This window comes from Schistocerca piceifrons, chromosome 3 (genome assembly GCF_021461385.2).
Source record: "Schistocerca piceifrons isolate TAMUIC-IGC-003096 chromosome 3, iqSchPice1.1, whole genome shotgun sequence".
NCBI lineage: Eukaryota > Metazoa > Arthropoda > Insecta > Orthoptera > Acrididae > Schistocerca > Schistocerca piceifrons.
In genome coordinates this window covers 457,121,310-457,243,205 of record NC_060140.1, presented here as the reverse complement: position 1 = coordinate 457,243,205, position 121,896 = coordinate 457,121,310, and the positions used below count along the sequence as shown (strand labels likewise).

At 38.5% G+C, this 121,896-nt stretch overlaps 1 protein-coding gene across 2 annotated transcripts; it reads right to left on the bottom strand.

The window, feature by feature from the left end:
* Positions 1 to 7,991: 7,991 nt before the first annotated feature.
* On the bottom strand, positions 7,992 to 98,832 carry LOC124787736 (biorientation of chromosomes in cell division protein 1-like 1). Of its 2 annotated transcripts, XM_047254588.1 has the most exons (7): positions 98,504 to 98,832; positions 96,903 to 97,027; positions 57,492 to 57,640; positions 9,971 to 14,581; positions 9,796 to 9,874; positions 9,563 to 9,687; positions 7,992 to 8,724 (listed from the first exon to the last, which is right to left on the bottom strand). In XM_047254588.1, exons 1-7 carry the CDS (start codon positions 98,630 to 98,632, stop codon positions 8,648 to 8,650), a joined length of 5,295 nt encoding a protein of 1,764 aa, XP_047110544.1. In that variant the 5' UTR covers positions 98,633 to 98,832; the 3' UTR covers positions 7,992 to 8,647. The 2 variants fall into 2 exon arrangements, with proteins under 2 accessions (XP_047110544.1, XP_047110545.1); XM_047254589.1 differs by lacking the exons at positions 57,492 to 57,640; positions 96,903 to 97,027; positions 98,504 to 98,832 and adding an exon at positions 21,620 to 21,638.
* Between the last annotated feature and the right edge of the window lie 23,064 nt (positions 98,833 to 121,896).

Here is a 121,896-nt window from a genome sequence, read left to right as displayed (position 1 = left end):
AGCTGATGTCTGAACTAGTGCTGGAGGGAACTGACAGCATGAATCCTGTGGGGCTGTCCATAAATCCGAAAGACTACGAGGGTGTGGAGATCTCTTCTAAACAGCACGTTACAAGGCATCCAAGATAAGCTCAATAACGTCCATGTCTGTTGAGTTTGGAGGCCAGCGGAAGTGTTTAAACTCAGAAGTGTGTCCCTGGAGCCATTCTGTAGCAATTCTGGACGTGTGGGGTGTCGCATTGTCCTGTTGAAATTGGCCAAGTTTGTTGGAATACGCAAGGACATGAATGGATGCAGATGATCAGACAGAATGCGTGTGTATATGTCACCTGACAGAGTCGTATCTAGACGTATCAGGGGTCCCATATCACTCCAACTGCACATGTCCTACACCCTTACAGAGCCTCCACCAGCTTCAACAGTCTCCTGCTGAAGTGCAGGGTCCACGGATTTATGAGGTTGCCTCCATATCCGTACACATCCATCCACTCGATACAATCTGCACCGAGAGTCGTCCAATCAGGCAAGGTGTTTCCAGTCATCAACAGTCCAATGTCGATGGGGCTAGGCGAGGTGTAAAGCTTTGTTTGGAGCACTCATCAAGGGTACATAAGTGGGCCTTCGGCTCCCAAAGTCCATATCGACGATGTTTCGTTGAATAGTTTGCATGCTGACACTTGTTGATGTCCTAGCACTGAAAGCTGTAGCAGTTTGCAGAAGGGTTGCACTTCCGTCACGTTGTAAGATTCTATTGAGTCGTCCCTTCTTGCAGGATCTTTTTCCAGCCGCAGCGATGTCGCAGATTTGATGTTTTACTGGATTCCTCATATTCACGCTACACTCGCTATCTCAAAGATGCTGTGTTCCGTCGCTCACGCTCTGACTATAGCACCACCTTGTATTTGAATACACATGTCTATACCAGTTTCCTTGGCGCTTCAGTGAATGTGCTTGTGTTTGTGTTAGAGAGAGAGAGAGAGAGAGAGAGAGAGAGAGAGAGAGAGAGATTTTAAAGTAGATAGGAAGTGAAATGTATACTAATAAAAAGGTTAAATGAAGATCTGTGAATTAGATTAAATCTTGAATATATTATGATGTGTTATACTGAGTGAAATTTCTGCTTTGAATTTAAATAAATTTTCTGTACACTTCCTTAATTTCTCTTTATTGCAACGCTGACATCCTCACACCTCAATTGCATACTCTGCTTCACAAGTAAGTCAATAAGAAATCAAGATACTGAAGATAAATTATAATCATAGAGAACAAAAATCAGACACACACACTGTAATTAAAGTATAAACTCATTTGCCTCTTTGGAATTACTTTCAAGTACTTGTCTTCAGCATCTGATTAACAGGCTTCAAATATTAGTACATAAGATGCTATCAAACTTCTTTATATGTATCACTGTCCATTTCCCTTCATGCTATTATGTGGCATATATCTCAGCAGTTAACACTAAAGAGCTAAAACAAGTGTCATGGAGGCAACTGTATTGCAAGTTCAGTGTGTTGGGGAGGTGGGGGGGGGGGGGGAGCAAGAGGAGAGTGAAATATATAACACATATTTTTAATATTTGTGAAACATTAGTCTTTGTGGTACATTTAACCAGCAATCGGAATTTTTTTCAGTTCTGCTTAGTCCGTAATGTAGTGGGAGTATGTAAGTTAAATGCACTAAATAACTATGTCAAAGTGGTGCCAGCAAGCAAAATTGTGCTTTAGCCTGCAGGAAAGACGAAAATAAATATTTCAAAAACTGGAGGAATGAGAACGAAGCAGAAGGTAAAATCGCCAAAATGTGGCAAACTCAGTATTTTTTTGGAGAGTTTCAGAGGCACTGACTTATTGTTAAGCAGTTTTGTAATGCTATCACAGGAAACATTTACCACAACAGACTCGGCAATATGATAAAGTTCCTTATAAAACCCAAAGAAAGTAGTGGCTGCCCCAGATATCGATAAATGAGTGCATCTGGGGTTTGACACTTGTCACAAAGAAGCAAAAATAACTCTTCATTTTTCTTTTCAGCAGTAAAGAGTCTAGTTTATTCCAGGTATCAAATGCAAACTGTAATTATGTTTAAGAAGTGTCTATATCTGATCCATGGCACCAACAAAGAGACTCTGTACTAGTGATGTAATGACATTCTATAAGTACAAGGCGCTTTATGGACAAACCTTCAGTAAGTATCCGAACGCTACAAGAACATCGTAAAGAAACCGTCCTGTAAGCTGGAGCTTCATATCTCCCAGGATCCTGAAGAAACTAAAGGATGGCATATGTAGTATCATTTTTTTTAGTTATTGTCGATTTTTGTGACACTACATACGCTGTCTATTGTAAAAACAATCTTACAAATCAACGTAAATCATAGTATTAGCCCTCATCCGATATCGGACTCAGAAGCGTCACTTGCTGGTCGTTTGGCGCACTGTTACTGCAATTGGTAATAAAAATCAGCCGGAGTGTCGCGACTGTTATGTTAAACTGTGGTGTCGTGAAGTAACGAGATGGCCAGAGTGGATGCCACCATTTGAAGTGCAAGACAGAATGTTTTGATGGGACGAGACGTGACAGCCAGTGTGAATTTCCTTAACATGACGCGACGTTCTCTTTACGACTTGTATGAAAGCTGCCATTGAAATGCATTGCGGAATTTTTTCGTGACTCGACGGTCTTGAGGTGCTAGAAGAAATCTTAAAGACCACATATTTCAGGACCAATGGTGAACACTACTTAACTTTTCGATTTTTAGCCGAATCAATCAAATTTTCATAGTTCGACGGAAGAGCTGTGTGAAACGAGCCAATCGATTTACATCTGTACTCGAAATATCATAGTCTTCGACTGTTATATCTGTGATCTTGGGAAGATTCTAATATGTTTGACCTCTCAGCTATATGGCTTGTAATGTAGGATAATGGAAAGAAAATCGGGATACAACTGTTATGTATACATTATGAAGTGAAATTACCAGCTTCAGGCAACGCATAGCTAGTAAACCTCCTTGCCAAAAGCATTAGCTGTGTAGAGGGTTTCAAGAACGCTTTTGAAAACAGCGAATGCAAAAAAAAGAAACTTATTTGAAAGAGGAGTACTAATGTACCCCAAACTGTAATGCAATCACTTTGTTAACGGGAGGACTTGTTGATGCTTGGTAATTGTAGCTGTTTATCCGCTACAACACAGGGGGATATGTGTGTAGAACAAGGATGCCATTAAGGCCCCGCGGATTATCGGTCCTCCAAATTGACTTAATTATTATCATGCTTCTAATTATGAACCACTTAACGTGTTCAGTTGGGTACAGAGAAAATATATTGTCACTTTACGTTTTGTGCAACATAGGTCGTGGATGCAAAAAAAAAAAAATAATAATAATAATTCCTGACGCACAAATGTGACGGCACTTATCTTAATACAACCGCTCAAAGTTTGATATTAAAAGCCGCTTTGTCTTCTGTGAAAGAACTTTGCGAGCTTAGTGTACACACGTTTATAGTGAAATCAAACAATGGAAACCCCAGGAAGCTTTTGTATACGTACTTCTTGCTATTTAGCCTCTAACGAAAGAAATGCGTTATTTCGTAGGCGTATAGTGATTACGTGTCATAAGTTTTTTGTTCCGCTATGGAAGAAGCTTAGGATTGCATTTGCATCCCCATTTTAAAAAAATTTATTCTGAAATGAGATTCCTCATCACATAAAGGATTTGGCCCTAAACAGGGGATTTTTGCGGCATTTAAATTTCGTAGCTACTTCGTAATATGTTGATGTTGTAGGTCATAAGTATTTTCAAAGATAATAAATATGTATGAATGTAAATGAGGATTGGAATGAACTACCATTAGGGGTTATAGATGGTGATTATTCTGAACAAAAAACAAATTTGTATTGTTATTTATTATTGAAAAATGAACACATTATATTGTGTTTTATAACTGCAGTATTTCCTATTGGCTCATATTTATTTATATTCTCCATGTTACACAACCCTTTTTTTTTTGCCTGGAGGTGTCTGCAAGGAATAACAGATACAGTTAATTTTGTTTCTCCTCGGGTAATTGTGGAGGAGGAAAGCACAAGAAGACTGTAGAAAAGCTTGTCATTCAGAACTCTATACTTTTGTTCAAAATGTAATACAGTGAAACCAATGATGCTGTAGTTACAATGGAAATTACTGTTTTTGCATGAGCAGTTGGTGCCAAATGACAAAAATGTTATCATGAGTGTACAGTGACTGATGTAGCTTACATGTTTTTCTTGAAAATGTTTAAAGCAAGATGCAGATCTCTCTATGCACTTTGCTGTATCTGTTATAGAGTGTGCTCCTACAACAAGCTTCATTTCCTTCGAAATTACCCTTGTGGGCAAAGATCTGCAGTAGTTGGTTGTGTTTGCAGACAAAATTACAAGCTGGAATTTGCATTGGGTTAATGCATGAAAGGAATGTGCACCAACACAGAATGTAAATCAGGAGTCTACCAAATAATTGGTTCTGCAAGAAGACTGATCACCAAAAATATGCATATCAGTATCGTGATTATAAATCTCCAGCAGAAGCACTGGTAAAAAGATGCACAGCACAAATAAATGAAGTTGGTGTTCAAGTTAAAGCAACAAGTAGTCATAGATGCAGAGCTTTGAAGAAAGATCATCAAACAGCTCAGCAATACAATTCAATATAGCATCTTTCTTGTTTCCCCCTTTTCCTTATTTTGTTTAAGGTTAATGTTTCTCATTCACATGTCATACACAGTGAAAATTAATTACCTAGTTTTTTGGGTGAGCTTAAATTAATATAGATGTTACAGAGCAATATCGTACCCTTAACAGATGACTATGAAAACAGTTATGGTACTGGATATGCCTGACACAGAAAGCATGACTAGAAATGCAAAATGTGTCTTTTATAATGAACTGATGGTATGAACTCCTAAATCCATTTGATTATATGTTCCTTAACAGTTGTAATTTATAAATTTTGATTGGCCATCAATGAAATATAATGTAAGCTCATTGTGTAGCTTTAGACGGTTACTGTGCAGCTTCGGATATATAGATATTTACTGAATTCATTTGTTACCACAAAAGCAGTGAAGCTACCAGAAATAAATATCTCTGTTAGAATCAAAATTATCCCTTATAACTTTTTTAAATGTTGTGATTTTTTATCAGTTTACGATGTAAACACACATTTAGTGTTACTAGGAAAGAGAATCACTGTAGCTGAAGCAAGGCTGCAGCGTTTCTATCAACCCAGTGTAAAACATACCATATCATGGAACTGTTGTGTTGGTAAATGGAGCAAGTACACTTAGTTGTTACTGTGTTCCTAATTAAGTGCTTGTACTTCAGTTTTTTATCAGACTACAAGGGTTATAAGTGAACACCTCTAGTCTACTCTGTTCCTATGTATATCTGTTTTTAGAGTAGGAAACAAGGATATCTATGACATGCTCCATTGTACATGTCAGATGCTATGCAGTGCAGTTACCAGTCTTGCACTGACCAGAAATTTTACTATGCCATCTAGAAAACAGGTGAGTACACATCTTAAGTAACCGAGATAACTGAACTATTGCAGAGTGACTCAGAACACAGTGTGAAACAAAACAATCAAATTTGTTTTGAGAAAAATTGCTGAATCTGGAATTTTGAATTTGCAGTCATGATGCTTCCTGACATAATTTTAAAGACCTGCATTAACTGGAAATCTTTGTGGATTGTGCACAGGTCTAATAATGACTGAGGAATGAAAGAAATAGGCTGATAGAAAAGGGACTTCAAGATATAAGTGAATACCTTCAGTCATCTGTGTTCATATTTATTTTTGTTTTTAGAGTAGGTTTGTGCTGAAGAGGGGTAGGATTTCTTTTGTTTTCCACTTTAAATTTTTTTGAATGAGATTCACTATCGCAGCTGAAAGTATGGAAAGGATTTGGCCCTACACAGTGGATTTCTACAACACTGAAATTTCATTACAACTTCATAGCATTATTATGTCGCCATTTAGGTCAAAAGTATTAAAATACACTGTGTGATGTAAGGTCTGTGAAATAAAAGTATAACCATATATAAAATACACAGGAGTATGCAATTATTACTTACTAATCTATACATTTCTTAATGATATTACTGTCAATGGATTCTAATAGAGGCATTCTTCTTGATATGGCAACAGATGTCCTATGGGCAACAAGTGACCACTGTTACTGAAGTCTACGATTACAACAGCAAGAATGACCATTCTATTCCATAGATTGCATCTCACCCTGTCATAGGTGCCTCAACGCTGGGGATTCAATACGAAAACCTGTGATGTATGAAGGACAGCAACAAAATTTCCAGAGTCTGAAAAACCTTACAACATAAAATAATTTGATAATATCTGCCTACTCTTCATTAATCAAACACTACAGAAGTCACATGTTCATTAACCAAGCCGTGCCACAAATATCAGTAATCTCAATATTTTCTTGTCTCACAATGGAAATATCTGTGGGTATTTTTGTGCAACAAGCTTTTCATTATTTCAAATGTGCGTTAAAGCAGCAGTTCTTCCAAACATTGCAGGTGGCTTTTCTAATCTTGTAGTATGTGTGCTATGCATAATTTCATGGAAATAGGACAGCAGTGAAACAAAAATATCAGAAAGGCAATTACAGTTACAGAAAACAGTGAGAAGATACAAGTAAATAACTTGCAGAAAGTAGAAACAGTTTCATTGTTCACTTAGAGTAGAAAATTAAAACAAAAATCCTGCATTAACACCTTCATGCAAAGACAATCTGTTCTCCATTTGTTGGTGCTCCCTCCTCAACTGAAGCACAGGAGCTGACAACGATTAATGGGTGTTGAGAAGTGTTACATAATGTTGATTGTTGTACCTTATTTTACATGCAAGACTTCATCACTGTTAACAAGAGTTATATATCACTATGATCATTTTTTGGGTGACATGCCCTCAAGAAAATAAATGTGAATTGTGCTGAAAGCTTAAAATACTGAAAGAGTGTGAAAAAATTAGTAGTTTCCCCTCATAAGCAAACTATACAACAATAGTTTGTGAAATAACTTTCATGTCTGTAACACTCATGTATTCCTAGACATATATTATACATCCCTCCCATGGCTTCCACAGGTCATAATCTCAGATTGGATGTCAGTGACCACTGCTGTTAATCATGGGTGTTGACAGTGAAGGAGCTATCTACTGCTTTGAATGGTAATGGTGCTTCATTCTAATGAGAACAGTGGCTGGATCTGACTATGCTAGTGACTTCATTTTCCACACTGACTGACTGTGGAAGGCTTAGATTAAAGAAGTAATAGACTGACAGTTGCATTGATAGTTATTGTGTATTTTTCTTGGTAATGCAGTTTTCCCACATGCTGCTCGTTGTTACAAAAAGTTATATAATTTCATGAACAATTTCTATTTATTGTACTTATCTTTTTAGATGAATCTTGTAGGCAAGGGTATCATCTGAAACAATAGTGGTTGCTACTGTTGTGCATACCATTTGTTAATTTCAATTTAACTGATTGACCAACAGTCCTGGCACACACGTAAAGTATTTAGGAAAGCAAGAAAGTCTGTTGTGAGATAATGACTTGGCTGTAAAAATTACTGTGTGTGTATGTCCATTCGATCACCCCCCCCCCCCCCCCCCCCCCCCCACACACACACATACACACCAGCAAGTATCAGACTGAATTGTTTGCTTGTAACACCATAAATGAGATTACTAGCTTAACTTTTGGTTGATGCTAATATTATCTTTGACCAGAATTGTTGATTGGGAACTTCGGAAAATGGTAAATAAAATATCAAACACAAAATATTACTGATATATCTTAAAAAATTACAATTTTATTTTGTTGATTAAGTACATACCAGTTATTATCGTGACAATATATTTTCATCTTTTTATTTTTTGTAAAAAAAAAAAAAGAAAAAAAAAGAATATAATCAAATGTCACTGAACCTGCAGTTGCATAAAAACAGAAACAACATGTTTTTCGGAAATGAAAACACAAGAATTCCATGAACATAAAGTCTGTACTGTAAAATTTAAATTTTACACAGTCATAAATGTAAAAACTGCAAATTTCTTGCTGTACAAATTATCACAGCTAATAAAACAAAAATGGTAACATTGGTGGTATGAAACTATGCTGGTGTGCCAACTTTTGAAATGAATGTAGACACATTGCAAAAGTATATAAATAAGAATTATTTATACAAAGTAAGTAGAATTGCAACTGAAAGATAGAGTTCTGTACATCAGTCAATATTCTTGAATTTCTTAGTGTTCAAATTGCTACTGATTTGAAAGACTAAACATTCAATACACTGAGTTTTTATAACTACTGTAACTGTAATCTCGGTGTTTCTAGGAATTCTTTCCATACATCCAGTCCAATTCTGTTCACCTTGCACTCGAGTCTGCAGAATCTACAGTCTTTTATTACTATATGTATACTATGTACAATACAAACTCCTGCACTGTCTTACTCATAACCTTTTTACATTTGTCATGTCCTCTAATATACAGTTTAAGTACACAATGTGTGAGTTTTCACCCTGGTTTTAATAGGAATCTGAGGGATAAAAACTCATTCAAACCTAGTTGTTAATCATCTGTATGTGCCTTTTTCAGAATGAGAGGATTCACATCCTTCAACAGTTGACCGACGCTTCTTCACTGTCACTTCTGGAAACAAAGGAACAAACTGTAAAGAAGCATATCCAAATGCAAAATATATACTCAGGTATAGTGGAACAAATATTTTCACAAAATATGATTAAAGTTACAAATGAAAAGTAAAATATATAAATAATACTTTTGGTAGATAAAATATACTTACTTAAACCTCGCCATTACTAGAACAGCTGGCATGAAATTTACAGAAAAAAGTAATTAAAGAATATTAATCTTGAGCTCTCACAACTAGGAATTCCTCCACAAGGCAAAGAAGTAGTGCGTTGGGGCACACATATGAAAAGGAAAAAGTTGTGTACATCCGTGGAGAAACACTCAAAGTATCAGGGGGGAAAAATCACTGCTAAATCTCTAAATATTTTTCTTGAGCTTTTCACACAGGAATTTCTAGTTGTGAAAGCTGAAGATTCATTTCTGTTGATCCCTTACTTGCTCATAAAGTTTCCTAAGCGGTAAGTAGGTGCTTTTCATATTTTCTGTATGCATTCTGCAAGTTTTCTCCTCAAATTACTCAATATAGATGCAATTTACTATGTAGCACAGACAGGTGGAGGAATTCAAGAACAAGGTGTATTGTATGTATTAACCTCTGTACAGTAGTATATGTTACTTAAAATTTGACAGCATTTGTGTCAATCCAGGCCAAACAGTCAATTAGCTCACTAAATATACAAAATGACCTTATTTTACAATGAACTTTCATAGGTATATTTTTCAACAGTAAAAATGGAGCAACTCAATAGATTTGTCCAATTATTCAGTTTTGGAAAATCAAAACTATGTAGAACTGGCATACAGGCTAATGAGAATGTTACCATTGTTATCTCACCTTCAGGTAGTGGTGGGGACTGTTGTTTTGATTTGGCACGTCTTGAAGTTACATTGAAAAGTGGCCTTGGTTTATACAATTCATCACTGCTGTACCGTTGGCCACGATAAGCTGTTGTGGCACTCCTAAATAGAAAGCAAGAATGAAAGCTTATAGAAAAATTGTATACATGGTCTCTCTGTACATTTCACAGATATGTAAAGCTTAATGCTGCTAGTCAAACTGAAATCTACCTCAGTGTTCTTTTGCTTTCAGACTCCTCTTGGTTCAAATTCACAGTATCCACATCACCATCTCCTATGTTTCCTGCTTCTGTAATGTCAAAAAACAAACTTTTGTAAAAGAGCAATTATTATAAATGTTTGAAAAATATCAGCTACAGATATGTGATAGGATACTGAAACTAACCTCTGTTGTCCACTATTTTTTTGTTCTGTTCTCCAGATGATGCTGATACATCACTCTCGGGACTCAGTGGCATGACAAAATCAGGTGTAGATGTCCGACTGTTACTGTTGTCCACTACTACACCTTTTCCAGGAGCAGGTCTGCCAAGTCCAGGTCGTCTACTGCGACCTAACAAGTTGCGTCTTGGTTCTGACGCAGGTTTAGGCAGGTTTTCTGTTATGCCAATAACTTTTTCTGGTGAAATCTGTTTCTGCATACCACTCTCTAGCATCAAGTCTCTCAGAGAATGGAAAATTAAATCAGCAGATAGTGGTACTTTCTCATCATCTGAACTGCTTTTGTCAATGTTGTTGTCTACATTAGACTTTTCATCTCCAACATATTCATCCTCATCAGAGTCTGCAATTACATAACGATTATCTGGACCGTTGCTGGGAGTGCAGTTCACAGCATGTGAGTTATCAGGCTCAGAATTGAGATGTGGAGTCTCACGTACTTCAGGTGCTGAAACTCGTTCGAGAGCACTTTCTGATGGTGCAGATGGTATTTTATCAACACATGCTTCTGCCTTTTGTTCCGTATTTATTTGCTTGTATATGTTCCCAGTAGATTTTGTTTTACCACTACCACCACCATTTCTTTTAAAATGCCTTTTGTGAGAATGTACTGCATTATTGTCACTACTATCTATATCTGTGGTAGCCATAGGAACCCACTCCAGAACATAGCCTTTGGGTAGTTTCTTGCTTGTTGCACTAGCATCAAACTTGGCATGATTAAGTTCAGAGGAACTCTGGCTGTTATCTACAATGTTCTTGTTTGTTTCATAATGTGCTGTGCCTGAACTGTCAATTGCTGTTCTTGATTTTTTAGGAATTCCACCTGGTACATCCTTTCCAGTATTTGTTTTAGATTTAGACAATGTAGGAATGTCATTTGTTTCACCAGTGATGTCTTCAGATCTCAATGTTTTAGCAGCACTATTTGCTTCTGTTACAGAAACAGTAAGGTCACTATCAAACCCAAAATGCTGACGCACATATTTGTCAACTATTTCCTTAACAACTTTACACTTCAAATGTGAAAGTGAGTGAGAGGTTGATGTTTCTTCATTATCACTGTCACTACAATCTGTGAAACAAATAGGATTTGAATAAAGGTTTTCTTCATAAGTTCTTATATAAGCTGCAAGATTTTCTGTCTGTTGTGTTGACGCTTGTTCAAAATGTGTGAGATCACCATCTACATCACTGTTATCATGGTCATCACTGTCTTCATTAGGAGAATCTTCTTCTTCAGGCTTGAAAACACTACTTGGAACTGTCTCATTGTCTGTATGCATATGAGTATTTTGCTTCACATTCTGCAGTACGGTTTCTTTTGATGGCAGTGGTATACCTTCCTGAGACACCAATTTATCTTCATCATTTGTCAATGCATCTTCACACTCTGAAACCTGGAAACCCACTGGATCAGAGGACTGCAATTCTCCTTCTTTAACACCAGCTGTGCCTAAGATTTCAGTATCATTCTGCTGTTTCCCCCTCCGATCCTTTATTTCACTGTGCTTACCATTGTGATATCTGTTTCGATTTTCTATCTTGGCCATTGATTTTCGTAGCTGCATTATTTTCTTGATCTCAAAAATGTTTGCAGCAATTTTTGGTTTTTTTAACTTCAGTACCAATTTTCCAGAGTCATTGCTACATGAATACTCATCTAACTCCTCTTCGCTCTCAGAATGCTGATGGAGAGGTCGTTTTTTTAATGGAAGTAAGGAAGATGGAGATGACTCTGGTGATTTTGAAGGGGAGTCATCTTCATTGCACTCTTCAGATCTTGCATTTGTATCTTGTGATTCAGTGACACCACCTTCTGTTTTTCCAGTGCCACTATGCCTACTGCTTTTCTTCTCTTGTTTTTGTGAAGACTGAGATTCTGTACTCTTTCCCTGGGACTTATCACATGAAGTACCATTGCTGTCTCTATCAGTCGACCTACGGTCTTCTGAATTTTTGTCTCTGTGAACAAAATGATCATCCGGTGCACTTTTGCTCTTGTTTTCCTTCTTTTTCTCTTTATCTTTATTTTCATTTTTTTGTGATTTGTTTTCGCTTTTCTTATCAGATTTTCTGCTGCTACTGCTACTACTGCTTTCCCTGCTCTTATCATGACCTTTCCTATCTTTTTCATTCTTTTCATGAATTCTTTGTTTGTCTTTATGTGATTTTTCTGCACTTTCGCCAGACTCAGTTTTAGATTGATCTCTCATCTTTTCTTTTTGGTCTTCTTTGTTAGTTATTTCTTTTTCTGGTTTGTCATCATTAGATTTTCTAGGCTTCCCATCAGAGACATGCTTAGTTTTATCACTTTTATATTTATCTTTACTTCGTTTGCTATCTGATTTATGTTTTTCTTTCTGTTCTGCGTCCTGATGAGTCAGTTTTGAGGATGAGTTTTCATTTCTTGCCTTCTCCTTTTCACTCTTGGATTTTTCATCTATTTTAGTTTTGTATTTGTCGCTTTTTTCTTCCTGCTTCCCTTTATCTTTCTCTGATGTTTTGCTAGACTTATCCTCTCTAGACTTCTCTCTCCTTGAGCTATCTTTACCTGCTTCCTTTCGATCTTTATACGTGTTTCTGTCATTTTTCTCATCATGGCGAGAGTGATCCCTTATCTTTTCTTTCTCTGATTTAGAGTCATGTCTTGAACGTTCTCTGTCACTTCTTTCCTCATGTTTGTGTTTATCTTTACTTTCATCTCTTTTACTCCGTTCTTTTCTCTCATTTTGCTTGTTTCTTTCTCTGCTGTCATCACGCTTGGAGTGATCCTTAGTTCCTTCTTTTGACTTTCTGTCGTCATGTTTCATATGTTCCTTGCTACTATCTTTTTGAAGTTTGTCATGTCGGCTTCGATCTTTGGTAATTTCCTTTTCAGATCTTGAACGTTCTTTGGTCCCATCCTTTGTGTGTCTGTCACTCTGAGAATTATCTTTGCAGTGTTCTTTCTTTCCCTGTTCTCTATGTGGTTCTTTAATATTTTCTTTTCTTGAAGAAACTTCTTCAAGACTGCTACTTCTATCGTGTGACATATCTGTTTCACTTTTAGTCTCAGCTTCACATTTAAGTTGTTTTGTATTGTGTCCTTCTTTAATAAACTGTTTATTATCTTTTGTTTCATCCCCAGGTGGGATACCCATGGAGGTAATACTTTTAGCTTCCCCTTCATGTTCTTTGAATTTTCCAATTAGTAGCTGAGAGTCATTTGTGTTAAATGATTCTTGGATACTATCATAATGATGGATACCTTGAAGGGACTGGCTGTCTTTTGTGTCAGTGTCTGTCTCAAATTGTGTGTCACTTTTGATGTCAATGTGGTCCATTTTACTGTAGCCATCAAGTGAATTATCTTTTAGCAAAAATGTTTCTGTATCTTCATTCTTAAAGTTAACACTTGTACTGTTTGCAGGAACTATGTTTTTTTGTTTGATATCAGATAGTGTTGGAGTGATAGGATTCCCTTCACTACAATATATTTCATTAACATTATCTTCGCCAAAATTATCAGTATGTTTTTCCACCATACTGCTCTGTTCAGAAACCTCAAGAGAGTCATAATTACTATTCAGATTATCATCCCAACTGTAATCATTTCCAGATTTATTTGTAAGATTATCCTGATTTTCAATTTTATTGTCTTTAAAAATAGAAGAAAAAATTGCCATTTTAGATTTAGGTTTTGCAGCTGAGACCTCTGCTTCACTTACATTGCATGATTCCATTCCTGCATAAAGCTGTGATTGGGAGTCATTTTCATCAATACTGTTTTTTGGTGTCTCTTCTGTCTGAATGCTAGCTGAATCAGCAAAATCAAATTCACACTTTTGTAATTTATTAACAATGCTTTCTGTGTTGCTTTGTGAGTGTTTGTTCCTGAGCACTTCTTCATTTATCTGCACATCTTTACTTTTATCCTGATGTTCTTCTGTCACATGAGGTGAATGGCTAAAAACATGTTGTTGTGAAAACGAAGCAATTCCTTCAAATTTTTGTTTCAAAGAATCTTCTGAAATTTGGGAAAAAGCCCCCTCTTTGTTGTCATTAGCAAGTATTTTCGAAGACTCCTTCTGCTCATCTGAAAACTCCATAGATAATCTGCTGTTAGATGATACTTTGGACAGTTGGCTATCCTGGCTTACTACATCTGACACTGGACATTTTGGAACAGACACGTCTTTTTTACTGTCAGAAAATGAAATGTCGGAAATCTGACTGTCTTCGCTACTGAGACCTGATATATCAGACAAATTGCTGTCATTTGAATCATGGTTTGAATGTATTCTTTCTATTGGTTCAAATGGTGGAGATGATTCTTCTTCTTCAGTAACTTTACTCTTATCTAGTCCATCATCATTATTATCCAATTCTTCATCTTCTTCTTCTTCTTCATCATTATCATTATCTTCATTATCAACATCATCGTCATCATCTTTGAAGGTATCACTTTCTGGAGAAATGGGATCCAGATCTTTTGGAAGCATCTCACTAAGAACCTGAAGGGGCTCAGGTTTCTTTTCAGGAGGCTGCTGTATTGGTGGAGGGCACATGGTAACTGCAACAAGAATTTTTAGTAATATATCTCAGGAGCAAAACTGTATTGCATCAAATACAAAATAATATTGTGTGCATTAGTCATTGCGAGAAAATGTTACAAACAGCAGAAAACATTTTCTACAATTACTTTCATGGAACGAATGTTACCTCATATCTACAAGTTGTATTAACATACACTCGTACAACATAGGAAGAAAGCAACATTAGATACTGTTTATTAAACTTTTGCTATTTTTTATTTTCCCCTGCTATTGACTATTTGGTCAAAATTATACTTTCAGGGAAACAATGCTGTTTATGCAATTTGCAGCTTCCAAAAATTTAACTCTATATGAAATAAAATAATTAATCTTGGGTATAGAAGTATAAAACATGTCACAGTGGTATACAAGTACTAACATGTGCAAAAAAGCTAAGTAAATAGCTGATTTTATCTAGAAAAATCACAAATAAACACTGGCAATGATAGACATGACACATGTAATGGATTTTCTGAACTTCCGCCTGCAGCACAAATCTTAAGACCTTTCTTTTTTAGCAGATATATCTGAATAAACTTCAGGCTTATTTTCTCTTAAGCACTGTGCGTTTAGGAATTACTTCCTTTCTGATGTAATAACATATACTTGACTAAATAACCATCTCCATCTTATTTTCTATGCCTGAATTTCACTCAGATTTATTAAGTCTCAGGTATAACTATTAAAAACACTGTGATTGTGTGTCATTCTGACACACTTCCTATTCTATACAAAGCCTCACTACCTATCTTAAAATTTCTTTCTAAACTACTTAATATATCAGATTCAATAATTCGTGTAGTACTCATGTTTCGACAGCTGCATTCACCATCATTGTAACTGCTGATGAAAAAGAAGCACTAAACACTATTTCATTTACTCTACATCTACCTCCTCTCCCTCACGTCTCCGCTCCTTAAATGTTTGTTCACCCGAAACATCTATATTTAAGTCTGTCAGTTCATCATGAGACTTGTTAGAGCAGATGTGCCTGACACTGTACAGAGCAAATGTGCCTGACACTACTCAGTAAAAGCTTCTTTCTGTTCTTGTGTGTGTGTGTGTGTGTGTGTGTGTGTGTGTGTGTGTGTGTGTGTGTGTGTGTGTTTTGTTTAGCATATCAGTTAGTAAATGAAATTGCAACCATGTACTTTATACCACCAATTGTTAAATTCAGTTGTTTTAGTAGCAATATTGAGTTGGAGAGGAATTTAGCAGCCAGTAAAGGCAACAGGTGATTTTTGCCTTATTGTATTATTTTATATTTCAAAACTGTACCCAACAAAGCAGCTACTGCAGTAACCAGTATTGATACAGAACCAGGATCCCATCATATGAAAGATACACTTCGCTGTATCCATGTAGGAGATTTGCTAGTTCCATTTACTGTTTGTCAAGTCTTTCGAAATGTGCTTCTCTTTGTTTCCTTTTTCTTATAAGTGGACAATGAAGAAATGTAATGAGGTTATATAAACTGAAGGGTCTCTGTGTCACAGTATTTCCATTATTACACAACCTCTGTCCAGGAAGTTTGGTGAATGGTGTCATACAGCTCACGTGTGCCACTGCCAAACCCTGTACTGGACAGGTTAAGACATTTCTGAAAATGTTCGCAATGGCACTGTGCATGTGTTTTTGTGTAAGCAGCACAATGTACAGTGAAGGTGAAGTGCAAGCAGTTGAAATGGAAAATGGATTAGCGAACAAATATGCTGTACTGTCTGAAACTTGGAAAATTAGCAAACAAGGAAAATTAGACAACAGTTTACAAAGGACATGCTATCACCTTCAAGTGTGTTTATGAGTGGTTTAAATGCTTCCAAGAAGAGTGAGACACCCTGGAAGGCGCCCCCTGAACTGGCTGGCATGCAACTTCCCACACACTCTGAAAAACATACAGAAAGCGAAAGAACTTTTGTTCCAGGATAGTCATGTGACAGTATGAATGATAGTATGGGAAGTGGGAATCAGTCATGAGACAGCTCACTTCATAGCCACCAGGATTTGGTTAAATGCAAGCTTTTTGTTACCTCATTCCCCACTTTGACACTGGAACAAACACCACTTTGACTTAATGCCTCTGGAGACCTCATCAGCCTGGCAGATTGAGACCCAAACCACCGTCACAAGCAACACCTTGAAGGCAAGTGTCATAGTAAGTACTGACAGGTCATGGGTCACCAAAAAACAAGAAGGAGCAGAGTCATTGAAAAACCAGAAGGTGCATAGTGAGAGGTTCAGCTCAAGGTGTTCTTCGAGTCTGAGGGTCTCACTCATAAAGAATTCCTTTCTGAGGGCACCATGATAAATACCATTTCCTATTTGGAAATACTGAACTGTCTGCTGTAACAGATGAAGTGGGTACACCCCCGTATGCCAAAGAAGGCAACTGGATGGACATTGCTCCACGGAATTGTCTGGCCACACACTGCCTTTCCAGAACAGCAGTTCCTGGGGGAGTTGTGTCACTTAATCAGCCACCCTACTCCACAGACTTGTCTCCCTTGGACTTTTTGGAGATCTGATGTAATGTTACAACTCAAGTGCAACATAATGTTACAACCCAACTGAATGCTATTCCTAAAGATGACTGTGTCAGGAGTTTCCACTATGTGTACAGCTGTTCCCAGAAATCCATTACCATCAACGTGAACTTTGAAGGACCAATGCTGTTTCAGGTAAGCCAAAAATCCATTTGCAATTGAAACACATTCATCAAACTATCCTGGACAGATGTTGAATTTTGCTTTCCTTTACTTGGAGGCTAATATTTACAAAATTCTTGATAATGAACCACAGCATTATACAGTGATGTGTAGTGTAAAAGCCTCCCAGCACGATGTTAACCAAGAAGTGGAATAGTACATGACAGTACACTACATAGGAGCTCTACAGATCCAACTATGATTACATTTTCAGAACTAGCCCATAAAATGGTAACATTCGTACCTATATAAAACAGTAATCCTACAAAGAATAACTAGTTACTTACCTGGAAAACCATTAAGAATATTTACCAGCCTCTTACTAAGACTGGCAGGTTCATATCTACTACACATCTTTTTGAACACACATCACTTTGCAAGTGAGGAGAATGTGCTATCTGGAGGGAATGTTTAAGTGAAGTCCACATTCAGATGTAAACGAAACTTTCTTTGTGAAAGAGCTTTAAGATGAGTTATTCATGCAATGTTGACAAATTTAAGGACAAAATTATGCCAGAAATTATTTAACATTAAATTTGGAAGGTAACCTAATAAGTTTTTTTTCTGGAAATATGTACAGGTGTCCACATTTATTTATCTATTAACTGTGGGATATGACACAAGAATGAGAAATAATATTTAAAGAGTTAAGGATACCAGATACAGAAAATGACAAACAAACCTTTATTATGAGAAAAACAGAACTATGATTGTTAAATATAGGCAGCAAATGGCAACTTCATGACTTCAACTTTTGAAGTTGTATTTTAACTTATCCCGCAGCTAAACGAATATGTCTTGACACTGCTAGGAAGAATTGTACAGTTTCAAACAAACAAAAATTACAATCAAGAAAAAGTACACATATGGTTTCACAGAAACAAGTATTACAATTATGCAGTGACTGATGTGAAAACAGAATAACAACAAAGAAATGTTTACTTATACAAAAATATTGTTCCTTCATGAGTAGAAGACAAAGAACTATCTGATTACTTACATTTTCGATTAAGCAATGGACAAGTTTACAGAATCATCACGTCATGTGTTCACTTACAAATGGGTGCACACATTTAACAGAACAAACAGCTATTCTGCAGTGTTTCATGTGTAGCAAAACATTCATTAATTGTCATATTTAATGGACTTATTAATTTATATTAAAACTATTTATGTAAAGAATTGATACAACTAGAAAGATATGGATAGTAGTTCTAATTTTCTGGTGAGATGTGAATGAACGTAATTTCATATTGCTTAAAATAAGAAAAGAAAAGAAGAGACTTAGATACAGAAGATATAAACAGTATTCATTATTCAGAGTTTCTCACCTTGAACCTAAAAATGATCTCATACTGAAGCTAAACAATATTCTCCTGATGTTAAAAATTCCAGGTACTCTTGCATTTATAGAGCGCATAGAGGGCACCACCATCCATCATGTGATGTTGACGGTATGCCTATCTTTGGAAGGCGTCATCATTCTCGATTAAGAGTAATCGATTGTCATTCTGCTGGGGGAACGTCGAGAACTTTAAAACTTCCTCTTTTCTAATAAAATTATGGTGTTTGTGAATCTCTATTGCTTCTCTATACGTGCGCACATGATAATGGGATGTTCGTGCTAAAACGCTTGTTTCATTAAATTTAATTTCATGGTTCCCATCTCGAAAAACACGCTCAGCTACAGCCGATTTTTCGATGTGTCCTAAGCGACAGTTTCTTTTATGTTCGGCTAAGCTGGTGTTTACACTTCTTTTCGCTGTTCCAATATATACTTGTCCACAACTGCAAAGAATTTTGTGCACCCCAGGTGTTGCTAGGGGGTGTCGGGCATCTTTTGCATTTCTTAAATATTCCTTAATCTTCTTGGTGGGTCTGAAGATGGTTTCAATCCCATACTTGGCCAGAACTTTCCCAATACGGTCTGTGACTTTATTAATGAATGGTAGGAAAACTTTTCCAGTAGGTGACCGCTGTTGCTCTGGATTTCTGGATTCTTTTCTTCTTTGATGGAGGGCTCGATCAATTTCCTTGCTGGTATATACGTTTTTCATTAAGGCTGACCGTAAGTGATTAAGTTCATCTTGCAAGTAAGCTGGCTCTGTCCACCAAGGTTTTCATGACACCTCTTCTTTGCGTAGGATGATGGTTTGATTCCTTGTTGAGGTATCGATCCGTGTTATTGTTCTTTCTATATACGTTGTGGCCCAGCGTATATAGAAACCATCTTCAGACCCACCAAGAAGATTAAGGAATATTTAAGAACTGCAAAAGATGCCTGACACCCCCTAGCAACACCTGGGGTATACAAAATTCCATGCAGTTGTGGACAAGTATATTTTGGAACAACGAAAAGAAGTGTAAACACCCGCTTAGCCGAACATAAAAGAAAATGTCGCTTAGGACACATCGAAAAATCAGCCGTAGCTGAGCATGTTTTTCGAGATGGGAACCACGAAATTAAATTTAATGAGACAAGCATTTTAGCACGAACATCCCATTATCATGCACGCATGTATAGAGAAGCAATAGAGATTCACAAACACCATAGTAATTTTAATAGAAAAGAGGAAGTTTTAAAGCTGGACAAAATATGGATGTCGACGTTGTGCCAGCAGAATGACAATCAATTACTCTTAATCGAGAATGATGACGCCTTCCAAAGATAGACTTACCGTCGACATCACGTGATGGATGGTGGTGCCCTCTATAAATGCGAGAGTACTGGAGCCTCAGTGGCAGTAGCCGGACGACCTGAGAAGATGTCTCCCGCAGATGGAGACAAAATGTTAGGTGGAAATTTTATGCATTGACCACACCTCTCAGCCCGGAATTTTTAACTGAAGACAACACCGGCTGTGAAAGCCTACACTGTATGATTAATATTCTCCGGTATTCATGTGGACTCCAAATTAACACAAAGTGCTGAAGTTTCATTTTAAAGCATCTCAACTGATTGAAGGTCTATTTGTTGAGAAAGCTGTTATGTGTGTGTGTGTGTGTGTGTGTGTGTGTGTGTGTGTGTGTGTGTGACACTCTTAACTCTCAAGACAGATTCACCCAAAAGCTAGCAATATTCTCAGCCTTAATACACTCTTTGTGGGACTTCCACAACTGTTGTTAAAATTTTTCTTAATAAATAAATCTGCTCCAGTTGTACTTGGCTAATACTTTATTTGGATAAAATCGTACACACGATCTGGGTTTCAGTATGTAAATCTCATCTTAAGACACGTGATAGCGCTCGAGAAAGTTGCACCAGTCATGTAAAAACAATCCAGCAAATTTTGTCAAGTAGCATGTGAGATCCTGCACGAGTGACGCATGAAGTTTCTCTGAGTCAACCAATACTGCACAGATTACATGGGGCCATGTAGGTGCCCAGCCTGCCACATATCGTGGGAGCCTAGCAAGATCAGTAAAAAGACTGCTGCACGAATCGAAATGAGACTCTTGTGTACACATATACGCCAGTTTGGTGGTGCCCGCTCTCTGGCAAATATGTGTACACAGGAATCTCATTTCGGTTTGCACAACAGTCTGTTTACCGGTCTTGTTGGGCTTCCACAATACGTGGTAGGCTGGGCACTTATGTGGTCTCCTTCACCCGGTGTGGTACTGGTTGACTCAGAGAACCTTTTCATGCATCACTTGAAAGCTACTTGATAAATTTGCTGGACTTTTTACATGATTGGTACAACTTTCTTTTCATGCATCACTTGAAAGCTACTTGATAAATTTGCTGGACTTTTTACATGATTGGTACGACTTTCTTGTAAGCAATCAAGTGCCTGAAGATGAGATCATATTGAAACCTGGCTCATAAGTACGATTTTATCCAAATAAAGGATTGGTCAAGAAGAACTGGAGTGGATTTATTCATCATGAAAAATTCTCAGTCATATTTATGTGCCTACTGATGATTCAATGCCTCAAATATTCTGCTTATTGTAACCATTACTCCTTTCATTATTTATATTCTGTATTATTGTATTCGTTATTATTTTCCTTTTTGTTGCAAAAAATTGGTATCTGATATTACATGAGTGTCATAAATATTTCAGTATTGGGAATGAGTATGTAAGAAAGTATTTGCGTTCAGATTAACTAATGTTTTAGGAAAAACAGAATATGGCCCAATTACTTTTGTCACAAATTATGCAACATGCACCAAATTTTCTTTCATATGAAAGAATTCCAAGTATCTTCTCACACAGTAATTTACTTGGTAACAACAGAAGACTCAAAGGGTTGCAGTCAATTATTGTAACAGTGGACAGGCAGGCCACAGTGCAGAGAATTACTCACACATTCAATGCAGGATGATAACAGGTGAGCGGTCCTTGCTATGGGGTACAGAAGCTCCCACACCACGAGTATACATCTGATCGCTGCTTGTCAAAGGAGACATACATTATTGTGATCATATTGCTACACTGCTTTGGATGCTTGAAGCACTGGAAGATTTGAAGCACTGGAAGATTTCAGTTGCTCTGTGATATGAGATGAGCATACGTTAAAAAAACACACAAAGCAATACATTCTGTTATCAAAAGAGCACCATTCAGGCAGATGGTAGAGGTATTCAAACTGGGGAAATGTTTACACAGGAGGAAACAGGTTATCTGACTTGTATGACATCATCATTCACTGATGAGTGACACAGGAGCCTACTATGTGATTATGTTCATCCGTTTGTTCACTTTTAGCACACTGCAGGCAACCTGTACATTAGTGCAGGCAACCTGTACATTATCAAGGCAACACTCCAAAATGGTTTAAGGAATGCTCCAAAAACACTAAGAGTGCTTGATGGGCCACTAGATCACATGATCTCAATTTTACTGAGCATACTTTGAATACCATTGAGTGAGATGTGTGAATTTTGGACCCCACTTGAATCCTCCCCTGTTGAGTTGCCAGCAGCAATTGAGTGGTCATGAATTGGGATGGCTCCCCAATACCATGGCACATAAGTGTCTTATTCAGCTGCTCATGAATGTCCAATAAATACAGAAAAAATAGTTACTTGATTAGCAAATGAAGATAATGTGCCTGTTGAGTTAATGTCTCATTTGAGCTCTGCTACACCAACAGAGAACTCTTTTACAACTATACTTTCAAAAAAAGGAGGTCCATTAGAAACGCAATTACACTAAATGAATGTCGTAATTACTTTCGCAGTTATCTACAACCAACCTAATGTTTGTACACATGTAGCAAATGGCAAGGTAGAATTGTTAATTAGTACAACTTGTGAGTGTGCTGCTATAAACATTACTGTTCACTTTTCCAGTCAATGTTATGAACAGTGAATGCATTTTATGATGCCTCATTTGTTATCTATCAACGCCTGATATAAAATAATTGTACACTGTAGTTTATTTTTAAGTGACTTAGTAGATTCTCATTCTCATTGAAATACTTTCGCCTTTCCAATTCTTCTAGTTGGGTATTATTATTTGTCCTTCTCTTATTTTTTCTTTCTTGCACCCTCCCCTTTAAAAAATCCTCACCACACACTATAAATAAATAAAAACAACAAAAAAAGTGTGAAACTTTAATTACTCAATTATCAATTATGACACATTGCACAGCCTTTATTATGATGCATTTCAGAGTCGTCGTTTGAATATCAGGTCACAGATTTCACTTTTAGCTCAGCAAAATCCCAGAAAATCAACTGTGTAAAAATTCCTGTAGTAATTTGGATCTGTGTTTGCATTCCTTGAGAGCTCTGCATTTGAGATTTGTACACTCACACTGTTTACAAACAGTAACAAAGGAATTACACTTTGGGGAAAGGCATCTCTGGTGAACTATCATTACAATGTAACAATAAAAATAATCAATTTTTGACAATATAATGCAACTGGATAGATAAAAAAATCTACACGCCAAGGGGTGGCAGCAGAACATACACATAAAAGAACGCTATACTTATGCAAGCTTTTGGAGTCACTCACTCTTTTTTCTGGCAGAAGGGTTGAGAGGGAAAGAAGAGAAGTGAAGGAAAAGAACTGGAGAGATTTAATAAATGGGGTGGATTTCAGAAAAGCCACCCAGAACCACAGGTCAGGGGAGACTTACCAGATGGAATGAGAAGGAAAGACTGATTGTTGGGGACTGCACGGTGCAAAACTTGAAAACCAGAGAGTGTATTGTATGTAATTGAGGTGGGAGAGGGATGGCAAAAATTAGACAGGTCAGAAAATGAAAGATGTAGGAAACTAAACGGAATGGAAAGGAGTAGTTACTGTGAAGAAATGCTGAGATGGAAGAAATTAGCATAAATTAAGGCGAGGTGGGTGGTGAGACTCAAGGACATGTTGTAGCCCTAGTTCCTACTTGTAAAGTTCTGATAAACTGGTATTTGAGGGAAGAATCCAGATGGTGCGTGTGGTGAAATGGGCACCAAGGTCACGACTGTCATGTTGTAGAGCACACTCTGCAACAGGATATTGTGTGTTGCCAGTGTACATCCCCCTTTGCCTATGCCCATTCATCCTAACTGATAACTTGATGGTAGTCATGCCAATGTAAAAGGCCGAACAGTGTTTACATAACTAACAGCTGGTATATGACGTGCTGTTCCACAGGTGGCTTTCTCTTTTATAGTATATGTTTTGCCAGTTACAGGGCTGGTATAGGTGGTGGTAGGAGGGTGCGTACGGCAAGTCTTGCACAGTGGGGACAGTCACAGGGGTAGGAGCCACAAGGTAGGGAGATGCGTGCAGAAGGAGCATAGGGTCTGACAAGGATATTGTGGAGATTGGGAAGGTGATAAGAAGTGTTTCTAGGTGTGGTGGGTAAAATCTCAGACATGATTTTAGGTCACGGAATTGTCAGAGTAGCTGATTAATTACATTCAAGACCTGGGTAATACTGAGTGACATTGGTGTGTTCCAAAGTTGTTTTCCAGCAGGATCAGCAGTACCAGGACTGGATGTGATGGCCCGGGATCCATAAACCTTCAGCCCCTGCTTTGGTTTAGATACATTGATGACATCGTTGCCATTTGGACTCATGGAGAGACTGACCTTTAAAATTCCTGGAATCTTTAAATACCTTCTCCCAATTAAATTTCACATGGTCCTATTCCAAATACCATGCCACTTTCCTTCATGTTCATCTTGTCCTCACCGAAGGCCAGCTACACACTTTTGTCCACATGAAACCCACTAACAAACAACAGTACTTACACTTTGATGGTTTCCATTCTTTCCATGTCAAACGTTCCCTCCCATACGGCATTGGCATTCAAGGCAACCATATTTATTCAGATGCAGACACTTTACTGTGATACACCACCATCCTTTGCTGGATGTAATTATCCCACCAGCCTAGTTCAGTGGCAGATTTGCCAGGCCATCACATCCAATCCTGCTACTGCTGAGCCCTCTGAAAAACAATTTTGGAGCAGACCACTTTCCACTCAGTATAACTCTGGTCTTGAATGTATTAATCAGCTACTTTGACACAACCATGTCCTCCTAAAATCATGCCCTGAAATGAGATCCGTTCTGTCTAAGATTTTGCCGCCACACCTAGAATAAACATTTATGATGTTGCTGAGCAACAATCATAGATTATTTTTCAAAGGAACACACTGTCACTTGATTGTTTTATTGGTTAAGTACAACCTAGGCTTTGGCCTTTTATGCCATTTTCAAGTATTTGATTTTATGTCTTTAACGTATGTTGCAGGACACGTAACATGTTGTCAGGCTCAAAGTTGGCCATGAATGAAGAAAAATATTGGCTCCCCATGAAATGCTAGATGTAAACCACCATCTTGTAACAGATGAGTAAATAATCATGGAAGCACATAACATTTAGTAAAAACAGGCTTATGTTGGTAAATAAAAGATGAGCATGTATCCTTAAAACATAATAATGGTGAAATCAAAGAGTATGATTAATAGAACAATTAATTATTTGATTGTTCTACTACTCATACTCTTTTAATTTACTAAATATGATATGCTCCCACAATTATTTGCTGATCTGTTGCAAGATAGCGATTTTACATCTGGCATTTCGTGGGGAACCAATGATTTCCTTAATTTATGGCCAACTTTGAACTTGACAACTTGTTTTGTGTCCTGCAATATATGTTAAAGACATAATACTACCAAAGGGAGAGCTGCCTGTGAAACGACACATCATATACCTTCTGTTATGTAAACACTGTTTGGCCTTTTACATTGGCATGACTACCACCAAGTTATCAGTTAGGATGAATGGGCACAGGCAATAGGTGTACATTGGCAACACACAATATCCTGTTGCAGAGCATGCTTTACAACATGCCTGTTTCACCACATGCACCATCTGGGTTCTTCCCAAATATCAGTTTCTCAGAAGTCTGCAGTTGGGAACTAGTGCTGCAACATGTCCTTGATTCTTGCCACCCACCTGGCCTTAATTTACGTTAATTTCTCCAACTCAGCATTTCTCTTTAGTAACTATTCCCTTTTTCACTCCGTTTAAGTTTTCTACATCTTTCACTTTCGGATCTGTCTATGTTTCACCATTCCCCTTCCACCTCTGTTACATACAATGCACTTAGCTTTTCCCTTTAATTAACTCATGCATGATGTTTTTGCAGAATCTCTATGTTGTATACTACCCTGTCTTCCACCTTTAGGCTCTCAGTTTTCAAATCTCATCCAGTGCAGTTTCCAACAATCCATCTTTCCTTCTCATCCCATCTGGTAAGTCTCCCCTGATCTGAAGTTCTGGGTGACTTTTCCAAAATTTACACCTTTTCCTACACATCTTCCATCCTTTTCCTTCACCCCTCTTCCTTCCCCTTCGAACCCTCTGCTGGGAGGAGGAGCCACTGGCTTCAAAAGCTAGCGTAAGTATAACCTTCTTTTATGTGTGTGTTCTCTTGCCTCCAGTTGGTGAGTAGAGTTTTTTATCCATCCAATTACACTATATCATTACAATGGGTTTCATACAATTTGTAACTGTAGAACTGCATACACAAGAAATATTTAAAAAAAGTTCCACTTTGTGTTTTAGTTCCAGGACTTTTTTCACACATGTATAAGACTCGTGTGTACCAGAAGCTCCAAACATATGCAGTAGAAATTTCCTGAATCTCACAAAAACATGTAAGTTATATGACATTCAAAGCAGGATATGGCATTTAATTCATTAGAATTACTGAACAAAGAAAAATGCACTGAGAAGACAGAAAATTATTGGTCAAAATTCGTTATAATTGCTTGCCAATGATACACATTGCATGCGAGATCACTATGCTTCATTTACACCACGGGTGTTACATAACCAAGTTGTGAACATGGCTTCCATGATTGTTGTTTGCCTTATTGTGAAACTGAAGTTCATAGGTGTCAACACTGTACACCAATGATATGTGCCTAACAGACGAAGGCCAAAGAGAGTTGGATGAGCTGCACACCCAACAGTGGACCACAAGATGTGATATTTGACAGAATGCCACCTCATTTGTGTACACAGCAATGAAAGACAAAAATTTTCTGGCACAGTAGTGGAACACTGTTCAGGTGTACTGCTGTCTTCTGCTACAGTTTTCTAGTCCTTTTTATACGAGTTTCACATCAGCTTTGACTGCAATGATGACAAAATATATGTGGAATACTATCAACTCTTTGACAGCATCGCTGAGCACCATAAAGGCTAAACGTGTGATATTGCAGGATATCATGCACAATACTACCTGAAAAAAATTGTACATAAACAATAGTACTCACAAGGGGACCTTACAGAATAATTCTCTTTGATTTTCCTCGAATGTCAGTACCCAGACATCTACGGCAGATGGCTCAATTCTCAAACAAACTTGAAAAAAATCACATCTGAAGATTTTGGAGCACTGTTAAGTACAAAACATCTTGATGAATTTAACAGAGCTGAATGGAGAGCATAGAAGTCTTATAATCATGAGTTGTTGATTTAACTATCAGTAGCAGTAATTTTTTTCTTTACTTTTACTTGAATTCTATATTTATATTCACATGGAAATGTTAATTAATTAATAAATAATTAATTATAATTATTTAATATAAGTAACATCTTTTTACTTTTAGTTCCTAGCTGCATAAAAAGACAAGTATTCACAATAAATTAAAATTTGATAAAAGATGAAAAAAAAACATGACAGTATTCTTGGTATACACAGTTTTTCTGTTTGACAATAAGGCATCTCATGTTTCTGTATCAAATGTTAATTTATTTTCATGCAATGACAAATTGTACAAAATTATTTTTATTAAAAATTATGTATCAGTTTTAATTAACATTTCCTCTTTGACAATTAAAAAATGAACCGTAAACTTCAAAATTATTACTCTGCTATGCTACCGACTGGGCTAATGATGGCTCTTATAAATGCTCAAAATGTTTTGTACGTAACAGTGTTAATTCTTCAAATCTACATTGGTGATTTTTTCAAGTTTGTTTGTGAACTGCATCATACTGCTTTAGAAAATTTGTTTCAGTGCACTGATCTTCGGCTCATGTAAGTATGAACAAAATCAAAGAGGTCTTGTTGTCCGTATATTAACGCAGTTCTACAGTTGTATTTCAGCACAAGATGCAAAGAATGTTTACGATTTATAACTACACAGAAAATAGTCTGGTCTGCCCATTTATGAAACACTGCTCCTACTGGACATGCCCAATTATCATAAGTTATCAACTCTTTTTTGACATTCATCTAGTAGTGTGCAGTTTCTTACTACAGTGTGTTGTGGTGGAGACACTGAATGTATATTGACTGCACTCAAAAGACATTTAAACCTTGGACATTTGCTTATTACTTGTGTCACTACCACTGAAATATTCACTAACACTAGAGTACAACATTAACCGAATTCACTGGTCAGCAGTTAAATAACTTTAGTTTACGTGAAATGTACTTGATTTTCTTTTCGTGTTGGCGTTATTTTAGGTAAATGAGACAGGTAGTCATATACTCTGATACCTATGTCTCTGAGAAAGGTCCAGACAACTTATTTTGTTTACTAGATCACTGGAAAGTTTGTTTCTATTGACAGGTTCAATATTACGTAGCTTTGGTTTTTTTTGTATTACTTTCTGAGAACTAAATGGCAAAAACTGATGGATTGTGTGGCTTGTTTATTTTTCCTAATGTTTCCTTCAATTTCTACTGCCTAGAGGAATGAGTGCTGCTAAGGGAAGCAATCTATTTAATATCTACACTACATTACCGATTATCTTGTCATGCAAATACCTGCTGTTCTTGGAGGATTTCTTACTATATGTAAGGAATGTATTTTCTGTGTCCCAATAGCAAAGATGTGGGGTGTGTAAGATGGAAGCTCTGGTAGGGCTGTAGCAATGAGGAGTAATGCACAGAGAGTAAGCTCCACCACTCCTGCGCATAGTATCCACAAGATAAATTGGACTTGTGCCTTGTGTTTCATACTGAGCACTGATGATGGCATTAGTTGTTCTGAAGGCATTTTCCTGGCCTTAATGAGAATGATAAAAGGAAAATGCAGAAAACCTTAATTATATTGGCTGAATGAGGATTTAATTTCACTCCTCCAACACAAGTCCAGTGTCTTAACCACTGAATGAGCATACAAGGTGCATGTTTTGAGAGAATCCATAGCATGAAATAACGATAAAAATAGAGAGGTAAAGGAATTGCTTTAAAGAGACTGTTTACTACACTCAATAACAGTAGTTTTGTCCCTCAGGTGTACCTGCCACAGAGTAATCCTTGCACCTAGTTGTTGCAACACTGACATACTTAAAATGAGCTAACTTGCCATTCATTAGAAAACAATGTTGGCAGAATGTATGTGTCATTCCAGAAGACAATCACATAATGTGTTTTAAACTACTTAGGTAAAAATCTGTGCTAGTACCTTATTGTGTCTATAGAATGGCACAATATAGGAGTAAGCCTAATAGTGAATATGGTATGTGGCTGAGCTACTGTGTAAAGCTTAGTGGACATAGTACTGTAGCCAAGACAGACACAAAGCCACTTTACACACCAGTACAAGATTATAAGCCTACTAGGTCTTCAGGTGCTGAAGAGACTGAAAGAATGTATGGTGAAATAAAAGACATTATTCAATTTATTGAGACAGAAGACAATTTAAATTGTGATGGGGGATAGGAAATCAACAGAAAATAAAGGAAGAGAAAGGAAAACTACCAGGGGAAAGGGACTGTGAGAAAGATTGAAAGAGGAAGCCACTTGGCAGAATTTTGCTCAGAGCAAAATTCAATCATGGAAAACATTTGGCTTAAGAATCATGAAAGGAGGTTTTATGTGTGGAGCAGACCTGGAGATGACAGAAGATCTCATATAGCTGACGTAATGGTAAGACAAAGATGTCAAACTCACATTTTAAATTGCAAAATATTTTTAGAAGCAGATGCAGACACTGACCATAACTTATTGGTTATCAACTGCAGATTAAAAATGAAGAAATTGCAAAAAGGTATGAAATTAAGGAGCTGGGATCCATAAACTGAAAGAACTAATGATTGTGGAGAGTTTCAAAGGAAGCATTAGGCAATGAAGTGACTCAAACACAGAAAAGAAATACAACAGAAGGTGATAGGTAGCTTTGAGACATGAAATAGTGAGGACTGCGAAGGATCAAATAGGCAAAATGACAAGGCCCAGTAGAAATCCTTGGGTAAAAAATTATTAAATCTAACTTACGAAAAGAGTCAACATAAAAATGTTGCAAATGAAAAAAAGTAAAAGAAAATACAGATGTCTAAAACTGAGAGAGTGTAAAATGGTGAAGCAGGAAAGACTATGGGAAAAATAGATGCTGCCTACAGAAAAATTAGAGAGATCTTTGGTGAAAAGAGAAGCACTTGCATGAATTTCAAAAGTGCAGGTGGCAGTACTAAGAAAAGAAGGGAAGGCTGAAAGGTGGAAGGAATAAACAGAATGGATGTACAAAGGAAATAAACTTGAAAACATTATTATGGAGGGGAAGAGGAAGTAGATGGAGATAAGACGGAGGATGAAACATTGTGAGAAGAATTTGACAGAGCACTGGAGTAGAAAACATTCCCTAAGAATTATGAAGATCTTCAGGTGAACAAATGATTACAAAAGTACTCCACCTTGCAGGCAAGATATATTATACAGGACAAAATACTCTCAAACTTTAAGATGAATGTTATTATCCCTACTCCAGTCAACAGAGAGTATTTCCGCACCATCAGTTTAATAGGACATGTCTGCGAAATACTTGATATATATTATATGAAAAAGAATGAAAAGATTGGGCGAAGACGACTTTTGGTGAGGATCAGATTGTCCTCCAGAGAAATGTAGGAACTTACAAGGCACTACTGACCATACGGCTTCTCAGAAGATAAACTACAGAAAGACAAACCTATATTTGTGGCATTTGTAGATTTAGAGATGGTTTTTAAAGGAAGTATGGGAGGCAAAAGTTGACAGGGAGACCAAGGCTTGTCTACAGTAAGCATGTTCAAATAGATGTAGACTGCCTTGTTTATGCAGAGATGAAGAGGATTGCACAGTGTGGACTGGTGTGGAGAGCTGCATACTGAAGTCCACAACAATGATATCAACAACTTAGAAAAAATACGAATTTATTTCCTTTGTAAATTAGTTTAAAAACTAGTAAACGTCTGTGCTACAAAGTATAAATAAAGGTAAACTGAAGCAGTCTTTTTGCACACATCCTCTCACTATCAATACAACCAAGATAGAACTTGATCAAAAGGTTCAATAACAGAAAATAAAGTATATTTGTAAAATGTTTGATTACTATAACAAGCCCACTGGGAATAGATTAATGAAGAAACCTGTTTCATAATAACCGACATACTTGCATAAGTTTTACATTAATAATATTAACATTTATAAATCATCAAAAGATGCCAGTAACAGAAAAAGGCAATTATATATTACAAATGTCATGCCTGGTATGCATATGCAAAAGATTTTACCTCTGCCACAGACCATATGGTAGCTTTCGGAATACATGTACATTTTGCACGGTCATGAAGAGAGTGATTCACAATGTAAATACTGCCTTCCCATCATATAATATCTAACAGGAACTTCGTAGAAAAATGGGATATTTAATTTATCTCCCCCCACCAACCACCACCTCGTGTGTCTTTCCTCAGTATGTTTCAGTTGTCTGCAATCACACTTCAGTGATATTACAATAGGCCATTCTTAGTAAATGCAATACATCGCTTTGAAAATTTCGAAATGTCATGTGTAAAAATACAAAATTAATGGAAGCCATATATCTGCAATGATTATGCAATGAATCATTAAGGTCAAAAAATTAAAACTGAAGAAATGATCAGCAGAAGATTATTTAAGATAATTATATAAGAAATCATCAAAATGGTAAGAAGCTTCAGCATTTGCAATGAATACCTGAACTGAAGAAACTATCAGTTTAATTAAGTCACGGCTGCAAAATACTAACGCGAATTCTTTATAGATGAATGGAAAAACTAGTAGAAGCCGACCTTGGGGAAGATCAGTTTGGATTCCGTAGAAATATTGGAACATGTGAGGCAATACTGACCCTAGGAACATGTGAGGCAATACTGACCCTACGACTTATCTTAGAAGAAAGATTAAGGAAAGGCAACCTACATTTCTAGCATTTGTAGACTTAGAGAAAGTTTTTGACGATGTTGACTGGAATACTCTCTTTCAAATTCTGAAGGTCGCAGGGGTAAAATACAGGGAGCGAAAGGCTATTTACAATTTGTACAGAAACCAGATGGCAGTTATGAGAGTTGAGGGATATGAAAGGGAAGCAGTGGTGAGGAAGGGAGTGAGACAGGGTTGTAGCCTCTCCCCGATGTTATTCAATCTGTATATTGAGCAAGCAGTATTAAAATCCATGGAGAAGAAATAAAAACTTTGAGGTTCGCTGATGACATTGTAATTCTGTCAGAGACAGCAAAGGACTTGGAAGAGCATTTGAACGGAATGGAAAGCGTCTTGAAAGGAGGATATAAGATGAACATCAACAAAAGCAAAACGAGGATAATGGAATGTAGTCGAATTAAGTCGGGTGATGCTGAGAGAAATAGATTAGGAAATGAGACACTTGAAGTAGTAAAGGAGTTTTGCTATTTGGGGAGCAAAATAACTGATATGGTTGAAGTAGAGAGGATATAAAATGTAGACTAGCAATGGCAAGGAAGACGTTTCTGAAAGCATTTGTATGGAGTGTAGCCATGTATGGAAGTGAAACATGGACGATAAATAGTTTAGACAAGAAGAGAATAGAAGCTTTCAAAATGTGGTGCTACAGAAGAATGCTGAAGATTAGATGGGCAGATCACATAACTAATGAGGAGGTATCGAATAGGATTGGGGAGAAGAGAAGTTTGTGACACAACTTGACTAGAAGAAGGGATCGGTTGGTAGGACATGTTCTGAGGCATCTAAGGATCACCAATTTAGTATTGGAGGGCAGTGTGGAGGGTAAAAATCATAGAGGGAGACCAAGAGATGAATACACTAAGCAGATTCAGAAGGATGTAGTTTGCAGTAGGTACTGGGAGATGAAGAATCTTGCACAGGATAGAGTAGATGGAGAGCTGCATCAAACCAGTCTCAGGACTGAAGACCACAACAACAACAACCTCAACTGAAGACTGCAGCCAAAAAAGCACATTGCAACGCAAAAGAACATGTGTGTGATCAAAAATGTTATTCTTGCAAGAGTTGTTAGATCAAAAGAGTGAGATAATTACCGAGATGTAGCACCATAACACAGTTCATAATATAAAATTTTTCTGTCACAGTTGCAAATTATTTTTATTAACATATGACTGGGTTCAATGCCTTATGTACTGTTGTCAAATATAAAATGCTTGGTTACATATAGCATGCTAATGTGAACTGCAGTTCTTTAAGCAGCAGACTGTGCTTCGTCTCCTGTTTATGATGCTGTAGTTCACATTCACATGCTATTCACAGTCAAATGTTTTATATCTGTAAATGGTACGTGAGACATTAAAATCAATTATTTTTATTATTAAAAAGATCTTGCGATGAAGGCATAAAATTTTTATATTACTTACTCTTTACATCACTTTTCCTGCAAGAAACATGAATTTATCCAGAGATTTATTATTACAGACAAGGATTGGCTGGGCTACTAACAAATACAGTAGCTGAGAAGGACAAATACAGGATCTGAGAAATGGTGACACATTGCCACTAAAAATATACGATAACAAAAACAAATCTGTTGTCTGCAAGTTTACATGTGGATCTTGTGTTATGAAAAACTCCAAAGAACCAAAGGACACAAGTGGGTACACATATTTATTTATTTATTCTCTTTGAGTGATTCATATAATTCAGGGCACCAAGTGTGTACAAAAGAAAACTCTTTTGCATGTAAATTGTCTGTCTATGTCTCAGCTTGCACTGTATATACACTAAGGTGACAAAAGTCTTGATACAGAAATATGCACATATACAGATAGCAGTAATATTGTGTACACGAGGTATAAAAGGGCAGTGCATTGTCGGAGATGTCATTTGTATTCAGGTGATTCATGTGAAAAGGTTTTCGATGTGATTGCGGCCATAGACGGGAATTAACAGTCTTTGAATGTGGAATGGTTGTCATTGCCAGACGCATCGATATTCCATTCTGGATATTATTAGGGAATTCAATATTCAAATCGTTCAAATGGCTCTGAGCACTATGAGACTTAACATCTGCAGTCACCAGTCCTCTAGAACTTAGAACTACTTAAAACTAACAAACCTAAGAACACTGCACACATCCATGCCCGAACTATTTAAAACTAACAAACCTAAGAACATCGCACACATCCATGCCCGAGGCAGGATTCGAACCTGCGACCGTATCAGTCGCGTGGTTCCAGACTGAAGTGCCTAGAACTGCTCAGCCACACAGCCCAGCGATTCAATATTCAGAGATCCGCAGTGTCAAGAGTGTGCCGAGAATATCAAATTTCAAGTATAGCCTCTCACCACGGGTAACACAGTGGCCGACAGCTTTCACTTCATGACCGAGAGCAGTGGCATTTGCTTAGAGCTGCCAGTGCTAACAAACAACAAACACTGCACAAAATAACAATATAAATCAATGTGGGACATACGACTAATGTATCCGTTAAGACAGTGTGGAAAAATTTGATGTTAATGGTGCACCCAACACAAATCCAGTGAGTGAGTTACCCGTAACTCACTTGCCACTCCAAGTGTCATCTAGCGGCATTTTGTAAACCAGACAGGTCAGTCTGTCTAGTATAATCTGCTCCCTGTTGCGAAATATTGTAATTTTGTGTGTTCATAACTGGACTTTCCAGGTCCTTTGTTCATGCAGGTACTGACAAGCAGATGCCTCAGGCAGTCTGGAGACATTGCAGCAGGGACCTTGTGAGCTACTATTGAATATCACATAGTGCACTTGTAATGTAATATGGAATAAAGTGTTCTCATGTAAAGATTGTGTTGCAACTCATCACTGTGGATTGGAAATAAGGGGAGGGCTGTGAGTCATCTCATACTACACACTCCAAACTTAAATCTATGAATGCAGGACCAGAGGCTTGCAAGTGAACCACATACAGAACCCCATCAAACATTTATGGGATGTAATTCAGCTTGTGCACAAAATCCTGCACCATCAACAATATCATATTTATGGACGGCTACAGTGGCAGATGGCTCAATATTTCTGCATTGGATTTTTAATGATTTGTTGCGCCCATGCCATGTAGAGTTGCTGCACTATGCTGGGTAAAAGGAGTTCTGACATGAATTTAGGAGGTATCCTATGACTTTTGTCACCTCAGTATGTTTAAAAGAACACATGGGTACCACTGAAACAAGCATAAAATTGTTCACAAAGAGCCAAACAAATGAGGCATTAATTTGTTTTCTCTGGAGTGGTAAAGAACACAGAACAGGAATTCCAATGCATTCGCATATGCAAAACAGAACCAAATAACTTTTGTGAATAAATATTCTTTAAATCTGGAACAAGAATAAATCACTCATTGCCTAATGAAGTTATATCAGTTAGTTATTTTTTTAAGCTGGGGAAAGAGAAATAACTTTTCTTGTTAAACATACAAGAAGATCTTTGGAAATTAAGTAATGTACTGATTTGAAGAAAAAAAGCATATAAGGATTCTTAACACATAACACTTTTTCTTTGTTTGTAAATACCTCCTTCATCTGTCTAAACAATAGAAAGTAATGTAATCATCCATTGTTGCCCATTACAATTCCTTCACTTTTCTATGCATCTGTTTTAGTGTTTTGCAAGTTACGTTAATTTGTGGCAAAACCAACTGTTCAGAACATTTATGCTCACCATCAGATGATGATGAAAAGCAATTCACTTTGGTAATCCATGGGACAATCAATGTATCAGAATTTTTTGAAGATTGTGGAGAGTATTAACATCAGCAAACAAAATACCTTTCAGTAATAAGTCCTAGAAGATTATTTCAGTTGCAGGATTCAGCTTGTCATAATGCACCTCACAATAACAAGAACTGTATGCTGCATGCATTTCTCCAAATGTGCAAAATCTCTGAAGGATAGGATTTTCAAAATGAAACTGTGACCAAATAAAGGCAGGCAAAATTTTTAGTAACCAGCTAATATCACAAAAAAAGGTGATACAACACTTAGCCTTTGACAGCAGCACAAAGGAGGAATAATGTACAAAAGTGGGCTAGGAAAAAGGTAATTTCCTTGGACTCTTCGTACTCTCATTTGCTGAATGAAAGCAACTCTAATTTAAAAAGAATTAGAGCTTGTATCACGTAGAATTTTTGTATATGTTTGCTGCAGTCGAACAACCTGTGATGTTTTTACTTCTTTATTAAATTGTAGAAAAAGAAAAATATATAACTGTTCCTGCAAGTAAATGAATTGTGCACTTATTGTACGTAATATACAGAATAGTCAACCACACGCTAATTTTAGATATAGATTTCATTGAGACAATCTTCACCTTCATCAGGAGGCTTTAAATGGTACACTGAATAACAACTTGAGGTACTGACAATCACCATCTGAATACATTCCCAGATGATTAATATAATGAAACCTCTTGCACTAATATACTCTTTCAATTGTAACATTGTCAAACTAGTGTGCTACAATAGTTTAACAATTCTCTTCACAATATGTACTTGGCAGTTTTCCGGTCAGTATACACTGTGATGAATTTTTCCGACCTCTCATACTTCATTCTTGTGCAAGTGCATGCTGAAAAGCAATGCTTCCAAATTTTTGGTGAAAACTCTTAAAGCTTAAAATAAAACAAATGTTATTAACACTTTACATAATTGTTCTTTATGTTGAAATATTTATTTCTCATCATAGTCACCCTGGTGACAAACACATTTCTCCCAATGAGAGGACCAGTTTGTAGATAATGTCATTGTAGAATGTTTGACTTTGTTGATGGAGCCACAATCTACCTCTGCTTTCACCATTTCATCACTATCAAAGTCAAGTCCTCAAAGATGTTCTTTATGCCTTGGAAACATGGAAATCAGATGGGATCAAACATGAAAATCAGATGGGGCCAAGTTAGGACTGTATGGAGGATGATTGATGACAGTGAACCAAGGTGTCAGATAGTTGCTGATGTAGCACTCGGGTGTGATCTCGCATTGTCATGCTGAAGGAGAGTGTGCTCTGTGTGTGGATGAATTCTTCGAATTTGAAACTCAATTACAGCATGCTGTTTCTCATGCACTGACATAGTCACATTACACACCACCATGTTACACGATACAATTTTGAGCCCTCTAGTGGCAGAGGGCTGCAAATATGTAGATGTGACGAATAAGGATGTAGAATGTTAATAACGTTTGTTTTATTTAAAAAGCTTTCAATATTTTTCGCATAAAAAATTTGAAGGTATTACTTTTCTGCATGTCTTTGTATTTGCCCTTCAGTAACCTACACTTGCTGCCTAGTTTCTTCATGTCAATATTGTTACAATATATAATATGCTTTCCTAAATCTTTTGTGGACAATTTTTCAACAACAAAGTCTGATTTGGGCGGTGATGTTACAACTAAAGCAGTACACACAGATATTATTATGGTAACCAATTAATTGAATTTAGTGTTTCCTATTTAACATTAATTGTATTACACAATACATCTCAAAACTGAAACTAAGATAAAGAGATCTTTTGTCCTCCAGCTAAAAATTCAGCATACTCAAAGAAAATCTAGTGCTTATCCACGGCAGATGTTTAAAGGATTATGTGTGAATATGGCAAACCTTCCACTGGACATACAACACACACTGTTCAGGAGCTTGCTGCGAAGCACTAGTGCCATTCTTGCCTTTCTCAGGTCAGCAAATATACTACTGCAGAACTTTGTATTTCCACGGGTAATTTGAGGGACTATAATAAAACAAGAAATGTGGCCCATACATCCACCTTTAAACAATCAATGGAAATGTGAGTTAGAAATCAACAACTAGGGACAGTAGTTCCGGATTTCTAATACGAAACTCTATCTGCTATTTCAAAACACAAGGACAATCAATAAGTGAGTCTTCACTACAGAGATTGCCAAGGAAATTACTGACATAGTTTAAACAGACGCCTGAGTAATGCCCGCCCAGCAGCTTGTGAGTAAACAATACATGTGCTAGTGGGCACTTAAATGGAGCAGCTCATTGTATCTTGCTAGTTTATACCAGAAGCTGGTCAGAAGATAATGGATTGAAATATTGTAGCAGCAAATTATGTACTTATTGGCAGTTTCTGTGATAGTTTATGGGACACTTGCATTGCCTACAACTGTCAGTATTATTGGAATGTGAAATTCTGTACGATTTATTTAAAGAAAGGAAAAATAATCCACTTGCCCCTCCACACACGCATGCACTCACAAGCAAAATATAACACATTTCCAACTATATCTAAACTATTAACTTCTCTTAATATGTGTAACACACAATTTTGCATCTAATATGCACTCAGAACAGAAAAGGTGGTATATTTTCACTAGGTTCTCCTCTCTGCCCTTTGTAGACATTTCAGCTTGGAGAGCTGACAGTACTTTGATGTTTAGTTGGTATAAAATAGATATTCTCATACTCAATTTTTTTAACCTATTCCTAGATTTACATTTTCTCTCCCTTCAGTGGTACTTGTTAAGCATGCAACTTCCACTTACATATAGACCAAAGTTACTGCTGAGTTATTAAAGAGTCAAACTGACACATCAGGAGAATAGTAAGTTAAGTAGTTGGCATTTTCTGTGCACTTTTACAGTTTAATTCTCAAATTAGTAGTGGTAGGATGGATATGATGTGTGCAGGCACAGGAGGATCTGACTGCTGTCCCCGAACAGCCGAAGACTGAGTTGCTGGTCAGCTGTCCGCAGGCAGGTGCCCTGGGATATAGCGACAGTGAAGCATCTGGCACATCATATGGGACACCTCAGGCGTCACTTGTTTTGCCCATGGCATCTGCTACCATGGTACCTTATTCTGACCAGGCACATTGGGGGCATGGTTTACTTGTTATCAGAAGCTTCAAAATAATGTCAATGGCCGGAAAGAAATCCAATGTGCACTCAGTATGTCTGGCCGGTGGGTCTCATCCAAGATGTGGCTCTTGTCAGCAGTAATGACAGCTGTGATTTGGTTCTGAGGCTATTTTTGATTAGTATAGGTGGCTGGAAGTAGAGCTGAAAGGTGCTAGCCTCACTCATGGGATGCAAGCAGAGCTCACAATCTGCAGTATTCTACCCAGAATTGATTGTGGTCCTGTATTTTGGAGCTGAGTGGAGGGCCTCAAACAGATGCTCCATCGATTCTGTAATGTTCTTGGCATCCGATTTCTGGACCTGCATTAATGGATGGAGAATTGTAGGGTAGCCACTAGTAGGTTGGGGTGCACTACACACTGGAAGCGTTACTTGGGTAGCTGAGTGCTTGTGGAGTGCATGTGGGAGCTTTTTAGGCTACGTGATAGTTTTACATTGTCTGATGAATGCTCACCAGTCGATATGTGGAGAGGGAAATCAGATCCATACACAGTGTAGGCAATTCGGCTGTCAAAATTTTAACAGTTATTTGCCGACTCATTTGTAACAGAGTTTCTGCATTTACTGCCGCACGAGAAATTAGTAGTGTTCAAATTATTGTTGGAACCGAAAGCTGGATGAAACTCGAAGCAGAAACCTCCGAAATATTTAACAAGGCATGGAATGTATATTGGAAAGAATGGTTAGACAGATAATGGGTAGATGCAACAATAAAAATATTTTCTCTATTGAAGCTGAAATTGAGTCTCACTGTCTACTTAAGTGAACATGAGTAACCGGTCTATGTGAACTCAAGTTAATCATTGTTCGTTTTTATTGGCCACCCAATTCTGTCGTAACAGTCGTAGAATCATTTGAAGGAAGTCTACACTTGGTAGCAAGGAAATACCCACACCATGCAATTTTAGTTGGAAGTGGCTTTAACCTACCAAGTACAGACCAGAATGTTTACAAATTCACAGCAGGTGGTTGGATAGACAGTCTTTTGTAGTAATACTGAACTTGTTTTCCAAAAACAGTCTTGAGTAGTCAGTTTGACAACCGATGTGAAGTGGAAGTGCTTTAGACCTTGCAGCTACAAACAGACTTGACTTTAGTGACAGTATCACTACAGAGACAGGAATTAGTGTTAGTGTTCATGACGATGTCATCACTTACTAAAGTCTATAAATCCATCATAAGACTACGACAGTATTTATGCTGGAAAGAGCAGGTAATCAGTAGTCAGCATCCTACTGAAACAGTGAATGGGCAACATTTAGTTCCTCTATGATGGATGCAGGAGAATTATGTGAAAATTTTAAACTGGTTGTAAATCATGCTCTAGAGAAGTATGTGCTGAGTACATGGATTAATGAGGGAAAAGACTCACCGCGGTGTAATAACAAAATTTGGAAAACGCTGAGTACATGCAGGATTGTTGCACTCTTGTGGAGGAAAAACGTGGAAATGTTGACAAGCAAAGTTTGTAGAAATCTGTGTGTCTGTAAAAATATCGAGACACAGACAATGCAGCAACTTCCACTGTCAAGCCATAGCAAAGAATCTTGCTGAGAACCTGAGAAAATTCTGGTCCTACGTAAAATCACTAAGCTGGTTGAAACCTTCTATTCATGTACTCATCGGCCAGTCTAGTGTCGCAGTAGAAGGCAGCAAAAGGAAAGCTAAAGTTTTAAATTTTGGGTTAAAAAATTATTCATGAAGAGAATCACACAGACATACCATTGTTTGACCATTGCTCTGACTCCCACAGGGAGGACATCGAAATAGACATCCCTGGCATTGAGAAAAAACTGAAGAGTTGAATCCAGATTTTCTTTTACACAGAGTACTCTATGGCACTAACTTCTTACTTGGCTTGCATTTATAGTGAATCTTTCACCCAGTCCAAAGTCCAAAGTGAACAGAAAAAAAGCTTAGGTGACTCCTGAATAAAAGAAGAATAAAAGAACAGACCCACAGAATTACAGACCATTACCCTTAATGCAGGTTTTCTGTGGAATTATTGAGCATATTCTAAGCTTGAATATAATAAATTCCCTTTGGGGAGAAAAGCTTATAACCACTAATCAACTTGAATTGAGAAAGCATCACTTGTGTGAAACTCAGCTTCCCTTTTTATTGCAAGATATCCTGCGAACCAAGAAAGAAGAGTAACAGGCAGATTTGATTTTCCTAGATTTCCAAACAGCATTTGAAACAGTGTCCCACTGCAGACTGTTGACAATGGTTCCAGCATATGAAGAGGTTCCCCGATATGTGCGTGGCTCAAAGACTTCTTAAGTATCAGAAGCTAGTATGCTGTCCTGAACGGTGGGTGCTCATCAGACACAAGGATATCATCAGGAGTGCCCCAGTAAAGTGTGTTAGGACACTCTTGTTCTCTATATACATAAATGATCTGACAGACTGAACACCAATCTGTGATTGCTGAAGGTGGTGTAGGATACAGGAAACTATCACTGTTGAGTGACTGTAGAAGGATACAAGATGACTCAGACCGAAAGTCTGCATGTTGAGATGAATGGCAGCTTGCTATAAATGTGGAAAAATTTAAGTTAATGCAGATATTTACGAAAATCAGTCCTGGAATGTTTCATTACAATATTAGTGGTGTGCTGCTTGAGTCGATAAAATGTCTGAGTGTATCAGTGCAAAGCAATATGAAATAGAATGAGCACGTAATGGTTGACATTGGTTAACTGGGAGGGTTTCTGTAAAGTATGGCTTGTCTACAAAGGGTCTGCATACAGAAAATTTGTGTGACTTATTCTCAAGTATTGCTCGAGTTTCTGGGATCCCCACCATGTTGGGTTAAGGGATGGTATCAAAGCAATTCAGAGTGAGCAGCTAGATTTGTTACCACAAGTATTAGAGTGAAGACAAAGTTCTCTTTGCGAAACTCTGTTGAGAAAATGTATAGAACAGTATTTGCAGTGGACTGCAGAAAGGACTACAAAGACAAGATAAGGGAAATCAGGGCTTGTACAGAGGTTAATAGACAGTTATTTTTCACCCACTTCATCTGCATGTGGAATACAACAGGGAATGACTACAGTCAAATTTAAAATTACTTGATAGTTGACAGTTCATGCAATGTAGTTGGTTTTCTCTGATCAGAGTACTCAACGTTGTGCCTGAACTGTTTGCTGTTGCCAAACACCGACAACAATTAGTTCACTTCCAATTCCTTGTCCAGCTTTCTTTCTTTACGTGTTTCAGCCTCACACATAGAAAGTTGTATGTTTAAATCTCACCAAATACAGCAAAATATTTCATTTCTCTAAAGCTAATCAAAAGACTCTGATTACTATTTTCATTCCATTAATTGCATTAAATGTAATCCTTTTATTTTTAATACTTTGCTGCATCATTTTCATCATCATATTGGCTTTTTTATTTGCTCTTATTTTTCTTCTTATCATTCTTTTTTAATTTGGAATCTGCTCGTGTTGCCTATAATCTGCAACCAGGACTTCTCATTGTTTGGTAATGTGGCATCCCACACCCAGTGAGAGGATAGTTTCAGGTAACCAATGACAGTGAGAAATTAGTTTGCTTTTAGTACAACTGAAATTTTTCTGTCTTGAGTTTGATCATAGAGGTTAGCTTTAAAACCATGAACAAAGTGATCAGATTTTAGTTCTGCTGCAGATTGCTGATCATCATTTTCTCGGATACATTTCACACATGATGTTGTGGTTAGGTTAGAACATGAGTTTAAATTCAGGGCTACAAAACCCTTCGTCTGCCACATTTCAGTCATTGCTCATTTAAAATCAACTGTCAACAGAGCATCTCCCATTTCCATTGTACCTCTCATGGTGGACATTTTCAATATTGTGTTACACATTAACAGCATTTGTGAAGCAACTTGCCATGTTTTGTGTGTCACCTATAACTGGCAGTAGCATGCAGCATATGTGGCAACACTGTAGCAGCAAGTGACAGATGTCAGCTATCAAGTAATTTTAATCAGACTATAGTACTGGTACATATTACACTCCACCACACAACATATGGTGGCTTGCACAGTATGTATGTAGATGTATCAACCCAAGTAACTTTAATATAGGGGCAGAAACAGTTGTACTGTCTTCTATAAGGAAACCTTTAGGTAATTATTTACTAGTGTAATTTTTGGATAGCTGTTGAAAGGAATCTAATCAGGTGTACCTACCCTATGCCTTGTGGAATTATATAAGTTCACTTACACAGTGTTCTTTCTTAAAACCTACATTAACACATAAAAATACGAACTGAGACATCATATTAATACACATTTTCACAGTATTAAAATTTAATATAATCTTTCTGGCTCTTAGCTATGCAAAGCAAACCAAATTCTAAGCTTCCAGCTTAATAATCTGCTGTCATTGTTTTGGTGGCACATACTAGCTGATGTATGGTTATGTTATTGTGCTCACGCAGCTGGTGCTTCATCCATTGTTTATGTCATATATTTTTTTCACTCCATATATTTTTTTCACTCCATGCTCATTCCAACATCTTAAATTTTGCATGTGATTATAGTTGGAATGTCAGAAACATTGGAATGAACACTATCTTGAAAAGTCAGCCACTAGGAAGCGACCTTTATAAAATGAAAGCTGAATATTTGATAATATCTTCTGGAATAGTATTATAAATTCAGCTGAATGAGAACATATTGAATTATATTTGTTAAAAGCCCTACTGTCAGGTGGACAACACACCTTCTGTAACATCATAAAAAAACCACGAAAGTAACATAGAAGATAACATCCCCAAAAAAAGATGACAATTTTCAGCTGAGCTCAGGACACCAAACCCAAGCACCATGGATGTAGAACACATATTAACAATACACTAAGAACCGAGAACAATTGGCAGCATCACTGTGTAATGAAAGCACCATCAACCACATACTTGTCTGTAGTTACCACATACAAGGGCGAAGAGTACTTGACTGAAAGTTCATGGACTTTGAACCACTTCATCTGGCTTGAAAATAAAATAAACATTCCTCATAAGTAATCTGAGACATAAAATCAAATGATACTGAGAACACTTTATTGATTATTCAAATTTGATGAACATGGTGAACATGGAAGTACTGCATTAACGTATTTCAACATGCACAACACGAAAACTAACACTACACAATCAATATCTCTAAACAGTAAAACGTATCAATCAAGACGACTGTGTAGAAAGGCAATGAAAAATACTTGGATCGAGTTATACAAAAAATCATAGTAGTATTGCACATGGATCTCATGAGTGTCACACAATGGCAAGGTTCACACACTGGAGGAAAATGAGACTTTGACTAACTGGAAAAGGACTATAAATTATTGTAAAAGTGAATGAATTTAATTAGTTGTTTCACAAAGAATTACCCTTTCCATCAGTAAAAAAAACAATAAACAGTAATAAGTACAAAGCAGAACTGTGCGAAGAGAAGTAAATGCAAATTCAAAATACGCGAAACTACAGCTTAACACCAAATTTCTTTACACTTCAAATACCATAGAGAGAGAAAGAGAGAGAGAGAGAGAGAGAGAGAGAGAGAGAGGGGAGGGGGGGGGGAGGGGGGGGGGGGAGCCCACGCACATTTGCAAACACCAAACTGCATATGCACTTACATTTAATTAGGTATTATTTTTCTCTAACATGTTGTATCAAGCAACAAAGTTACGCCTTCTTTTTAATAGTACAGGCAATGAGTCGTAGGGCACATAAACACAATTGAAATCTGTCTGCTTGTGTCTGTATATGGGTGGATGGATATGTGTGTGTGTGCGAGTGTATACCCGTCCTTTTTTCCCCTTAAGGTAAGTCTTTCCGCTCCCGGGATTGGAATGACTCCTTACCCTCTCCCTTAAAACCCACATCCTTTCGTCTTTCCCTCTCCTTCCCTCTTTCCTGATGAGGCAAAAGTTTGTTGCGAAAGCTTGAATTTTGTGTGTATGTACGTGTCTGTTTGTGTTTCTATCGACCTGCCAGCACTTTCGTATGGTAAGTCACATCATCTTTGTTTTTAAATATACAATTGAAATCTTTGCTAGCTTTCGGACAAATCCTTTTCCAGAGCTCAAAGCTGCAGAGACACATACAAAATCTGTACGGGTGTGTGCAAGTGTGTCTGTGCTCTATAAGCTTTGAAAAAGAATTCATTGAAAAGCTAACTCAGCACCTTTTAATAACTCAGAGGTGCTGTTGTTCAGTGAGTTGTCTGTTACCTTTATTCTTTAAATTATTTACATACCGCTTTCCATTGCCATAGCTTGTTCTTATCAAGATAATGATGCACTCTTCTCTGTGATAATACCAATGCTGCAATACCCTATGGTTACAGTGCCTGGAAATTTACTGTTTATGACACTGGTGTTCATGGCCTATGTGTATTATAGCATTCCAACTTGGCTAGATGTGCAAGTAGTTTGTTACATGCATTACTACTCTCACCTGCTGATAAAGTATCTGGTGCAAACACCTAGCACAATCATCATGAAAGGTTTTTCAGAGCATGAGGAGAGGAAGAAAATCTCAGATCACTCATAGTTCTTACTGATAAGAGTGACACACACACATTAGAACTGATTGATCAACTATGCTATTTTAACAGTCCACTGAAAATGTTGGGCCAGAAACAATCACTCATGGCACAGAACACAGTGCAATGAACTGAGGATGTACTGCCCCAAATATAATAATAATTCAAAGATAAATCACCCCTTAATATCTCTACACACAAAACACAGCCTTAGCCAGTCATTTGGTGCACCAGCTGTGCAAGAAGAACTGGCAATTACGTCAACTCAAACACAATAAAAAATAATAATAATAATATTCTGTTAACAGCTGTTCTGATGAGAAACTTGCTGCGGATGAGATGAAATATGAAACTATTTCTGAGATTATGTGTATGGAAGCAAGCAGTATAAGGAGTTGTAAAAGAAAAGCATTGACTCACTGAAGATGAAAAGTAAGTTGGGAGATGTATTTAGATGGTTCAGTGTCCACAATACTACACACAAAACAGAAAGATCTGGATTCACGTACCAGTATGGCGCACAGTTATAACTTTCACACTGGTCAAGATGACTGAAAATTCAGCCAGTGAGTGAAAGTTTCAGTGCAAAAACTAATCATAGGTTTGGTAGAAACCATTATATCCTCCCAAAGGAGCTAGTTCTATTGGATCATTGGAGAGGCTTGATAGGGAATCGAATCACAGCAGAAAATCTATACCTCCATCCACATTTGTACTTTGATAGCCACGGTATGAACATGCATCAGCATCTCAATGCTCCCTTCTTTCCATTTGTGCATGGTGCACTGTGTCCAATTAACACTGAGTTGTTTTCATTTCACTATCTTGGTAATGCAAGAGAGATATGTGAGAAACAATGTTTTATACGACACAAAAATTGCTTCACTTAGTGTCTCCCTCTGAAAGCATATCTGTGATGTTATCATCCGAAAGCATATCTGTGATGTTATCATACCAACTGAGAAATCATGTGGTAAATCACACAGTTCTCTCAATCTTCTCCGTCTGTTCAATTAGCCTACCAGGATGAGTTCGACATGGACAAAACACATCATTCCAGAACCAATTAGATTGAAGTTTGGTAGAATAGCACTTTTGGCAATTACACATCTTTAGGATTCTTCCAGTCATGTATTAGTTTTCCTCACAACTACGTACTTGCAATCATTCTACCTCCATCACTCCAGAAGGATGTTGTTAAATATTTATTGGTAATCACCATATTCAATGACTGATCAGGAATGGCATAAACAATACAAGGTCTTTATCCTTATTACTAGTGGATTGTAGCTGTGAGTTAGGCATTAGAGCCTTGGTCATAAAAGGGAGGGATCAAATTTAATATTCCAAGATGGCACATGTTTTAATCTGCCACATGGATCAGCCTTCTTCTGGTTTACTCTCTTTATTTGTGTCATGGAAGCACATCAATTATATGACTTTTCCATAACCAAAGGGCAGTTTCTGCTTGATTACAGCAAAAGACGCTAATTACTACTTCTACGTAATTCTAACATGTGATTTGCTGCACTGTTAAATTTTTTGTGACAGCATGCAAACTTCTACACTAGTCTATCCTGAGAAGAAAATGACACTGTCACAGTAAATGGGGAAATCTACAGTCACTTTACAATAACAACACAAAATGAACAAGACTACTTGTATTTTTGAGAAACTATTTATTGTTACTCACCATAAAGAAGGTACGTTGAGCTGCAAACAGGCACAATGAAAAGATTGTTACACATTGAGCTTTCAGCCAAAGCTTTCTTCAGTGAAGAAGTTATCCCAAATTGGACTTTACATCTTTTGAACTATTTATTGTGGCTTATTAGTGGGGGACCTATTCTTTTTTACTTCTGACTGTGTCCTTACAATGAACAAGTTTCATGAAATTGATCAGTTTGGTGGCAGTTGATGAGTAGTTTAATATAGATGTGTTATGGTGCTTGGCTATAAATATTTTGTGCACAAGATCTAACACAAAATAAAAGAGACCGATGCTACAAATTTGTGCTTACAAATATGCTCAATTAGTGACCGATTATCTTCAAACTATGATCCATTTAAGTTTACACCCATCTTCATTCAAATCTTCTTCCTCTTCTCAGAATAGTTCCATATACTGTTTCCTGCGAGTCTGCAAAGAAGCACTGCAGTTTTTGCCTTCCAGTAGTGTGTAAGAAAATGAACTAAAGTACTCATCCACTGTCAATGAAATTATCAACTTCGATGAAACTTGCCACAGAGTTAGGACATTTTGTGATTAATCGGGTGATAGGACACACCTTGAGACATCACTTTAGCAATGGAGGAAATGTATGGTTAAAAACTGTACAGGGAGATCAAGGCCTGAAATTGCAAGCAGATGCAAAGGGATGTAGGTTACAATAATTATGCAGAGATGAAGAGATTGTACAGGACAGACAAGTGTGGAGAGCTGCATTAAACCAGTCTTTGGACTGAAGACAACAAAACAACAACAATAAGTTTGGTCCGTGTATAGTATTTATAACACTGAACATCTCTTCTAATTTACACTGCAAAAGATTTCCTCAAAATCTGCAAATGCATGCCATTAGTACATATGAGTTAATCCTTGATTATAAGACAAAGTCAAAACTGTTTTTGGACACCTTTACCTACTCTGATGTCAATTATTATTCTCTAACACCTTTTCAAGTTTTCTTTCTGTTATTCCCTCAACAACAACTTAGCAATGTGAAAGGAACTGATTCTAATTTCTTTGGCAGTGTGATGTCAGTAAGCAATATGTCTCTAATTTCAAAAGTTTTGTACAGCATACTGAGCAATCTAATTATTCAAGATATAATTCATGACAATGATAATTCTCAGAAGCTAAAGAAAAGAATAAATAAAAGTTGGGCACACTTCCTACAGATTGCTTGAATTTCAGTTTCTCTGAATACAAATCCCAGTTTGTATTTTTTGGAGCAATGCGAGAATGACTATATAAAAGAAATAGAAGTGTTCTTTTCCAATATCATACATGTGACACACACTTGGGTAGTTAAAAAGCTGAAGAGCATAATCTGGAAAGCAGAAACATTTTTATGGCACTGGATTTTCTTACAATTAAAATTACTAATCACCATTTAATAAGTTGCAGTATGCAGTCAATGTCCCTTGTTAATAAATTGGTGGACTAATATCAATTATCATTACTTTGCATATCATATCAATGCAATTTGAAACTGATGCAATGCCCGTTAATATGCCCCAAATATCTGAAGAGTCAGCTACGTGAAAGCTCCATGTACCGTTATGGACAGCCATTGCCTGAACCTTACATCTGGTTTTGATGTATTTTTTCACCTTGTTGCATTCCTTTGTGCTTTATGGTACCATATTTACACTTCTGGTATTAATACATTTCCTTCTTACTTCTCAAATCTGCATTTAATATTTCTCTGTGGAATGTCAGTTTCTCTTACAATTACACTCTACAAATGCATCTTTTATCTTACACTCTACAAATGTTTCTTTTATCTAGCTAGCTTCTTTGGGATTTCTACTATACTGCTGGTTATCTTTCTTCAAAGGAACAAAGATTCTCCATGGGTGATAAAGTCATTAGAAACAGCACACTACAGGAATTACACAAGGATACAGAAGGACATAAGCCATATCATTTTGAAAAGCATTACCGTTTAGTGTAACCATGAACACCCTGAATTAGGATGGCCAGATGAGGATCTGAATACTGGACTTCCTAAATACGAGTACCATTAAACAATGGAAAATCCAGGATAGATTAATGACAATAGCATGAAAAGAATAGTTGCTACTCACCATATAATGGAGACACAACGAAAAGACTGTCAAACAAAGCTTTCGGCCAAACAGGCCTTTGTCAGAATACACACACACACACACACACACACACACACACACACAGTCTCTGGCTGACAATGCCAGACTGTTTGGCCAAAAGCTTTGTTTGACTGTCGTTTCGTTGTGCCCATCTGCAACTCAGCATCTCTGCTATATGACGAGTAGCAACTGTCCTTTTCATAATACTGTCATTAAGCACAAGTACAGTGCATTAACCACTGTGTCCCTTGCTTTGTAGGTTTCTTTTACATTCCATGTATTCTTAATTTATCTTCATTCATACCTAATGAAGTAGTACTGGACTTGCAAATCCCTACCCAGCCACCTTAAGTTCTCTGCAAGTGCCCGAAATTATTTTTGGTGAATGTTACAACAGTTCCTTAACCAAGCCTTAGTTACTATCTTCCCCTATCTTCTGAGTTAACAAGTGCTTTTTCCAATTACCTTGATGTTGATGATTTAATCTTCATTAATTTTTCATTACATCCATAAGCATAATTCACTAGTTTTTATTTTGCCTACCTCTCTTGTCTAGCCACACGTTTGTTCAGTCTGAACTTCTAGAATATAATACAGAAGGAATAAATTCAATGAACTACTCCCAGTTTTTCACTTAGTTCAGAGGTCACTATCTCAGAGCATTTCAAATTTTACTATCAATTCTCAAAATCTCACTTCCTTCCATCATTTGATTTTCACACTAATTTGGTTACAGCCCTACTGCATATCTGCACCTTGGTATGATTAATATTTTTAATGCACATGTTTGTTGCAACCTCATACAGCTGGTTCACACCTCTAGGCCAACAGAATACCCTAAACTTCTGGGTAATTAACCATTCTATAATTAAGAAGCTGCTGGCAAACTGACTTATCTTATGTTGGCACCACATGGAAACTGCTCAGAACTTTAGCAGTGTGTGGGATTTAATACAGAATTGTTGAGCAGTAAGGAAGGACATCTACATGACCATTATTGATACACTGTTATGGCCATTAAAACGGTGCATTCACAACTACTAATCTAGTTTCCGCTTAACTTTACTTCCTGATACATAGTATGCTTTAATCTAAATTTACAGTTATGCTCTAAGATACTGTAAACTTTATAGCAGAGATACATCAGTTCCAATGTTAATTTGTTTCTCTTCCTCTCTTTCTTCTCACGTGCGCTGTGTGCCAAATTCTACTTGCAACATCTAAATGAACTCTATGTAGTAAAAATGTAAGGGGGTATGGTGATGGGGGAGGGGGCACTAATATGTTCTTACAGTCCCTTAAGAACACAGCTTCCTTGAATTTTAAGTGTAGTCAGGCAAAGTGATGCATAATGTTCATGTTCAAGTGCTTGCAGAGCACCTCAGGAATGATGACCAAATACACACATCTACATTTACATAAATACTCCACAAGCCATCATATAATGCACAGCAGATGGTACCCAGTACCACAGTTGGTCATTCCATTTTCTGCAGCACTTGAGAAGGTCCGCTGTCTGCATCCCTCCATACAGGCCCTGATTTCTCTTATCTTGTCTTCATGGTCCTTATGCGTGATGCTTGTTGGTGCAGTAGGCTTGCTCCAAAGGCTGATGCAAATGCTGGTTCTCTGAACTTTCTCAACAGCATTTTGCAAGAAGAACATCTTTTCTTCAGGGATACCCATTCCACTACATGGAGCATTTCTGTAATATTTAGATGTTGATTGAACCTATCAGTAACAGATCTAGCAGCATGCCTTTGAATTGGTTCTATGTCTTCCTTTAACACAACTTGTTGGGGATACCAAGCACTCAAGCAGTACTCAAGGATGGGTTGCACGAGTGTTCTAGTTGCACGAGTGTTCTATATGCAGTAAATTAACCGACCTTACATGCCCATTCGATTTCACCTAATTTTCAAACATTACACCTAGATATGTAATAGAAATGACTGTGTCAACAGAACACCACTAATACTGTATTCAAACACTAGAGGGCAGTTTCTTCTACTCCTCTTCGTTACCTTACAGTTTCCCCACACACAGAACAAGCTGCCACACTGAAACTCCAATCAAATCATTTTGTATCCTCCTAAAGACACTCAAAGATGACACTTCCCCATGAACTATAGCATCATCAGCGAACAGTCAGAGATTGCTACTCATCCTATACTTAAGATTTTTCATGTATATAGAGAACAAGAATAATCCTATTACACTCCCCTGGAGCTCTCCTGATGATACCTTTGTCTCTGACGAACACTTGACATCCAGAACAACACACTGAGTTCTATTATTTCTTCACGCCATTCACAACTCTGATAAGATATTCCAAATGCTCGGACTTTTGTTAACAGTCTGCAGTGTGGCACTGCTTTTCAGAAATCTAGGAAAATGGAATATGCCAGCTACCATTCATCCATGGTGTGCAGGATATTGCACAAGAAAAAGGCAAGTTGAGTTTCACACAAGTGAATATAAGCTTTTTTCCTTCAAGGAGATTTATCATAGTCAACCTCAGGATATGCTCAAGAACTCTAAATTGAACATGCATTAAGCATATTGATCTGTAATTTTGTGGGTCCTCACTATTTCCCTTCTCATTATGGATGTCACATAGGCTTTTTTTCCTGAGCTTGGAACTACCTGTTGGGTGAGAGAGTCATGATAAATGCAAGGTAATTACGGACCAATGCCAAGGAGTACTTTCTGTAAAACCAAATTAGGGTTCCATATGGACCTCTTGATTTATCTTTTTTCAACTCTTTCAGTGCCGCTAATGCCTATTTCTCCATATGGGAGATTGTGCAGAGGCCAAAGAATGGAATGCCTATATGACCTCATGGATTTTTTTCAGATGCGAGTTTTAAAATTTCAGCTTTTGTTTGTCTATCTTCTGTTTTCACACCAGACTGGTTTATTACTAAATGAACAGTAGCCTTTGATCTGCTTAGTGATATCACATGGGACCAATATATTCTAGGATTCTTGACAAGATCTTTAACTAGCACATGACAAAGGAAGTTTTTGTATGCTTCCTGCATCAGTCTTTTTCTAGACACATTAATTGCTACTAACTTTTTCCTATTGACATTTCACATTCTTTTTTGACCCAAGAATACTGAAATCTCTGTTTTCTCAGCATTCTTTGAATTTTGTTATTAAAACATGTTGAGGCTTTTCTGTCCTTTATATACTGACTTCTCCAAAGTGTAATTTACATCCAGTTTAAAATTTTTCATAATTCCTTAATGTCCGTCATATTGGATCTAAATGATGTCGATTCTCCATCTAAGTAGGATGCTAACACTGCTTATTTGCTCTTTCCAAAAGGTTTCCCAACCTTCTTGAAGCATTTATTACCTTTAGTAACCACTGTGGCTATGATGACATATTGATCACTATATTTCACTCTATAACATTACCACTCTACAATATTCCCATTGCGCATGGGTTGCCACACTAGTTAATCAAGACAGTTTTCAGAGAAAAGATTTATAATTTTTAACAAGACTGTCTGTCCATACTATCAGCAATGAATCCTCTGACATCACAGTTTATATTTGGTCAGTTCAAGTCATCTGCAACTGATTCTGCATGATCACAGTACTTTTGCACAACCACGTCAAGACTTTCATTGAATGATTCTACAACTGTTACACCAGGATCAGATCATTAATAAAAACATTCAATGATTGTCTCTGTACGTCCATCTTTTTAGAAATGGTTGTGGGACTCGTCTGTTCGATACAGGATGTCAAATTAAACACCTTTCAGCTATCTAGTTTCCGAACTTGTTTTAGTTGGCTACAAGTTTCAGCATTTTACTACACCATCTTCAGACCGACTGAGTTGGCAGATGATGGTTGAAGCGAGCTACTCATACCAGTATTGCAGGCTCCTGGTTTGATGCGAAAAAAGGTAGAATCTTCCTACACATTGGTCAAGGGCCTGAAGATGGCATAGTAAAACTCTGAAATTAGTAGCCATACAAAACAAGTTTGGAAACTAGATGGCTGAAAGGTGTTTAATTTGGCACTCAGTGATTGACCTGAGTTCACCTAGTAAAGTTACCCACATCTATATAACTTTGCAGACTCAATTTAGACCTCAACCCAGTAGAGAGCACTGTAGTCTGGGCACCTTGCCTACTCATCACTACACTGGTATCCCTCCGCTGGAGAATAGTTAGCCTTCACCAGACCATGGTTGCACCCAGTACCAGTAAGCACATTCTACGTGCCAGGTTGGGTCCTACCATCGGTCATGCCCGCCGCACCAGCAGACCACCGATTGGAGTCATAGCCCTCACTGTGAGCACCTCTCACCAACGCTAGGCTGGACTGCTGTCTGCCACTCCCAGGTGCCATGCCACACTGGACGTCATCCCACCAGTAGCTGCTGTCATTGAGCTATCACCCCCAACAACTGTCGATGTCCAACATCCTGGACGCAGTGTCAGTATACCGACAACTATCATTGTCGGGCCATCATTTCCAACATCTGCCAACACTTGACAATATTGACGTCATTCCACCAGCAGCCACCCTCGTTGCACCTTTGCCTGCGACATATGTTGATGCTCAATGTACCGGAAGTATCGTTGTCCCACCGGCAGCTATCATAGTCGAGCTACGCCTCCAACATCTGATGTCCCAAAAGTCTATCATACTCATAAGCACATTCTATGTGCCAGGTTGGGTCCTACCATCGGTCATGCTTGGCTCCTTTCCCTTTGTCACTTACTATGACTCATGGCTTCATCGCGTATGTGGTTCCTGGGCAATGATTGAGAGTGACATTTCTGTTTGTACTTAGTAGTGTGGACATTTGTCACGAACACGGTATTTGATTTATGTTTATTATATCAATGATAAATAGTTGTGTGGCACTTGTGGGTTTCACTGGTAGTCCCTTGGCCATGGATACATAAGTATCAATTTTGAAAACTTCCAATTTACAGTCATCTTAATTATTTAAAGATTTCAACTTTCTACATTGAACCTTCAAATGTTTTTCTTAGATGGAATACTCATACTCCTCAGAATTCTCCTAATGAAATACACTGCATTATTTGCCAAACACCCCCCCCCCTCCCCCCAAACATAACATTCATGTATACGATTCATACCGTACCACTTTGAACACCTACTCAGAAAATTTTATAAATGTCAGACTTACGTGATTAGTCAGTAATAATGTACCTAGGGGATTAATTTATCTCACATGCATTATGGATCTTTAAATTATGTGTAGAACTGACTGTTGCTGAACAAAGCAGCACTGTATTCAGGCAATCTCCTGACTTTTACAATTATTTTGGGGTAATCACTATGAACAAAGATATCCCATATGAGAAATCGGAGAGAGCTACTGACTGAAGTACTAAGTTACTTATGCATGTTTTGGATGGTGTTATTAAACATTCCACAGAGTCTTGCCTGATGTTACGTTTGTTTCTGATCCAGAACAAACAACATGTTATTCAGTTACTAAATGATCAAATCTATTTTATACCTCATGAAATGTTCAAGGAATGCATAACTCTTTAATATGTGTCATACACTTTAGTATTCATGAAATTCAAATAAAAATGGAAACTAGATATCATTCCAAAACAGGCAGATGGCTTGGCCATTGTTCATCTTCAGGAGGCACAGTTTCCAGCATGATTGATAAAAATACATAAAAATAAATTACAGCTCTCCTAGGTTTCAGAACCACAGGTCTGGCAGAGGGAAGCAGAGTACTCACTAAGAGGGTCACACAATGCATAACGAGAAAAGGACACAAAAATTTAAAAACAAAGATGCTAGAGGGGTAAGAGATAAAAATACTACTCATGTATGATCTTTGCCTCCCTTGCCCCATGCATTCCTCTTATCCCACTCTTCAAGCAACCTACTTCTACACACCATCCCTACTGTCCATTTTCCCCCTAGTATTTCCTTTTTTCTCCCAAGAAATTAAACTAATGGTCCTGTAATCTAGGACTCCTATTATTATTATTATTATTATTATTATATGTCTCTATCACCTGTACTGTGAGTTTTGACTCATGAAGATAGGCTCAATACTGGCGAGCTCCTCTGTTTCTTTGGGAAGTTAACAAATTTCTAATTTGTGTTTTCTCTATTACTTATTACATGCCATAGGGAAGTTCTTGTAGAATGTAAATACTTTAGGATTAAAGGAGACTGATTACCGAAAAACAGAAGCATTGAGTTGTCAACAGGTAAACACAAAAGAAAGAAAACTTACTAGCTTTCAGAGTTATCCTTCGATGAGCCAGAGTAACACACACCCACACCCACACACACACACACACACACACACACACACACACACACACAGATATATGCCCCTACATTGTGCTCGCTAGACTAAGAGTGCCAATGCTACTTTGCAGCAGTTGGCACTGTTAGTCTAGCAAGCACCATGTAGGAGCATAGGTGTGTGTATGCACATGTGTTTGATTGTGTATGAGTGTTTTACTCTAGCTCATCAAAGCGTGACTCCAAAAGTTAGCAAGTTTTATTTCTTTTGTGTGTGCCTAATGACAACTCGATGATGCCTAACAACAACTCAAGCTTTTCTGCTTTTCAATCAGTGGTCTACTTTAATCCTAAAGCATTATCATTTATTACATACTGAAATGAAACTTAAAACAAAAATTATTAACGTTAAAATAAAATATAACATTGTCACATGTCTTACATGTCAGCAAAAGATGGAGTCTCCAAATTCATGCCAGTTAGACTCTCTCTCTCTCTCTCTCTCTCTCTCTCTCTCTCTCATTCTCTCTCTCTCTCTTTCTGCCTGCCTGCCATCTGTCTGTAGGAAGAGATGAATTACTTACATAGATAATGGCACATACATATATGAGGGACCTCTCCAAGTTACGTCCATTTGAAGTATGTCAACTTTTTTCAGTGGAGCGTATTCTTTTTTCATTAGGACTGAGCTGTGCATTTTGCAATGTAGTGTGTCACTGCCACACATTTGAAATAAGATATTTTAACTTTAGTGCATTTATTTAATATGGTCTTGCAGTATGCTTGCTGCACTATTGGGTACAGTTCAGAGTGTGCAGCTTCAAAACCATATGGACACTTCATCTAATTTCTCACTTTTAGTTTGTCCACACTCATACTATGTTGTTCTTCCTACCTCATAATGAAATTATCATTTTCATCCAGAGGGGGGAGATTGCTCAAAGTGTGGGATGTAATAATGCCCAAATCCTCATATATGGCTGTGACATGCTAACATTGAAGGAGGTTAATATGCTTCAAAGACTGGCAATAAAGGTTTTAGGAAATACTTGTAATCACAACACAACACATTCACCATAATATTTTAATTGTATGTCACTACCGTGTGAGCAGAAATAAGTTAGTTACATAAGAAGGTTATGTTATACAGCACAATTCTTTGTTAGTACAGTTACGTGATATAAAGCTAAATATACACATTTCATACAGCAATTGAGAAGAAGACAGTTATAACCAGGCAGAAGTCGTTTGTCTAATGAATAATGAAACAACCATAGGAATGTCCATAAATTATGTTAAGAATTGTATGAAACATTGCCCCACAACATGAGAGTAAATAACACCAACAGCTTGACAAAAGAGGCAATAAAAGCATCACCTACATTTTGACAGGAAGGTCAATACCCCAGTTGGTCATGGGCCAACAGAATGATTATGGTGCAGAAAACCAATGTTTGCTACCATACTATACAAAAGTTTCAGCTAATCAAATAACTAGTATTTAAGTTTAAATTTGTTTATTTTTAAATATGCAGTTTCAAACTGCTCACTTACTACACACAAGAAGAATGTGATTTAATCTTTAAATCTGTGATACATTGCAAGTAGAAAGAGGGTTGTGAAAAGTAAGGATGCGCTCAAAAGATGTCCACTCGCCTTACAACAACGGGAACTGCGTATGCTGGATATACATACAGATGTAATTTTGAATACATATTTTTATTTCGTCGATGTACTGCAGAAATTAAATTACCTGTCAGAAATAAATACAAGAAATTATTTTGAAACTTAAGTCTAATACACGGATACTTCAATCCCTAGAAATGCACTAAGTGCTATTTGGGTAAATGTAACATCAAAAAAAGAAAAAAATTCAGAGAAAAAATGAAATTTGATCTGTAGCTATCTAGTTTTGAGCCAGTGGCTAATTCATTTTCCTCACCATTGAAATTTTCCTTGTTTTTCTTTGGTTTCTCAATCCCAAGGCAACTGTAAACAACATCTTCTATTTGTGGTAGGAACACGGGCATAATTTTTGGATTAACAACTTGGTCAACTATCCTCTCTACACCAATGTCAAGGAACCCTGATCTGCACATACAGAGAAAAAAACATAAAATAATCTTATCTTTTGAATAACAAAGAAATTTTCTTCATTAAAATAAAAACATTCACAGAACTGGTTAATATTTTTGTGCAGTAATTAAAATAATGGTGTAGGACATAAACGATATCCTAATATAAACTTTATTTTTATACAGTGCAGTGAAACAGGCAACTTTTGTTAACACACCACCAATTGCAGATAGTCAGCTGTCATATATGCCTTGAAATATTTACCATAGTACTTAAGATGTAAATGATAATCACTATGTCTCTTACACATTTTTATCTATATTTATTTTATGAAGACATACCACACACATCAGTGCAACATTTTCTGGTAACCTTGGCAAATATTGTACCAGATGGTGTTTACTTATTTATCTTTTTACGTTTGCTTTGCATCGAACCATCAAAACGATGGCTTTTACAAACATCAGAAATAATGAGATTATAATAAGCACACATACAACATACATTACACACAAAAATTGTTGCATCTTATATCAGGGTGTATACGTGGACAAGGAAAAAAAATTCCCGGGTTTCTCCCGGATTTCCCGGTTAAAAATACACTTTCTCCCGGGTGAAAACATACTTTTTCCCTGTTAACTGACAGGATATTTTCTCTCGGAACTGTATAACTTATCAGTCCTTTAAATGATTATGGTTTTATACACGGGCGTAGAATTTCCTGCCGCTTTAGAAAACTAAACACACGGGAAAAAACGTGGTTTGGAAAGATCTTTGATGTGCAGCAACATGTACGCTGCATATTTTCGTATTACGAAAGTATAAATTCGAATTCCACCAAACACCACATGTTACTTTCCAAAGCATTGAGAACGAGATTGCAATGCGCTTTTGTAAGCCAGTCATAGCTCATGTTACGTGATCTCGCCAGCCGATGACAGCGGGTAATCAGAGCTTAGGACACGTGATGCAGTCAGCCAATAGCAACATCACTGTTAAGTAGTGCGAACACACGAAACGCAAAGCTTTCACATATAATATTGGTCTCTAAGATTAATACGCTGCAAGAGAAGCTAAGCTTTCACATATAACGCTCTGTGATTTAAGAAATTCATCGTACATTCTCGCACGGGATACAGTAATATCTTAGCAAGCACGGAGACAACAAGAAGAACTGCACCACAAAATGAAAAAAATAATTAGTAATATCCTTTGTTGAGTATTGGTTCTTACCAGTCAAAATTACAAAAATTTAACTGATAACAAAAACAATGGAAAATTCCCGGAATTCTAAAAAATTCCCGGGTTTTTCCCGGTTTTCTCCCTGATGAAAAAATTCCCGGGTTTTTCCCGGATCTCCCGGGTCGTATACACCCTGTATATTTACTTTATGTATCTATTACTGTAAAGTTGATATGCTGCAGGTATATATCACAAGCACTGCTTTAAAATTCACTGAATGAATATAATTTTTTCTTATCAGAAAAGATTTTAATTTTGTATTGGAATCATTCACTTTATATGTTCTTTAAGAGTCTGGTAGCATGAAAAAACAAATCAAACCATTTATGTATGGGCTTCCACCTATCATTTTTAATTTTGTTCTATGCTGAACACTGTCACATTTTATCCTGTTATTGTGACCATGTACTTCACTGTACTTGACAACTCTGGTTGATACATAAGAAATAATGTTCAGTTAGGAACTATCTTTGCGATCTGACTGATGAGATATAAGCTACTACAGACTTTTCCACGTGCAAAATTGATGTGGTTTATCTATCTCAGATTTTCATCCACATACACATCCAGAAATTCACAGCTGCCAGATTACGTTGCCAAGGTATTACATAAATTATTTACAATGATATGATGAGAACTGCCTGTTTTAAATGCCAATAACTATATTTGGTAATATTCACCTTGATGTCCTCATCACTGAAGTATTTAATTAATTCCGTAACACCACTGGTAGCAAAAGACTCTAGCTCCTTACTGTCTATACTACAGAATAAAACTACAATGTCATGTTAATAACTTATTGTATGTGAGTTAATGTGTTGTGAAATGTCTTTAATATCTGTGAGCAAGAGAAAGAAACCAAGAACTGGGCCCTCAGGTAACCTTGTATCACTGTGTCACTGTTTATAAATCAACAGGTGTAAGGCTAAAAGATACACAAGTGGATCCCCAGTGCAATATGACTTCACCTTTATTTCAGAAGCGACCTATGGTTGATCAACTCGAAAGCTTTTATCAGGTACATATTCTGGCCCAATGGACAGTACACTTCTTGGGGGAAATGTGTAACTGCTGTAGCCATGATTAACTCTTTTCTGAAATGGTGCTAAGAATGTACATGCAGTAAGCTAGTTCGAGATAATACAATCAAATATCTTACCGAAGGTGGAAATTGATAATATTAGTCAATAGCTGAGACATCTTCCTAACTTTTCTTTTTATATAGTGGTCTCACAACACTTTTTTTTTAAAAACAGAGGTATAAAAGTTTTCCCTAATGTTGCAGTCAATCAGGCACAAGAAGAATTAGAGATTCCTTTTAAGTACATCTTAGTAATTACATTAGATGTGCCATCCCATAGAGATAAACATTTTTTTCTTTAGGATATGTACTGCCTTGAATACTTCCTGCTTGCTTACCCCCAAATTCAAACTGGTGACCTGTACATGTGTAATATGGGTTTGTTTATAAACTGGAGAAGAGAAATAGTTATTAAAAAATTACATATAGTATTTGAGTTTTTCACAATGTTACCATCATGACTAATACTGAATGTTTCCACATTTGTATTCCTGAGAAATTAATAATACTTATCTTTCAGCTCCCAGGATACTTTACTTATAAGACTGCTGTGTTGCTATACTATTAATCTGTTTAATAAGGTTAGCTATTTCAGTTTCAAAAGTTTTTTTAGCATGATTGTACTGTCCAATAGAAATCTGCATATTAGTAGCTTTATGAAGCTGTATGATTAGGCTCAGGCAAAGTATACAGGTATAATTTGTCTGAGCCTAATCATATTTGGTGACAGTTTTAGTCAAGAATTACTTCAATTTCAGCAATGATTTACTACCTTCTGGATTTTTCTGAGGGGATAGCAATAGTCAGAGTGTCTCAAGGTGGTTGAATAGAAAATGTTCCATTGGTCATCAGACACTTTCACATGGTACTCAGAACCCTTTTCTCCTCTGCAAATCTGTATGTAAAGGCATTAATATTTGAGCTATTCAGAGTTCATTTCTGCAGAAAAATTCAAGTCATTTTTAACACAGACAAATGTAGGTACTCTATTACATGACAAATGTGGTCAAATACTGTAAAGAAAATCTAAGCTACTGTAGTTTATGTTATCCATAACATTTTTCATGATTATAGCATAATCTATTCTTGCGGAGCATGTGTCCATTACTATAGTGTCTGAGCATACTACATTAAAAAGACTATATGAGCTTAACATACCACTGACTTTCATGTTTACTGTCTGAATTAGTATCTATGTTAAAGCATCAAATACAGTAAAGTCATCAGGACCACTCTGAGAAACTCAACTACGAAGTCTATTTATGAATCACATTACATAAGTATTTGATGGATGACATACCTCAATCAATTTATGGCTTGCTACCTTAAGATCATTACCATATTTGGAGCTTAACACCTGTCGTTTCAATTGGTTCTTATTTGGTATGGTGTTCAAGAAAAGAATTTTTTAACTGCTATATGTTTACTTGCATAAACTGCAACACCACTAAATTTGTGGTTTGCCTGTAATAATAATCTGGTAGTAAGTAGAGATGGGCAAAACTGTTCTTTTCAGAGATCGGATCAGAACTGTTCACTCCCTGAAATGAACTAGCTCTTTTTCATGACTCACCACTCATTCACAATAGAAAATAAATGGAAGGCACATTGCCCTTTAAACTTGGCTTATTCCAGTACTATACCTGTATTTTGATCTTATTTGATCCTATTTTGAAGTAACACAAATAATGAGTAAGAATTTTGTATTGTTTATTGAAATTTCCACGATATGACAAAGTTTTTGATTATTGATTTATTTTGCACTATCGTGGTTTTGGTTTTGTTGCCATTATCATGGACAAAGGTGAAATAGTCATAAAATATCTGACATGTCTGAATGATTGTAATACTGTGACAACAATCATTCAGACATGTCAGATATGTAATAAATATTTCACCTTTGCACATGATAATGGCTACAAAGTTAAATAGCATGCTGATAATGATAATATGCTGATAACGTATAAAATCCATACCCCACTGTATGGTCGCAATGGTTACAGCTTCTTACAACCACGAAAGAGACCTTCAAAACGAACCCACGATTTCTGTTATATATTTATCCTGCGATAAGAAAAAGTCAGGTTATGAAAATAATAAGAACTTTTTTTTTGGGTGATCGGAAAATGTTGTAACTAGAGATTTACATTAACAATATATTTCACTATAATGTATTAAAATTTCATTAACCTCGTACAAATACATCGCAAGCCATATATTTTTAAAGTGAACGTTTCCTTCCGAAGACGCCTAAAATAGCAAAATCCGTACTACAATAAGATGCAGAGGCGCTGAGTCAAGCAGGTCGAGCCGCGAGCTGTATTACTGCATGAGCTAAGGCCGCAGAGACCAGAGTGACACCTGAGTTGCTTTTGCTCAACACTCTGGCTAGAGTCGAGAACGGTAGGGTGAGCGTTGAGCGGGCGAGTTCCAAGGGTGGGGGGAGCGGTGAATGGCCACCAGTCACCCGCTCCGAGACAAATCGTCCGTTCTCTTGCGAGCAGGTTGTTGCAACTAGTTCTTATGTTCTCCGGTAGGAGGCTCTCGGTCCTGTTGCTCGCATAACTGCCCAGAGGGCAGGACGTGCGACTGAAACGATCGCCGACGGAGTGCAATGCTAAGTTAAGGTGTGCCAGACACTGCACGCGGCAGAGGAAGCACAGAGACAGCACGGCATATGTGAAACACAAAATCCAATGAGGCACTGCACAATGCAGGCAGCCAAGGCAGAAGCAGGGCAGAGGCCGGCACTGGCTGTGTTGTGTGGCGTGCAGTGTACTCTGACCAGCAGAGGCCCCGCTGATCTGCTCCGACTCTCTCTCTCTCTCTCTCTCTCTCTCTCTCTCTCTCTCTCTGCTGTGGGAAACATTTGGAGCTACCGTTCTTTTTTTCTGAATCACTGATTGTTCACTCCTTTGAAAGATTCAACTCTATGAATCAGTTCAGGAGCGGATCCCCCATCTCTACTAGTAAGTAGCCCTCTAATTTATATATAAATGAGTGCATATGTGAATGTATGCATGCTGCACATCTCCTCCTAAACCACTAGCTTGATTTCAACCACATTTGGTACACATACTGCTTATTGCCTGGAAAGAAGTACTGTTGATGAAGTACCACCTTGCTCACATAACGGTGGAGCTGGGGTCAAGAAAGGGTAGGTAACACCTGACATCTAGGACACCCTTCACAACTAGCATGTTGTGTGGGCAGTATCAGAAGGTGTTCAGGGGGTATATGTGAGCAAGAGCAGATATGGACAGTTAGAGGTGGGAGTAAGAGAGAGATAGGGGAGAAGCAGACAGGCTGAGAGACGGGGAGGAGGTGATGCTCAAAGAGAGTGGAGGAGGAGGTCAGAGAGAGTGGGGAGGAGGGAATGGACAGAGAGAGAGGGGGGGGAGGAGGAGATGGACAGAAAGAAGAAAAGAGAGATGGGGGCAGAAGGACATGGAAAATGGACAGAGAGAAAAAGAGAGAGAGAGAGAGAGAGAGAGAGAGAGAGAGAGAGAGAGAGAGAGAGAGAGAGAGAGAGGAAGGGGAGGGGGAGAGGGGGAGGCAGAGAGAGAGGGAGGGAGAAGGGAGGGGGAGTGGGAGGAGGAGAACAGAGATGCCATGGATGTGTGTCATATATGCGCCGTATGAGTGCTTGGGCAAAGCTGCTGGTAAAAGGCTAGTTTTTATATATTATTTCATTGGACTTTAGTCCATGTTCAGCTATTACAAATACATGTGGTGAGTGTTCCTCTATGAATATCTGTAACAAGTCGTGTAGTTCCTGATAAACTGTGTATGTAAATTAGCGGACAAACTCAGCAACGCCTAGGTATTCACTCCATCAATTTTCTATTATAAATGGGGAAGAAAAAGAAATGCTTTTATAGTGTAATACCAAAAAAATTTCATTTACATGTATTTGTGAGAACTCTTTTGAAATTATGAAACAGTTTCTGTACACTGGGCATAGCTGCCTCACGTGTGTTTGTGTCTCCATGGTAACACCTCTTCATAGCTCTATAGATGAAATTCGCCTACAGCCATTGTGTTTCACAATTGAAAGCTGTCAAATACACAGCCAGGTGTCAGGGATTTCCTTAAGTTGACTCAACTACAGGAGTGTCTTTGTGGTAAAGAATAAATGTATTAAAACATTATTTATGAAGCGGCATTTTTTCACACATTCAGTGGCATATGTGGATACTGTCTACGAAATGTATTGTGAATAGCGTTAGCTGCAAAGAAGTAATAAATTTAAAGGTAATGCACAATGCAGCATTTTTCCCCGCATCTCAGTGTTTACGACATCGTACCTCCTGAACTACGATACGTAGGTGGTTCTTACAACCACAGCGATTGTTGCCCAACAGTGAGGGATGTGTGTACCAAATTTGGTGGAAATCGTTAAAGTGGTTTAGGATGAGATGTGGAACATTTACACATACATACACATATCAAACAATGGAAACACCAGGTTCAAATATCAACAATGTAAGGAAAATGGCAGACTGCTACTCACTGCAAAGATGACATGGTGAGTTGCAGACAGGCACAACAACACGACTGTTACACATTTAGTTTTCAGCCAAAACTTTCTTCAGAAAAGGAAACAGACACACATTCATTCACACTAGCAAACACACCTCATGCACACATGACTGCCATCTTCATCAGTTCAGACTGGAATGGCATTCTGCTCCAAACTGCCAGAGATGGGGGTTATGTGTGTGAGGTGTGCTTGCTTGTGCGAATGAATGTGTGTGCTTCCTTTTCTGAACAAGGCTTTGGCCGAAAGCAAAATGCATAACAGTCTCTTTGTTGCATCTGTCTGCAACTTAACGTGTCATCTTTATCATGAGCAGCAATGAATGTGTGTGCTTCCTTTTCTGAACAAGGCTTTGGCCGAAAGCAAAATGCATTACAGTCTCTTTGTTGCACCTGTCTGCAACTTAACGTGTCATCTTTATTGTGAGCAGCAATCTTTTTCCTTACATTTTTCACATACATACACCCATTTTTATAATACGTGTGCATATGGATGATTTGTCTTTGATAGCCTTCTCTCTTTCTGATTTACCACTTTGCTTGAGTCACATTTATTTAAGTTACATTTTTTACAATAACCTATTGCATTTACTGAACTATGTTGTAATGATTCATAATTTTTTCACAGATTGCCTTTTCTGCAAGTGTACAGGACTCAGGTTCATACAATTTACAGCTCTGAATACTAGTGTGATGGTCCTTTCCCCTGGAAAAAGCCTTGTGATTGTAATCTAAGGCTACTGGATCCTCTTTCTTACTAGCTTTGCCACCCAATAGACTTATCTGGGTAACTAGTTTGGCGTTTCGCTTTCTGTTTAGATGCCGTCCATGGCAACAGTGAATGATATTATAGTCTCATACACTGTTTGTGTCTCAACGTGTGCAAGAAGTATTGCACTCAACTTTCTCATCTTTGACACGATTACCATAGGAATACAGTATCCGGAAACTGCACCTTCAGAGGAGAATATGATATAACGTAATGGAAGGACATTGTGTAGAAAATGGAGGTGGTGGGGGGTAATATACTATTAACACTCACTGAAGGTCAATGGAAAATTGCAACACCAGGAAGGACAGCAAATAACAATATTTTACTTATTGTTTGGCCATACAGAGTAATAGGATGAACAGGTGATTAAATTCGTGGGTGATCTGGGGGGTATAGAGGGTACGAAATTTTGTACACAGAGGTGCTACCTCTGGCAGCAAAAGTGGCTCTAACCTGGCTGGGCACCTAGTCAGACTGAGCTTGAATGGCAGATATGGATAATTTATTTCATGCTCCTTCAACACTATGCCATGACACATCAACTGCAGAGGCAGGCGAGTGATGATATGCAACCCACATCAGATGTTTGCAATGGGTAGAGATCTGTATTGCAATAGCCCAAACTCTCTGTACCAAGGTAGATAAGGACAGCAAGGACAACATGCGATCTTGTGTTATCTTGTTGAATGATAATGTCATGGGGACCTTGAAAATTGGGCACAGTCACAGTCCTAACCATGTAAGGAATGTAATGGCTTTTTCCAAAATTAATTACTATGAGGACCAAAGGAAGCCGTGTTGTGTAGCCAGTGGCTTCCCATACCATTACATTTACCCACACAATGATGAAAACGAATGCAATCTGGCAATGTTTGTTAACCTCATGGTCTCCAAAAAGGGTTACCTCCATCATGATGTTGCATGCAGAACTGGGAATCATCTGAAAAGATGATGTCATGTCATTCTGTGTCCAGAGTTATGATAAGGAGCAACACTGTCAGTGTGCCTCTTTCTACAGTTGCAGCACCACAGAAAGCTGCAACCGTATTTGCCAAGAAACACGCCATGGTGTTTCATACGTCACTGCACTGTCTGTGTGGATACTTGTCTCACTGCAAACAAGACCATCTCTTGACTTCATATATGCATGCCTTGGTTGTACAATCCTGCACTGCCAAGGGAACAATACGTCTGCTTCTCAGGCACTACTTGTGCAGGGCCGCAACGTATCATGCACAGCACTGAGTGCGGTCCTCCTGAATCCACCGATTCCATATTCACATGACTGTCATGGACCTCACCAATGCGAGCAGCAATAATGGGGAACAATGTAATGCAGTCTCAATAGGCCATGGACCTACCACTGTCAAATTCTGGCAGATGGCAGTTGGCATTTCTCTTTCTTACAAGATGAACAGAATATTACCTCCTCACAAACAACCAACATTCAAATACCATTTTCAAATGAGACACCTACTGAATAATCTTTGCTTACATACAGAATGTATTGTATGTATGGGTGAGCTGAAATGCTAAGGACTTGCATATTCAGATACATAATACACTTGACACCAATTTGACATTCGTCAAAAGTCACCTTCATGGCAATTTTAAACCTTGAGTGGGCATGCCCATGTATAAAGTGCACCCACCACAAATAAAATTGTTCTGCACCAGTGTTGTTTCACAACTGTGAGTCCATACCTATTCCTTCATTACTGCTTCAGCTAACGCAGTGATAAATTGTTTCTTCATATGTCCAAGTGAAAAGCAATAATATAAAATAAACAGCAAGCTGGGTGAGAAAAAAATGATGATCCATGCAATAAAATGGCACAGAATATGAGCTAGCAGCACAGTCACAGAATGAGACAGTTGTGTTAAACTGTTATAAATGATCCATAGAGTATATTCTCTGTGGTGAATAAAACAATTTCAACTTATAAACAAGAGGCTGTGGTGCAGTTAAGTCTCTTATTCCACACGTGCCATCTGCAGCATTGGAGGGTAGCTTCTGTGTAGTATGGAATCAAACGAGAGGATCTAGAGGCAAGTTAAAGCTATAAGCCAGTCTAAAAAACACGTTTGGGTGTGGGGAAAGCTGTTGTTCATAGGGAAATGTCCAAGACAATTACATAGCATGAGCACCTATGTCCTGTGTATAATTGTCAGGCTACGCCAAGCCTTTGCAAACAAACACTGCACTGGTGGTACAAATGAATGAACTGTAGAAGCTTTACTGCCATTATTGTTGGGTGCTGTTGGTCATTTACAATGTTGTATTACTTTTCTAAGACAAAATGAGTGACAACACAGTCACTGACTCATCGTAGGAGCCACCTAAAGAAAAAATCCAGTGTCTTATCCCAAGTGCAACCTAAAGAAAAAAAGCTGACTGCTCACAACTAGGGCAGAGAAATAATAGCATATTTTCGTGCATATGGTACATTGCTTTTAGGTACAACTCTAAAATGTTTCTTTTTCAGGCACAAGGAGAGGTCTAAATAAATAATAGATCATAAGTAGAGAAACATCATTCAACAATTTATGGCTGTGAAGCTGACTATGAAGAAGAACATAGTACCCCTATTCTATTGTAAAAGGTGCAATTTCAAAGAGATCAATAAGGTAATCTTGCATGTTACTTATATTCACTATAGAGACAGTGACTGCACTAACATAATTAGCTTCCAACACTGATGCCATGTACCAGCTAACATTCAATTTACTTATGTTTTAATTTTGATATTTGCTGGTGATGGTACCCAAGTACTGTTTGTTTGAATATTTTTTTCTCCTCTATTAAAGCACTTTCCTTACAGCATGAATATCAAGCAGAAATGATGAATTTGATTCCCAGAAATCACAAAAGAACCAAGTGTTTCTGATAGTAACAGTTTCAGTACGAAAAAGTATGTGTTTACCATGTTTTTGAAAATTTTTTAGATTCTTACAATTAAGATATTAAAACTTCCTTCAAGTAGACAAGGTGCAGTGGTTACTAATACATTGCAATGGACCCAAAGTTTACTCATGTTTCGTGCACCATCTGTTAAGAATGGATCTCAAGATAATTAGTGTTTTCTACACACTGTCTGTAGATGCAGTCTGTTGTGATATATTTCAACTACTTCATACATTTAGATGTTTACACTAGAACTCAATGTATCAGATTTGACTGCCTTTGTGTACTTTTTGCTTGTTTAGCATTTTGACTGTATTTTGATATTTCAAATAGTTAATATTTTTGTCCTGAGGTTCCTCCTGCTATTAGCGATGGCCTTATTCACAAAACACATGGAAATGAATGAATCTGAAATAATTTCAGAGCTTTATGATGATGACTATTCAGATGTTCCTACTGAGAATGAAGATTCAGATGACAGCGTGAATGAATGTTTTTATGTTTCTGAGGATGAACCCAGTGACAGTTACACCACTAGACCTGTTCGAAACGAAGTTGACAGTGTTCTCAAGTGATTCCAACAATAATAATGATGGTGAGCCTGTTCTTGTGAATGACTCATTTCAACATACATTGACCCTTTTCAGATGATGCCCAACTTAAGCCAGTGCACAAGTGACACTCAGGCACTGTCTTGAATATTCTAAGCAATGTCTTACTGTGGTAGACAAGATTATTAAAATTCCCTGCTTCATGGATAAAGACATATTGGTGTGACTAATGGACATGGGTGCAATTTGAAAAATTTAAACACAAAAAGTGACAACAGGCTGACTTTCATTAAATTAACTTTATCAGAAAAAAACCCTGTGTGAGAAACTGGTTTAGTCACGAAGACCTTGATTCAAGGAAGAAGCAACAAGGTAGGAAATGAAGAAAATCAATACTGAGATGCCAGCATAGAAAAAAAGGTCAAAAGCTAGAAATGTGTGAACTGGCAGAGGGGGAGTGTACAAGTCACAGAGAAAGAAGGGGAGGCTGTAATTCTTCAGACTTTCCCAGTGATCTAACGACATCTTGGGTTGTCGGGTGTTCTGCCGGATAACAGCGTTGTTCTTGCACGATATTTCGGTAGCATAGCTCGTTACCTTCATCAGGTGCGACCTCAGACCTGAGACCAGGTTGCACTTGATGAAGGTAACAAGCTACGCTACCGAAGTATCGTGCAAGAACGACACTGTTATCCGCAGAACACCCAACAACCCAAGATGTCATAGGAGAGACTAACCATAAAAGGAACAGATGAGAAAAAGGACAATAACAGGAAAAAGAGGGAAAGATGCAGTGAACAATACAGACAAAGGAAACATAACAAAACATGCTAATGAGAGAAGGAAAAAGTAAATGAGGAGAATGATGTGTTGGTAAATGTGCCAACACCTTGTAGATAGAGGAGGCCGAAAAGGAAGCTATCTAACGCAGACGGGCGTGAATTCTGGAACAGGATAAGTATTGAATGCTAATAAGAAAAGTATGCAGCTCCTCGAATACTTACTTTATTCTATCCTTGTGGTACATCGCTCTTGATAATACAAATAAGACTATCTTCAGATACGGTTAATGGCGCCTTGCTAGGTCGTAGTCATGGACTTAGCTGAAGGCTATTCTAACTGTCTCTTGGCAAATGAGAGAAAGGCTTCGTCAGTGTAGTCGCTAGCAAAGTCGTCGTACAACTGGGTCGAGTGCTAGCCCGTATCTCGAGACCTGCCTTGTGGTGGCGCTCGGTCTGATCACACAGTGGCGACACGCGGGTCCGACATGTACTAAATGGACCACAGCCGATTTAAGCTACCACCTAGCAAGCGTGGTGTCTGGCGGTGACACCACAGAGAAAACAATAGCAGAAGAAGAGAAGTATGGAATCTAACATGCCATTTACAATGAGGTTATCAGAGAAAGGGGATGCTGGCTTGAAAACAATAAAATAATGTTTCTATATGAAACAACTACCTTTTAGGTCACAGTGACTCAAAAATTACATCTACATCAATACTCTGCAAGCAACCTCGCCTCACAGTGTGTCGCAAAGGATACTTTTTGTACCAGTGTCACTTCCCCCTTTTCTTATTCCAGTCACCAATGGTTCGCAGAAAGAACAACTGTTGGTAACACTTAGTGTGGACTTGAATCTCTCTGATTTTATCTTTACTGTCTTTCCGCAAGATACACATAGGAAGAAGCAATATATTGACTGACTCTGCCAGAAACATATGCTTTTGGAACATCAACAGTAAACCACACCACGATGCACAACGTATCTCTTGCAGTGTCTGCCACTAGAATTAGGTGAGCATCTCTGCAACACTTTTGCACTTAGTAAATGGACCTGCAATGAAATGTGCTGCTGCTCTTTGGATGTTCCCTATTTCCTCTATCAATTCTACCTGGTATGAACCCCCACTGATGAGCAATATTGAAGTACTGGTCGCATGAGTGTTTTGGAAGCTACACCCTCGATTTATGGAGTACATTTCTTGAGGATTCATCCAATGCATTTCAGTCTGGCATCTGCCTTACCAGCGATTAACTTTATGTCATTGTTCCACTTCAAACTGTTCCCGTAAGCATAATCCTAGATATTTTATGGAAGTAACTGCCTCCAATCGTTGTTCTGCAATCATTAATCATACAATAACGGGTCTTTCTGTCACTGTAACTAAATATTACATAAAAAGATTTGTTTGCATTCTGTTTCACAGACTTTGATAACAGAACAGAACAAGCAGACTGCTCATTTTTTCACAACTTCAGCAACTAGTCAATCAATAGCGCTGGGAAAGTTAAGAGGACTGTAACAAAACCTAGACATCTGTTTGTAGCCCCACTACTCAACCTCCGTCAATAGCAAGGGCCAGCACTTATTATTTCCACCTTGTGTGAAGATTACGTATTTTCTTCTAGTTGTCAGACATAATCTAGCACTGATTTTATATTATAATGGAGCATATGTTGCGCAGTTCTCCTTTTGCATCAAACAACTATCTCCTGAAATACAATAATCATCAACGAATTTTCAGCTAAAGTATGAATGTTCTCCCTGGAATAATTCTCTCATAGAAATATCTTTTTCAGTGTGCAACCAAGATGTTTTTGTTCACATTATTTTGATGTCAGCTGTCAAAATATTGTGAACAAAACTGGAATTGTTGCTTCACTTGAATGCCTGGGATCTTAGTGTCTATCTACCATGCTGAGAAAACTATGGACTTCACACAACCACAATATGAGTGATCTTCGTTTCTGAGAAATCTCTTGAAGAGGTACACTTCTGGCTCAATTTTGAACATGATAACAAAGCAAAGAATGGCTGCTAAGAGAGGAATGTGGAATTTATATAACTGTGGAGATCAATGTGCATAAATGTGTGGGACATATGCTGAAGCAGAACAATGCAATTGGAATTCTTTACTAGCAGTTCATACCTAAAATTTACTGGATGTGGTTATTAAATGCAAGCAAATCTGTGAAGTATATTGTGAGGTTCTCTTTTCATTTCTGGCTGAACACAAATACTAGGGTGTTAAAAATACATCAGAGGCAGTGTAAGTAATAAACTTAAGTACCATATGTAGAGAGGGTCACATAAGTAAATGTAAATTTCCAAATGTCACTTACAAAAGCAATAACTAGACATGGACCATTTGGAGGTGGTTTGTCAGTACCCCTTCCTCTAAACTGAGAACTAACTCATGGAATCATTTAAAGGGGTCCTCCTGTTCAAAATGGAATTAATTAAAAGCAGGAATTTACAAATTTTTTCACATTCAAATCATAGTCAGAGATAAATATAATGTAAACTGTCACAAAAGTCTCATATATGACTAGGGTCTGACCCCAGAACATCACTATTTGTCATCCGACAGTCACTGAACCACCAAATCATATAAAGTTTTACTTGAACATAGCTTTACAAAATATTAATTTATGGATAGCCCCAAAACTCTCAAGGTATACAAGAATATTAAACTATAGCATTTTGCTACAGGGAGGAGGAAGAAGATAGTATGTTGTTTCCAAGGATGAAAGAGAGCATCCTTAATTTTTGCTTATGAAATTTCTGTAATGAAATTTTTACACTTTAGTGATGTCTTAAACTTGCCACTGCAACAGAAACAGAGAAAGCAAGATCTCATTTGATTGTTGTAGCCTAGCTCCTCTTGAGGGACCAACTTCATAACTAAAATCTGAAGGCGTGTATTATTTTTTAAAGTGTGCATTTCCACAAGGACAGTTTTAATTTGGATTTAAATCAGAACTGCCACTCGCATGTTACAAATTTGGTTTTCCTTTCCATCACAGTAAGTTTTACCCCCTCTGTTGTTGTCAATTGCCAAATGTATCCACTGTAGCTGAGTGCCACCTTTTTGCAGGCTTACAAATCAGTGTCAATGCCACAACATGAGTGCAGACAGCCATGAGGCACATAAGAACTATGTATTGGTAGTCTTCTCTGCAGATCACATCTGAAGTTTGGATTTTCTTTACTTCGGCATATTAATGATGTTAAAACAAAAAGCTTCAACTATTTATAGCAAATCCCAAAAAAATATTGAAGTAATAGTTCTCAGGAAAATCACATTTCACATTCTGAATTAGTCCGGAAGTTTCTATTTGCTAAAAAATTTTACCTCCTCCTGTACATCATGTGCCTTTCCTTTGGGTGCAGTGTGCAACACTTGCATATTATGGCCAGTATCATTAACAGAATATGCACACCAAAATCTGTCTTATTCTGGAAAGAGGTGTGATCTGCCTGGGCAATGTAGTAACAGCCACAGTCCCTGCAACTAACCTTACGCACTCCAAAACTAAGAACTTTATAGTGTTTGGGACTAATTCATATTGAAGATTGCCAATGCAGAGTTGTTGTCATTCTCAAGGCCTGTTCCACTACTCACACTGCCCCTGTTTAAACACATCTGCAGGAAGGGTGGATGAACTCTGGCATTTGACAATGGTTTTACTATTAGAGTGAACCACTGCCTTTATTTACATTTATTCATTCAAATGACTACAATTACATTTCCTGACACTTCCCTTTGTTTTGATTTCATCATTTCTACATTTTACGTAGCTACCTGTCTGATAATTGTGTCTGTATATACATAATCTTGACACATTTTTCGTGAATTTTATATTTATATTGGGATTATCAATTGGATGTTCTTTTTGTAACTGGCTCCATTTCTTTATAACAGTTATTTTAAAGATAGTTCTTTCTGTACAGTTCTTAAATTTGTGAACTGTGTGTCCTTGTATGTCAACTGTTGATTGTAACTCAGAAACTCTGATAGTGACTGATGCGCATGATAAGTCTCCGGCTGGCTCTATATGCTGACACATGTGGTCTGGTCAGATTTAGGATATTTTGTCAATAGACTCATAGTTAATGATTTCGTAGTGGTTAACACTGCCTGATATCTCAAGCACCAATGAAAATCACAGCATGATAAATTGTTTTATTGCTTTTGATGTTTTAATATGTCTTAAAAATATGCTATGATCTAAAAATTTACTGGAAGTTTTTACTACGTTACCAACTTGAAAGACAATTTTTCTGTTTGTTTCCTAGATCTGAAATGGTTGTTGGTCAACTGAAACTGATTCTTTAATTACTAATGGACTGTACCACAATCAAGACTACTGACATTTGTACTAGTATCACTCTGTTTCATCCGAGTGATAAGAGAACCAAGTAGATGAGGTTCCCAAAAGTTGTTCACAACTTATCTGTTTGAGAGCTGTGAGGATCACATAAATTTCAGTGTCAACTGCGCAACAATTTGGTAGGTATGTGAAATATTTATGTTATATTTTTCAAAATAAATAAGCAACCAACAACACCAGCTTATTTGGAGCTAACAGCTGAACAGCCACTTTGACCATTTACAACAGAACTAAATACGTAGTTATGTATAAAATTTGCAGCGAATTCTTTTATGTATATTAGCACGCAAAATTTATCTAGAGGATTCAAAATAGTCAAGTTCACTGCTTGATCCAGCACTGCAATAAAATCATATCTGTTACATGGTCCTCTATTGTGATATGTTTCATTTAGACTTTGTGACTTATGGGTGCTTGAAGAATTCTCCCTCAGCTGGTACAGGTCAGCTTGCTCTGTAAGAACCTGCTGACAGCCTGATACCTGCACAGCACATGCATCCAGTATCTTTAGACAGGATGCTTGAGCTGACTTGTAAATTGCAAACCTGCAGTCTAGTTAGGGCTGGGCAGAAAGGTTTATGGCAGACACAGTTAAAATAAGAAACTTCCTGGCAGATTATAACTGAGTGCTGGACTGAGACTCAAATTCAGGACTTTTGCCTCTACTGACTGATTTCCCAAGCACAACACAAGATTTGTCCTCACAGTTTTACTTATGCCACTACCTCAAAAACAGAAAATGTTAAATATGTATTTACTGTCCACTTCTTCTCACTCTAAAGCAGTGGTTTTCAAACTGTTTGCATCTATGGCTTATCTGAGCTGAACAGGAATGATCCAAGGCTCCTTTCACAAATGATATCAAACTCAAAGTGTGGTGTAAATGAACTTAAGTTTTGAAAAAAAAAAAAAAGTAATAAGAGTGGTTACATCATTATTGACTGTTGACATTACACATTTTAATCAACTATTTGGTGTTACATCTTATTCTTGCAATGAAATCAATGGGAATCATTCTTCATCACCAGTTCTTCAAATCTTGGAACAAGATTGGAAATTGTGACTCACAATTCTTTCTCCACATACATTCACAATTTAATTTCTTGTTGACAATTGCTGAAAAACCTAACACACATATGTAAGCTATTGCAAAAGATCCAAACTTATAGGGCCTTGTTACCTACTTGTAGATAGCCCTGCTTCATCATGCTCCAAAACTCAAGATGGGATGACCAATGTGATATGTGAAGAAATATCAATAAATTGTTCATGTTCTTCAGTGGTAAGGTTGGCGGAAGCTCTGTACTGAAAGGATCTTAGAACAAGTAGTGTTGATCAACTGGTTCTGCAAAGTACTTCAGAAACTAGTCACTGATTCTCATTAAATGATCCACAAACACAGACTTCAATTCTTAACACAACTGAAAGGTGCTGTCTTCTAAAACTGCATGAAGAGCAGGGATAACTAAATGTATTTCTTTATTATCTAACTTTGTCTCCCACAGCAGTAATTTTTTCTGAAGGCTGAATTTTTGTCTTACAGAGCAGAATGTTGATCTCATTACCTTCAAGGGATCTCACAAAGTTATGCCAGCTTAAAAACAAAGTCACTGCCTACGAACTTCTAGGAACTCAAATGTTTCTCTTGAACAAGGTAACAATAAAGTTAATTTCAGAGTTCATACTCTTACACCCTTTCCAAAACATTCCCACATGAAAGCCAGTAAGAGTTACTGTAATAAATTAATGAAATGTGCTCAAGTCCCCATATCAATGCACACTGGTTGAAAACATCTACACTTGAGCTGGCAACTTTCAGCACTTCGATCACAGATTGCAAAATCTTGTAAAGGACACGCTCACGTGTGCGCTCACCCCCCCCGGCCCCCCTCCCCCCCGAGCGTTTTTCGATGAATAAAACAGTATGTCCCAATACCATAAGGGGCCTAGGGGCCTCCTTATGGTTCCGAGTTTGCAATCCAGCATAACGGTCAGCCACACTATGACCTCTATCTATACATATTCCTACAGTTTTCCCAATTAATGCTGTTTTCTCCCATAAAAAAGTGTGATGCTTCCATGAGGTCTGTTGCTTTTGTTCCAAGAGTAATTTCCCTGGACAAAATAAGTTCTTCATGAGATTTGTTGTCATGTAGAAACCGAATGTAATAAACTATATGTGCATCATTATGATTGTCTGCAGCTTCATCCAAATGAATAGTGAAATCACCATTAAGTTTGAGTTTTTGACTCAACTGATCAATAATGTCAGCCACATTGAGCATTCAAAGACACACTTGCCAGTAGCCTGGCAGCAGACACACCTATCATAATAGATACAATGTCCACAGCAGCTGGTAAAATAAGGTCTCTTGCTCTTTGCTACATGGGAGGCAATGTTGTAAGATGAAAGAAATGACTTGGTAGGAATTGTAGTTTGTTTAGTGAAAGTTTTTTTCTCAGAATGAAATCCGCCCCTCCCTCCTGGCTGTGGCTATGCCATGTCTCCGCAATATCCTTTCTTCCAGGAGTGCTAGTTCTGCAAGGTTCACAGGAGTCTGTGAAGTCTGGAAGGTAGGAGATCAGGTACTGGCAGCACTGCAGCTGTGAGGACGGGTCGTGAGTCGTGCTTGGGTAGCTTAGGTGGTAGAGCACTTGCCCGCGAAAGGCAAAGGTCCCGAGTTCGAGTCTCGGTCCGGCACACAGTTTTAATCTGCCAGGAAGTTTGACATGTAGTATGATTCAAATGTTTTCTACCACATTGCCATGGCAATGACACTTAACCTCTGTTCTGCTAGATATCACTACTAATGCACATTAGATATCACTACTAATGCACATGTTGTTCATTCACTCAGAATGAAAATACATCAAATTATTATTTTTAAGAAACCACCATCACTGTAAGGCTTGACACCCTGGGAGCTGCTACACACAGTTTGAAAACCCCTGCTCTAAAGCCTTAACTGTAACATACAAGTTGCAGTTGTGAGGTTGGTTGAGGAGCAGTAAAACATAAAATAATCATCTACAAGGGTAGAATAGTTTACCAGACACTCAACTGCTATTTATAGCAACAGAGATTGTCAACCAAATTACTTACATGAGAGACTCCAGCTTTTTGTATAAATTTTTCTGAATGTGTCTTCTGAAACTGCTTTACCAAAGATTACAAATAAGTTCCTTTCAACCACCACACAACTGTCACTACGACAGATACATCAAATATGTGAGTGTGTACACGCAAAACAACTCCAGGTAATTGATAGACGAAGGACTACTTGACCAGATAGGGTTCCTGTTGCTATTTACACTGAATAAGTGGAAGCAGAGTCTATGTTTGGCCATTGGAACAAAAGAGCACTGTGTGATACAGCATTTGAATCCTGGAGAAGACAACAATATCAAACAGAGTAAACCTACTGTGTCCTAACAAACAAGCCACTATAAGCAATGAATACTACTGTTCCCAAAACAATCCATGAGAGTGAAATTCCCATTCACATAGTTGGGTTTGGACACACCATCTTGAGCTGGTAGCTACAGCTTTCTCTTCATAATCTGACAGAATGACTAAATAATAGCACCTCCTATTTCTTCCAGACATGGTTTTTAGGAGTGAACTTTTAGTGTGGAATTTCAGTAAGTAGTAAGCTTGTTAAATTAGCAATAATGCTTGAAGCTGGGCCTCAGAGTTTCCCACTGGGTAAGTGGCAGTATCTTTTTCTCTTTAGCAAAAGTGAGTTTGAATGACATTTCTGTGAGCTGTGCTGCACGTACAGTGAAGTAGCAGTTAATGTGACTGCTGCCACACTCTGGGTCGCCAATTCAAATCCGATCACCAGCAATATTTGTTATTCAGTATTTATCATTTCTTATTTTGTTCTGGGATATTATATTTCTGTATAAATATCAGTGCTTCCACCCAGGAGAATCATGGTTGTGATGTGACATTGTTTGGTGGTGCACTCTGGTACTTCAGAATATCTACAACACAATGACTCTGATGATGGTGATTATGATTTTGGATGTGGAGCTCTCAACATCATGATCTTCAGCACCCCCACAAAAAGTCAGCTTGCCATTGATTTGGGGGGGGGGGGGGGGGGGGAGGACAGACATGCAACAGCTGTCCCCACATGTAGAGTAATTTATAATACATTACATCCATCTTCCCACCCCAGCACTTTACAAATGAGGCCCGGCAGTTCACAAAATTTCAGAATCCATGTAACACTGTTTTCAGTGTCAGTGAGGAACTGTTGCTCCAATTAGGCTACATGCAAGCTGTTGCCAACACAAATAGTACCTGGAATATAAGCAGTACATCATTCTGCTGCATATCTTGTGTCCATCACGATTTGACTGGAACACTAAATGCAGCAGGTGCGATGATATGTTGTGTTTGACAAATATGTATTTTTACTTGGATGACATAGAGACAAATTCCAGGCTGAACTGAGGAAAACATCTGGTGAAAATCAGCAGCAAGTCTGCTTTGCTTAGCAGAAGACCAACTGACGAACAGAGTAGTTTTACAGAATGTTTTGGCCAATGTCACATTATAAATCCAATTATCACAGAAGCCATCAAAATCTCTCACTTAACAAAAGGAGTTACAGAAGACATGTCAACACCACAACAATGCCAATCTGCCAGCACATTGAGAAAATGCAACAGAAAAGAGCCAGACGAAAGATGTGTGACCGACTCCCAAATGTTATTTCTATGGTAGTTGTGGAAGACCGCCAAGACCCCCGTCTCTCATGTGTCAGAGTAAGAGAAGAGATACAGCAGTTTATGACAACCAGAAATGTTGGACCCAGTACACAACAGATCAGCCACAAATTCTGACCCTGTATGTCAGGAGGTACTCGGAATGTTTAAGTAGAGGTGTATCAATCTCTAGCACCAATCTCTGCCACTAGTCAAGCACATAACAAAGAATGGACTTGGCCAACTAGGACTTATGCTCCGTCAAATGACAAACCAGCTCTTCCAGCAAGGACAACTTTCACAAAAGAACAGACATTTAGAACATGGAGGATAGCATAACAATATGTTTCCACTGTGGACATCCTGGACACACTGTATGGTACTACAGAGAAAGAAGATGAGTGTTCGAAGACTATTATGCTGCAAGATACCAACCACCACAACAGACCTATTCACGCTGATTAACGGCAGACAATTAATGCCGACCAGTGGGATGAAGCCCATAGTCATATCCCACATGAAGTCGCTCCCCGGCTGCTTCTCTAGCCGGCGAATTCTGGAACACTAAGTGGGGTGACCATCTATGGAGGTGGTGTTACTACAGATGAAACTACTTTGTAGATGACACTTACCATGATCTCAGGGAATGTCATCAATGATGGCCAACCTGTCTGTGTACTAATTGATTCAGGGCTCGTTTTTCAGTAATTCTGAATGCTTATAATCTCTAGCTGAAAATGACTATGTTTCATGATATGAAAGCTATTGTGCTGAAGATTGCAAATGATAAATACTTCTAAGAGGAAAATGTATTGCAAGAATAACCACCAATGACAGAACACAGCCCTTCAAATTTGTAGTTTTAAATGACTGTAGTCAATAATGTTGTTTTCAGATGGGTCTTCTTGCAGGCATCAAAAGCAGTCATAGACTGAAGAAGATCAGAGCTCCAGACTGATGAAGTTATTCGAACAAGCACACAAAACAAAGATTGCTCTGAGCAGTTGTATGGCACTGAAGACATTGTTATCACATCATCATCAACAAGAAGAGTTCCAGTCATCAGTTTATATCTAACTTAAACTGTGAAGCTTGTTCCCTAAAGGTATGTGCAAACCAGTCTAGGATGCACAGTTCAGAGCCATTGCTGAAAGGCCGTGCTCTGCTACCACTACAGACAATGCATGGAAGGTAGTTTCTATTGAAATACCAACAGGATCTGGGCTACCTGAGGAACAACAATATTTCAAATATGGAATGGAACACAGACAGACCAAATGTCCAATGGTAAAACACTGTATCAGCACTAGGGATCACCCACAAATTACCCAACACACATGCAGGATCCCCCCCCCCATGAACCTTGCCGTTGGTGGGGAGGCTTGCGTGCCTCAACGATACAGATAGCTGTACCGTAGGTGCAACCACAACGGAGGGGTATCTGTTGAGAGGCCAGACAAATGTGTGGTTCCTGAAGAGGGGCAGCAGCCTTTTCAGTAGTTGCAGGGGCAACAGTCTGGATGATTGACTGATTTGGCCCTGTAACACTAACCAAAACGGCCTTGCTGTTTTGGTACTGTGAATGGCTGAAAGCAAGGGGAAACTACGGCCGTAATTTTTCCCGAGGGCATGCAGCTTTACTGTATGATTAAATGATAATGGCATCCTCTTGGGTAAAATATTCCAGGGGTAAAATAGTCCCCCATTCGGATCTCTGGGCGAGGACTACTCAAGAGGACATCATTATCAGGAGAAAGAAAACTGGCGTTCTATCGATCGGAGTGTGGAATGTCAGATCCCTTAATCGGGCAGGTAGGTTAGAAAATTTAAAAAGGGAAATGGTTAGGTTAAAGCTAGATATAGTGGGAATTAGTGAAGTTCGGTGGCAGGAGGAACAAGACTTTTGGTCAGGTGAATACAGGGTTCTAAACACAAAATCAAATAGGGTTAATGCAGGAGTAGGTTTAATAATGAAAAAAAAGTAGGAGTGCGGGTAAGCTACTACAAACAGCACAGTGAACGCGTTATTGTGGCCAAGATAGACACGAAGCCCAGGCCTACTACAGTAGTGCAAGTATATATGCCAACTAGCTCTGCAGATGATGAAGAAATTGATGAAATGTATGATGAGATAAAAGAAAGTATTCAGGTAGTGAAGGGAGATGAAAATTTAATAGTCATTGGTGACTGGAATTGGACAGTAGGAAAAGGAAGAGAAGGAAACGTAGTAGGTGAATATGGATTGGGGCTAAGAAATGAAAGAGGAAGAGGCATGGTATGGGGGTTGTTTTTTAAGTAAGGTCCGTTCGCGCGTATAGTTCCGTATTCGCGCGGACGCCGCAACAAGCCACCGCGCCATGCCGGCATCCTTCCCGTTCACACTAATGCAAGTTGCAGCTCTGTAGCTGACGCGTACGCATCGCTGCACTACTTTATAATGTTTACGATTATTGAATCACCCGCCGCGTGTGAGATACGGTCAGTGATACGTTTTTTGACCGCGAGAAGCCTATCAGCTGCAGAAATTCATCGTCAGTTAACAGAAGTTTATGGCTTGAATGCAATGAGTGAAGGTAAAGTGCGTCAACGGGTTAGAGAGTTTAAAAATGGCCGTCAAAACGTCCATGACGAAGAACGCTCAGGCCGGCCCTCTGTGATCACTGATGATTTGGTGGCTGCAGTCGAAACAAAGATTCGTGAGGACAGAAGATTCACAATTTCCACTCTTTCTTTGGAATTTCCACAAGTTTCAAGATCGGTTTTGTACAAAATTGTGTCTGAAAACCTAAACTTTAGGAAACTGTGTTCTCGGTGGGTACCCAGACTCCTCACTGAGGACCACAAAGGGAAGAGATTTGCCACTTCATCGGACTTTTTGATTCGTTACGAGGAAGAAGGGGATGACATGTTGAGTCAAATTGTCACTGGAGATGAAACATGGGTATCCCATATCACTCCCGAAAGCAAGCAACAATCGATGGAATGGCGACACACAACCTCAGCCGTCAAGGTCAAAGCCAAACAGATGCTGTCAAAGCGCAAGACTATGGCAACTGTGTTCTGGGACCGGCGTGGTGTTTTGCTAGTGAACTTTATGCCACGAGGAACGACAATCAACTCAGATGCCTACTGTGCAACTCTAAAGAAGCTCCGCAGAGCAATTCAAAACAAAAGGCGCTGCATGCTGACAAAAGGAGTTCTGCTCCTGCACGATAACGCTAGGCCTCACACCTCTCACAAGACTCAGGATTTGACTGATTCTTTTGGCTGGGAAGTTTTGGACCATGCACCATACAGCCCTGACCTTGCTCCTAGCAATTTTCACCTTTTCCGGTACCTGAAACACCATTTTGGCGGGCAGCGCTTCAATGACGACGATGAAGTGAAAGCGGCCGTGAACTCTTAGCTGTCGGAGCAGGCGGCCGAATTCTTTAAAGAGGGAATTAAAAACTTAGTTGTACGGTATGACAAGTGCTTAAATAAACAAGGCAACTATGTAGAAAAATAGGTAAAAGTGTGTAGAATCAGAAAATAAAATTTTTTTTACAAAAGTATTTGTATCTTTTTTTAAAAATAAAAACGGCCCTTCCTTAAAAAACAACCCTGTAGAATTTTGCACAGAGTGTAACTTAATCATAGCTAACACTTGGTTCAAGAATCATGAAAGAAGGTTGTATACATGGAAGAACCCTGGAGATACTAAAAGGTTTCAGATAGATTATATAATGGTAAGATAGAAATTTAGGAATCAGGTTCTAAATTGTAAGACATTTCCAGGGGCAGATGTGGACTCTGACCAGAATCTATTGGTTATGAACTGTAGATTAAAACTGAAGAAACTGCAAAAAGGTGGGAATTTAAGGAGATGGGACCTGGATAAACTGAAAGAACCAGAGGTTGTACAGAGTTTCAGGGAGAGCATAAGGGAACAATTGACAGGAATGGGGGAAAGAAATACAGTAGAAGAATGGGTAGCTTTGAGGAATGAAATAGTGAAGGCAGCAGAGGCTCAAGTAGGTAAAAAGACGAGGGCTAGTAGAAATCCTTGGGTAACAGAAGACATAATGAATCTAATTGATGCAAGGAGAAAATACAAAAATGCAGCAAGTGAGGCAGGCAAAAAGGAATACAAACGTCTCAAAAATGATATCGACAGAAAGTGCAGAATGGCTAAGCAGGGATGGCTAGAGGACAAATGTAAGGGTGTAGAGGCTTATCTCATGAGGGGTAAGATAGGTACTGCCTACAGGAAAATTAAAAAGAGCTTTGGAGAAAAGAGAACCACTTGCATGAATATCAAGAGCTCAGATGGAAACCCACTTCTAAGCAAAGAAGGGGAAGCAGAAAGGTGGAAGGAGTATATAGAGGGTCTGTACAGGGGCGATGTTCTTCAGGACAATATTATGGAAATAGAAGTGGAGGTAGATGAAGATGAAATGGGAGATATGATACTGCATGAAGAGTTTGACAGAGCACTGAAAGACCTAAGTTGATACAAGGCCCCGGGAGTAGATAACATTCCATTACAACTACTGACAGCCTTGGGAGAGCCAGTCCTGACAAAACTCTACCATCTGGTGAGCAAGATGTATGGAGACAGGCGAAATTCCCTCAGATTTCATGAAGAATATAATAATTCCAATACCAAAGAAAGCAGGTGTTGACAGATGTGAAAATTACCCAACTATCAGTTTAATAAGTCACAGCTGCAAAATACCAACGCGAATTCTTTACAGACGAATGGAAAAACCTCCGACCTTGAGGAAGATCAGTTTGGATGCCGTAGAAATGTTGGAACACGTGAGGCAATACTGACCCTACGACTTATCTTAGAAGAAAGATTAAGGAAAGGCAAACCTACGTTTCTAGCATTTGTAGACTTAGAGAAAGCTTTTGACAATGTTGACTGGAATACTCTCTTTCAAATTCTGAAGGTGGCAGGGGTAAAAAACAGAGAGCAAAAGGCTACTGACAATTTGTACAGAAAGCAGATGGCAGTTATAAGAGTCGAGGGACATGAAAGGGGAGCAGTGGTTGGGAAGGGAGTGAGACTATCCCCGATGCTATTCAATCTGTATATTGAGCAAGCAGTAAAGGAAATGAAAGAAAAGTTCAGAGTATAAAATCCATGGAGAAGAAATAAAAACTTTGAGGTTCGCCGATGACATTGTAATTCTGTCAGAGACAGCAAAGGACTTGGAAGAGCAGTTGAACGGAATGGACAGTGTCTTGAAAGGAGGGTATAAGATGAACATCAACAAAAGCAAAATGAGGATAATGGAATGTAGTCAAATTAAGTCGGGTGATGCTGCTGGAATTAGATTAGGAAATGAGACACTTAAAGTAGTAAAGGAGTTTTGCTATTTGGGGAGCAAAATAACTGATGATGGTTGAAGTAGAGAGGATATAAAATGTAGACCGGCAATGGCAACAAAAGTGTTTCTGAAGAAGAGAAATTTGTTAACATCGAGTATAGATTTAAGTGTCAGGAAGTCGTTTCTGAAAGTATTTGTATGGAGTGTAGCCATGTATGGAAGTGAAACATGGACGATAAGTAGTTTAGACAAGAAGAGAATAGAAGCTTTCGAAATGTGGTGCTACAGAAGAATGCTGAAGATTAGATGGGTAGATCACATAACTTTTGAGAAGGTGTTGAACAGAATTGGGGAGAAGAGGAGTTTGTGGCAAAACTTGACTAGAAGAAGGGATCGGTTGGTAGGACATGTTCTGAGGCATCAAGGGATCACCAATTCAGTACTGGAGGGCAGCATGGAGGGTAAAAATCGTAGAGGGAGACCAAGAGATGAATACACTAAGCAGATTCAGAAGGATGTAGGCTGCAGTAAGTACTGGGAGATGAAGAGGCTTGCACAGGATAGATTAGCATGAAGAGCTGCATCAAACCAGTCTCAGGACTGAAGACCACAACAACAACAACATGCAGGGTGCACTAGACTTCTGAATGATTCTTAGCTCAGAAGAAATGGAGAAGATGCTGCAAGGCAACAGCATCACTAAACATTCGGTGAGTCCTAGGTCTTCTACTGTGGTCCTTGTGAAGAAGACTAAGGATGGCACATGGTGTTTCTGCATTGACTCCTGATCATTGAAAAAAATCATAAAACAGAGATGTCTACTCACTGCCACACACTGATGACACCCCCAATACTTGAATGAAGGAATGTAGCTCTCAACTACAACACACAGACATGCTGCTGGCAGACTGATGTTGATGAGCCTGACAACCTTTATGAATTCAAAGTTTTGTCATTTGGACTATTTAACACTCCAGCAATCCGAGTTTTGGCTGGTCAACCTGCTTCGACACCTTATACATCTGGCATTTCTTTGCTATCTGGATGACATTGTAATTTTTTTGAAGACATTTGGAGTACATGTATGCTGCCTGACAGCTGTGTTGAAGTGTGTTCAGACTGCAGACCTCCACTGAGTCCTTATTGCCTCTGAAATCAAAATTTGTGGCACCTAGTTTATGGCAATGGAGTTCATCTCTAACCAAAGAAAATAAGAGTAGTTGCAGATTTCCTCACCCCTTGGCACATTCGCGATGTGAGAAGTTTTCTCAGAATATTCTCGTACTGCCGGCAAACCATACAGGACTTCTGCCCAAGGCATGTCCTTTGGAACAAATACTGCACAGGGCTGCCAAATTTTTCCAGAATGAGGTGAAAGAAACATTTTTCCTTATCCTTAAGGAGACATTAACAATTTCTACAAAGAAAATAAGAGTAGTTGCAGATTTCCTCACCCCTTGGCGCATTCGCGATGTGAGAAGTTTTCTCAGAATATTCTCGTACTGCCGGTAAACCATACAGGACTTCTGCCCAAGGCATGTCCCTTGGAACAAATACTGCACAGAGCTGCCAACTTTTTCCAGAATGAGGTGAAAGAAACATCTTTCCTTATCCTTAAGGAGACGTTAACAATTTCTACACTCTTAGCACTGTATGAGGAGAATGCCATGACAGAGATTTACAGCACTGGTGGTGGTTATGGGCTAGGTGCAGTTCTTGTGCAAATTCTGGAAGGTGCTGGAAAGGTGATAGTTCATGCTTTCACAGCACTTTCCAAGACCAAGATGAACTACTCTGCAATTGAAAAGGAGTGCCTTGCAGTTTTTTGGGCCATCAACAAGTTCTGGCTGTATTTATTTAGCAAACTATTCATCTTGTCACAGACCACTATTCTCTATCCTGGCTGATTAGCCTGAAGGATGCTGATTGGTGCGATGGGGTTGCGTTGTTTGGGGGGAGGAGACCAAACAGCGAGGTCATCGGTCTCATTGGATTAGGAAGGAAGTCGGCCGTGCCCTTTCGGAATCATCTCAGCATTTGCCTGTAGCAATTTAGGGAAATCAAGGAAAACTTAAACCAGGATGGCCAGATGCAGGATTGAATCATCGTCCTCCCGAACACGCGTCCAGTGTGCTAACCACTGCGCCACCTTGCTCGGGGGTGCGATGGGCTCTGAGCCTGCACAAGTATGTCACAGTGATGTACAAAAGCGGAAGCAAACAGAAGGAGACTACTGCCTTTCAAGAAATCCTTGTTGGAACACAGCGGTGTGGATGAAATCTCAATCATTGCTGCATTGAAGACATTGCTGCTGAACAGACAGGATACAGCATCGCCAAAAATCATATAAGCTTTAGAGAATGAGGGGTCAACCAGAGGAGAATATTAATTAATAAATGGAATACTGTAGAAGAGGAACTATGGGGCAGAAATGGTTGCTCGTCATCCTGGATCAACAATGGACAACTCTTTTGAAGTATTTCCAGTTCCAACATCTGGTCACCTGTGATTTGTGAATACAGAATACTCTAGACAGAATAAGACACAGGTATCACTGACCAGGTTAATTGGACACTATGGTAGCCACTGTAAGGAATGTCAGCAACAGAAGCATGTGGTGCAATTACCTCCAGGGCAGTTGACACCAATTCTGCCTGCAGCAGTGCCATTCCACCAGACTGGTATTGACTTCTTGGGGAGGTTCCCAAAACTGTCGAATTGGAATCAATGGATAATAGTCTGTACTGACTACTGTCACCAAATCTGTGCCAATTGCTGAAGATCTGGAAATTACAAGGTTCGTTTTAGTCAATACTAGTATCAGAGCTCATTTCAAATTGTGACATCAACCATAGAGTGATAACTGCTTACCACCCAAAGATGAATGGCCTCTCAGAATGCTTTAATCTGTTGAAAGATATGCACTCAATGTATACTGATGGCTCACTGAGAGATTGGGATACAATTCTGCCTGTCATGAAATTCATAAATAACACAGGGAAACAACACACTGCAGACTTCACATCATTCTCTTTCTGGTTCATGGTCACAGGGCTGAAATGACAATGGATACAGTGTTCCCATTTCAAATGGACAATACTCAGGATGACTATGTGAAATGCTTCATCCCCAATACTGAAGAAGCAAGAAAGTTGGCTTGCATATGGTCCCCAGATGCCCACGAGGAAGACTGAGATGCTATAACGCTAAGCAGTGGCCAGTGAGATACATCTCGGAGGTCTTGGTAAGGATTTTCACACTAGTGTGGAAAGTGGGTCAATCAGAAACGTTATTAAAATATTACTTTGGGCAGTATCATATCCTTCACCTCTTGTTGGATGTCACAAATGGCAGTCGAGGGTTATGACCCTTCCTCAAGAAGAAAAAAGTGCGGAGACATCACTCATGTACCCTGTATGAAGCCTCCACCACAGTTCTGGGGGACAGACTGATGATGGGAGCTACCTGTTCAAGGGAACAGAAGGCCCACTTGGCAATCACAAAGCTTCAATGAGAGTGCTTATCTCTGATGCTCATCTTCGTGAAGGGCTTATGACAACATGACCCTAACATATGGATCCTCCGGCACTGCCACACAGAGAGCCACTGACAAGATCTAGGTTAATGTAGTTGTCTCCAGTGAGAACTACTTAAGCAGTTGGTTGCTGTTTCTCCAAATGACAGAGCAATGCTGTGAGATGTGCCGCACATGTGATGGGGTAGCAGTTACAGTTGCTGGCTAGTATACTGTGAGTGACCAAATAAAATCCAAAATTTCTTATGTTTGTAATGTTTTCATATTCTGGAATATTGGGTGCCTGCGTAAACAGAAGCAGTTTCCATCCAAGAGGCTGTTCTGTGTTTATGTAGGTGATGTAATGAATGTGATTTCATGCAAAGTGTTGCATTTCATTGACAACGCTCCTTGCAGGTTTGGACTTGATTTTGGTTATGACATGACAAAATGGAGGGTAGATTAGCAGAATATTAAAAATAATTCCAGGAACTACACTGCTTTTATATTCTTAGTAGTAATAAAGGGTATTCATCAGCCAGATATAATTAGAAAAACATTTGTTGAGTTCTGGTTCATTTAATTTATCAAAATACCTGAAACACGTTTATTAACACAATACTTCTGAATTAAACACATTTTCTTCAGTTTGTATCAATTTTCAGTATTGTATTACAAAAGAATTACAGTGATAAAAAAACTATTTTCTCTGAAAACTTAAAATTTGATTTTGCACTGTTTTACAAACAAAGAGAAGCATCCAGAAGAAACTTCACACACTGAGAGTGTATGTGATATTATTTCAGTGCCGCGATTACAATATCAGTTCAAATTTACAATGAACTTGGCAGTATGAGCACACTTATCAACATGGCATTGCCCCCCCCCCCCCCCCCCATGGCCTGGATGCATGCACTTATTTGCTTGGGAAGAGTTTCACAAGCTCGCTATCACTATCTCCCTCCCATCCCGTCATCACAAACCCAGAACACTGTCTAGCCTATGATGTGTCATTACAGTCTACAGTGCCAGTGAACTTGGATTGAAAGTTATTTGTATTATTCGTAACAATACAATATTTCTGTTATCAGCTAATTTCGTAATGGAAAAAATAAAAGGTATCCATATGATGGTTGGTTGGTCGATTCGGGGGAGGGGACCGAACAGTGAGGCCATCGGTCCCATGGGATTAGGGAAGGATGGAGTATGAGGTCGGCCATACCCTTTCACAGCAACCATCTGGGCATTTGCCTGAAGCGATTTAGGTAAATCACAGAAAACCTAAATCCGATTGGTCAGATGTGGGTTTGAATCGTTGCCCTCCTGAATGCAAGTCCAGTGTGCTAACCACTGCATGATGCGGGCAATAAAGTGACAGTAATAGCATATACAGAAGCACATAGAAACAGAGCAACTGAGCATAATTTCAGCCGTCCACCAACAGAAAAAAACCATTCGCAATTGGCAGGCTAGTAAAAAAGAACTGAAAAAAAAGGAGAAGACTGAATACCAAACGGTCAAAACTAGAAGATGACATTTTGAAATGGATTCAAGAACACCATCAAAATGGCATTGGAATTAATACAAAAATGATTCACATACACACTCATATGCCAGCATTACAGTGCAACTTAACGGACTTTAAGGGTAGAGTGGTTGGTGCTAAAGGTTAATGAAGTGTCGCGGACTTAGCATGCAAACCAAAACTAAAATATCTCAGAAAATTCCACAGGAGTATGAAGAGAAAACACTCTTTCCATCACTTTATTATTCAACATCAAAAGAAAACCAGTGTGGAACTACGCCAATTCCTCTGACATCTGATGTGCCATGTAACAAAGCCATTGTCATGAAAGGCGCTGAAACTGTAACTATAAAAACAAGTGGACATCAAAAAATGCACTACACCGTTGTCCTTTCATGTTGTGCTGATGGTACTAAACTTAATTCAATGATCATTTTCAAGTGCAAAGCAATGCCAAAACCTACTAAAATACTGCCAGGTGTTGTTATTCATGTACATGACAAGCGTTGGATGGACGAGGCTGGTACGAAATTAAGGATTAACAGAGTGTGGGAGAGAAGGAAAGGTGCTTTATTGAAGAAGAGTTCTTGTCTTGCGCTAGATCAGTTTAGTAATCATTTGAAAAATTCTGTGGGAGATAAATTGAGACAGGGAAATACAGTGCTTGCTGTTATTCCAGGACGACTTACTTCACAACTGCAATCTCTTTGCATTTCAATAAATAAAACATTTAAAGTGTATGAAACAAATGGATGATGGATGAAACCCAACATGAATTCATGCCAAACAGAGCTTTAAGATGACCTACAATCAAACAAGTGTGTCAGTGGATAAGACAGTTGTGGTCCAGAATGAGAGAAGATATTACTGTTAAATCTTTCAAGAAGTGTGGTAAAAGTAATGCTTTCAATGACACTGGAGACCATCTTACATGTGTAGAGGACAATGGTGATGAGCAAGAAGAAGAAAGTTCAGATGATGAGTTTCAGGGCAGTTTGGTTTCATAAACTAAGATTTTTTGTTTGACTTTGCAGTCTAATAACAAAAAATGGTAAAAATGTTATATGTTTTAAAAATTGCTTAAAAAATAAGATGTGTCTTATAGTTCATATCATCTTATAGTCCGTAAAATATGGCAGCATGAAGAAACAGGATGTTTGCAACATACCGCTGTGCCGTAGGAACTCAGTCACAACCAGAAGTGACCTGATGTCACATCCGATGGTTCCCTACACTACACTACACCATGATCTGAGGGTAACACTATTGTGCCTCTCCAAAAACATTGGAAGAACGAACTGCTCCCCAGATGGCCGCCATATTCACTGACTATGGTCATCAGGAGTAGTGCAGAACCACAAAGCAGCAACAGCCCACACTTCCTGGTCACAGCACCACTCCGAAAACAGCAGTTTGTGTTGAGATGTTAATGGCAGCCTATGCATGGGATGGTAGCCTCTGGCCATTGGTGTGCAATAGCAATGAATGTTGCAGTAAGTTCATTACTTGTTCTCAGATGGCATGCACAGATGTTAATAAAGGTTTCTAATGATCATTGTAGTTTTAGGCAAAACTACATCACATGTAAATTCCATATACACAATGAGAAAAATGCGATCATGGAAGTTTGTCACTGTGTCGGTGTACAACACATTAAAGCACATTAGTTTCACAATTTCAAGTAAAACTACCAATGGTAATGTCAATGTCTTAAAATCAAGATATCTTTTTGCATGCACAATTCACACCTGATATAGTTATGCCCAATCAATTATGAACGTAAGAATGTGTGGAGTGGAAGATGCTGTATGATTACAGATTTCCACTGTGATACAAGTAACAGTGGCAGCTTGAAAATGCCGATGAGAGTACAGTTATCTAATATTTTTTAAGCATGAAACGAACTAATTGCTTCAAAAATAAAAATAGTCTACTTAGAAAGATGAATTTTCCTCAGAAATTTACAGCAGTTTTGGACTGATGCATACAAAGGACTAATAGTGTATAAAAGTTTATTCCAAATATGAGAATCCTGGTTTTAGTGATGGTTTCTGATCCACTACACAGCTAAATTGCTTTGCTTGGTCTCACTGCATAAACTGAACAAATGCAGCCAGAAAGAAATTATCCAAACTATTTCACAACTTTGGTCACTTTTAATGCTGACTGGAATGAACTTTATTTAATTGTTTACCAAAGTCAGATCATACAGAAAGTAGCTAAATACATATTTCAAAACAGATCAGCTGTAGCAAGGGACAGAATACATGCATTAGTTAGGCACTGTATTCCTTTACTGAATTTTGGGATCAAATTCTAAGAGTAGTAACCCATTTGAAACAGACAGCTGTCCAATTTTTGGATCACAAATTTTCACAGTTTGTAGTAAGCGATACAATGTGAAATAAGGGAAAATTTCAGTGTGACAATGCCATGCTGACATAACTGAGTTACGTAGTTACTTTATTGCTGTGTTCCACGTAACTGTCCAAACCTACCATTGTGTGCATTATTTCAGTCCAACACGTTAGCATTAAACACGTCAATAAACATTTGCTTCTTTCTGCCTAATTTCACAACGTATTTGAGATTAAGTAAACAATATGAGTCAGCTTCCTAGTTTGAATTTGTACATGGGAAAGGGTCACATTTGTCAGAACAAGACTGTTTCTATTGACATGGCCCAAAACACATTTTTGCAAATTATGAGAAACATTCCGGTTTGAGACCATGATAACCTAGATCCAAATAATGCCTAGCCTTTGTGACAATCACTGTATGAAAGATTGACGAAATTTCATTACGAGCCCAAAACTTGCCTGTACGTATAATGAGAGACATGAAGCTTTACAATATATGTATAGTAATTCAACTAAATTTGTTTATGTGGCCTGGTGCCTTTATTCTTATATGGGTTGGCAAAGAGGTTAAGACACTGGACTCACATGTGGAAGATCTTGTTTCAGTTATCCTTTCAGCCATCCACTCTTAGGTTTTCTGCAAAATCACTTAAGGTAAATGCTGAGATGATTCCCTTGAAAAAAGAATCACTGGTTTCCTTTGCCAATCTGAGCTTCTGCTATACCTCAAATAACCTAGTCATTTGACGTTATGTTAAATGTAGCAACCTGTTCTAAATATCTCAGCAAGAACTGTCAATGCTATCCAAATATTTAGTGTTGAGGATCTGTTGTCATGGATCTAGTCATCATTCTTATAGAAAAAACCTCTTTTAAAATCTTTCTGTATTTTTTATGAAACTGCAGACAATTTTTGATGTATGACAAAATAACATCATTTAAGTTCTTTTTACTGTGCCCTACCAGAGTGGCTGTTTTGAAAATGGAACACTCAAGAAATTGTAGATGGCTGCTTTCCCAGGACCATTGTCCCAAAAGTGGATCGCCAAAACTGGAAGTGTAAGATTTTTTTAAACACAGAAACTTCATTTTCTATAACTTTTTAGTTCACAAAGATGTATTGAAGTTATTATTTGCAAAGAAGTTTATTACAAATTTATTACACTTTGTAACAACTAAATTGCTCAGAGAGATTTTTGCATCACCCCCATGACTTGCATTTTTTTCCTCAATATTCTTTTGACCACAGGAGATTGCTTTATACAGCCACCTGTGTAACAGAGATAAATCTCCATTCTCAGTGTAGTTTAATGGAGTGCACTTTGTCTCTAATCATCAATGGGAAAATGTGATTTGTGCAGTGTGTTCACAAAATAACCTGTGTAGATGACGTGATGGGGGAGGGCACAATTGTAGTGGTGAGAGTTCTCTCACGCCATCCATCATGCGGTAGGGCAGTTGCAATTCAACTCACAAGCATAACTTCTGAATTACAGCTAGCATGTAAACAACTGAGATGGCCACTACCAACAGATGAAGCACAGTTCTCAGAATGTGACAGCAAACCAAGGTGGCTGCTATTCAGAGAAAAGGTGTGGACTCACCCAGTGCTGAGGAGGGGAATGCTTTTCTGCGTGTGTATGAACTTATTTTGCACTAGCTCTACATTGTTCTGTCAGTTAAATGCCTCAAAAGGTTATTTCCCACAGGACAGGTTGTCAGCGAGGGAATTGTGAAATAATAATAATAATAAAAAAAAGTGGTGATCACCACAGCTTTGTCAGCTGAACATTCAGGTGCTATAATGACATACAAAACACTGAAGATGTGCCTCACAGTGGTCTGTCTTGTGGTGATTGCCACAAGTCAGCACCACCAACGGTGATCACAAACTGCAAATTACTGCTTGTTGATACCCAAGGAGAAAGCAAATGGATTGTGTGCAACCTTTTGAGGCAAACTGGGAAGGTGGTGTCAACAAAAACAACATGCAAATCAGGTTGGACTCCTGCCGTCCATAACAAACTGTAGAAACCACCTGGTACCATAGTGTGTGAAGAAATTGGGAAAGGGTACATTTGGTTTGGGACCTGGACCAATGGCATTGGGTTCTTTTTTCAAAAAGTGCACAATCTGCCTGACGACTGATGAGACCATTGTAGCAGACTATGAAGGTGACCAGGTACTACTGTACGTCTCATGGGTTGAGCAAGGAGGTACGCCTGTCATATTTTTGGCTTGTATAATGTATGGATGTTGGACACCTATAACTACTATAAAGAGTAACTTGAAGGTTGTGCATTACTGAGACAGGATCCTTCTACCTCTTTTCCAATCCAGCAATCAACATTTCAGCAATGGGTTCATGTTTCAAGATGATAATCCATCAATACAAGTCCACCGTGTGAATAACTTCCTCCGGGAGGCAGGAACGAACTGAATGGAATTGCCTGTGGAATATGCTAACATGAACTTAACTAAGCAAGCTCAGGACCAATTTAAACTTGCATTTTGTTATGACAGCAAAGCACCTCAAACACTGGATGACCCCAGCAGGGCTGGCCAAAGAGAAAGTCAACAGTTATTGAGATCTATGGTCACCATTCTTCACTTTTTATAAATCAGATGATTTTTCCTTACTTCACAAAGGTATGTGTGGCAAAATTAAATTCCATTAAATTTTCCTGCTATTGCTTCTTCAAAATCCTATTATGCCTTTTCTACAAAACTACCGAGATAAATTTTCTCAGCAAGATTTGTCTGTAACTATAGGAAATATGTAAAACAGTTATGACATTTATAATCTTTTTTCCTTCTGTACCGAAAAGTAATCTTCTGCCATTGGTCTTCATTGGCTGTTCTGTAACAACATTCCATATGAATATTATCTGACAGTTTCAGCTGTTAATTATGATGCATATGTGCCAGAGATTTCTTATCTTTTCTTTTTACAACAAGCTTACAACATTACAATACTTTCCACTACTGCTTATTCTGACTGTTTTACAATTTTTTTTATTTTTGTTCCAAAGACATAACCATCTCTGATGAAATCTTTTAGTGCCTGCATCTGGATCACTGCATTCATATTTCACAATGTTTTGAAGAGAGTAACACTGATGGAAACATCACGGAATTTCAGTGCAGCCACCCAGATGGAAGTCAGAGATTTCACCCAGATGGAAGTCAGAGATTTCATGAGCACATATGCCGGGAAAGTCTACACTCACATACATCCACTCCTATAATGATTGAAGGTTTACTTAGGCCTAATGTTTTTTAATAACACATCTAATTAATTTTTGGAGAAATTCTGTTTCAAAACTGCATACAAACTTAAGATGTACTACTGAGGCTTTTTTTTCCCTTGTGTGAATATGCCCTCTGAGGACCATGTTCCAGTTTCAATTCTTCATTTTTTGTTCTTTTCTTTTTTTCCAGTATGCCTTCATGTGTTCACTATGTTTCTTCTTTCTGTCTTCAGACCATTTTGACCCAGTCTTTTTAGCTATCCTACCTTGGAGTCCTTCCATTTTCAATACTTTTTCCTGAAAGGCTTCTATGTTCTTTATATCGTCTATTCATATATTGTTCCTCCCTAAATCCTTTTTCTACTTCGTTGACCCTCGTTGTAGTGAACTTTTTACCCCAACAAGTATTTGAAACTCTTATTAGTTAATCAACTGCCTTGCATTTGAAACAGATGCCCAAAAAATGTGAGTCTTCTTTTTTTCATTACGTTTGAAATATTTTCTGTATTTTGGTATATTTGTGCATTACTTCATAATTTGCAACCTCCTGCTGTTTTTTGTGGTTCAAATATTTTCCTTATAATTCACTTTTCTGGTACTTCAGATATTTGCATTTTCTTACCCTCTCTGTTTGGCCAATATCCATCTTCAGAAATTTTGGAGCATCCTTAATGTTTGCTGCAAATTTTGCTTTTTCTGGAGAAATTTTCTCTTTGTATAATAATTACATATCACAGTTCTACCAACAGATACAAACTCTGTATTCCACTATGTACTGAGTGCTTCCTGCAAACACTCATTTGCTCTTGTGGTTCTGCAACTTCCCCTTCTCCACTTTCTTTGCATGCTATAATTATTTCTTCAAACCTTTACAAAATGTTAGCAGTTCTAGAAAAAAAAAAGTTTGTGGAATATTGTCTTTGCATCATATACATATGGTGGAAAACAAAGGTAATTTTAGTTCAGTTCTCTGTTTCTTATATTCACTGTAAAGAACAACAAATAATTAATACAACAGTTTCCACATCAATTACCCATAAAACACAGAAAGAAAGATAAGCAACAGGAGAAGTCACACAGTAACAATTAATCAATGAAGACAATGAACATTCAGCTCTTGTCAAAGCAGTGAGAACAGAAAATAAAATAAAAGATCACTGCAATCACATTAATTCATCTCCTACCATGACAATGGCAGTAAAAGTAAGTGGCAATCCCAAGACATATTTTGCTAATGTTAATGAAGCAGCTGAGGATGGAGTCAGGCTGAGACCTAATTTACAAGTGGAGTGGCTTTACAGTAAATTTGCATAGGTTATTCCAATGAAAGGCAATTTCCTTGTAGCTGCATTCTTAATTTTATTTATATGTATATATCATGTATGTACGACTCACACTTGATTTCAAGACAATATTCTCTCATCTTTAAGTACCTGTCATGTGTGCTTCATGAATTGAATGTCCAGTATTGCAGTTGCCATTGAATTAAGGGGGGCACTTATGGTGCATGTGCCACACACACCACTACCGTCTCCCTTGATGGAACGACACTTAAAGTACCTACGGCATTCGGTTCATGAAACATGCCTAATAGGTACCTAAGACGAGACAATATTGTCTTGAAATTGATTCTGCATACGACATAAATGAAGAAGAATTAAAATACAGCTGAAAATAATGTTTTAATAAATAGAAGAAAAAATGGCACATAGCCAATAACTTTGTGACATGGTTTCTCTAGTAAAAAAAAAAAAAAAAAAAAAAAAGGTCAAAAATCCACTGTAAAGGATTTGCATAAGAAATATGAAGTTAGTTCAACATTAATGTTATTTTATATACCACATCCTGATTAGCCAGAGTGTCAGTCTGTTGTCAATGTGGAGTGCATAAAAACGGGATTATTCCACAACTAAATTCCTACAAGCACAAACTTTTGTGATCACGTTAAGTTTGTATAAATGATGTTCGACCATAAAATGCTAGTAAATAATTATTCCTATTTGTCTTTACTGTCATAGCTAAACTTCTACTGAGGGTTGTCTTGCTAATGACACATATAGCATTACCATGGTTAAGACTATGTACAAAACATAAAGTGATCCAATTTGGATATTGAAAACACCAGCATTTCTCAAGTACTACTATAGCTCTTCCTAATCTTCACTTTTACTGCTATTACTACTACCACTGCCACCACTACAACTACTGCTACTACTTTACTACAGTCGCTACTATAGCAGCAGCATCCCCTACCAACCATTATGCTTTGTAGCCTGTGAACTTGTGCCTATACATAAAATCTATAAATCCAGTGGTTATGTAATACTCACTCATGAATATGCTTACGCAGACTATCCCGCACTTGATTTTTATTAAGATCTGATTTCCACTCTTGTTGGGCAAGAAATGCTGACACACTTGTTTCTACTCTTTGGTGTAGGTTCTGGTAGGCTGGCTGTAATGAATGAGAACTACAATATAAATGTTTCAGTTAACATTCACATGTCAAATTAAAAAATCAGAATAACTTACCTGATGAATCGTCATATAAGACTGAAAGAAAACACCACTCATGTTCTTATGGAATTAAACCACTTCAGTTCTTATAATGAATGTGTTGTGTTATAAGCTACTGTAAGAATGTCATTTTCACCAGATAATAAAAATTGGACTCACCATTTACAATGAGAAGAGAGGCACTGGTTTTTATTACCAGCAGCTCTACCACAAGAAGTAATTCAGTTTCAATTTGTTCACAGACAACACTACCAATCAAATTAGCTCTCCCTCCCCGTAAATTATGACTAAAAAGAGCATAAAACACAGAAATACAGTCATTATGTGGGAATTTATGAATTTTTGGCAGTGGAGTAAAGAATCTAAAAACAGCATTCGTGATTAATTAATTATTGTGTATGTGTTTCTAACCCTCCGCACATATGTTCTTTTTAGTATTTTTTTGAGAGGGGGGGGGGGGATCTCTGGTACAGAGTTACAATGGGAGTTATGACTATATAGGCCTAAACAGTAATACCTCACTATCAATACAGAAAAATGCAACTCTAACAAAACATTAATGGCATTATGCATTGAAAACTCATTGAAACATCGAAATCCTTAGGTATGTGGTAGGATATTACACGACAATGAAAGCTTTCACTCTGTACACTCCCTATTTTAACCAGCAAGAATATGAATTAAAAACTATTCAACTAGGCTTCATATTATACAAATATATTTCTTTTAGATTTTAGAGCACTGCCTGTCTTTACATTCCAATTACAATTTGCCCTGCAATAATAGAACAGTGATGATCAAATATTTCTTTAGTTTTTGATTGATAAACAAAACCCACACGAGAAATTATTTCGTCATTACATCTCTATTCATTCTATGATAATGATTGGCATGAGGGGTGATTACAAAAGATCTAACGTGCGTTCAGATATGTTCTACGCAAAAAAAGTGAAACAGCATGCAGTAAAATCAGAATTCTGAGGTCAAATCTTATACGAGCGGCTATTGGGTTTTAATTATTGTGGAGTGCCACTGAAAAGAAAGGCTTAAGAGCAGTGTAAAGATTTAACTATGTCGAACTTGGCCAGACGAGGTGCACTAATGTTCCGATTATATGTCGATTTTTCTTTGTCGGGAAAACTAATCATTATACTTGTTATTTATTAACATCCCATGAAGCAAGAATACCGAATAAGTTTAATTAATCTACTATCTTCTTTATTGTTTCCAACAGCTTACGAATCACAGTCTTATTGTCTGTACGTAGGGTGAACTAGACAATTACGGAAATTCTTCATTACTGAAATTTATTGAGCTCCACAAAAATTAGTATGGTTTTTATTTTTTGAAAGCATTACTGCTCATGAGTGCGTATTAAAAACTACATAAGTAATAAATTTATGGCTCGGCTTACCTTCGTATCAACATCAGCTATACATTCTTTGCGGAATCTATCGAAGATCCCTTGAGATTTCAGTTGTCCAACTATTTTGTCAACAAGCCTTGGATCACCAGGAGGATACTGAGCCATAGAGACCTCCATTTTTGACACTAGCTCTTGTGTTTACAAACAGCACTCCAAGAGACACTTATATCTAGAATGCCTTCTAAATAGTGCACACAAAAACAAATATTTGTCTTTAAACACAACCCACTTTATTTACAAAACCTGATCCATTCTCACATACATAAACTACGATCGCCATAAACAAACCAACGATAAACACACTAGCACCACTAGCAGCCAGTGATCACTGCTAGCAAGTGTCAACAAAAATGTGGAGTACATGTCAAAAACCAAAACTCTTTGTGGAACAACAGACATATTTGTTATTTATTTAGCTTCAGTTATAGACCAATTAGTAATTTCCACTTGATACTAAATATATTGCAACCTTAGCACTAACTTGTCTTGATATAAATTAAACTTTGACGCCCGTTGTTGTTTAGTATCGATCTTATCTCAATTACATATAAAATACTGTTCTTTTTTATAAATTACTACACGGAATATTGAACATTGAACATCCCATTTAAAATATCACACCTTTAAATAGAGAAAACTGATTTATAGGAAACCCCATGTTTAAGGAAAAAAATTAATTTTTATTGAGAGTATTTGAGGCAATCGAGAGAAGTCGAAGTTGCCGTATTGTATGAGCTAAAGCGGCAACTGTAGATGTAACAACCCGAAAAAATAATTTAGGGAATAAGTTTAAAACGAAAGGAGACAGGGGCAAACTTGTACCTACAAAATAACTGCAATCTGATTCTCATTGCTGACAGGACTATATTAAACATGTGAGCGAATTCTCACGGGCCGTTACTACACCGTTTATACACACTGTCCGTTACGTCAGGTCAGTGCAGGTCATGTGATCTCAGCTCGCATGGCTGTCCCGAACACTTTTTCGTGGGGATTCCGGTCTTCGCAAGATGATTCTCAATTGATTTTAACTTTATGCCCAGTATGTACATACACAATGCAATAGCTTATCTACACTGATACTGTAGTCCTCTTTTCTACGAAAGGACATTTATCAGACTCAAACGGTTTGCAGTTTGCAGGGACAGCTTGTATGTTAGAGAAGGAAGATAGAAGTGCGAAACAAAACAAAGAAGGGTGTATGCTCAAAAATGTTATTATATGGTACAGAAAGGGAATTTCACACAGAAGGAGCTCGAGGAAGAGGTCTCTGCAATTTATAAGCATTTTAGAAAGTCGAAGCACCTTTTTTCACTTTTTATGTTAAACTGCACCCAGAATTACTAAAAGAAACTCTGTTACAAGCTACCATCACACCCTGTGAAAACTGGTTTGTGTAAGGCTAAGTTAAATTGTCAGTTCAATGTACATTTCTGCACTATTGTAGTCATAAGTCCTTCAATAGCTTTCTCTTTAAGAATTATACGTTTTATTTACATCTTGTATTTAGCTTTAAATAGCTCAAGTACCTTATTTATACTGGGGTTAGTTAGTGAAACCACAAATATATTGACCACTGTTGCATGCAAAATCGTTTCACACACAGTCAAGAGAGCTACTTACCAATAAATAAACCAGCCACAATCATATATTTAAACAAACAACTTTAATACATTATTTGATATACACTTCACAAAACAAATATTTTGCCACTGTTGTAGTGTCTAAAGGTTTCAGTCCATTTCCTTATCAAAAATTACAAATGCCTACCAACATAAGACACACGTAAATTCCCCTTGCAAATTAATCTGATTTTACCCACAGTATTTCTTTTACTTGAAGTTCAGTAATCAACTTCACTGTGAAATATTAGGTTAAATACGAACCAGTATGTATAAAAATTCACTTTATAAATGTAGTTGAGGGAAAGTAATTTAGTATACTCATGTCGTACAACTCAGACTGCTGTCCAACTGCTTCAATTAATCTTCCATCATTCAATATAAAATTATAAATTTTAAGAAAAGAAATAACGAAATGAAACAATTTATAACAAATAATACAAAAAACTAATAACTAAGACTTAGAATAACAAGTGACATAAACCATGAAAGTATGACGAAACTAGGCATGAAGATGAGCATGTTGTTGCATATCAGGAATAAATAAGATTGGCCTTTACATGAAAAACAATGGATGATGACATCAGCTGTCAAAACTTTTTTCCAAGAAACCTAGATGGAGCAGTAATGTGATGTGACGTGATGGGAAGTGTGGATGCCGCCATTTGAAATGAATCGTGGAATGTTTTGACAGGACACGATGTGACGACCAGTGTGCAGTGGCCTGTATGCAGTCTTCTTAGCTAGTTCATAAAAAGCTTTTGTGAAGTTGGCATAGTAGGAGACAGGTGGGCTACTGGCAAAAATGAAGGTATGACAGATGGTCATGAGTTGTGTATGGAATTTTCGATCTGTAAAGATAAGGACGGATTCTTGGTTCGAATCCCGGTATGATGCTACACACACACACACACATACACACACACACACACACACACACACACACACACACACACACACACACGGTTTTAATCTGCCTGGAAGTTTCGAACCATCACACGCTTAGCATTATGGAAAGGCCATACAAAGCTTGTGGATCAATTGTAATCTTTGTTTCTGTACACTGTAATTAGCAGTTAAGATACGAAAACCTCAAATTCAGACTGAATTATTTGCCTTTAAGCAACTGTGGTGTTAATTATTATTATTATTATTATTATTGTTATTAACACCAATTCTATGGTGTTCACCAGCCATACTTGGACAGATAGTGTGACGTTTATAGTAATAATAACACAATAAACCGAATACAAAATTCCATTTTAAACTGATACTGAAATGAATACCACAAAGTATATTAAATTAAGAATTAGATCACAATACACTTTACAACAATAAAACAATCAATACTTGCACATCATGGAGCCTGTTTCTGTTGCACTGTGTTGCAGCTCAGGTGGACATTGTTCTTTCACCAGGGAAGTATGCTTCAACATTTTATAAAGGCTGCTCTTTTAACCCTTGAGTGTGCACACCATTTTTTATAACATGAATGGGCGTGCAGCGTACTTTGTACACATGTCAAGAATAGCTGTCGTTATGTTACCAAGGAAAAGATGTATGGGCAACATCACAGTTTAATCTTAGTTTAATTAAATAATCATAAAATAAACTTACATTACGAAAATTAAATCATTGTTTAATTATACAATAATAAAATAAACTCTCGTTATGTAAGTTTATTATCACTTAGAAGAGTAATGAGCCACTCAAAAATTAACACTAGAACCTCAGCTGGGTCACTCGTGACCCACTTCATAATTCTTTTGTTCTACATCTACATCTACATTGATACTCCGCAAGCCACCCAACGGTGTGTGGCGGAGGGCACTTTACGTGCCACTGTCATTACCTCCCTTTCCTGTTCCAGTCGCGTATGGTTCGCGGGAAGAACGACTGTCTGAAAGCCTCCGTGCGCGCTCTAATCTCTCTAATTTTACATTCGTGATCTCCTCGGGAGGTATAAGTAGGGGGAAGCAATATATTCGATACCTAATCCAGAAGCGCACCCTCTCGAAACCTGGCGAGCAAGCTACACCGCGATGCAGAGCACCTCTCTTGCAGAGTCTGCCACTTGAGTTTATTAAACATCTCTGTAACGCTATCACGGTTACCATATAACCCTGTGACGAAACGCGCCGCTCTTCTTTGGATCTTCTCTATCTCCTCCGTCAGACCGATCTGGTACGGATCCCACACTGATGAGCAATACTCAAGTATAGGTCGAACGAGTGTTTTGTAAGCCACCTCCTTTGTTGATGGACTACATTTTCTAAGCACTCTCCGAATGAATCTCAACCTGGTACCCGCCTTACCAACAATTAATTTTATATGATCATTCCACTTCAAATCGTTCCGCACGCATACTCCCAGATATTTTACAGAAGTAACTGCTACCAGTGTTTGTTCCGCTATCATATAATCATACAATAAAGGATCCTTCACTCTTTTGTATTATTGCCTAGAGTGTTACATTTCTGTGACTTTTTATGAAATAAGGTAATTAGTGATTATACTTCATTTCACATTTTATGGCGAAAACATAAAAGAGAAATATGAAGATTCACCTACAACTGCGGAAGGGTCAGTTCTGACCCACCCGACGCAGTTGCTATAACAATCGCATTTTTCATGTAGCTTCATGCCTATTGTTAGTATGTGTTTGGTCAACAATCGCAAAACTCGTTTTTGCTTCACTTCTGGCTGACGTTCCAGTTTTCAGCAGGGCACAAGAAGCAGAGAGGTTCAAACAAGTCTGACCTTGTATGCAGATATTGTGCACCCAGAGTTTTGTACCACGAAAACGGGGTTTAGTAATGCATTTTGTCTGTGTAGATAGTGCTTGTAACTTACAAATATATTATTGCCAAATTTCTACGCACAGAAGAGGACATTATAAATGCTCTAAATGAGATTTTAGATAATGAATCTGAGGGCAAACCGCTGGACTCTTTATCTGTGGAAGAATTTCCATCGCCAATAGTTCCGGATTCTTCATCAGAAGACGATGTTACCCCTGAGAAGGTTCTACTGAATGCTGATGAGAAAGGTATGCTTGTTTATGTGTTTGTTTTATAATAATACTTTGTTTTGTGTTGAATTTTTACAAGTTATATATTACATTTATGAAGGATTTTTTTGTTCCAATATTACACAATATATTCAATATTAAATTGCGTTCTAATATGTATAACTACTATTACAGGAACAGCTGCCACAAAGACTAAGTCAACTTGAGGAAGTTGATGTCCTCAAGGTCGGTGTGGACAACAAAATGCCCAGGGTTCTGGACTACTTCAGTTTACTTCAGGTAGCCATATTGTAGCACCCGATGGAACAACCTGGAAAGTTGGAGTAATGGGTGACTGTTCAGCTGGAAGATATGGACAACAGAATGTTTTCAAAGACAGTGCATGGTATCTAACGATGATGGACAAAATTTTGAAACATATTGTACAATGTACAGAAACTGAAGCACGTCGTGTTCTGAACTCCGATGAGTGGACTATAAAAATTGAATATCTGGAAGCTTTTATAGCTACCGTGGTGCTATTGGAGTTAAGAGCTTAGAACTACACACATTGTGGTCAGTGAAGTGGGGAAATAATTTTGTGAAATCAACAATGGCTCGTGACAGATTCAGAGAGATAATGCGGTATCTCAGATTTGACATTAGATCCACAAGATCAGAACGACTAAGAGAAGACAAATTTGCTTTGGTATCAGAAATCTGGAATGTGTTCATTGCGAAATCACCGTCTAACTACATACCGGGTCCATATATAACAATTGACGAACAACTTTTTCCTTTAAAGTGTCGTTGAGGATTCACGCAGTTTATGGCCTCAAAACCGGACAAATACCGGCAAAAGTATTGGATGGCGGTAGATAAAGACGCAAAATATATTGTGAATGCTATCCCTTATCTAGGAAAGGATGACACTATGCAGAGTGATAAGCGTCTTGGTGACTTTGTTGTAAAAAAATTGGTGCAACCTTACCTCAACAAAGGAATAAATGTCACATGTGACCATTTTTTAACCTCCTTAGCGCTCTCTGAGACACTGAAAGCTAATTATACGAGTTTTGTGGGCACAATAAATCGATCTCGCAGGGAAATACCAGTCTGTATCAAGAAGGCAAAAGAACAGTTATACAGCACAGTATTGTTGAAAAAAGATGATACCACACTGACTGTTTATCAGTGTAAGAGCAACAAGAATGTCCTGATTCTGAGCACTATGCATCCTTCTGTGATGCTTGAGGATGGTATAAAAAAGAAGTCAGATACAGTTACGTTTTATAACTGCTCTAAATATGGAGTGGACGTGGTCGACCAAATGGCTCGCAAATACTCTGTCAAAGCACCATCGAGACGTTGGCCTGTTCATACATTTTACAACTTGCTGGATTTGGCTGGGATAAATGCGTGCGTATTGTTCAGTTCTCTAAATGATAAAAAATTGAAACGCAGTGATTTCATCCTGCAGCTGGGGGAGGAGCTTGCTGAGAAGTACGCAGCTACTAGAAAGACTAGCGTTGCTGTCAGACCTGAAGATATTCCTGACAGATAAAAAAAGCGAACACGTTGCCTTGTAAAGTCTAACTGTGAAGGAAACAAATCATTTGTAATGTGTCACATCTGCAAGAAAACTGTGCGCAACAAATGTACATCAAAAGACTATTATTTGTGTTCATTATGTAACGGTAGCCAGTAAAAACACTCAGCAATAATTTGTGTAAACCTTGTTTATTTTTGTTAATTTCATTCTAAATTTCCTAGTGCTTCTAACAATAGATTCATTGGCAGTAATAATAAGGAATTGACATAAGGGAAATAAAGGAAAAGATCGTGGGTCATTAGTGACCCAGCTGTGGTTCTAGGTATGTCCAAATATCAGCGGTTCTAGTGTTAATCAACACAGTTGCTTCAGGTCCCAGTCAACTGCTTATTCGATTACTAGTTATCTCTAGGACAACTGCCTCATTGTGGCTCTGTGCTGCTGGTTCTGAATCTGGATCATTTTCTTGCATGGATCTACCTAGCTTGCTGTTTATTTCGTATTACCGGTGCTGTCTTCTATGTTTGACAACACAACGTAACACAGTATTAGCTGGAGCAATAATGAAGGCATAGATGCAACCTTGGAATTGTAAAACAACAGTGGAATGGTAAAAGACAATGTTAATTCTGGCTGGCACACTTTATACACTGGCATGCCTCCTCAAGGGTTAATATACACAAAATTTTAGTTTTAAATTGCTCTATTGGTAATGAGTGAATATCCTTAGTCAGAGGATTAAATAATTTTGGGCCACCATAGGTAACCTGATCTATGTCTTTGTTAATCGACATCTTGAACATCTACCTTACTGTGTTTATTGTGAGTGCTGTGTTGATGAACTTCATTTCTCTCTCTGTAGGTCTCATGATTTGTCTTTGTGTGAATGAGGCATCTGAAAATACTTTCGTTGAAAACAATTAGAACTTCTAATCAAGAAAAAAATTGTTGCAATGGTCAGTTTTTTTGCTTGAGTTAATGATCCTCATTGCTTTCTACTACAATCAAAGCAAATTTTGCAGAATAACCCCACAGTAACAGCCGATAGCTGATATGGCTGTGGAATATTGCATAGTACACTATTATCACTTAAGCAGTGTCATATTACACAAGTAGTTAACACACATAAATACTAGCTATGACACGCAGCTGTGCTCGCTTATCAAGTTTCTTGTAATAATTTTTTGATGATGAGTAAGTAAGCTGTTGTATATACAATAACATCAGCTGGCCTCGCATGACTCCCTATTCATTATGAGCATCGCATAGCTGATAGCCAAACAGTGCGTGTGGAGGGGTATGAGTATGTATATATTATACAATGCATCCATTACGCAACAAATTTATTAAAATTTACGGTGGTTTATGTTCACTGATGTAAGAAGGAAACATGTTCCATCCCATTCTTCACCCACTTAAAGGTCGATTTTTTTTTTTACTTTCTAAAGTAGGCTATGTTTCTTCTTGGGGTTTGGACTATCTCCATGCCACATTACATCGAAAGTCGTTCAGCTGTTTGGTTGTGAAAACGTAACAGAGTTACTTTTCTATTTTATAATGTTAGTGTGGAAGTATGGACTTCTAGGACTGTGTAAGAACTTTATTGTAGCTGCATGAATTTACTGGCTAGGAGACACCAATTTGGATGTTTGACCACTTAGTGCAAGTCTTTTTATTTTACGCTGCTTCAGCGACTTACACATCAATGCCGATGAAATGATGATGACAACATTCACACTTGGTCCTGACTGGAGAAAATCCGACTTGGCTGTAACTGAATGCAGGACCTTGTGATTGATAGTCAGCAAGGCTAACCACTTCTAAACAAATATTCTCACACTAACTGTTGAATGTGCTTTTTTCCTTCTTTCTCCTGTTCTTATTCCTTATTCAATGTAAACTCTGAAAATTAAATCTTTTCAGGCTGAAAATGGAGAAAAGTAAAATAAGAGAAGTCCCTTCTTTGAGATACTGGTATTTGCTCTGGTCTAGTTAAAGACCATTAGCATTCTGGGAGGGGTGTCAATCTTCACCTCGTATATGTTATCAGTGCAAACCAAAAGAGAAGATTAAAAACTTTTGGAAGCGATCAACATTTTTCTGCCACACATTTGTCATACTCTCCGATGTTAATTTTAAATTTAAGATTGATAGTATAATATGTCCAGAATAGCTGTGGTAATCGAATAGTATGTGAAATAAGCCACTAGTAGGCATACAACTGATGCTTTTTTCCTGATAACATGGGCAAGTCTGGGTGGAAAACGACATTCAAGTTGATGGTGGTATGGCTTATTCTAGTACTAAAATCCAATTTCTTCCTTGTTCATGACCAGACTGCATTTTCATCTGAACAAATGAACCTATGTGCAAGGGTGTCCTCTAACTGACACGTTCTATGGAGAGGACTGGATATTAAATTGATGTTGTGCAACTTAACTTTTGTTGGAACCTTGCCACAGATTCCATGCAACCAAGTGGATTTGACACATTGTGACAGGAATATTTGATGAATGTTTCACCAAACTCTGCTCCAGTCTGTCGATGGGTAACTTCTGTAAAGTGGGTGTACTGGTGGATACTAAAATACACTCCTGGAAATTGAAATAGAAACACCGTGAATTCATTGTCCCAGGAAGGGGAAACTTTATTGACACATTCCTGAGGTTAGATACATCACATGATCACACTGACAGAACCACAGGCACATAGACGCAGGCAACAGAGCATGCACAATGTCGGCACTAGTACAGTGTATATCCACCTTTCGCAGCAATGCAGGTTGCTATTCTCCCATGGAGACGATCGTAGAGATGCTGGATGTAGTCCTGTGGAACGGCTTGCCATGCCATTTCCACCTGGCGCCTCAGTTGGACCAGCGTTCGTGCTGGACGTGCAGACCGCGTGAGACGGCGCTTCATCCAGTCCCAGACATGCTCAATGGGGGACAGATCCGGAGATCTTGCTGGCCAGGGTAGTTGACTTACACCTTCTAGAGCAAGTTGGGTGGCACGGGATACATGCGGACGTGCATTGTCCTGTTGGAACAGCAAGTTCCCTTGCCGGTCTAGGAATGGTAGAACTATGGGTTCGATGACGGTTTGGATGTACCGTGCACTATTCAGTGTCCCCTCGACGATCACCAGTGGTGTACGGCCAGTGTAGGAGATCGCTCCCCACACCATGATGCCGGGTGTTGGCCCTGTGTGCCTCGGTCGTATGCAGTCCTGATTGTGGCGCTCACCTGCACGGCGCCAAACACGCATACGACCATCACTGGCACCAAGGCAGAAGCGACTCTCATCGCTGAAGACGACACGTCTCCATTCGTCCCTCCATTCACGCCTGTCGCGACACCACTGGAGGCGGGCTGCACGATGTTGGGGCGTGAGCGGAAGACGGCCTAACGGTGTGCGGGACCGTAGCCCAGCTTCATGGAGACGGTTGCGAATGGTCCTCGCCGATACCCCAGGAGCAACAGTGTCCCTAATTTGCTGGGAAGTGGCGGTGCGGTCCCCTACGGCACTGCGTAGGATCCTACGGTCTTGGCGTGCATCCGTGCGTCGCTGCGGTCCGGTCCCAGGTCGACGGGCACGTGCACCTTCCGCCGACCACTGGCGACAACATCGATGTACTGTGGAGACCTCACGCCCCACGTGTTGAGCAATTCGGCGGTACGTCCACCCGGCCTCCCGCATGCCCACTATACGCCCTCGCTCAAAGTCCGTCAACTGCACAAACGGTTCACGTCCACGCTGTCGCGGAATGCTACCAGTGTTAAAGACTGCGATGGAGCTCCGTATGCCACGGCAAACTGGCTGACACTGACGGCGGCGGTGCACAAATGCTGCGCAGCTAGCGCCATTCGACGGCCAACACCGCGGTTCCTGGTGTGTCCGCTGTGCCGTGCGTGTGATCATTGCTTGTACAGCCCTCTCGCAGTGTCCGGAGCAAGTATGGTGGGTCTGACACACCGGTGTCAATGTGTTCTTTTTTCCATTTCCAGGAGTGTAGTTGTTGGTATAAAAAAGCTACAGAATCGTGGAGAATTTCTCCCCTATGTAACTTGCGATTATGAAATACAGCTGCATATATGCAACAGAGGTTCTAGGTCAGATATGAATATTGCTGATGAAATGTGAACTAAACCACAAGACCATTAGCTGTTGATGTGTATCAGTAGTTTTGTTATAATGAGTGTTGGTGACACCACTAAAATAAAATATGCAGTTCTGAAATTATTAAATACCTTTAAACTCACGAAGAAAGAAAATGATTTGTAGTTCAGTCCAGCACAAATTTTATAACATTTGTACACTCCTGGAAATTGAAATAAGAACACCGTGAATTCATTGTCCCAGGAAGGGGAAACTTTATTGACACATTCCTGGGGTCAGATACATCACATGATCACACTGACAGAACCACAGGCACATAGACACAGGCAACAGAGCATGCACAATGTCGGCACTAGTACAGTGTATATCCACCTTTCGCAGCAATGCAGGCTGCTATTCTCCCATGGAGACGATCGTAAAGATGCTGGATGTAGTCCTGTGGAGCGGCTTACCATGCCATTTCCACCTGGCGCCTCAGTTGGACCAGCGTTCGTGCTGGATGTGCAGACCGCGTGAGACGACGCTTCATCCAGTCCCAAACATGCTCAATGGGGGACAGATCCGGAGATCTTGCTGGCCAGGGTAGTTGACTTACACCTTCTAGAGCACGTTGGGTGGCACGGGATACATGCGGACGTGCATTGTCCTGTTGGAACAGCAAGTTCCCTTGCCGGTCTAGGAATGGTAGAACGATGGGTTCGATGACGGTTTGGATGTACCGTGCACTAAACAGTGTCCCCTCGACGATCACCAGTGGTGTACGGCCAGTGTAGGAGATCGCTCCCCACACGATGATGCCGGGTGTTGGCCCTCGTATGCAGTCCTGATTGTGGCGCTCACCTGCACTGCGCCAAACACGCATACGACCATCATTGGCACCAAGGCAGAAGCGACTCTCATCGCTGAGGACGACACGTCTCCATTCGTCCCTCCATTCACGCCTGTCGCGACACCACTGGAGGCGGGCTGCACGATGTTGGGGCGTGAGCGGAAGACGACCTAACGGTGTGCGGGACCGTAGCCCAGCTTCATGGAGACGGTTTCGAATGGTCCTCGCCGATACCCCAGGAGCAACAGTGTCCCTAATTTGCTGGGAAGTAGCGGTGCGGTCCCCTACGGCACTGCGTAGGATCCTACGGTCTTGGCGTGCATCCGTGCGTCGCTGCGGTGCGGTCCCAGGTCGACGGGCACGTGCACCTTCCGCCGACCACTGGCGACAACATCGATGTACTGTGGAGACCTCACGCCCCACGTGTTGAGCAATTCGGCGGTACGTCCACCCGGCCTCCCGCATGCCCACTATACGCCCTCGCTCAAAGTCCGTCAACTGCACATACGGTTCACGTCCACGCTGTCGCGGCATGCTACCAGTGTTAAAGACTGCGATGGAGCTCCGTATGCCACGGCAAACTGGCTGACACTGACGGCGGCGGTGCAAAAATGCTGCGCAGCTAGCGCCATTCGACGGCCAACACCGCGGTTCCTGGTGTGTCCGCTGTGCCGTGCGTGTGATCATTGCTTGTACAGCCCTCTCGCAGTGTCCGGAGCAAGTATGGTGGGTCTGACACACCGGTGTCAATGTGTTCTTTTTTCCATTTCCAGGAGTGTACATACAATAATGTCAGCTGTGTTCATGTATCTGTGTTACTAGTGGCTGCTCTAGCATATCATATTCAAATATAGGCGCACTAAAAGCTGACTGCATGCTACACATAAAAGGCATGACATCCCTCTACTTATCATGCAGTACATAAATGACACCATCTTTGTGAGTCTTCAAGTGATTCAGAAGATGTGCATGATGCTCAGTGGAGAAAATGCGATGGGCTTGTGACTGATATTAATATGGAAGTGTGGATTAAACAAGGTGAGGATTGCATAAACATTATGTTCATTACATAGAGTATTTTCGCAAATATGATGAAGTTCAAAGAGTAATTATGTCTCAATTTTTTGTGTTATATTCTTCAAATGGGTAAATATCTTCTATTACACATTCTAAAGTATCCTATGTTATTCCTCGGCATTCAACTTTATCTTCATACCAAATTTCACCAAAATTATGTGAACGGTTTAGTGGTGAAAGCTAAATAGGCAGAGTTACATTCACATTTGCAATATTAGTATGGATTTTTACACAGGAACTGTTTATCTTGTACTCATTATATAATTAGTTCTGTTATGCATATATATATATATATATATATATATATATATATAAATTTGTGGAACATGTGGAACAATTTAATTCAAAATTTCCTATGATTAATAAATATTTGGATCAAATTAGGTCAGAATGAAGTTTAATAACTGTTATTTGAAAACAGTTACAAAAAGTCCTCAAAATCACGCCTTCTGCTTGAAAGCATGCCCATGAAATGCTGCTGAGTGACTGTTACACTCTTTCAAACACTCCTGGCAAAGTGGAAGTTGCATTGGAGGCTGTCATAATGTGAACTATTAGATCTTCATCAGTATCAATGGGTGTTTGATAGACATTAGATTTCATGTGGCCCTAGAAGAAAATATCAATTATCGTCAAGTCGGGGAAATGTGCAGGCCACGCCACTGGCCTAGTGCGGCATATCGAGATCTCAAAAAAGGTTTTATCCATATGCATTCACACTGCATATGCGAAATGCACAGGTGCTCCATCGTGTTGGTACCACATTCACTGTAGCCTATTTGGTGGAACTTGTTCCAACAACTCAGGCAGAGTTTCTCGTAGAAACATTAAGTATATGTCTGTGTTCAGTCGCCAAGTGAACATGTGTGGAACGAGCAGATTATAGTCTACCAAGCTGGTCAAGATGCCAAGCTGGCCCAAATGTTGACAGCAAAGTAATCTTCATGACCACAAGCAAAGACAGCATGCGGATTTCCCCATGCCCACATGTGTTGATGGTGGCTGTTGAACATACCCTCCCATGTAAGAGATGCCTCATCCGTCAAAAAAAGTCTGGTTGAATGGCACACCTTTGCAAAACCCACTGGCAGAATTCAATTCAATGTGGAAAATTGTCTTGGGTAAGGACCTGAACCTTCTGAAGGTGATAGTGGTGCAAATCATCTTCACCCCAGACACACTAAAGTGTGGAATGGCTTACACTCATTTCCCACATAACACACTGCAAGCTTGTTGAGGGTGTTTATTCCAGCAGCGCTAAGTATACACTGCATGTTGATGACTGCGTCTGAAATAGGTCTTAAATGCGCACATGCCATTAAGAGAACATGCCAGTGGAAGATGTACCGCAAGTGAGCCTGTCTCTCATAGGGTCCTGTGGATGGCAGTAAACGTTCATGGATCTGGCACCCGATGACTTGGAAACTGATGAACATGCAAACGGTGGGCAAAATGAGCTTTTCCATCTCCTGCCCTGCAAGCACAGTGCGTATCTGCTCTTTCCACCCAAGAATAGAGTTCTATTTGCCGTCCACTTCACACAGTAACAAACACAAATGTGACATTGTTTGATGATAAACTTTCGAAGGGCAAACCAGACTCTGCAGGTGGTACCCTACCTATGCAACACCTACTAAACAAGCATTTGCACAGCCAAAAGCAATGTGTTCACGTCCCAGTAAGACATGGGAAATCCACAGTGTTGTCCTGCCTGGCATATCTGCAACTATGTCGACTACAACATTGGTGAATAAAGGTTATAAACGTTCAGCCCGAAGTCTATTTTGATGTCACACAAACATTGAAACTGTTCCCCTACAGACCTGCTACCATGACAGCTCGGATGGCATGTAGTGTGCCTACCCCCTTGGTGGCGCACAACACTGTTCAATAACACCTAGCGCGTTCAACTAAGGGATACAGACACGGGGTGCTATGTGAAATATGCTTGTTATGACCCACTCTACCAGCCCCCTTGTTTTCTAGATTCATTTCAGATATACCCTGTATATAAAGGGGAAAAGTTGTTTCCAAAAATCTTTGGAAAGTTCTTCACTGATATACTTCAAATTTTAGACATTACTCTAATAAATTTTTGGACAAGCATAGATTACCTATTTTTCAGTATACATAATGTAAATATGTACATAATATAAAGTGAGTCACATAAGACATAACACCCCTGTCATTTCGTGAATGTTACACATTCAATGTTAGAGCGTCGAGTGGCACATATGTTTTTGTTTGGTTGATGTTTTTAGCACTGGTATCAATTCAGGTATTGAACTAAATACATTTTTTTAAATGGAACTGTGTACTTTTTATAGCTCCATTTGATAGCTCTTGGGAAGGCAGTTAGAGTGATATAGTGTTTGTTAATGCTGATGCTGAAATCCCCGTAAAAAAATTCGACAAGTGTCTTAGAATGTGAGAGCATGGTGGCTGGACACGGCATTTGGGGTGCAAACACTGCCAAAAAGGCGTCTTGGACCAGGCTGCATATCTGTATAGCATTAGATAGGCCTGCTCTACGAGACTCAAGCTTTATTTCCTCTTGAACCAACTTATTGCCTGGATGCAGGTTCACCTACGAATATTGCATATCAAAAAACGACATAGGCTAGAATCCAACTTATGACAAAGTGCTTAGGAAAACTGTTTCACAGTTGTGTGTCCTCTCAGATTACCATGAGCTGAAACAGAGAAATCATCTGTTCAATCTTCAAAAATAAAGAAGTATTATACGCTGCAAAAAGCTACTACTGTATTAAAATTTAAATGTTAGAAGGAAGATTTGACCTCTTTTTTCCTGTATGTGGCTGTGTGCTTGCTAGAGGTAAAATACTTGCCGTTGGACAACTGCCTCTACCTACATTGCTCTAAATTATATCATAGGGGCTACATTCGTTGAACTAAACACTTTATAAAAAAATACTTTGATGACCACCTGTACATCGCAAAATAAACACAGGGTGGTATTTAGTGAACCACATGAAAAAAACGTAAACTAGTTACAAACTACGGCTTGCACACATGTTATTCAACATGTAAACTTCACCATAGATATTCAGATTTCGGTTGTGACATGTGTTCAAACTGTTGACAGTGGTACATTTCCAGTCGCCATGTGAAAGAATGGTGAACAGATGTAGTTACAGTGGATGATATGATAGAGCATGCACTGGATATTCGACGACCGACACATATCGTCTGGTGTAGTTGGGGCTTAGTCACAGACTGCGTCTTTGACTGCTCCCCAAAGAAAGAAATCGAGAGGAGTCAAATCGGGGGACCTCGCAGGCCATTTTACAACAGTATTTCGTTCTATCCAACGTCCAAGAAAGTTTTTATTCAGTATTTGCTTTGCAATACGAGATGAGTGCGCTGGACAACCATCGTATTACAGCCATATTACTCTCCTAGAAGAACTGGCAGAATGTTAGGGATCTGTATCCCACACTGAACAAAAATGGACTTAACAAACACAAAGTATGACTGCTTCAAATTCTGTGTGCTGTTTGTTATATGGTTGGCATGAAAGTGATACAAATTTTTTTCTGTCATTCAGGTGATATAAAAACCATGAACCTGCTGTGCCTATGTTCCATAATAATTTAAATTATGCATTAGGATATCATGGCTCACACAATCAAAAACTTCAGCCATGTCGCATGATATTCTCAATGGTAGTAGTTTTTGATTTCTTGTTTCTAGGATAACATCTGTCTAGGTACATACAGCCTGTTCAGTTGACTGTCCTTTTTGAAATCCAAACTGTTTACTACTGAGTATGTTTGCCTGTATTAAGAGTGTATAAAGTTTATTGAATATTATCTTCTCAAAATTTTTGAAACTACTGACAGTAATGGGTTGGGTCAATATTCCTATACTAATGTTTTTTGTCACTTAGGTGCTGTGGTTTGAGAACATCAAGTTTAAGTATCTGTGAGAAAGCACACTACAAAAAATTCAGTAAACAAGTAACTCAGTATAGAAGGAGCAGTAGAATGAAACTGAGACAGTTTGAAAAAAGCAGGTAAATAGTCAGATGAAAATGAGGTAGATGGAAAAAAGTAATCAAATTCCTTATTATTTAAAAAACCTTCCACATACCCTCATAACTACATCATCATCATCATAACATCATCATCTTCCTTTGAAGTACTAGGCTGTTGCCTGTTCTGAACCCACAAACAAAATCATTCTCATCTTAATTGAGGTCTTCTAATATCTCTTTTCCCATTTGGCTTATAGTTCAGGATCTGCTGGGGCATTCTGTGACCTGCCATTGATGTGTTATCTTCAATCTTCACAATATTTTTGAATTTTTTAATTCATGTTGAAAATATTTAATTCTGTTCTAATGTTTTAATTTCTAATCATGTCACTTCTTGTGCTGGCATTTGTCTTTCTTAGGGACCTCATCTTTGCTGTTTTGAATTTTTCTTGTGATAATTCAGTTTTTGCTTCCATAAAGCTAAGATAGAAACTGCCATCAACTTATACAATTTCATGATGGCCTCTTCTTGGGCTTTATGCCCTAGTTTTCTGCTAACCGTACCACATATAGCTCGGAATTTGTTTATTTTATTTTCGGTATCAGAGCCAAACTCAAACCCAGTTGCACAGCTTAAATAAGAGATGTGAGAGATTTGTTCTAAAGCTGAATTATCTACAACAATTTTTTATCTGACTGAATATTTTCCCTAGAATGCCATTATTTTCATTTTATTACAATAAATATTAAAGGTGTATTTCTTGCATATTTCGTTCAGCTGGTGTGCTGATCTTTAGAGGTCATGTTCATTGTTTTAAATAATAACGATATGATCGACTAACAAAAGTACATGCAGGTATTCTTCAATCACCATTTTTTAATTACATTGTTTACTTTTTATTTACATTTACGAAGAATAAAATCAATGTAAATATTAAAAAGGGTAGATGATAGCCCACAGCCTTGTCAAACACCTTGGTTAATAATTACTTCCTACTTGAGCTTGTTACAATGCTTATATTTTTGTAAAGACATTTTGCTACCTCTATTAGGTCATAAGTAATCCACATTCAGACATAATCTTCCATAGGTTATCATGGCTCATACAGTGAAAAGCCTACTCAAGATCGATAAAGGCCATATAGGTTTCTAAAGTAAAATTTCAGCGTTTTTCGGTAATGTTTTTATTTATGGACACATTATCTGGGCACAAATGACCTGATATAAGTCCACTTTTTATTCAGAACTAATAGCTTCTGTGATATTATTCATGCAGTTATTGATTATCTTTGATTACAGTTTGTAAGTAGTGTTTAGAAGACTGATTCTACAATAGTTTTTATAATAATTGCATTTCCCTTTCTTGAAGGGAAAGGACACTTCTGCTGTATATGAAGGACCTAGGATCTTGCAGTTCGTTGTAAAATTTTTTGTCTAGTGATAATGCTCCATATTTTATTAATTATACATTTATTCCATCTATTTAAGTAGCTCTTCTGTTCTGCACGCCTTTCAAAACCTCTTGTGGTTTCTCCACAGCGATTGGATCTACTGTTTCATTTCACACACTTCCTCCAGTGACATCTTGGGCTTCTGTGTACACCATAAGTCTGTATAATGATTTCTCCATTGTTCATTGGGTATAAATTTCACTGATGCAGTGTCATTTTCTTTCTTATTCAGGGTTTTCCTGATATTTAATGGACACTGCCATGTACATCATGTTGTAAGACACTTACGAATGAGTCCCATGCCTCTTGGCGCGCTTTGTGCACTATTAATTTGCATCATTACTTTTTATTTTGTGTGTTCCCTCGGTAGTGTGTCAGCAGTGCGCAAGTAGCAGCATTACTGCATTTACTAGGTAACCTTGTATTTTAATAACCATGTAAATTTTGTGTTGAATTGTTTGTGCTCTCTGTGGATTAGTTCAGACGTTCTTTGCACAACAGTTTTTAGCATGGATAGGGACTGCAACTGCTGTGTTCGGATGCGGGCTGAGGTTGGCATCCCTTCGCTCCCAGTTTCAGGCAGTGTTGGCTTTGGTCACACAGCTAGAGGCTGTTGCTAATGGGCATCACTGTGTGGTCCGGATGGAGGTTTGTCAGGGACGGCCACCTCGTCCCATGCATCCCCCAATCGGACTATGGCTGTGGCTGCCCGGGATACTGCCCACATTGAGGCTGACCTTTCACCCCTGGTAGAGTGGGAGGTCGTCTCGAGGTGTGGCAGGGGGCGAAAGACATTCCGGAGGGCTGATCGGAAGGCCTCTCCAGTTTGTCTGACGAACTGGTTCCAGGCTCTGTCTCCGGCTGATACCGATCTTTGGCCGGACATGGCTGCTTGTCCTGTTCCAGAGGTTGCCCCTCAGTCTGCAAGATCCGGGCGGTTGCAGAGAGTGGGCTTACTGGTAGTTGGGAGCTCCAACGTCAGGCGCGTAATGGGACCCCTTAGGGATATGGCAGCAAGAGAGGGGAAGAAAACCAATGTGCACTCCCTTTGCATATCGGGGGGAGTCATTTCAGATGTGGAAAGGGTCCTTCCGGATGTCATGAAGGGTACAGGGTGCACCCATCTGCAGGTGGTCGCTCATGTCGGCACCAATGATGTGTGTCGCTATGGATCGGAGGAAATCCTCTCTGGCTTTGAGCAGCTATCTGATTTGGTGAAGACTGCCAGTCTCGCTAGTGGGATGAAAGCAGAGCTCAACTTCTGCAGCAGCGTCGACAGGGCTGACTGTGGACCTTTGGTACAGAGCCGAGTGGAGGGTCTGAATGAGAGGCTGAGACGGTTCTGAGACCGTGTGGGCTGCAGATTCCTCGACTTGCACCATAGGGTGGTGGGGTTTCGGGTTCCGCTGGATAGGTCAGGAGTCCACTACACGCAGCAGGCGGCTACACTGGTAGCAGGGGTTGTGTGACGTGGACTGGGCGGTTTTTTAGGTTAGATGGCCTTGGGCAAGTACAGAAAGGGCAACAGCCTCAAAGGGTGCGGGCCAAAGTTAGGACATGCAGGGAACAAGCAGCAGTCGGTATTGTAATTGTAAACTGTCGAAGCTGCATTGGTAAAGTACCGGAACTTCAAGTGCTGATAGAAAGCACTGAAGTTGAAAACGTTATAGGTACGGAAAGCTGGCTGAAGCCAGAGATAAATTCAGCCGAAATTTTTACAAAGGCACAGAAAGGATAGATTGCATGCAACCGGTGGTGGCGTGTTTGTTGCTGTTAGTAGTAATTTATCCTGTAATGAAGTAGAAGTGGATAGTTCCTGAGAATTATTATGGGTAGAGGTTATACTCAACAACCGAGCTAGGTTAATAATTGGCTCCTTTTACCGACCTCCCGACTCAGCAGCATTAGTGGCAGAACAACTCAGAGAAAATCTGGAATACATTTCATATAAATTTTCTCAGAGTGTTATAGTCTTAGGTGGAGATTTCAATTTACCAGATATAGACTGGGCCACTCAGATGTTTTGGACGGATGGTAGGGACAGAGCATCGAGTGACATTATACTGAGTGCACTATCCGAAAATTACCTCGAGCAATTAAACAGAGAACCGACTTGTGGAGATAACGTCTTGGACCTACTGATAACAAACAGACTCGAACTTTTCGACTCTGCAAGCGCAGAACAGGGAATCAGTGATCATAAGGCCGTTGCAGCGTCCCTGAATATGGAAGTAAATAGGAATATAAAAAAAAGGGAGGAAGGTTTATCTGTTTAGCATGAGTAATAGAAGGCAGATTTCAGACTACCTAACAGATCAAAACGAAAATTTCTGTTCCGACACTGACAACATTGAGTGTTTATGGGAAAAGTTCAAGGCAATCGTAAAATGCGTTTTAGACAGGTACGTGACGAGTAAAACTGTGAGGGACGGGAAAAACCCACCGTGGTTCAACAACAAAGTTAGGAAACTACTGCGAAAGCAAAGAGAGCATCGCTGAAAGTTTAAACGCAGCCAAAACCTCTCAGTCAAACAAAAGCTAAACGATGTCAAAGTTAGCGTAAGGAGGGCTATGCGTGAAGCGTTCAGTGAATTCGAAAGTAAAATTCTGTGTACCGATTTGAGAGAAAATCCTAGGAAGTTCTGGTGTTACGTTAAATCAGTAAGTGGCTCGAAACAGCATATCCAGACACTCCGGGATGATGATGGCATTGAAACAGAGGATGACACGCGTAAAGCTGAAATACTAAACACCTTTTTCCAAAGCTGTTTCACAGAGGAAGACTGCACTGCAGATCCTTCTCTAAATCCTCGCACAAACCAAAAAATGGCTGACATCGAAATAAGTGTCCAAAGAATAGAAAAGCCACTAGAATCACTCAACAGAGGAAAGTCCACTGGACCTGACGGGATACCAATTCGATTCTACACAGAGTATGCGAAAGAACTTGCCGCCTTTCTAACAGCCAGGAACCGCAAGTCTCCAGAGGAACGGAAGGTTCCAAATGATTGGAAAAGAGCACAGGTAGTCCCAGTCTTCAAGAAGGGTCATCGACCAGATACGCAAAATTATAGACCTATATCTCTGACGTCGATCTGTTGTAGAATTTTAGAACATGTTTTTTGCTCTCGTATCATGTCGTTTCTGGAAACCCAGAATCTAATCTGCAGGAATCAACATGGATTCCGGAAACAGCGATCGTGTGAGACCCAACTCGCTTTATTCGTTCATGAGACCCAGAAAATATTAGATACAGGCACCCAGGTAGATGCTATTTTCCTTGACTTCCGAAAGGCGTTTGATACAGTTCCGCACTGTCGCCTGATAAACAAAGTAAGAGCCTACGGAATATGAGACCAGCTGTGTGGCTGGATTGAAGATTTTTTAGCAAACAGAACACAGCATATTGTTCTCAATGGAGAGACGTCTACAGACGTTAGATAGTGTCAGAAGTTCCATGCAGCTTTTTGCGAATGATGCTGTAGTATACAGAGAAGTTGCAGCATTAGAAAATTGTAGCGAAATGCAGGAAGATCTGCAGCGGATAGGCACTTGGTGCAGGGAGTGGCAACTGACCCTTAACATAGACAAATGTAATGTATTGCGAATACATAGAAAGAAGGATCCTTTATTGTATGATTATATGATAGCGGAACAAACACTGGTAGCAGTTACTTCTGTAAAATATCTGGGAGTATGCGTGCGGAACGATTTGAAGTGGAATGATCATATAAAATTAATTGTTGGTAAGGCGGGTACCAGGTTGAGATTCATTGTGAGAATCCTTAGAAAATGTAGTCCATCAACAAAGGAGGTGGCTTACAAAACACTCTTTCGACCTATACTTGAGTATTGCTCATCAGTGTGGGATCCGTATCAGATCGGGTTGACGGAGGAGATAGAGAAGATCCAAATAAGAGTGGCGCGTTTCGTCAGGTACTGAAACTGAGCAAATGTATAAATTTCATTACAATTTTTTTTAAATTAGTTCAAAAATTAGTTAAACTGTTTCATCTATATTGTTTTTAATACATTTAGAATGTTTTAATGGTTGAAAGATCATGCCATACAAATGCCAACAGAACAATAGTGAACATTTTAATGCCAATTTAAAAACTGTTGTATTTATTTATTTAGCATCCATTCCATCATACAGACAATATTGGGTCCATCATAAACAGAAACAGGTTAACAGTGCAGCACAAAACTGAGCTGCATACAAAAATAAAACAGTAAATTTACATTCTGTCAAATGATAAATCAGGTTAAATTAATCACTGCTACAGATAGAATTCATACAAAATAAACTATAGATGTTAGGCGAAAGTCCTATAAACTGCACCATAATAAATGCAAAATATAAAAGTTATCACTGCAATTAACACACAATTGTACTTCCTCTTTTGTGGTCTATTACAGGAATGAGATTACATAACATTAACTGTAAATTCACATTCTGTTTGAAGATGTTGTGAGGTTTGATCATCGGTAATAATAATATAGAGACTAAAGTGTTGGAGTTTTGAAGGAATATGTAATACACAAACAAAACAAAGGCAGCTCAAAACTTTTAACAAACCTATTGTACTTATTGTGATGGTTAGTTTTCGATTCTTTACCTTGATCTTCATAAAATTCATTTAGTGAATAAAAATATTTTTCAAGTAAGTATTTCTTAAACCCTAATCTAAATTTTGTAGTATCTTTTAAATCTTTAATGTGTTGTGGCAGAGCATTCAGGCACTTCCCCTTTTATTTTGTTTCGATGATTATTATACAGTTTCATTCGCCTTTGGTGTATCTAAATTTTCCCTAATTGATATTAGTCTGATGAACTATTAGGGTAAGGGTAAACCACTGATTGAGTTCACAGTACATGCATGACTTGGGTAGCAGTAGCAGAATTAAACTCAGCTATAGAGACAGATTTTCGGACGCTGGAGGTGACAACTGCATTAGGGGCAGATTTAGAACTTTCCTCAAGCAGCAGGCAAGTTCTCGGTACCTTCTTATTGCTAGTCTTCCCTTCGTAGTCGTGGGCCCTGCAGAGCATCGGTTTATGGGCCGCAATTTTGGCCGTCCGCCTGGTTCCGCTAGGAGCCAAAGCAAGAGGGTAGCATTCATTTCACGCTAGGTGAGGAGAGCCCTACGTCAACGTGACGTAGGCACGCGTCATCATGAGTTTCACGAGTTGTCCTATCGACTGTTGTGTGGATTCTGTATGCATCGACTGTTGTGTGCGTCTTGAATCTGCACTGTTCTTTGTTCTTAGTTGATTTACAAGATGAAGGCAAAATTAAATGGAACTAGATGGTTTAATATTTCCAGCAACATTCGAAATTACTTCCAACTTCAGTTTCTCAGTTTAACGTTTCTGCCCACATGAATCATGTACAATGCATTGGCTTTTATAAAAATACGAAAGACTTTAATTTCTCCATATTTCACGTTTTTATCCACATGATTTATGCATGATTAATCGAACTAAAAATGCCTAGACACTTTCGTTATAGTTATGATTCCTTCATTCAGATATTCGTAATGTTCATGAAACACACAATAACATCCCACATTCTTTGGATTGCAGCTTAATAATTAATTATTTCATGTTTCTATCCACAGGATTTAGACACGATTCATCGGATTTATTTTTTTTAATGGGGTAGCATTCATTTCAGGATAGAAAAATAACAAGACACTTTCTTTAAGGTTATGATTCCTTCAT

What these genes read in the sequence shown, in the direction of transcription:
- LOC124787736 (XM_047254588.1), bottom strand. Translation starts at nt 98,632, where the DNA reads ATGGAGGTCTCTATGGCTCAGTATCCTCCTGGTGATCCAAGGCTTGTT. An exon ending in CTGCGTAAGCATATTCATGA is followed by an intron (nt 57,641 to 96,902) that starts GTGAGTATTACA and finishes CTGTATGTGCAG; the next exon opens with ATCAGGGTTCCTTGACATTG. An exon ending in GTCCCCACCACTACCTGAAG is followed by an intron (nt 8,725 to 9,562) that starts GTGAGATAACAA and finishes CTTTGTTTCCAG; the next exon opens with AAGTGACAGTGAAGAAGCGT.